The 139,928-nt window shown below is 53.9% G+C and overlaps 3 protein-coding genes, 3 long non-coding RNA genes and 4 other non-coding genes across 18 annotated transcripts in view; 4 read left to right on the forward strand and 6 right to left on the reverse strand.

The window, feature by feature from the left end:
• Positions 1-975: 975 nt before the first annotated feature.
• PDGFB (platelet derived growth factor subunit B) lies at positions 976-20,661 on the reverse strand. 6 transcript variants are annotated; one of them, XM_073213896.1, is made up of 8 exons: positions 18,681-18,820; positions 16,433-16,488; positions 11,651-11,747; positions 9,327-9,416; positions 7,841-8,046; positions 6,332-6,476; positions 2,908-3,061; positions 976-2,561 (listed from the first exon to the last, which is right to left on the reverse strand). In XM_073213896.1, the coding sequence occupies exons 3-7, from the start codon at positions 11,715-11,717 to the stop codon at positions 2,934-2,936; spliced, it is 636 nt and encodes a 211-aa protein (XP_073069997.1). In that variant the 5' UTR covers positions 11,718-11,747; positions 16,433-16,488; positions 18,681-18,820; the 3' UTR covers positions 976-2,561; positions 2,908-2,933. The 6 variants fall into 6 exon arrangements, with proteins under 6 accessions (XP_073069997.1, XP_073069995.1, XP_017516225.3 ...); XM_073213894.1 differs by lacking the exons at positions 16,433-16,488; positions 18,681-18,820 and adding an exon at positions 19,571-20,661 and having other exon boundaries at positions 976-2,412; XM_017660736.3 differs by lacking the exons at positions 16,433-16,488; positions 18,681-18,820 and adding an exon at positions 19,571-20,659.
• On the forward strand, positions 17,424-43,297 carry LOC108397361 (uncharacterized). Its single transcript, XR_001853165.3, has 3 exons — positions 17,424-18,065; positions 34,914-35,071; positions 35,316-43,297. It is a non-coding gene; the product is annotated as an uncharacterized lncRNA (long non-coding RNA).
• A 28,138-nt stretch (positions 43,298-71,435) lies between these two features.
• On the reverse strand, positions 71,436-78,474 carry RPL3 (ribosomal protein L3). The gene is made up of 10 exons (XM_017660743.3): positions 78,307-78,474; positions 77,173-77,365; positions 76,251-76,419; positions 75,560-75,695; positions 74,199-74,385; positions 73,476-73,636; positions 72,845-72,946; positions 72,305-72,400; positions 71,759-71,878; positions 71,436-71,537 (listed from the first exon to the last, which is right to left on the reverse strand). Exons 1-10 carry the CDS (start codon positions 78,307-78,309, stop codon positions 71,493-71,495), a joined length of 1,212 nt encoding a protein of 403 aa, XP_017516232.1. The 5' UTR covers positions 78,310-78,474; the 3' UTR covers positions 71,436-71,492.
• Positions 72,490-72,579, reverse strand: LOC118970378 (small nucleolar RNA U83B). The gene has a single exon (XR_005058297.2). It is a non-coding gene; the product is annotated as a small nucleolar RNA U83B (small nucleolar RNA).
• LOC118970377 (small nucleolar RNA U83B) lies at positions 74,051-74,144 on the reverse strand. Its single transcript, XR_005058296.1, has one exon. It is a non-coding gene; the product is annotated as a small nucleolar RNA U83B (small nucleolar RNA).
• On the reverse strand, positions 75,696-75,750 carry LOC118970380 (small nucleolar RNA U82P). Its single transcript, XR_005058299.2, has one exon. It is a non-coding gene; the product is annotated as a small nucleolar RNA U82P (small nucleolar RNA).
• LOC118970373 (small nucleolar RNA SNORD43) lies at positions 77,795-77,858 on the reverse strand. The gene has a single exon (XR_005058292.1). It is a non-coding gene; the product is annotated as a small nucleolar RNA SNORD43 (small nucleolar RNA).
• Positions 78,475-78,836: 362 nt separating the features above from the next.
• On the forward strand, positions 78,837-86,403 carry LOC108397363 (uncharacterized). Its single transcript, XR_012121610.1, has 2 exons — positions 78,837-79,219; positions 84,758-86,403. It is a non-coding gene; the product is annotated as an uncharacterized lncRNA (long non-coding RNA).
• A 9,726-nt stretch (positions 86,404-96,129) lies between these two features.
• On the forward strand, positions 96,130-106,258 carry LOC108397365 (uncharacterized). Its single transcript, XR_001853167.3, has 3 exons — positions 96,130-96,318; positions 99,620-99,692; positions 104,777-106,258. It is a non-coding gene; the product is annotated as an uncharacterized lncRNA (long non-coding RNA).
• An 836-nt stretch (positions 106,259-107,094) lies between these two features.
• LOC108397364 (TGF-beta-activated kinase 1 and MAP3K7-binding protein 1) overlaps positions 107,095-139,928 on the forward strand; it is a 77,247-nt gene continuing 44,413 nt past the window's right edge. The window contains exons 1-4 of one of the 4 annotated variants that reach the window (XM_037006929.2): positions 107,096-107,463; positions 123,695-123,932; positions 125,196-125,341; positions 129,840-133,636. In XM_037006929.2, coding sequence (XP_036862824.1) covers positions 107,365-107,463; positions 123,695-123,932; positions 125,196-125,341; positions 129,840-130,061 — 705 coding nt within the window. In that variant the 5' untranslated portion in view covers positions 107,096-107,364 and the 3' untranslated portion in view covers positions 130,062-133,636. Of the gene's footprint in view, positions 107,464-123,694; positions 123,933-125,195; positions 125,342-126,822; positions 127,132-129,839; positions 133,637-139,928 lie in introns of those variants that run through there. The other 3 variants (XM_037006930.2, XM_037006927.2, XM_037006926.2) reach the window with 3 other exon arrangements.

The raw sequence follows: 139,928 nt of genomic DNA on the forward strand, positions 1-139,928 counted from the left end.
CGCCCATCACCACCGCAGGTGAACTCCACCACCTCAAGCGTAGGGCTAAAATCCCAGGATGAATTTAAATCAAATTGCTACAAAAGACCACATACAGACCGACACATGGTAGGGGTTCAAGGGAGTGAGTGAATGAATGAATGAATGAATGAATGGAACCAGTCAATCACCAATCGCTCAATCATGGGAGCTCAAATGTTATTCAGTCTAACCTCAGCCAAGCTGGCACCCAGGTTCCACTTACACACTTGCCAGGGCCAGGGAGCTCACCAGGGCAAAATACTTTCAGTTTTAGGTCATCCTTAATGAATCAGATTCTTGACCTCCTCAGTTTCCTCATCAGCCCCAGTCTCCCTGCAGGTGGGACCCAGAACATATTTAGAATCTTGTTTATGGCATGGCACCCAAGTCTTCACAGGCAAGGGAAAACACGGAGTCCCACAGCTGGGCCTTGAAGGCCATAAGGCCCCTGGTCATCTTGTGTTTCAGATGAGATTCTGGCCAGAGGGGGCTGTGAGGAGCCCAAGGTCACACAGATGGCTAAGGGCTCAGCCAAGATCAGACCCAGCCCCATCTTTCAGCTCTGTTCCTTCTAAACCCCACAGCCCCTCAGGGACCTTCTCCAGCCTTCCCTCCCCACACTGGTACCCCCACCCCACGACGCTGAGGCTTGCTCCCCTTATGGAGCCCCTCAGGCTGGAGATGCCCATCTCTGTACACACGGGGCCAGGAGTTGTGGCCTGGGTGTCAGGAGCTGCTGCAGGGCAAGGCCTATGGAGGGTCTGCGTGCCTTTCCCACCCCCAGACACAGCCTCCCTGAGAGCAGCGGGCCCATGCGTGTGCGTACACGTGTGCACAAGTGTGCGGCGGTGTGTGCCTGAGCATCCCAGGGTGAGAGGAACATGTGGCAAGCTGTCAGCAAACTCTGCCAACGCGGAAAGGGCGACTGTCACGCACAATGCCAACAGACACATCTCCAGGAGATTCATTTGGTTTTGTTTTGTGGTTATTTTTTTTTACAACTTTAAATACGGAATATAAATAAATTTTACATTTAAAAAATAAAAGGAAAGCCCCCAAAAATATAATCACCAACTTTACAAACTGAAGGAAGCAGATTTTGGAGAGGGGGAGGGGGGAAGCGCAGTGGGAGGTAGAAAGGGAGGTGGGAGCTCAGACCCCACCCCTACGGGCCCTGGGGACCTTTCCCCTTCCCTCTCCACCCCCACTCCCAGCCCAGGAGCTGGTTTCCTGGGAGGAACCACCGTAGGTGGAACGCAAATGGATCTCAGGCGGTGGCAGCGTGCAGCGGGGGGCAAGGGCTGACCCCCTCTCTCGGTGACTTCCTCTCGGGTTTTCCATACCTGCTGGAAGGGGGGCTGCTTAAGCTGAGCACTTGGAGATGTGGAGGCCAGATGCACAGCAGCATGCATGGGCTCCCTCCTGTCTGACCACCCCAAGCCATGGGCTGGGTCAGGGGCATAGCCAGTCCACACAGAGCTTTTGTGCCAATTAGGAAAAGGATTCCTTTCCTCAGGACATTTGACCTCCATCTGCCAACTGTCTTTTAACAAATACACAAATTAATCAAGTTTATGGTGGGAATGGTGATCCCGGCATGCAGTGCCCTTGTGCAGTGCATACCCTGCACTACCTTACAGTCTTGGCTGCACTGGGGTATGATGGGCAGGCCCTCTGCCACCCTGGCCGCTGGTCTTCTGCCCAATGGAGCAGTGACTGGGGTTGTTCAGGGCCTCAATAAGTGGTGCAAGAGCCCCATGGTAGAACAGACTGAGGGCCAGGACAAGAGGAAAATGCAGGTTGGAGGTAGAGAGATGAAACACAGGAGGAAGTGAAGGAGGGACTGGAAGGGGTAAGGAGGCAATGGACGCCCAGGTCACCATCTATGTCCACCTCCGGGGCAAACTTCATCTCTAAGCCGTCTGAGCCGCCTGGAGGAGTCCTTATCTTCAAAGGTTTCATTTGTATAAAATGAAAGGAAGCCACTGTGTGAGCAGAGGTGACAGGGAAAGGTGGCTGGGCATGGGCACTGCAAGAGGGGCCTTTCTCCAGCCTACGCTCCCCCACGTGGTCTCAGCCACAGGAATATGAGTTAAGTGGCCTGCCTGGGGATGTTCTCTTCAGAGCTGGCTGGGAGTCCAAGGACCAGGCAGGCCGTGCCTAGAGGTCCTCAGCCATGTGCAGGGTTTGGGCCAGTCCGCGGCTCTCGGGTGGGGCCTTGGACAGTTGCTGGGGAAGGGAGGTCCTTGCCCCAAACAGTGACTCCACCGGCCTCTCTTGCACTCTTCTCCCAGATTCCTGGGCAGGCAGGAAGATAGCGATGGAGTTCAGGTCCTTTGTTTCCTTCTTGAGCTCCTGGGCAAGATGCTGGAGGCACTGAAGGAAGACCCACTGGCGGAGGGGTGGACGGGTGCGTGGAGGGGTGGGGGAAGCACCATTGGCCGTCCGAATCAGGCATCGAGACAGACGGACGAGGGGAACAATATTATCACTCCAAGGACCCCATGGGGGCAATACAGCAAATACCTTATTAAATAACCCTGTAGGCCAAGCAAAGGAATACAGGGGGTCACATACAGCCTAGGGCTCCATCCCACACTCACATGCTCCCCCAAGCCAGGGGCAGGGAGCTGGGGTCCAGCAGCAGTCAGGGCCGGGGGGCTGAGGTTTAGACCTCCCACTCTCTTAGGGCATGCCAGGACAGAGCCCCTCACCCACCTGCCCCATGGAAAATCTCAGTTGACTACTGGGCAGAGGGGATCAAGGCTTAGAGGCGGGATTTTGTATGGGAAATACTTTTTCCCAACCCCTTCCACAGCCTAAGCCATGGGCCAGGGAGAAGGAAACATGGGGTTCTGGGCCTCAGCTTTCCCGCCTGGCCCTCACCTGCCCGCGCTCTCCTGCAGATGTCCCTAGGCTCCGAGGGTCTCCTTCAGTGCCATCTTGTCATGTGTGTGCTTGAATTTCCGGTGCTTCCCCTTGGGGGGTCGGCGGACCCGCACTGTCCTAATGGTCAACCGAGTTTGGGGCGTCCTCGCTGCTTGAGAGAAGGAAAGGTGTTGTGAGCAGGTGGATGGCTGCAGGAAGGGGTCTATCGTCTCCACCAAGACCTGCCACAGACCTCCGCAGGTCCTCTGCGCAGAGAGGGGCAGGAGGGAGTCTGCGGCCAGACGTCCTGGGTTCGAATCCCAATTCCACCACTGGCTACCCATATGTGCCTTGGGGACGATTACTGAACCTCTCTGGCTTCCCCATCTGTGAAAGAAGCCTGCCCGCCTCAGAGGCCTGGTGGAATGAGTAAGAGAGTAAGTGGCAGTGTACTGGCAGACATGGAGCGGAGTACGCCAACTATGGCCTCGAGGTCTTTTGCATCACCCAGCTCACATGCCCTCTATTTTCATGCCCCTCGAATCTGATCTGGCCTTGGATCTGTTAACCACTAAAAGGAGGCAGAAGTGGAGCTGTGCCCGTCCCAGGCATAAGCCTGAAGAAGGCCTGGCAGCTTCCACCTTTGCACTTGAGAGAGTCCTCTGCTGCCACACTGATGTCTGGCTGCCCTGCTGGGGAGGCCATGTGGGGAGGAGAGGCCCAGCTGAGCCCAGGCAACCCAAAGACCAGGGAGAGAGTGAAATGGCTGCTGTCTGAAGCCACTAAGGTCAGGGTAACAAGTGATTAGCAAATGGAAGATACTCTCCAAGGTGTTCCTAGTTCCTCAGCATGACCCCTTACTAAGGTTTCCTCCCACCAACCTCTCAGCCACCGGCAGTCATGTGATGAGGGGGCACTGGGCTCAGGCCAGAACCACACCCCACCCTGCAGCTGGGTCTGTCCAGGGGTTGTGCCTGTGGTCTGCCTGCCCTCACCACGCCAGGAAGCAGCATGGCAGAGTGGGCCAGACCACCCGGGTTCACATCTGGGCTCCCCCAGGTGTTGGCTATATGCTTTGGGGCAAGTCACAGAAACACTCTGTGCCTTGATTTCCATATTTTTAAAACTGAGATGACAGTAGCCCTGGCCTCTTAGGGTTAGGAGCTAGTACACAGAAATAACCAGCATTCCTCAGCTAGCCCTTATCACACACCTGGCAATGTTCTAAGCTCACTTATTCTCAGGGAAGGGACCAGTGCCTACATTCAACAGATGAGGAAACTGAGGCAGAGACCCTGGGATCTGAACCCAGGATCTGCCTGTGGAGTTTGTATTTTCAAACATGGGACTAGAAATGACAGTGCCTGTAAGTCCCCAGTCAAGGTCAGCAGTTACGTCTCTCTTCCTCCTGGGCCTCTAGATTGGACACCCTGGCTGTGAAAGCCTTCTCCACCAAGGACAAGGTCCACCTCCTCCTGGGAGCCTTCTGAGTTCTCCACAGCCCACCGAGCTCTTTTGAGCCAACATCTCACCTCCCACCTCACAGACACAAGCTCCCACGAGGCAGTGACCCCATCCCTGCAAACAGGTACTCTAGAGACTCAGGCAGGTCTCCGATTGCCCCGAGGGCAGGACACCCAGGAGGGCCACTGAGGGCCCTCGAGTTTCTGCGCCACAGCCTGGGCCCCGAGCAGACTTCCCATAGCTCATGAGAGAGGGAGCAGAGATTTGCACCCAGGAGACCTGTGACTGAGCACCACACGGGCCACACTACCAAGCCTTAGCCCAGCCTGGGGACAGCTGCTAGACGTACCACCACCCAGGGACAAAATGCTGAAACCCAAATGGCAAGAATTTACGTTGCCTACATATTAATTGGTTGAACATGTCTCCAAGAAACTGGTTTTGAAAATCACATGAAACAAAGGCATGTAATAGAACCCCACTAGAAACATAAAGAATATAGTTTTCCTGAATAGAAACCATACTCTGTGTTAACTCTACAAATACTGAACAACACATCAGTTTGAAGCTGTGAGATTATCAGCCTTCCCAGAGCATCCATACCTCGGCTTAGCTCTGAGAATAGGGTGAAGAGGCTAAGAGACAGCCCTGCCTTCAGAAGGCTTATTAGTAAGAAATGACAGTGAGATTGTTCTGTCCTTTAACAACAGAATATTACTGAAAATCAAAATAGTCCCCTGCATGATTTTTTTATGCTCATCTAATCATATAAATTTAATAATTCTTGATCTTTACTGCAAATATGCAGGGGAGAAAAAGCAGCAGGATATAGTCCAAATAACCCAGGACTAGAGGTTACAAGACCTGGGTTCTGAGCTAGGTTTTGCTGCTGTGCAACCTTTATTAAGTCCCTCACCCTCTCTGTGCTCCAGCAGCCCCATTAGTAACACTGAAGGACTGACTGGCATGTCTCTAGATCACTCTGGCTCTAAACATTTTAAATCCTTAAAAAAAGAAAGACAAGGCAGGTAGGAGCCAACATCAGCTGTCAGGGAGAGGGAGGAGCCAAGAACAGAACTTCAGGAGACTTGGGTCCCAGCTACGCCCCTGCCTGGGAGCCTCTCTGGGCCTCAGGCACCTTCTCTGCAAAAAGCGGAGGAAGCAATTGGACCAGATCATATTTTTGGTCCCGTACAACTCTTTAAGTTGAACTATGTCCCTAAAATTGTGAATTCGTGACATCCAAGGAGAGGAACAGAACTCTACTTCCATTTATCAGTCTGATGCTTGAATCCCATCTGTCACATCCCTGCTGTAAGGCTGACCAGCCTTTACCCACACACCTTCAGTGACAGGGAACTCACTACCTCACAAGGCAGACAATTGCATCTTGGACCCCTGACTGACCACCAGTTTTTAATACATGGAATTAAAACGGCACTCTGGTGGCTTTTCCCCACTGGTTCTAATTTCCCACACAAGGCCACAGGAAATCAATTTGATTTCTCACCCCTGGACAAGTAGTCAAATATCTGCAGGGGGCTGTAATAGCAAGACTGGGATGGGGGCTGCTTGGGATAGAGTGGTCAGGACTTCCAGGAGGAGGTGACTGACTTGAGCCAAGACCCAGATGAAGAGAAGGAGCAGGCTAGTGAAGCACTGAGAGCAGCGAGTTTCAGAGAGAATAGCATATGCAAAGGCCCTGAGGCAGAAATGTATTTGGCCACTCAAGGAGGCCAGGCTGGTCGGGGTGGCATAAGTGAGGAGGACTGGTTGGCAGCAAGGCCAGAGGGCTACAGCCTCACACAGGGCTTCAAAGGACGGGGAGGAATCTGGATTGTTCTCAGTGAGATGGAAAGCTTCAGATGAATTTAACCAGAGGTGTGCCTGATCCAATTTCCCCCCATCAGCAGTTGCCACAGGAGAAGGGAGCTGCGGGGCTAAGCAACTGAGAGGCAGATTCTGGACCAGTGGTTACCTCGCTGGTCCTGGGAATTCCCCGGGCTTCGGGTCACGGGTCGTGCAGCCACCACTGTCTCACACTTGCACGCCAAGTGGTCCTCCAGGGTCACCGTGGCCTTTTTAAAGGTCGGCTTCTTCCGCACAATCTCGATCTTTCTCACCTGGAGGACAGAACCACCCAAGTGCCTCTGTAAGACCACACAGGCAGTGGCTGAGGAAGCCTGCCTGCCTGCTCTTCCCACCCAGCACCCCCAGCAAGGATCTTTCCTCGAAAGCCCAGAGAGCAGCAGGGCAGACAGTTTGGCCCAAACAATAGCAGGACCTTGCCCTCTGCCCTTCTCGTAGCTTTTCCATCAAAACAAGCCCTCCCGACCTGGCTTCTAGCTTGGCCACAGCCCCCCTTGGCGCTTCCAGAAAGGGAGAAAGGCATTTCCGGGTTGAGCATGGAGCCTGTGGTGTCCTCATTCCGGGAGCGCCAGCCAAGGTCAGGGGCTGTGGCGAGGCGGGAGCTGGTTGTCTGGAAGGAAGCAGGGGGAGGCTTTACCCAGGAGGGAGGTGGGAAGGGGGAGGTCAGCTGTCAGGTATCCATCCAGAGAGTTGGAAGCACTGGGGACAGTGCGTGGTGGGGCAGAGAGTGACATCTTGGGCACTGGGCCCAGGCCTGGGATGGAAGGTGGGCAAGAGGAAAGCACAGCTGACATGGGGGAGGGGAGTGTGTGGAAGCAGGCAGAGCATTTGGCAAAAGCAGGACCAGCAGCCCGTGCTGAGCCTAGGTGTGCCTACCGCCCAGCTGCTCGGCCCAGCCTGAACTGGTGTATGGGCCAGCCTGGCCCGAGGGGTGCAAAAACTTTTCCACTTGAATCAGAAGACAGTTGAGGCTTCCCTGGCTCTGCCTTGCCCAGCACGAGACAGGTGATCCTCAGGGCAGCCTCCACTCTAACAATCCCCTTTCCAGAAAAGAGGCAGGACTCAGCATTCTGACTCTTTGCAAAGGGCTGCCTCAGCTCTCACAGTAGCGTCACCTACACCCTCCTTGTTAAAGACACAGCGTGTCCAGGGGTGATGTGTTAAAGATGCAGGGGCACCTAACCAAGCGTGTCTCTCTATAAAACCAAGAAACAGAGCCCTGAACAGGGGAGAGCTTTGAGGGAACCTGAGCAGCTGCCCAGAACATTCTGAGTGTCCAATAAATGTTAGTAGACATGTGTCTTCAGTAGATACTTTGGGATCTTATATCTACAAAGAAGGAGGCAGCGCCTTTAATTAGTGCCCCAGAGCCAGCCCAGCCTGGAGGTCTGCCTGTGACTTTGGTTAGGGCAGCCTGGGCGGCCTCAGAGGACTCACGGGCAGCCTCAGCACACTGGCCAGAGAGCTCTCCGAGACCGGCTCTCTCTGATGGAGCTCAGGAGCATGCCATGCCAGGAATGCCTTTGGACCCACAAGGATGCCCGGTCAGCAATTTGCAGGCCCAGCAGGGCAGCCCCTGCCCACTGCAGGGCTTGTGGGTGGGCCATGGGCCTCGCACCTGAACGTGCCGCAGCTGCACCTGGGTGGGGCGGCACTGCACGTTGCGGTTGTTGCAGCAGCCAGAGCAGCGCTGCACCTCCACGCAGGGCGGCCACACCAGGAAGTTGGCGTTGGTGCGGTCTATGAGGCGCCGGGAGATCTCAAACACCTCGGTGCGGGTCTTGCACTCAGCGATCATGGCTGGCTCAGCAACCGTCGGGGAACCTGAAGGGAGGGGAACCATCAGGAGGATGGGCCTGCCTGGAGCCCCACCTGGCAGCAAAACCCAGTGGGACACCTCAGGGACATTCTCCCTTCAGATGGCCAGCGAGTCCCACTTCCTTCAACCCCCAGGGGCTGGCAGAGCTTTTGTGTCCTGGCTGTTATCAGCCATGGGACTTGGGCAGGTTGCTGATGTGCTCTAAGCCTCAGTTTCCCCATATGCAAAATAGGGGTGATGAGATCTACACCCAAGACCCACTGTAAGGACCCAGTGACACATTCCGAGATCACTGGCATGTTGTAAATGTCAGTTGCCTTCCAGCAACCCTTAGCCACTTCATCCTATGATGTCACATATTTATGGGTTTGCCCAACACGTGGCCCTTTCTTGTGTGTCATCCTGTAACCACTCTTACATTGCTTATACTATAACCTAGTCTTACACATAGCTTCTTTCAGAGTTTGGTTTCCTCATCCACGGAATGGGGTGGTAACCGTGCCTGCACTGCACGTGCGCACCTACAGAGAAACGTGAGCGAAGCCCAGCCTGCACAGCAGGCAGTCGGTGCTGGAGCTCCGTCTAACTCTGGGGGAGACTGAGGCTCCCAGAGCTCGACTCGCTATCCAAAGTCACAGAGTGAAGAGGGGAACTCAGGCCACTGCCTCTTATCCAGAGGTCCCCCACCACTGTCTACAGTGTTCTGGGGACTGCAGGTGAGCAGAGAGGACAAGGTGCTTGGAGGTGGCACTGGCCTCCCCTGGCAAGGCTTTTGGGGTAGCTAGTGCTTTACATTCCTCTTTTAGTTTCTGTGATTGAGGAAGCAAGCTCCCGGCTCTGCTCCCTGCCTGCTGTCCCAGCCACAGCCCTTAGCTGCGGCAGAGACACACAGCCCCCCAGGATGACATTGGGTTCAGGGGAGCACTACTGGGGTCCCAGCCCCACCACTTGCTGCTGTGTGATGTAGCCACTTTTTTACCCTCTCTGGGCCCCACTTTCCAATTCTATAAAATGGGGCTAATAATATCTATCTCTAGGGTTGAAGTAATGAACAAATGAGTTTAAAAAGCACTATATTAGGAAACAGTATGTGTTGTGGGGGGGTGTCACGATGACTCAACTCCTCATATAGGGTATTTCAGGGTGGTCATTCTCCCTTAGCTTGACTCAGTCCTGAGTGTGGGATGAGCAGGGATGGCCTCCAGAGCCCTGGGCCAGCCGGGTGCCCAGCTCTCCCTCCCTGGCTCCCACCTCTGAGCGCCCGCCGTCTCACTGGCCGTCTTACCTAGGCTCCTCCTCCCACGGGGTAAGCTCTCCAGCTCGCCTCCAGAATGGGGCCGGGTCACATTTAGGTCCAGCCCAGCCCCGTCTTCACCTGCAAGAGAAGGCATGGCCAGATGTACGTGGAGAACTGTTGGCTGGCCGGACCTTCACCATCAGTGGGAGAGGGAGTGCTGAGAGGTCTGGGTAGGTGGGAGGATTGCCTTCACTCCTCACTGGTACCCCACTCCACAGAACAGTCTCCTCTTCTGGCTCCCTGCAAACCCAAGGGTCCCAGCACTGAACAGGGGCCCTGCAGGCAGACCCCAGGGTGGCCATGGGGATCAGGGATGGCAGGGTGCTAACTGCATCCTCAGGAGCCTTCAGCCCCACCCTGGGCTCTTCAGCCACATTTTTGGATAGAACCCATGTCATTGGAGTTAAAAATAACCCTTCCCTTTTGCTACTGTAAGTGAACCCTCCTCAGCCTCCAGGGCAGGGCGAGGACCCAGAGCCCTGAAGGCCAGTTTCCAATGCCCTCCGCCCAGTGTTCCCACAGGAAGTGCTGAATGGAGCAATTCCCAGAATCCCCAGGGGGACCGGCATGCCCTGGACACAGCCCCTCTGGAGCCCCTGACGATGGCCCAGTTGGTAGAGAGGAGGGGGAAGAAAGAGAAGAGGAGGTGGGGGCTGCAAGCAGAGAGAGGGTGGGGTACTGGGCCTGCTGGGATGGGGGAGCCCCTGCCCCGCTCCCTCAGGTCTCAGCCTCCCCAGCTCCCCAGCTCCCAGTCTCTCATCATGTGCCCTCTAACCTTTGCCCTATGCCTGCCCTACGCTGTTCATTTATTCCTAAGGTCACAAACTACAGCTCTCTTCTCCAGCCTGGGAGGCTCTCCTCTCTGCACCACCAGCACCCCTCTGAGATATCCTGTGGGAGGGGAGGGCGGGACAGGAGGGCTTTGGGCTTCAAGCTGAATGGTGGGCAGACCCTTCTAGCTCTCAGGCGGCTGAAGAGCCAGCAAATGAAGCACGTCGGGGACGAGCTCCTGCCCTCTCCACGCAGCACCCGGAGGCTCACACCATCTCCTGATTCCCTCCCTGCCAGTGACAAGGCTCCTGCTCTTCTGTCCAGGCTCCAGGGGCTCCCAGTCAGAGGAGCCTGTCCTATGGCTGGTGCATTCCCGGCTAGCCTGCTGCTCCCACGCCAGCTCATCTGTGCCTCTTGATCCCTTCCTTTCTCCCTGCCATCTCTGGAATGTCCCTGGTCAGGAGGAGATGGGAAAAGATGTGCTTTGTGGAATGGGTAAGTTGGTTAGGAAAAAATAGCCACATGGTTGCCTCAAAACAGGCCTGCTATTGAAAACCCCATCTCAGATCCCGACCCCCACCGGGGGGGATGTAGGGGCTGTCAGAGGGTGGGGGTGAAGGGCCTTGGAAAGAAACAGCAGAAAGGCTAAATTTGGAAGTTGCCCCATTGTGTTGGCCAGGGCACGCCAGTCGGGCATGGGGTGGGGGGTGTGGGAGACATTGGGTGGGGGGACCAGTGAACAATAGGTGGGCCCAGCTGGGGCCCCCTCCCGCCTGCCTCAGCAGCCCCCAGCACAGGCGGGTTTGAAAGGGCCCGGGAATGCTTTTGAGAGGGAGCCAGGGGCCCAATGGGGAGAGGAAACAAAGGCAGGAAATGCTGTCCCCCGTAGATAGCAGTCTGGGCAAGGATTACAAAGTGACAAAGAGACAAAACCCCAGAGGGCAGGGGAGCTGGGGGTGCAGGGTGGGGGGTGCCGACCAGGGCTCCAGGAACAGGCCAGAGGTTAGAATAGAATGGAATTTGCTCTGAAGACAGCGGTTTATAAATACATTCCTGACCCAGCCCTCCGACTCGCCACGTGTATGCCACCAAGCACGTGCCCATTTGCTGAGCCTGCTCTTGGGCACGGGCAGGGCTGCTTGCTGGTCCCAGCCAGGTGTCCCCAGGGGACCTTGTAGAGCGGGCCTTCGGCCAGAGGGGCAGGGAGGTGACTCCTCCGGCACCACCCTCCCTGGCTGAGTCCACAACTGGATACACATATGGCAGATGCCCGGGGCATCTTCTCCCTGCCTCCAGGTACCCCACCCTCTGCACCAAGCCAGAGTCACATGTGGGTGCTTCCATACCACGCCCCACATCCCAGGTATCAACCCGTCTACCTAATCAGCCCTGCCCTGGACAGGTGTGGCCGAGCCCTCACTGAGCTGCCACAGGACTCTGGTTCTCTGAAAGTCAGGAAGAGGGGATGCCCCTTGCCCTGTCCCTCCCAGTTCCCAAGGGCTTGATGGAAGGCCAGGGCTCTTAACGAGGATTCAATTTACCTACGGAGTCTCCATGCAGCAGGCGCTGGAGGTCATCGAAGGAGCGGATTGCGTGGTCACTCAGCATCTCATAGAGCTCCTCTGGAATGGGGTCCCCCTGCCAGGCAAACATCATAGGGCCAAATGAGCTGGGACTGGGGGCTTTCCAGCCATGGCCCTGTTCCCCCTGGCAAGCACACTCCCTCCTAAGGAAAGCTCCCACAGGGCCTCTCAGCCATGGGCAAATGGACAGCTAGTCTAGAGGAGGGTAGGGGGCAGGTTCCAGGCCTGACAACCAGGAGCACAAAGGCCTGGCGGCCAAAACCTGCCAAAGCCTTTAAGATCCAGCGTGGACGCTGCGTCCCTCGCCCAAATGGGAAGCCCAGCTTGCTTTGAGTTAGATTTGATTGTGAACATCTGTCTCCCCCACCACACTATAGGTTCCGGAAGGCTAAAATAATCTTTCTGCTTCTCCTCCACACCTGAGAGCTAATGACAGCCAGCATTTGTCATGAGAGACCTAATTACCCCATTTTACAAATGAGAAAACAGAGGCTCAAATAGGCGACATTCTTTGTCTGAGTCCTATAGCCAATTATCAACAGAAACCCCATTCAAACCCAAGTCTTTCTGGCAACAGAGCCTGTACTCCCAGACTCCTGGGTACATGAGGTGCTTAATAAATGCTTGCAGCGTTGGGTGGTCTCAGTCTCAGGAGGCCACGTATTCTAATGATATCTATTTAGTCTCTTGCTCAGAAGAGGAGAAAAGGGAATCCTCAGATACGTCCGGGAAACCTGAAAGCTTACCCATGCCCCATGCCCAACCAAGCCCTATTTTTAGAGCCCCTCTGGCCTGTTACCAAAAACACTTGAAACTTAATAAGTGCTTTAACAGGCCCCACTGGGAGCCGGGCTTCCTCCAGGGAAACCACAGGTCCCGCAGTGACATGACAGCAGTCCTAAGGGAAGGTCACAACCATGTCCTCCACGGTCCAGGGAGACCCGAGGGGCTGATGCCAGAGGTCTTGAGAAAGACGGCACAACCCAGACACCAGTGCCTCAGGGCAAAGCAAATGCGTAAGATGTTGCTGCATGTCCAAGCTCACACCCATGCACACGCATAAACACACAGAGGCACGGTTTTGCAGGAGTCCTGGAGAGGGAGTCAGCAGACTTGACTTAATACTGTTTAACCTCGGGTTAAACAACTCTGTGCCTCAGTTTCCCTGGATTAGGAAGGGGTCCAAGGAAGGCGGGGAGGTCATCTCAAAAGCTCTGCTAGAAACCTGCTGACTGCTCAGTTTCTAGACTCCCCCAAAGCTCCATCTCCTCAACATTTATCATAGTGTCTAGGACACTGCCTCCAGGCTTCCACCATGCCCAGCTCTGGCCACTTGAGCCAGCTTTGCAGCCAGAAGACCCAGGGTGGATTGTGGGCATGACCACTTTTAAAAAGAACTCCTTGAAACCCCTCAGCTCCATTTCTTCCCTTGTACACGAAGCGTGCAGTCCTGCATGGTGTCTAGGGCTGTTAGGAGGTCCCAGGGAGGGCAAGTTGGGGCCTAGCTGTACAGTTGGCTGGGAGCTGGGGCCCCTGTGCAGCCAGGGAGCCAGGAAGATGGAGTGAGATGGATGAGGGGTGGCCTGGCTGTGCCTCCCCTTACCCCCCATCTCCCCCATGTGCCACCCCCTCCAAAGCCAGGACAGACCACACCTTGCCGAGCCAGGGCCCAACCCACAGAGCAGAAGGCAGGTGGCCAGTCTCCAGGTAAGACCAAGGCAGCTACTTCTCCTAAGGGTTTTGTCAACCCCAGAACCGGTTGTCCAGAGAGCTGGATTCTATCTACCCTTTAACTGCTATTAACCAACCTGTGAACCTCAGGCTAGTCACTGCCCCACTAGTCCTGACTCTTGTCGGTGCATCAAGGGGGTTGAGACATTTGATCCCATTCTAATTCTGCCTGCCTGGGGGGTATCAGGAAAAGCAGCAGAGGAAAGCCAGGGGTGGGGGTGCCCAGTCAGGTCTTCCAGGCTGTTTGTGGAGTAATGACTCAATTACCCCTCCCTGGGAGAGGGTCCCAAAGGCCCAGTGCCAAATGGCATATAGTACTCAAGCCAAGACTTCCTAGCCCACTAGAGAGCTGGGTGCAGCTGCCAGCCATGGCAAAATAGTCAGACCCCCATTCAGGTCTAGCAGATGCCCCAGACCCAGCCTATGATGCAAAGGAGATGATGTCTTATGGAAACAAACCCAGACCTTCCAGGCTGCATGGAGAAAGCCCAGGATAGAGACTGGGGAGGGAGATGAAGCACACAGTAGGTGTTCAATAAATATGGTAGAATGCATGAAGGATTCTCCCCTTCCTTCTGAGGTTTAATCCTGAATGGTTCTGCCATGTTCTCCACCAGGCGACCCTCCTGGGATATTCTTGCCGCCCTGCCCCCCAGCAAATTGTGTCCTAAACAACCACTTTATTCTAAGCAGAAAAGCCATTCTTGCAACATGCTTAATAGTAATTTGGCCCCTGTTTGTCCAGAACTCACTAAGAGCCCCTGCACTGGAAAATAATACTAGAGCTAATTTTATTAAGCAATGACTATGAGAGGCACTGAGACAAGTGCTGTATGAACTACCAGTCCCAAGAATCTGGCTCCATTTTTAATCCCTGTCTTTCAGATGAGGAAGCTGAGGCTTAGAAAAAATTAAATAAATGGCCATGGTTCCACATTACTCAAAAGTAGCACAGCCACGTGCCCCCCACTCTCCGCCCCCACCTTCCAGCCCACCATGGAGCTTCTCAGCAACCTGCTTAGTCAGTGGGGCCCTTAGCCCTGCAGGCAGTTCTCAGCCAGGGGCAGGTGAACCTGTGAACCTCAGGCTAGTCACTGCCCCGCTGCCCCACTGGTCCTGGCTCTCGTCTGTGAATCAAGGGGTTGAGACATTTGATTCCATTCTAATTCTGCCTGGTTCATAGGATGGTTAGTTTTAGAGGCATTTACAGGAGTCCTGCTAGCGTCTAGCAGGTGAAGGCCAGATGCTGCCCAACAGCCTACTATGCACAGGACAGTCTCCCACAATAAAGAATTATCTGGCTCAAAGTGTCAACAGTGCAGAGGTTAAAAACTGTAGTTTTTTAAAGAGCAAGGGCTGCGGTTGCCAAGGAAACCAGGACTCTTGGATTAAGTTTTTTAACAACCTAAAATCTCAGCTTCCTTATCTTTAAAATGGACCTAATAAGACCTCACCAGGATTATTGGGAGGCATAATTGCACCTAGCAGAGCAGCCAGCAAGTAATGGGCACTCGAGGAACTGTCACTGTGGTCATCATTCCTTCATGTGGCTTCTTTGAGGGCAGCAGCAAGCAGCGCACAGGCCCAGGGCCAGCGGTGCAGGACCTTTTCAGGGATGACAATGGGTAGGTGGAGAGCTGCCTGCCTACGGGAGAAGGTGTGGCTTTGCATTATCCCTGTCTGGGCAACCAGAGCCGGCACCCTAGCCCCACATGGGCACTGCCTGGGTCCCTGTGGGTTGGTGGGCCCTTCCAGGGCTGGGGGTGGGTGAGGGGTAGGGAAATTCGGCCTCTGGTCAGCTCCAGGATGCAATGCCCTGGCGGAGACTTGTGTGGGCACTTGCTTGCAGTCAAAGGCTCCTCTTGGTGTGGAAGGGTAAGCAGCTTCAAGCCCAGTTTTCCTGGGCACAGGTTCTAGAAGCCTCAGGGGGTAGCTCCCCTGGGAGATTGGAAAGGAGGCCTGGCACCCTGGTAAAGCTGCCCCAGATCTCAGGTCTGGGGTTTCTGGCAGGGCAGGGGCGTGGTGAGAAGGCAGCTGGGGCACAGCCAGCCAGGGTAGCCAAGGCAAACAGCCTCCTCCCCGCCCCACCCCACCCCCAATGCCAGCTGCAGAGGTAGGAAGGGTGCAAGTTAGCGTGAGGCCAGGTGAATTACCTTCTCCCAACCAGGCTGGCAGATCAAAGGGGCCTGGACCCCACCCTTCCCCTGGGCGCCACTGAACACACAGATACACACTCCTCAGCCTGCTTGTTGGTCTGCTGAGGGAGACGACACAGCCTCGGCCCAAGCAACAGGGGCGTTGTCTGTGGCTGGCAGAGAGAGAAGCAGACAAGGCCTCTGAGGGCCCGCTTGCCTGAGAGTCTCAGCCTGATTTAGATTCAATGCCAAAGTCAAGCCCTCTGAAGGAGCCTTTTCTGGGCAGGCCATAGAAGCCATTTGGAACTAGCCTTCCCCACCTAGCATTTCCCTCCTCTACTGCTCCTGGGACCCCTCCTTAATGTTACCCCAGCACCCTCCCCACCACAGTCACTGACCCCAACCCCAGCCCCCTTCCAACTCATAGCATCGATGGGGCCCAGGAATCTGCATTTTCAAGAGGCCAGGCAATTCTGCTCTTCTTGGGGAACCCTGAGCTAATCCAACCTTCTCATTTTTTTAGGTGGCAGAAACCGAGGCCCAACTGAAGACACACAGAACCTCTGCAATTTGATTTTCCTTCTGTTTCTTCCCCTCTGTCCGGTCCAATCTTGGCAGTCCAAGTCCAAGACACAGAAAAGAAAGACATGTTTGTCTGGCAGGGGGTGGGGGTACCAGGGGTGGCTCAAATGAGGGAGTCTGCCAGAGGGCAGTGTGGCCATGCTATGTTGCCCTCGGGAGCCAAGACTAAATAAGGCCATGTTTATAAAGCACTTAGCAAGTGCTAGACACGTGTCTGGTCCTTCCCTTCCCCCTTCCCCCACCTCCCCCCAGGACTCACTGTCCTCTCCACACATATTTACAGATTATCTACCTTGGATCAGGCACCGTTCTCAGCATGGCAGACAGTGGTGACCAAGATGAAGATCTCTAGTGGAGTTTATATTCCAGAGAGGAAAAACAGATAATAAACAAACAAATATACCAGGAAATGAAAATAGCTGTCCAAGAAGAGGTGTGATAAAGGGAGGTAGAGGACTTATGAGGCCAGGGGCAAACACCTCTTCACCCCCCCTGCTGAATCTCACTCTCACACACACACACACACACACACACACACACTGTTACATACACAGTTACACACACACACACACACACACACACTGTTCCTGGTCTTGCACGAGAGCCTTCAAATTCTGTTTGCTCCTTGCAGACACTTCTAGGGCTGGGAGAGTCCAGCAAGTCAGTGCACCATGACCCAAGGCAGTTAGCAAACTAGAAAGAAGCCAGATGCTGAAGGGAGGCCTGGCCCCTTCACTCCTTCCTAGCAGAGGGGTGCTGAGGCCAAAGGCATCACATGATAGAGTCACCTTCCCAGAAGCCAGCTCAGCTGATGGAGATGGGACTTTGCAGACCTCACCCCACCATCCACCAGGTCCCATCTCAGAGCTCCCAGCCTTCCTTTCACCTGCTGAGGCCTCCACCTGAGGCTCAGACCAAGCACGCCCAGGACATGGCCAGCCCCAAGGCCACCTCCACCAGCAAGCCCTCTCAGAGTCTGCCTTCCTGGACTGGCCCCCCTGTTCAACCATGTTCCCTTTTAGTCTCCTCCCTCAGAGCTGCCTGCGGCTTAGACAGGCTTAGCAGGAAAGTGCTTCGTAAACTGCAAAGCACAGCATTGTGGGTTCCTGAAGGCCACGTGTTCAAGGATGCTGTGAATAAAGTGAGGAGAAAGGCACCAGCTTCTGTGCCATAGCCGCCCCCCCACCAGCACACATCCCAGTGGAGTTGAGGAAAAGGAGGCGGAGGTGCTGGCTGAAGCTGTAAATGGGAGGGCAAGCCTGAGAGAGTTGCATCCAGCCGTCACGCAGCCGCTCCACATCATGCTGGAGTCAGCAGTGAGGGCAGAGCAGTCCGAGGTGGGAGTCCCCGTCAGTCCGTGTCCCCCGACCCCCCACACCAGTCTCAGAGGTGCAGAAAATGGCTTATTCTAAGGAGAAATACTCTGGACATCACAGCGCCCCCCCAGGCACATCAACACCATTTCCAGCCACATGCGGGTGGTTGAAAAACAGCAATCACAGGGGTAAAGCTTGAGGGGCATCAAGCTGACCTGACCAGGCAAGACAAAGTGGGTGCTGTGGAGTCGGGATGTGAGGAAGGGTCCCTGTTTCCCCTCCCTCCTAGGAACCAGAAAGGATACGGGGTCACTACAGAAGCGAGGAGGTCCCAAGGGCCCTCGGACGGCCCACCTGTGGCCGGGGTTGGGCACCTGACTCCGGGTGTACAGGGGCGTGCGTACGTGGGTGTGCGCGCACGTGTGTTCAGGTCGCGTGTTCGGGGATTATGCGTGCGTGTGTGTGCGGTGCGCGCTCGTGTGCCCCGCGTGTGCACGGGCCTGGCGGCGGCGGGCGCGCGACCCTGCCGAGGTAGTGCGTGCCCGTCGCTCTGTGCGCCCGCCCGCCGGAGCGCAGCATCGCCTCCGGCCAAGAGCGTGCATGCGTGGGGTGAGTGAACGAGTCGGGGGGCCGTGCGGGGTGGGCTGCGCAGAGCAGCGGCGGGGGCGCCGCCGTTCCCAGGACGCCCTGGCACCAGGCCCAGCCCCCAGGCCTCGCGGCTAGGCGAGGCGGCAGCTGGGGCCGGCCGGCGCCCCCCTCCCCAACAGCTGGCTGCGGCCCGGGGGGCTGCGGGAAAGGAGAGGAGGGGCGTCAGGAGGGGCCTGCAAAAGGCCGGGCCGAGCCCCGCGTCCTCCCTCCCGGGTGCGGGCCGCGAGGGGTGGCCACGGAAGGGCGGGGCCCCAGGGCGGGCGGCCGGCGGCCCTCGAGGAGCCCCGAGAACAAAAGGAGACGGCGACGACTCCTCTGTGGTCAAAACAACCTGCGCTGGCGGCGGCCCAAGGCCTGGCCGCGGCCTCGGAGCCCTTCACCTTAACCCCTTCGCCGCCGCAGCTGCCTCCTTCCTGCACCTTGTCGGAGGCCGAGGGCCGGCTGTTCTAAGAGCGGGAGAGGGGTGGGCTCCGGCTGCGGGCGAGCGGAGGCGGGACGGGACCCAGGCACGCCGCGCTCCCCGCTGCCCTCTCCTCCCATCCACCTCGCACCTCCCTGCCCCGCCCCCTTTCCCACCTGGATTCCGGGTGGACTTGCCAACTCACTGCTACGTGCGGCTGGGAGGAGTAGGGGGGACTGATCCGACCTGGTAACTCCCGCAGACGTTTTTATACCTCATCTCCCTCGCAGCTAGGCTTTTACAGGCGGCGCGCTCCACACCCTGCAAGCGGGGGAGAGGTGCTTCCTCTCGCGGGGCGCGGGCGCAGGTATGGCGACGCCTCAGGCACACACCGCCCCAGGGGCTGGATTCCTTAAGAGCCCCCACTCGTCCCCAGTTCCCGAGTGTCCAGAATCTTCGCTCGGCCCCCCTCACCACCACCACCACCCCCGTCCCGCGTCCCGGACATTAGCTGCCCTTGGACTGCGCTGTGGGGCTGGGCAAGCCCTGCGCAGGCCGGAGGGCGTCTACCCCAATCGAGAGCTGGAGCCAGGGTGGGACGCAACCCCCCACCGAAGGTTGGCGTGGCTGCCACCGGGGCGCGCGCTCGCACCCATGCAAGCGGGTCCTGGACAGAACCTAAGCTGTAACCGAAGTGGGCTTGAGAGTACGCGCTGTCTTCTGCACCCGCGGCACCACCCCACACCCTCTCCCTTCGGCTGGGAAGGGGCTTATTCTCGGGTGCCAAGGGGTGGGGTACAGGACCGCACATACCCTCCTACCCAGACGCTTAAAGGCTCAGAGATCTAGGATCGCCCCCTGAGAAAGAAAGCCACTGCTACCCCCTCGCCTTAGAGCCTAGCACCTCCCGGACCTCTCGTTCCAGCCCTCGGAGGTCACCTAGTGCCCAGCGCCAGGCTCAAGGGCTGCAAGGGTCCAAAGTTCACTGCGGGGAGAGGGGGCGGCCAGGGGTGGGGGTAGGGATAACCAATGAAGCCAACCAGCTCCAACCGCCGTCGCAACTCACCTCGGCGCTGACCAGACGCAGGTAGCAGCAGAGAGACAGGAAGAGCGCCCAGCAGCGATTCATGCCGACTCCGGGCCCGGCCCCACGGGGCCCCGGACGCGTGTACCGAGCGCGCCGCCCCCGCGGCCAGGGTGGGGGGCGGGGGCTGGGGAGGGAGGTGGGCTCTGCTCGGGTCTGCGGCGATCAGGCGCTCAGGCCTCTGCAGCCGCCGCCGCGGCTCACCCGCATGGCCCCTGGGCGCCGCCGCCCTCGACCCCGTCTCCGTCGTTGGAGGCTGGGGAAGGCCTGGGCACGGGACCAGGGTCCGAGGCCGCTACCTGGGCGGATCCCGAGCCCGAGAGAGCATCCACGGCCTGGGGTCTGCGTCGCGAACCAGGAGAGACGTCTAGCCGTGTGGGGGCGCCCAGGGGACTCCAACCTCCAAGAGGAGGAAGAACACGGCAGTCTGTGGTTCGTCTTCGATGGTTCGTCCGGCTAAAGGCGTTTTCCTCTGCCCTCCGGCTTAGCTTTTTTGCAACATTTTCTAGAAAGGTTCCCGAAGTCGGAAAGTGCAGAGCTGGGCACCTCAAAACCAAAGTCTCCCCCAAAAAACTTTTTCCAAAGTTGGCTTTGCAGCGGCGGCCCGAGTACCCGGGCAGGGAGAGGTGCAAACTCCTGCCCGGGCCGGGGGAGGGGGGGCCGGAGCGTGTGCGCCCTGGCGCGGGGCCCGGGCGGCGGGCACGGCTGCTCCGCGCGGGGGGGTGCCCGCTGCGCGCAGTGCCGGGCGCGGCAGACAGGTGGACGCGGCGCGATTCCGTCTGTCCTTCTGTCAGTCCGCTCGCAGCTCTGGGCGTCCTCTGCGGGCTGCGAGCTGCGGCTGCTCCGGCTTTCTTTTTGCAACGAGGCTGGAGGGTGGGCTTCCCCCCCACCTTTTTGCGCGTGTGTGTTATGTGTGTGTGTGTGCAAAATATCTCTATCTCGGGAATGAAAGATGGGCGCTGGCGGCCGGAGGGGAGCCCTTAGAGAGGCAGCGGGGGAGGCTGCGGGCGCGCGGGGAGGCAGACGGGCTGCACCCGGCGGCAGGAGGAGAAGTTGCCACCCTTTCAGCTGTTCCGGCCTTTATAAAGGAGAAGGGAGAGTGCGAGAGGTGGGTGGAGACAGCCTTTCCTCTTCTGGCCGAGAGTCAGCGCCGGGAGGGAGGGGAGCTCCGAGAGGGCCTGGGGCGGGGGCGGAGCGCTTAGGGGGTCCCCGAGAGCCCTGCAGCAACTCCGTCCGGGAATCTGGCCCCTGGGAAGAGAGAACTAGGGGCAGCCGAGCGCCCCACCCCTCAGCACAGTGACCGTGGCCTGATTTTTAGCCCACGTGGTCAGGGATTGTCTCCAGGGCCACAGCCTGCAGTCCAAACTCGCGGTTCCACGACCAGACATTTGCACCTGGCACAGGCATGGTGGTGAAGGACTCAGGCTCTGTAGCTTGGTTCAGATCCTGCCCTGGCTCTGAGTAAGCTGGGTCACCTTGGGCAAGTCACTTCCTTTCTGTGCTACTCGATCTAGCCTCAAAGTAGGATAGGATTGTTGTGAGGACTTAATGCCAGAAAGGGCAGAGAGCAGCCAGCCACAAGGTGATGGCACAAACCCCGCAGCCAGTACCATTCAGCTGAGAGCTGGGTCCGTGTCTCCTCCTGCCAGCTGGTTGCCTGGCACACAACAGACACTGCTGGCATTGGATGAATTTGAATTTGTTGAACTGCGAAGTCACACAAACCCCCACAACCCTGCGGCATCCTCCTAGGGCCGCCATCATGATCCTACAGTTCTCCTGTTTACTACCTCCCTCAGCCCCCAGGTTCGAGGCCCAGGGCCCCCCACCCACACCAGCATTCACACAGTTGATGCCTGCCACCCCCAGCTCTGGGAGCTGCTATGTCCCTGCCTTTAGCGGTCACAGTCACTGAGTCACACGCAGACCCGCTGAGCCCAGTACCCACCCAGGGCCTGCCGGCTCACACACTGCCCCATCCTGGCTATGAGACACCTTTATCTGGTCCCTGTACACTGTCTCTGTCGCCTGCCCTGTGTATCCAAACATCCCTTTGGATCAGCCTGCTCCCCACATGTGCACACACCCTCGACCCTTGAGACAGGTGCACCGCCATCTCTTAATAAGCCATCTTCTCAGACCTGAGTAGAGATGGCATGGAGAAGGGAGGATTTCCCAGGTGTCTCTTTACGAACAGCCACAGGCACCCACTCTGTGCCCATTACCACCAAGGCAGCGAGAGGGCAAGAGGCAGGCCAGGGCAGGTCACCGTGGTTCAAATCCTGGCAAGGCGACTTGCTGGCTGAGGGTCTCTGGAAATTTTAGCCTCTCTGCCTTGATTTCCTCCCCTATAAACTGGAGATAAATCCATAATTGGAGGGAGGGAGGGAGGGATTTCAAAGAGGCATGGGAAAATTTTAGGGGTAATGGAAATGTTTGTCATCTTTGCTTGTAATGATGGGTTCAGAGATACATACATCTATCCAAAATGATAGGTGCAGTTTAGTGTGCCTCAATCCAGTTGTAGAAGAATTTTTACTGGCCTCACAGAGTGGTTTGGAGGCCCAGATGCAGTGATGCACGTGGAAGCACAGAGCAGGATGCCTGGCTCATGGAGTGCCTTGTGCCTGCACCCCAGCTTGCGTGTTCTCGGTGGCTGGGCATTATGCTAATACAGCCTTCTGCACTGGAGGAACCCCCATCTAGGAGGACAGACAGATGCATAAACAGATAATTAGGAGACAGGGAACAGGGGAAACAGGGTGGGTAGTGGGGGGGGAAATGGGAAGATAATCTCAAAATGCAAGATTTGAAGTCTAGAGACTTAGAAATAAAGCCCTGTCCCACCTGAGAGATAGGTGATCTTGACCTTGACCCTCTGTGTCCTTATCTATAAATAAGCCATTATTATTGAGGTGACCATGTGATAGGTAGTATTCTTCTTACGCTGCATGTAGCCTCTCAGCGCTCCTGTAAGATGTTACTCCTACCTTACAAATGGGGAAATCGAAGCTCAGAGACGTTAAGCAATTTGTCCAAGGTCACACTGACAGTAAGTGGTAGAGCCAGGACTTGAGCTCAAGTAGTCCAGCTGCAGAGCCCATGGGCTTAAAACACGATGCTCTGTGACTCCTGGCTGGTGATGGTGATGACAGTGACACTTTTAACACAGGGCTTTTATAAGCATCAAACACAATATATGTCAAAGTGCTTGACCAGCTAAAGCGCCACATCAATATGAGTTCTGACTACATACAGAGGGCCATAGGAGCACAAAGGAGGGAGCCCACAGCTCGGCCCGGGGGAGGGATGCAAAGGAGGGAAGGTCACTGGGAGCAGCAGCATTGAGCACCTACCATGTGCAGGCCCTGTGTGAAGCACTGGGAAATGGAGTGAGGAAGGAGACTCAGTCCTGGCATTCTGGGACCTCCCAGGCTCTTGAGTGAAGCCAAATCATTACAACCCCGATGTCTTTGTGCACCGGTTAGAAGTGCAGCAGGGCCAGCCGACGCATCAGGGACCACATGGCACCTGGTAGGAGTGTCATGCTAAGGAGAACCCTTTCCTGTGCTCTTCCTCGCAGAAACCATCTCACTATGTGGGCCTTTCCACTCAAGCAATCTGCCAAAGAACACCTCCTCTTCCTCCTCTCAGGTACCCTTAGTACATACCTCCTCCAGGAAGCCTCCCAGGCTTGGTGCTTGCTCTGGGTTCCCACAGCATATAGTTCAGGTATTGTCATTGCCATTTATCAGTCTGGCACTCGACTGAGATCCAGGTGAGCAGGGCTTCATTCCAGCTCCCACCATATACTAATTGCTCAAAAAATGTCTGAAGTAATGAATAAATGAGTAAACACCTTGCCTGTTTCTTCCTGAGTCCTGGCCTGTTGGTGCAAAGACGCCAGGCCTTGCCCAAGGGGTGGAAAGAGTTGGGAAAGGGGCTTGTAACATGCCCTCTAAACTGTGCTGCACAGCGCCACTTAGGGGCACCCGTCCCACAGACCTGGAAGGCCCCAGCCCATCCTTGGCATTGGGGTCACTGAGGAATCAGACTGTCCAGTAGGTCTGAGCGTGGGTTATATGGGGTGGCGGCCACAGCCCCATAGCTCTCACCCCCTACTCTCCTGATAGGTCTGAGCCAAGTGGAAAATAGAGTGGCCACAGCCAGCAGCTAAGTGCTGGGGAGGGGGCACTGCCCAAGGTGGGGGCTTTTTAGACTGTGTGTAGAGTGGTGGAAGCTCTCATCCACTGAAAGCATCTCACATCTGGGGGCTGTGTGTGGGGTGTAAGGCTGAGGAGGAGTTCACTTCAACCCCAGGGGCAGACATTTGGCCTTAAGTCCAGAGTGGGTATTCCCGCTCTACCGAGAGGGCCTGAACACATTTGCCTCTCCCTGCAGGATGGAGGGGAAAGCGGGGCTCCAAACTGGGGGCAGTCCAAGGCCATGCCACAAATGACCTGCAGCCCAGCCCCAGATTATGATTGCAAAGTGCATAATCTGCTTCCATACAACACCGCATAGCTGCAATCAACTGCCCTAACTCCCCTCACTGCCTCCCCGCCCCCGACCTCCCCATCTGCAAGGGTTTTGCCCTGCTTCTCCCTCAAAGTCACCCAGGGAGGGAGGTATTACATCACATGTGCTCATTTTACAGATGAGGAAACTGAGGCTTAGAGAGGGCAGGAGACTAGGGTTCTCATCAAACACTGCCTGCGTTCAAAGCCTGGCTCTACCACTGACTAGCTTGTGACCTCGAACAAGTTACTTCACCTCTCTGAGCCTCTGCTTCCTCATCTGTAAAGTGTGGACAACAAGAATAATTTCCTCATGGAGTCAAATGAGTGACTACATCCTAAGTGTTGAAAGCATGGAGTGAACACTTCCACGAATGCCTGTTATCACAATGATCATTACTCACTCCAAGCTGCACTTAGGCGCATGCACACATCCCCCTGGGACCGCTCTAGAGACGGGGCTAGGAGAGGAGCCCAAGGCTGGGAAGGCCACAGACACACAGACACATCACCTGGGGCGGTGGGGCTGCGGGGCGGTGGGGGGGAGGGGGACGGTTGGTGGGGGGGAGTCAACCTCATGTACAGCCGTCACCCCTTCTGTTGGAGAGCCCCACCCTGGTGAGGCTCTCCACACTGTGGCTCTGAGTACCAGGGAGTCAGGAGGGACCCCAGGAAGGCAGACAGACGGACAGACCTCAGGCCACGGGCCGCCTGGACGAGCGCATACTGCCTCGGAGGCCTTGGGCCTGTGTCCTGTATACAAAGGCAAGGGAAGCGCAGTGTTTGTTTCCTGGGGTCAAGCCGGTGCATTTTTAGCTCCTCCAGTCTCCAGACAAGGAAGAGGATGTTTGCACAGGGCAGCTCAGATCTACCTGTCCTGGAAGCCGGCTGGAAATGGAGCAAAGCCCCACAGGGTGAGGGCAGCTCAGCCGGACTGGGCAGTGAGATGCCTCCACAGGGGATCCGGGGCTGCTGGGTTTGCCACAGGGAAGGCTCATCCTCAGCGCACCCTTTGTTGCCCACCTGCAGGGCCTCAAACACTCTGATGTGCAGGACAACTGCACTTAGAGAGCATTTATCCAGGGCCAAGTGCTTTCCCCTGAACTGACAACAATGATGGGAGCCCAGCGACTGTTACCATTTCTCCAGCAAAGAAGGAGGCCAGCTGAGTCCTTACCCTGCCTGGAGGGCTGGTACTCTGACTGCATTCATACCTGTGGAGGGGCCACTTAGGCTCAGAGAGGGAAGCTAGCTTGCCCAGCATCACCCAGCAAGGATGTGTCAGTGCCGGGATTTGAATCCAGAGCTAGGAAGCCAAAGCCCACACTTCTACCATCTCCCTGCCACAGGATGCCCCCCTGTGTGGCCTGGGTCAGAGCTGCCAGCTTGTCATGTCACTCTGCACACAGATAATTAAACGGATTAACCAGAACACCTCCATCCTCCAAGACAGAGGAGGCTCCCAGCACCTGCCCACCTTCCCAGAACAGGAAGCTGTTTGCAGCCCCCACCAGGCGGGAAGCTGTGCAACAGATCCGGGTTAGCCCCCCTGCTCTTTCCAAATCAGCGTGTCCTTTGCTGCCATGTTCTGAAGATTTCACTAGGGATCCTGGAAGGGATGGGGGCGGGCGGGAGAGAGGCAGGTAGGTGGCAGGCAGCCCCTCTTCGTGGGCTATGGCTGGGGTGGCACACAGACCGTCACCAACTTTCCAGAGGAAGGTACTTATAACTGCAGGGAACATGATGGGCCTGTCAAAAGAATGGGAAGTCAGCCACAGTGTAAAAGTCATACATTTTTCATCAATATTCATAAGAGCAAATGTTTATGTGGCACTCATTATGTCGGCAGCATGCTCCCAGCTCCACGCCCTGGAGGTGTATTAACTCAGTCAAGCCCCCAACATGCCCATGAGAGAGGAGCTGTGACCACCCCCATTTTACAGGTGGGGAAACCAAGGTCTGGAGCAGCTTTGCAAGGCCAAGGATGAGTGAGGGCAGAGCTGGGATTTGAACCTGGGCACCCTAGTGCCAGCATCACTCTCTGGGTGTCTATGTCCATCTGCGCAGTGGGACAAAGGTACAAACCCATGGCTGCCCGGTTCACTCGGCCCCGCCCCCACTCCCTCTGGATTTTGGCCTTGTTCCGCCTCTGTCTGGGGAGGGCACCTCGTGGGCTGTAGGCTGGACGCCTTGCTGTTGGAGTGATGCACCTGTGTGCTGGGCTGATGCTGGATGGGGGACCCTAGAGGCTGCTAGAAAGCAACTGCAAATGGACATCTGGGAGGTCCTGTCCTTGTCCTCCTCCCTCCCTGGCCTCAGCTGACCACTGAGTCCCCATCTCTTCCTACCACTATCAGGAAGCTCTCCTTTGGGAGAAAAGCTGACTTGGCATTGATGCTCACGTCCCCACAGTACAAGCCAAAGACGTTCAGAGAGGACATCTGAAGTTCAGGGACATCATGTGACTTGCCCAAGGTCGCACAGTGAGTTGGACAGAAATGGGTGACACTCAGTTCTGCCACCTCCAGGGACCCCTGGCCCTCCCCTGCTGGGGAGCAGGGCCACAAGGCAGTGACTCTGGAAGTGTGTTCAGTGGGAGAGAGAAGGGGGTCTGGGTGAAGCTGAGGTCCACACGGATTAAGGGATGGCTTATTTTTACCGCAAACCACACCTTTCCTCATGCTGTTCCCCTCCCAGAGTGCCCTTCATGTTCCTCACCCACCCTGCCTGCCCAGCGGGGAGCTTTCCCTAGGCTGAGTGCCCCGAAGTAGCGAGTTGCCCCTTCACCACAGCCTGAAGGCCCCTTGAGGGTGTTTCCACATCCTGGGTATACCTTGGGTCCCCACCAGGGCTGTTAACTTCTTCGGGGCAGAGACCATGAATCTGTGCAGGGCTTTGGGTTCGTAGACAGGGACCCTGCTGGGTAAGCCATGCAGGCCTGGCTTTGAGACCCTGCGATGCTAGTTACTGGCTGTGTCCTTAGGCTGGACATTGACCTGTCTGAGCCTCAGTTTCCTCTGCAGTAGACAAGATAAGCACATTTGCATTGCAGGGTTGCTGTGAGGATTGAACCTGAGACTGGGTCAAAGGTGCCAGTCTGTGCCTGGCATGGCACAGCTACTCAGCACACAGTACAGTTGGAAGTTTTCATCATAATCTAGATCTATACCTGTGGTCCTTGGAGGTGGCCAACCAAGCAGCACTGCACCCCCTGGGGACTCATCAGAAACGCACAGTGCCAGGCCTCCCTCACACCTGCTGAGTCAGAATCTGCATTTTAAGAAGACCCCCAGTGACCGGTGTGCACAGTAGCTTGTGAAGCACTGATCTAAAGGATGGGTCAGAAATGATCAAACATCACGAGTTTGTCAACCACCTGAACCACCTGACAATCCAGGGAGAACAAAGTATGTCATCCCCATTTTGCATACAAGCAAACTGAGTCCTGGAGCAATCACATGACCTCCCTAATTTACATGGGAGGTGTAAGCCAGAGGTGGCCAAGCCAGACTGAACAAGTGCCATGGGCTTCAAAGCTATTTACCTCCTGGGGTGGCTGGAGCTGGAGGAGCAGTGCCGAAGACCTCAGTGTCTTCTTCTGTAGATGGGGTCCCAGTGCAATCCCAGGGTGGGGAATATGTGCAGACGTGCCCTGCAGGTAACTCCAGAGTTGTCCTCCCAAGGAACTGGCTGTTACATTGCTAGCTCACCTCTCTGGAGCCCCCTGCTCTGAAGTGGCTTACAGGCTGAGGCAGGCAGGTAGAAGACAGACAGACAGACCTAGATGACTGTACAATATAATACAGTGCTTATGTAAGTCAATAAGCAGACAGAGGGCAGCCCAGCAGGAATGAGTAATCATCTTGATAGTAAGGACCCTGAGTGGGAGCAAGACACAGGGTAGCTGGGCCTCCCCTTTCTCCCTGCCTTTCCTCAGGGCTCTGCCAGGACCTCCTTCATTCTTCCTTGGATGCAAACAGTGCTGAGGTGCCCCGAGTTCATGACCAGCCTCCACAACATCCCAGCAGTGTGACCCTGGGCAAGTCCCTGCCCTCTAGGGCATAGATGATGATAATTCTGGAAGCTACCACATTTGGTGATGGCGTTAATCTAGCGACTGGTGCTCTGCGCACAGAGAGCGCTCAGAAACAGTGGTGGCTCTCCTCCCCGGACGAAGCAGTCCCATGTTTTACCCCAGAGGGAAGTAGTGTGGGAATGACCATACCCTTACTGAGAAAACAGGTTCAGAGAGGGAAAGTGACTTCCCTAGGATCACCCACCTGGTTAGAGTTGGAGCAAAGCTAGATTTGAACTTAATTCACAGGACTCCCAGGGTAATGTTTAAGGGGAGGGAAAGACAAGTAACTCAGGAAGGCAAAGCCCCACCACAAATGCCACCCACCCCCAGGGAGACCTTTTTCGTGTGGAGTCTGGTGGGGGCATTTGGGATGAGTACAGTGTGAGAGGGGACGGGGTGGGGGCAGAGGGGGGCGGGGAGGTCCGTATGCACGTGGGCATCTATGTGTGTCTGTGAACACACATGGGCCTGGTAGGAAGGCCAGTACCCCAGGGCAGCTGGAGATGGCCCCCACAGGAGACAGCCTGGGCCAGATCCAGGCCAGTGCGCCCCTGTGTGCAGGTGCTAGGGGGCTTCCCCTCCCTGAAGACCACCACAGGTGGAGGCTGCATCTCAGCCTCCACCCGTCATCTCCCCATCCATCCCCCACATCCCCCAGCTCCTTCCTGTTTTGATGGAAGGAAAAATTTTCAGCTTTTTCCTTCTTTATTTTTCCAGACGGGTGACTCGCTCGGGAAAGGAATTCCCCCCTCCCCAAACCATCATAATGCCTATATATCGATGCCATAGATCCAGGCCCATCCTGTTATGCTGGGACAGTCATGGCTATTTTTGGGTACTTTACGGGGGTGGCACAGGGGAGGGGCAGTAGGGGTGCTCAGCTGCCTTCTCCCTGTCCATCCCCCCTCCCAGGTTCCTCCCCACCCCCACCCCATCCTCCCTGCCGGAGTTCTGGGAGGAGGGAAGGAAGCCTGCTAAGCCAGAGTATAAATAACTCAGGTGGTTACTCAGCTCCTGAGAACATGACAACATGAGTCATGATGTGAAATCAAGAGGAGCAGCGAACAGCCTTGGGCCGCCGCCCGGAGCAGGGCAGTGAGGCTGCAGGGAGAGACACGGTGCCCAGGGACCAGCAGTGGGCAGGCTCAGAGGACAGGCGAAGCTGCTGCCTGGTGTATGGTTTCAGACGAGCCTCTCTCCAGCTCACACCCTCAGGTTACTCGAGCTTCATTCCCACAAACCTCCCTGAGCTGGGCAGAGGGCAGGGCCATGCTCTGCGCAGCCTTGCTCCTCTCCTGGGCCGTGGCAAGTCAGTGGGTGGGCAGAGCCCCCTCCCTCTGTTTCCACAGCAGGGGGCCCAAGGAGTGTCACGGGTCCTTGCAGGCTTGCAGGATGGGAGGGGGCGCTTAGACAGGAGCACGGGGACCCTGGACACTTGGCCTGCTGAGCCTCCCCCACCAGGGTGATCCTGAACCAGGGACCATCCCCACCCTCCTATGGCTGCTGGTCTCAGCATGGGCATGAGGTACCGGTTAAGAAACAGGGACACCCTCAAGGACTGTCAGTCCAGGCAGCTAGCCCGGGCTACTGGCCCAGCCCTGGGCTCGGGCAGGCCAGGTCAGAAGCCAGCCCCAGCAACCACCTGCTTACCCAAGGAAATCCATGGCTTCAAGCTCATCTCCAGAACAGGGCGGTCCAGGACCCCTGGTTGCCATGGCAACAGGTTCTGGAGCCTGCGCAGGGAGAGCCACCGTGTCTGGTGCCCCTGTGGCTGCCTGGCCTGGTGGGGAGAGGGCGATGCTGGAGTGAGAGCCCACAGCTCCAGCCCTGACTGCTGTGGACTCGGGCTGGTTCCCTGGGTCCCGGCCTCAGGCGTCTGGCTTGTAAAATGGCAGAGTGGGGGGACTGATGGCCATCTGGCTGCTGTGAGGGTCCCAGAGTTGAAAGGCTGTTATCAGGGCTGCCCTGAGCCCCCAGCCTCATCTGTGAGGTATCCTCCCTCCCACCTCTGGCCTTAATCCTGAGGGCGGTGCCCCCAGAGCCTGCACCCCACCTGGCTCTGCCCTGATGTCCCTTGGCCTGGCTTCCCCTCTGACAGGGTAGGGGTTGCCCCACCCATTGCCCCCAACCCCTGCATGCCAGGCAGCTTGGCAGGACTCAGCCCCAGCCCTTCACTGGATGGCCTGCCCTCTGGCCCCTCACAAACAATGGGGGCTCCAGGAATATTGTCCCGCCTGAGCTTAATCAAACACTCTAAATTTAGCCCATCTGATGCGTCCTTCACTTCCTGCCCCTGCTGCCCTCCTTTCAAGGCGATGAGGTCACCCCAGAACTGCCTGCCCCAGCAGTCAGACCCAGGGGGTTTTCCAGGTCCAGGGCGGCTCTCCTGCTCTTGGGGGACAAGCTGCAAGGGGACCAGGGGTCATGGGTCTGCCCTCCCTCCCTGCCCTGCCCTCAGGCTGCTAGGCCCAGAGCCCAGTCCCCAGGAACTTTACCACCAGTCCAGGTGGGGGCGGCTATGGAGGGAGGAAACAGCGAGTTCCCGGGAAAGGCACATGCTCAAGATGAGGGGCCTGGCGGCTGGGAGACCACAGTGTCACGGTCATTCACTGAAGAAAGACTCGCTGAGCGCCTGCTGCTTGCTGGCCCGGCGCAGAGGAAGAAGCGACACCCTGCCCTCCCGGAGTGGACACTGGAGAGGAAGAAGGACAACCAGGAAGTGGACAGTAAACAACCAAGACCGTTTTCGTTGTGACAAATGATATCAATGAAATAGATCAGAGAGATGTGGTCCTGAAACCCGGGTAGGGCGCAATGCCCTGGTTTGCAGAAAGGGTCAGGGAGGGCCTCTCTGAGGTGACATTTGAGCTGAGTCTTGGATGACCAGAGAGAACTATTCGAAGATCTGGGTGGGGCCGAGCCCTCCAGGCCAGAAGGGACAAGGGCAGATGCCTGGGAGAGAATAAACTTGTCCAGTTTGGGACGGTCAGGAGGCCAGGAGACCACTCCCAAGAGGGAGCAGGCGGCAGACGGGCACAGGGGCCAGGAAGCAGCAGAGGCCAGACAGGGAGGAAGCCATCCCCCCCTCCCAGGGAGATGAACAGGGGAGCCGCTTGCCGGACTCAGATTTAAAAGGCTCTGTTGGCTGCCCTGTAGAGATGGGACAGCAGGGAACCCAGAGACGAGGTGAAAGTCGTAACACCTTGGGGCAACAAAAACTGTTTGCTGGAGGGCACCTCAAGATTTACCTGCTTCAGTCCTCTCGTGAGCCTCTGAGGACAGAGAGGGCATGTGTCTTGCCCAAGGTCACCCAGCAAGTCAGAGCTCTGCCTGGAAAAACCTTTTATGTGTAGTAAGAGGAGTTTTCCACCTGAATAGGATGTGTCCTTTCAAGAACACGGAGTCTGGGACCCTGCCCTCAGCCCATCCCCCTCAGTCTGTAGGCTGCACTGTAGCCCCTGCACAGGCTTCTGTTGGGGTGTAGGTGAGCAGGCCAGAGATGTACATTCCCTGGGGCTCCAGTGGGGGTTGCCTGTCTCCAGCCTAGTTCATCCCACATGCTAGGACAGGTGTTCAGACTCTGGCCCCTCCCACAGTCCTCCCCAACCACAGCCATCTCCCTCAAGGTCCTAAGAGTCTCCCAGAAGCCCCCAGTCTCCTGCTCTGCCAAGAATCCAGTGTTGGCAGGGAGTTGCGGGGGGCCTCTGGAATGTTGGTTTCCGGTGCCAGCACCAGTATGCCAGCCTCCGCAGAGGCCTCGGGGCCAATGGGGGATCACCGGATCTCTCGTCTGGAATGGGGAGGCTGGCAGGCATGAGCCGCATCTCAGGTAGGAGACATCCTGAGCTGGACTTGACCCAGGCCCCCTGAACTGGCCTGCTGCTCCCACTTTCCATCCCTTCAGGAGTGGCGGGGGGGCACTAGTTCCTTCCCTCCAGCCACGCACACCCGGGTGCCTCTGGGTTTATACTTAAACTGTGATGCGGTCTGGGGAGGTAGTGCTCTGTACTGGGGATTCCTTCCGACACTGGGTTCACATCCCATCTCCACGGTGACTGCCTCTCTGGGCCTCAGTTTCCTCATCTACCAAATGGAGACAATCCCCCTGTGCAAGGACTTGGTGTGAGAATTGAATAAGCTACCACCACCCCACACCGCACCCTACCCAGGCCCGGGCACACCCGAGTGCCCCTTCTGTGTTGCTTCCCTTCCTCCTCTCCATGCTACCCTGTGGTTTCCCACTCCCTGACCACATGGGAAAGTAGAAAGCTTCCTCCCTGTGCTGGCTGTGTAGGGCCTGGGACACGGACCTGGGAGGAGGCGGGGCTCTGGAGTGGTGAGGGGCAGTGGGTACCTGGTGAAGATCCTGACCCACGAGTCAGACAGACCCCGGTTTGAGGCCTGGCTCCTCCACTGACCAGCCGTGTGCCTTGGGCAAGTTATTAAACCTCTGAGCCTTGATTTCTTCATTTGTCTAGTGGTAACCAACAGTGCCTTCCCCACTGGGATTATGGGGACATAGCTGCTACCAGCTGTTAATGTTACCAACTGGTCGGGGAAAGGGAGTATTGGGGGGAGCTCATGACTCCCCAGTTGGCCTTGGCTTGTTGGAAACTTCTGGTGAAGGTGACAGGCAGCCTTTAGTGGCTGGAGTGAGGAGAGGGCAGCTGGCACCCAGACATCCTTTGCGTGCACCTCTCATGGCAGAAGAACTGAGGTGCCAGTGATTCTCTGGGGACCCCCATGCTTCCAGCTGTGCTAGTGGTGGAGTTGGGTGAGGCCTCCTTTTCCAACCCTTCAGGCCTGGGGCAGGGCCGCCCCCTCCTCCCCTCTGCCAGCAGGGACCAGGCCAACATGCCTTTATTTTTAAACCTGCGAACAATGCCTGGCCGGGCGCAGCCTCCTGCAGAGGACAGAGAGAGCAAGGATGGGCTGGGGGCCACACTTCCCGGGCCGGCGCGCCTCACCCCCCGGACAGGTGCCAGGGGACTCTGCCTTCCCCGCGACCGACCGGGGCGCGGAGCCCGCTCAGGTTCCCCTCCCCTGGCCTTGACCTGCTCTCCCTCAGGCAGTGCAGACTCTCCAGTCCTTCGGAGGCCTGTCCCCTGGCTGAAACAAGCCACCCCCATGTACAGGCACGGATAAGGCGCACCTGCTCTGCTCAGGCCCCCGCAGGGGCCGGTCCCAAGAGTAGCTTCAGGACCCAGGACATCGGGACCCTCAGACTCCCCCTCCACCCTCAAGCACCCCCCAAAACTAGTATGGACACTCTGCCTTCGCAGGAAGGTCCCCCTCCTGCCCAGGGCCCATGATGCTCTATTGCCTACTCAGACCTCCCCTCACTCGTGACTCTGCAGAAAATCCCCGAGCCTAGGCAGTGAGAGGAGAGTGAACCTGGCAGCAACCAGCACCTCGACACTCCTGGAGGGGGGGGCAAGCTCAGGAGACCGGGTGTCCGGCATGCGGCCTCTAGTCCTCTTCTGCCATCAACCCCCGTGGGACCGTGAGCAAGACCCATGACTGTCCTTTCTCTTTCAATTTCCTCTTCTGTAAAATGGGATAATCAACCCATTCTCCTCACCTCTCAGGCTGAGAGGGCTTTGTAAGCTCTGAGGTGCTGTGCACACATGGGGCACAGTGCCTCTGGGTGTGCAGGAGACACTGGAAACAGTTGTCGCCAACACCTGGTGGTCGCTGTGGAGAGCCACACACACCAGACCCTGGGGCCAGACAGCCTAGCTTCAGATCCCAGCTTGCCACTGTCAGCCTCCTTACTCTTTTGGGCAAGGTAACTACCCCCTGGCACCTATTTCCCCATCTGTAAAATGGGATCCTGGCAGGACCTGCCTCATTGGGCGGTTGGGAAGACTGAGGTAGAATACATCGAGAGTAGCAGCTCAATAGGCATTATCTCTCACCATGTGTGCATGTGTGCCCACCAGCCTGTATTATATATGTTTGTGCACAAAGAGTGTGGAAGCCACTGGATGTGCCTAAAAGAATATGGGTACAAAAACTAGGGTGTAGATTGCACAGGGGCCAGAGTCCAGTGTTCATATGTGTGCATCAGTGTCTGAGGAGGATGCGTGTGCCCAGGCCTGGGGCCTGTGTGTGCCCGGAGTGTGCACACGGGCGCTGAAACAGCTCGTGTGTCCTGGCCCTGCCACTGAGGATGGGTCCGCGTGTCTCCTCCCCTCCCACTGTCATCTCTTCCTGCTGGGACAGGAAGCACAGGCTACCACGGCCCCTCTCTGAGAGTCTGGCCTCACAGGGAAGACTGTGGGAGGGGCAGAGGAGAGGAGACAGGCTGCCCAAGGCCTGGGAATGAGTCTGGCCTGCCTTGTCTCCCAGGTGACCAGATTTCTCTGGGGCTTCGCTGTCTGTCACGCTCCTTGTCATTATTTCACCTGCTGTCTCCCCTCACTGAGGTTCTGCCTGCCGCTGTGCCCCAGCATCCAGAGCAGTGCCAGGCACACAGTAGGTGCTCAACAAGCACTTGAATGTATGAGGAGCCTGGGGAGGTTTGTTGTCAGCTTTATCAAGATATAATGTACACAGAGTAAGCCACCAGATGTCAAAACTCAAAGTCGAGTAACCACCACCTGGCTGGGACACAGAGCATTTTCCTCACCCTGCAAGTCCCTTCGTGCCCCACCTATCATACGCAACTCTCCCGCTTGCCCCTGGCAACCACTGGCGCCTGCTGGCATCATAACATTGCCCTTTCTAGAATTCCATGCCTGCCCCTGAGATCGCTCAAGCTGCCCTGGAGAGGAGAGCTGAGGAGGATCGAGGAACCCAGCAGGAGGGAGGTGGCGGTGACAGGCCTGGCATGTGAAAAGTGATGGGACACCCTGAGCCTGGGTCTGAGGGGAACCCGAGGTCCAGGTGAGCATCTGGCGGCGGTGGGCGGGGCGATGTTTCCTACCAGAGCAGCTGGCTAGAGGCCAAGTTGCCCTCACGTCTTGGTTGGAAAAGAGATGTGCTCAGTGGCACAGAGTATGTGGTGTGCACACACAAGCACACCTGTATATGCATGTGCGCAGACGCATACAAGGAGGTGGCGCAGAGTTAGCGGATGCCATGAGGCACAGCCACACACAGCCTGTTTGTTTCCCTCTTCTCCGTGCAGGAGAACCTCTCCAGGTGTGCCAGTGCGTGAACACGGTTGGAGGGAAGCAGGGATGGGAAGCTCATGTCCACGAGGAAGCCCGATGGGGACAGGCGTGGCTCATGTGAAATCCCAACCTTAGGATGTAACTGGTATCCATTCCCTGGTACAAATGAGGAAACGGAGGCATGAAGAGGCTGAGCAATTCGGTCTCATCAAGCAGCGACAGCATGCAAATTTGGCTTTTTCAGTCTGTGAGAGGTTGCATTTTGCAGAGAGGGCCACTGCAAGAACTCCCATCCCACACATACAGGGCAAGGCCAATGTCCTCCCCCCGGACACACGCCCCTCCCACACTCCCTCCCCTTGAGTTTGGGTAAATTTGAACTTGCAAAAAGTGGTGCTCTGTTGCTTCTGAGCTAGTCAGAAAATGCAATGTAGCTTCTGCTTGGGACTCTCGGGACTCTCACCTCTGGAGCTCTACACTGCCACGTGTGAGGAACAACAACCAGCCCACACAGAGAGAGCACATGGAGAGGCCCTGAGAGGACAGGGACTGGAGAGAGATGCCCCGCCAGCATGCACTGCTCCCATCCTGCTGTTCCTGCTCCAGCCACCAGCTCCAGCTTCATGCGAGACCCCGAGCCAGACCAGCCAGCCAAGCCCACTCCGGCTTCCTGACCCACAGAAACTGTGAGAGATCATGAAATGGTTCTGATTGCCTTGAGCCACTAGGTTTCGGGCTGGTTCATTTCGCAGCATTGGGTCATTGGAACACGACCCATTGCCATCCAGTTGGGCCAATGTTCAAGATAATCCGGAGTCCCCCTGCTTCTCCCATCTCGACCCACCACGCTGCTCTGGGCCACCATCGCCTCTCGCCTGGACCCCTGCAGTAGCTTCCTGACTGGTGTCCCTCCTTCTGCCCTCCACTCTGTGGGTCTGTTCTCCGCACAGCAGCCCGAGGGAGCCTGTGGAGCAGAAACACCTCTACCCAAAGCCCCCGTGGTGGCCTCCCTCTCCTTGAGTCCTGACAACGACCCGTAGGCCCTCTGTGATCTGCCCCATAGCCTCTCCGGCTGCAGCCCCTCCTCCCCCCGCCATCCCTCACTCACTCCCCTCCAGCTGTCCCCAAACGCATCAGGCACACCCCTTCCTCAGAGCTGTTGTCCATGCTGTCCCCAAGGTGTCTTCCTGGCAGGGTGAGAGGAGGGGCAGGGAGCCTCTCAAAATGGGCTGTCCCCCTGCTCAGGGCACCTCCTCATGTTCCAAATGAGGACGTGAGGCCCTAGGAAGGCAAATTACTTGTTGAAAGCTCACCAGTCATTCATGTATTCAACAAATGTGAAAGTTTCATAGCATCCAAACCTTCTGGAGTCATTGAATCCGGACTCTGAGTTCAAATCCCAGGGCTGCCACCTGCAAGCCAAGGGGGGGCAAGTCACTTAGCCTCTCTGTGCCCGGTGGCCTCACATGGAACATGCAGATAATCCCGCACCCCAGAGGCAGAGCACGTTTGCTAACGAACTTCAGGCCCCACACCCCTCACCCGCATGCCCCCTTCCAAGGCACCCTTTCCATCTCATGCTTCCAATCATGGGTGTTTTCCTTAAAGATTCTGAGATTGATTCAGTGTTAGCCCCCACCATTCCAGGATTGACCCCTGCCCATAGCGGTTCCAGGATTAAATGAGTTACTGCCCACAGGGCGGTGCTTGGCTCAGAGTGAGGGCTCAGCACTATGTTGTTGAGGGCCCCCTGTGTGCCAGGCACTGAGCTAGGAGCTAGAGATTCAGTGATGAACCACGTAGACCAAGCCCCTCTCCTCATGGAGCTTCTGTCCTGACAGGGGGGCCCAGCAAGGACCACGCGAGCCAAGAGGAACACTGGCCGGTGGTGATGAGGGCGATAATGAGCAGTCAGGTGGAGCAGGGCACAGGGAAGACAGGCGGCAAGGGGCAGGGTGGTTCACAGGGACCAGAGACTTGTTGGAGGAGGTGACATCTGAAGAGCGGAATGATTAAAAGAACTGCAATCAGAGGGGACGGCAGGTGCAGAGGCCCTGAGGTGGGAATGAGCTGGACACGTTGGGGAAACAGCCACAGCCTGGGAGAAGCTTGGTGCTGGGCCCGCTCCCCGCTCCCACTTCCCGCCCGGAGGCACCAGCACTGGCAGGACTGCCTCCCCAGGCTGGAGCTGGGGTGCTGCTGTGCCGCGGCCACACTGCCTCATGACCTCAGCCCCACCCAGCCCAGCCCCCACTTCCCCTTCTGTGGTGACCCAGGCAGGCAGGGACCACATCCTCTGCTAACCCTGGTCTCCTCTCCCTCACTCCCTCAGACTTCCTGAGTGGCTCCACTGACTCCCCATCTGCCTTCCCACCCCTCAGCCACCCACTGGCCCCTGGCAGCATCAGACCTGGCAGCCTGCTCTTCTTCCCTTTGCCGACCCTCCCAGAAACCATGGGGGTTCCCCAAATGCATCAGCTGTTCCCTAGGCCCAGCACACCCTCCTTCCCTCCTCCCGACCCACTCTCAGCTGTCACCTCTTCCTGGAAGTCCCTGGGTTATATGGCCAGCAGATGGATTTGGTTCATCTCTAAACCCCCAGGGCAGGATGTAGGCCATGGCACCAAGAAGGATCTTAGTAGATGGATCAACGAGTGAATGAGCAGTGAAGCCGCTTGGTCCAACCCACCGACCTCTGTGCTGAGCGCTGTGCTGGGCACAGAAGCCGGGGCTGAAGAATTCAGGCATCTGGGGCAGGTCTGGGCTCTGCATTGATTTGCTGTGTGACCTCGGTAAGCCACTAACCTATGATAAGCTTCTCCTCATTTGCCAAAACAGCAGCTGGAAGAAACTAAATGATCTCCAAGCATCACAGTCACAAGGGTGGACTTGAGCCAGCCAGCCTGGGCTAAAATCCTGGCCCCTTGCCAGCTGTGTGACCTTTGGCAAGTTTCTGAACCTCTCTGAGCCCTAGCTCCCCATCTGTAAGCACCAAAGAGCATCAGGGCCTGTCTCACGACATGGTTGTGACAATGCGTGGCCATGGCCGCTGTGGAAAGTGGGCCTGTGGAAAGCACAGGACAAGCATCGACCGTATGGTTAATTAGACCATAATTACATCCTTGAGTTGTGTCTGCAGAGATGTGACAGGTCTGTGTGGACACATCTACGACATGTCCGAGGCAGTGTCCGGGATTTCTGAGGTTCCTTGTGGCAACAAGGATGGGAGTGTGATGCCCACCACTAGTGTGTGCCAGCTGCATGCACGCAGGTGCTCTTTTTCATGTACATGCTACCTGCCCTGAAGCAGCCTCCACCCTTGCCCCGACCCCTGGACCCTCTATGGGGTCCAATGTGACAGAGGGTGCTGAGGGAGACTGAGGTAATCCCATCATGGCAGGCTGAGCTTCCAGAGACCCACTGGGAGATGTCCCCCAACCACAGACATGCTCTCTCAGGGAACTGATGGACTGGAAATGAGGTCACAGGCCACACACGGGAGGTTCTGGGGAGCCCAGCTGGCGAGGGGCTGCCTGTCAGACTCCTGGGTCCCTGCCCCGAAGGGCCTGGGTGAGAGGGTCTTGTTTAAGCAGACACAGCCTAGGAACCTTAGTGATCTCTGCGTCCAGGGCCCACGGCAACGGGTAAGCTGAGGCCAGGAAGGCTGAGTGTCTTGCCAAGATCCCACAGCAGTAGGGTGGGGCTGAGGCCGGAAACTTGGACTCTAACCCCTGGCCATGCTCCTCCTCTGCACATGATGTGTTTCTGGAAATCACCTTAGTTCTACTTTCCAAAATGAGTCAGGAGCATCTGTACCCCCAGGATCCAAAAATATTCCAGGGACTCCCTGAGAAGGACACCGATATCTTTCCAAGGTGTCTGAAAGCAGAACTGGCCTTCCCAGCAACTGATAATAATGACACCATTTCCCTTCATTTGGTTAGAATCCCTGAGGCCCTTACAGAGCCAAGACCTTGTCCTGTTCCTGTTACACTCCTATGAAATAGGGGACCAGGCCCCATCCTACAAGTGACACCAGGAAGGCCCAAAGAGGTGGAACAATTTACCCAGGGTCACACAGGCAAACCCTCAGGTTGCCCACCCCAGACCCGGACTCTTCCCCAATGCCCCAGAGGTGAGTTTGAGCTTCCCTCTGAGAGGCATGTGCCGATCTTAGCATGTCCTCCCACTCTCAAATTCTAATTCTTTTTCATTTGAAATGCCCTTACTATAAAAACACAATACATGTTCACTTATGAAAATCTGAAAAATGCAGAAAAGTCAAAATAAGGAAGAAAAATCACCACCCACTGCCCCACCAGCCGGGGACAATCATTGTTACGGTTTGATGTATTTCCTTCCATAGTTTTTTGTTTGGGGACTTTTTTTAAACATGACTGAGATCATACTGTATATTAAAGGGAAAAAACAGAATGGCGGTATCCTGCCTCTTTGACTTGCCATTATATCATGGGCACTTTTCTCGTTATTTCATCTCTGTAACCTCATTTCTTTTTCCTCTTCTCAGAGCCTCATTTTTATTGGCTGCCTAATATTTTGTCAAGTGGAAGTTCCAGTTTATTTAGCCAGTCCCTTATTGTTGAACATCTCAGTTATTTCCAGTTGTTCAACATTATAAATAATACGTTTTGGTAGATCTTTGCACAGAAAACTTTCTTTTTTCCATATTTAGGGCTATCTCCTTGGTTGGAATGGAATTACTGGGTCAGTGAGTCATAAACATTTTGGCACGGTTGGCCAAATTGCTTTCCCAAGGACCTGCGCCATGCCCACTCTACAGATGAGCACAGAGAGGCCTCAAAAGGTGCCATGAACTGTGCACAGTCACTCAGCCCATCAGCTATGCTACAGTTCTTCCTCTGTACCCCATCTACCTCCATCACCCTGCATCCCTCTAATCATTCACTCATTTGTTCATGCATTCAACAGGTAATGTACAACTGATGGTGCACCTCTTGTGGGCCAGATGCAGGGCTAGACCCTGGAGATACTGTAGTGAACACAACAGACAAAAACCTACTGCCTTCAAGAGGGTTCCATCCCAAAGGCAGGGAGAGAAGAAGCAAACGGAGAAGGGCAAGGAGCTCTCGCCTGCCTTTGCATTTGGCTATATGTAAATCAAGGTGCTTATTTGGGAATTAGAGTCCTGGGCCAAGGTACAAAGGCAAAGGGTGACATGTGGTAAACCTGAGGGCAGAATCCAGCCCAGTTTTCTTGTCCTTAAATTGTTTTCTAAAATTTGGTCTTCCCTTAAAAATTAGGAGATTCCACAAGAGTCTGGATTTCTGGCATCTCCTGAACACTCTGCAGACCTGGCCTTGCTGGGCCTAGTTCCCAGGTGATCCCTGGAGACCTGCTCAGCCACGGTGTCCCCACTGCCCAGACCACGCCCAGCCACCTGCCCCACGCTGTGCTCAGTTCCTGGCTGGTACCCTCTGCACACATTCAGGCCACAGGCCTCTTGTGATGTGAGCCTGGTGGGATGGACTTGTCAGCAAGCACAAACACTGAGAGCAACACCCAGACAAGTAACAGTGAGAAGTCACTCACACCAGGCAGCTGACTGATGGGGTGGTGAGTGACAAGGACAGGGTCCGAATGGGGTGATGGGGCTCCTGAGACCAAGCTCTTAATGACTTATCGGGCTAACAGTCCAGTGCAGAGCTGTCAGGTGCCGGAAGGCCCCACCCGTGGACAGACAGCCCTGCTTCTGCCAGAGGGAGCTCAGCAGGGACCCCAGGACAGCACAGGTCTAAGCAGCCCACTGGGCAGATGGGCCTGTGAGCCAGAAGGGAGTCATGTAGAAGGTTTCCTGTTTCTTCGAAGCGGGGCTGTCCTCTGCCAGGACGCCCCCTCCCCTTCCTTCACCAGCTCACGGCTAACCGCTTACCTTTGCTCAGCTCAGATGCCATGTCCTCCAAGAAGCCCTCCCTGTCCCCATGTTCTCGAGTTCCCACAATCCCCCTACAGGAGAGTCTCACTGCCAACCCCAACCCCCATCCAGCGCACACCCCTCAGCTCCATGTGGCAGTAACTGAAGGCCAGTGGGTGTGGCGGGCGACCTTGGGTGGCCCATCAAGTCTGAGGCCCCAGCACATACCTCAGCTTTAAGTTCACCGCTGGATGACCTTGGGCATTCCTTAACCTCTCTGCACCTCAGTTTCCCCCATCTCTACAACAGACTGCAATGGAGTGTTTCACCCCAGGTCACCCCGAGACTTCCCTGGAACAGATGTTGTGTGGGCCCCCGTAAGAGTTCACTCTGTTATGAATGAACAGGGGAGCACGGCTCTGCAGAGCTCTGGGAGCTCCGAGACCCCCACGCTCCCATTTTACAGCAGAGAAAACTGAGTCCCAACAAGAAGACCATGCCTTAAACAACAGCCCCTTAGCCCCCAGCCCCAGGTGCTGTCACCAGCTGCCCTTGGTTTGGGGTCCACGCCCCCAGAAAAGGTTTCTGTAAGAAGAGACACGGTGACCCACAGACAAGCAGCCCCCTGCTGGCCCCCACCCCTGCAGGGCCAGCCTGTGTCTTCTGTCCCAGGCCTGGCCGGGGTCTGCTCCCCGGGCATTCACCAGTCTGGGAAGGACCTTTCCCCCAGAGGCTGCCTCCCTGGCCATCAAAGGAAGAGGCGGCTTCCTGGCCTGAACAATGGGGCCGGGATGTCCCTCAGCGTCTGGCAGGCAGGGGTGTGGGGTCATCTGATGAGGATGCCATTCCCACTCAGGGAGCGCAGGGGATGTGCAGGTAGAGCCGGGAGGGGCGTTGGACCCCAGCTGGAGGCAGCAGCATCCTTGGGGAACTCTCCCGAGCCTGGTCCTTGTGACCTTGGGCAAGGCGCTCCATCTCACTGGGCCTCAGTTCCCCACCTGCAACATGGAGAATGACAAGAACATCTACTACAGGGATTTGTGAAATTAACCAAACCCTTTCTGCAAAGGGCCTCACACCGATCAGATGGTGTCAGATTTCACACCCAGGTGAACTCTGACACACACTCCAGCCACAGATGCCTGGGTTAGAAACCCCTCTGCTGCCTCCTGCTGTGTGACCTCGGGCAAGTTACTTAACCTCTCTGTGCCTTAGCTTCCTCGTCTAAAATGGGAGTAATAATAGACCCTCTGCGGAGGGGTGTTCGCAGATTAACTGAATTAACGTAAGCAAAGTGCTTGAAGAAACTGCTGGGCCGTGATTGAGAGATCATCCTCACCACCCCCTTGCCTTCTCTGTGCATGTCCTGGGGCTGATGTAACAAATTACCACAAACCTGGTGACTTAAAACCACACAGGTTTTTAATCTTACAGTCTTGGAGACCCCGATGTCGTCGGGGCTGCGCTGCTTCTGCAGGAGAACCCGTTTGCTCGCCTTCTGCGGCTCCCGGACGCCCCTGCGGTCCCCGGCCCACGGCGCCTCTCCAAAGCCAGCACCACAGCGCCTTCCCCTCTCTCCCTCTCTTCGCGCCTCGGTCGCCAGGTCTCCTGTCTGACCCTGACCGTCTTCCCGCCCTCTATTTTTTTTTTAACTTTTCATTTAGAACTCATTTTAGCTTTACAAGAGTTGTAAGGATGACTCAGAGTTCCCATATATTCTTCCTAACGGACTTCCCAATATCAACATCTACCATAACTGAGCTACGTTTATCAAGATGAAGCCGTTCACATGGATACACCCCATAAACTCCAGTCTTCATTCAGATGTCACCACCTTTGCCACCGACGTCCGTCCCTGTTCAGAATCAGTCCTGGATCCCATGTGGCATTTGGCATCACCGTAGCGCCTCCCGCCTGTGGTGGTGCTCATGCCGGGTGCTTCTGGGGAAGGCCGCTGAAGTGTTTGCCAGAAGGTCTCTCCGTTTGCTTCCGTCAAGCAGCTTCATTGGGATACAGTCACATACCGTACGGTTCACCCATTTAAAGTGCACCGTTCAACGATCTGGAGCTTATTAACGACATCATTAATTTTCTGAAATATATCTAACATAGCATTTGTCATTTTAGCCATTTTTTATGTGTACAGGTCAGTTTATCTCCCTCTTAAAAAGACCCCTGTGATTACATTGGGCCCACCTGGACAATCCAGACTAATCCCCCTTCTCAAACTCCTTAATCTAATGTGATTTAATTAATTAATTAATCTAATCAATGCAAAGCCCCTTTTGGCGACATGATCACAAATTCCAGAGATGAGGATGTGGCCACGCCCAGGCGGCTGTTATGCTGTTTGCCACGCCTTCCTGGAAGCCACCAGCTGCCTCATGCCCACGATTACCTGTCTGCCTGCGGGATTCGGGCTCCTGAGTGCAGGGCCCAGCCAGCGTGGCTCTCTGCTGTGTCCTCAGGGCCAGGAATGAGGCCTGGAAACCTGAATTCCTACATTCACCAGCACTCACTCTACCTGAACATGGGAAATGCAGTTTTGTCAGAAATGGTCAAAAAGCAGCAATTTCATCATATCATCCTAATTTGCTCCGGCACAGTGTGCAGCCACCGGCTAGGGGGACCTTGCTTCCACCTCAACTTCCTATGCAAAGCAAGCCACTCCCAGGTGCATTTTACAGACAAGAATTTGAGGCCACACCCACAGAGGTGGCATGTTTACCCCCAGGTGGTCCTGTCCCCCAGGTTCCTCATTATGACACTGCAGGGTGGGAGTCACCAGGAAACCTGACAGGTTTCCTGCAGTGCCCCCAAATCTACTGGTAACTGGCCTCTGCTCCAGGTCTCCAAGGCCCCTCCATGCTGCCTGGACCTTCCCCCAGAGTCCCCAGACCTTCTCATGAGCTAGCAAATAGCAGGTGCCACCTGTCCCCAAAGGGGATCTCTGGAATGACTTCCCTGTCATCTGATTGGCCAATGCCTAGGCCACCCTGGGTGTGAACTATTTTTCATCTCTCCCTTGCTTGGCACATAGTTGGTGCTCAATGAACATGTGATGAGTGGGTGAAGAGGGGGGCCTCACAACCCTTGAGGCTCCTGCTCCCCGCCTGGGGCTCAGTCCCCGCAGCCTCACTCCTGGCCCCCTGCCACGGTCTCAGCACTGCAGTGGTGCACCCCCACCTCCCAGGGGGCCAGTGGGTGTGAAGGGGGCCGAACAAGAGGGCTTTGAGGCAGGCCTATCTCTGGAGGGAAGTGGGGGAGATATCTCAGCTTCTCACTTTCTCAGTCTGTCCCAGACCAGAGATAACCCGCAGGAGAAGGGGTACCTGGAGGCCTACCAGTAGCGGGGTCACCCACCTGCCCCTGGGTCTCCCGGGATCCTACTATCACAGACTCTGGGCTGAAACCTGAGCAGCCACTCGGAAGAGCTGCCTGAGACAGGAGGTAACAAGCTGAGCCAGAGCTCTGGGGATGGGGACAAGTCTCCGAGTCCCTGTAGGCAGCAGCCACCCTTCCCCAAGCCTGGTTCCACCCGTACCCCTCCCTGGGAGCCTTCCGTGGCCCTCCCCCCATTCTCTTTCCGGGGCTGCCCTAAAACACAGCCCCTGCCAAGGGCCTTCGAAGGCACCCAGTCCAGCCCTCTAGCTGACCAATGAAGAAGCTGGAACAGGAGAGTTTGGGGGGCCTTGCCCCAGTCACGCAGCATCTTGACAGCAGAGTGAAGACTTGAACCAAGATCCCCTGGCTGCCGCGGGCTCCTCTTCCGCACACCAGATATAGTCTTCAGTACTGGTCAGATATTATGAGGTTGAGGAACAAGGGCTGCAGGACACCAGGTCTGAATTCTAGAGGCTGGGGAGGGGGCGAGGGGAGGGGGCCACACGGTGTGGACAGGGAACCCAGAGCTGGGAGCCGAGCACCAGGTTTCTGCCCCCGGCTCTGCAGCTAACTCACCGGGGCACCTTGACTCAGTCCCTACCCCTGCTGCCTCAGTTTCCCCATCTATAAACAGAAGTAATAATGGTAAAACCACTATTTTAAATATCTCCCCTGCTCTGGCACATAGATATCAAATGGCAAATACATCAGAGTGCTGCATAGTGAATTAAATAACTTGTTAGGGTTGAGTCACTATCACCCTAAGGGCAGTGCCTAGCCCCCATGAACACTCAAGGGTCTGCTGGGGTTGCTGCAGCTGGTTCTCCTGCTGTCCTGCCTGGTCCAGCAGGGACCCTGGGCTCGCGGTGTCCTCTCCTGCAGCACGTCTCCTGAGATGATGGCCACGCTGTGAGCTCCAGCCAGTTCCCGGGGCTGGGTGAACAACTGAGGCATGAATGAGTCAGTCAGTCTGCTCAGCTTTACACCAGAGGAGGGCCTCTCAGCGTAGTTTTGTCCCCAGCCTGACCCCCTTTCCCCCTTTCTAGCTTCCTGACTCACCCCCACCCCCAGGTGGAAGTAGCAGGTGGACAGTGGGGAGGAGGCACTCACCCAGGGACAAATGTGCTGCTTCCCACAGGCTAGCAGCCTAGGCGCTGTCCACCTGCTCTCCACCCACCACTGGCCTGAACAAGGCCTTCCCTGCAGGCCTCAGGCCTCCCAGCATTTGGTGCCCGAGTGCCAGCTGGGCCAAGACCCAGAGCAGAGGGCCCTGCCTGCAGACACCTGGGAAGGCCAGGGACTTGAGGGCAAGCCACCTGGGGGCTGCAACCACCAAACCCCTCGTCTTGCTTTCACTGACTTCATTTGTAGCGCAAATCTGATTCTCACAGCAGAATAAATGCTGGATTGGGAAACTGAGGCCCAGAGACCCCTGGAGGTATCTTGTCCAAGATCACAGAATAAGACAGAGGCAGACAGAACTAGGACTTAGGGCTCAGTTCTTTGAGCCTGCAACCCTGGGGGGACTCCCCATACCTTCTTATCCTCCCATCACCCACGCCCTCCACAACCACAGCTTTGTAATGCGTGAAGCCTCTCCTCCCCAGATTCAGCGCCCAGCATGGTGACCCAGAGCTTTCCAGCCCTGTGCCCGCCATCTCTCATGAGCTCCTCTGAGCCTCAATTTTCTCCACCGTCATTGGTGGAGCTGATACTATTACAAATCTCATGATAGATTAAATGAGATACTGCCATTTGAATAGATATTTCTCCAAAAAATATACACATGAGTCAGCACATGAAAGGTGATCAGCATGATTGGTGGTTAGGGAAATAAAAATCAAAACCACGATGAGATACACCTCACACCTACCAGGAGGGCTATAGCCCAAAAGACAGACTGCAAACAAGTGCTGGTGAGAATGTGAAGAAATGGAAGTCTCTGTTGCTGGTGGGAATGTCAAACAACTCGGCTGCTTTGGAAAATGATTTGACAGTTCCCCAAAGTGTTAAGCATAGCGTGACCCTACAAGCCAACGATTCACAGCATAGGTATGCACCCAAGGGAGATAAAAGCACATAGTCACACAAAGACTTGTACAGGAATGTTCATTGCAGCACTCTTCATAAACAGCCAAAAAGTGGAGACAACTCAAACATCCATCCACAGATGAACGGATAAGTCAATGTGGTAAATCCACAGAATGAAATATTATTTGGCCATTAAAAAGAAAGAAATACTGATTCATGCCACAACATTACCCCCAGTGAGAGGAGTCTTACAAAAGACCACATAGTATATGATTCTATTTATATGAAAAGTCCAGAACAGGCACATCTACAGAGTAGATTGGTGGTTCTGGGGCTGGGGAGATGGGAACAAGGGGTGACTGCTCATGGTATTGGATTTCTTTTGGGGACAATCTAAAATTAGATAGTGGTGATGGTTGCACTACCCTGTAAGTATACTTCACGCCATTGGACCGTACACTTTCACACACTCAGTGGGTGAGCTTTAGGGTGTGCAGATTCTGCCTCCATCAAGCTGTTTTAACAAATGGGAAGCTCCAGCTGTAGACTCCTAGCATTCTGCCCAAAGCTAGGATTGGTATTCTGGTGGCTGGCATTACCATCACCTCTTTTGCTGCTCACAAAACCCTGTGAGGTGGTCATTTGGCAGATGCCGCAAAGTGAGGCTGAGAGAAATAGGCTGTCCCACACAAGAAGTGATGGAGCCCCGGTGCCTCCCTGGCCTTCTGGATAAATGAGAGCAGGGTGTGGGTGCTGCCAGGGCAGCCACTCCAGGGCAGGAGCCTGGGGCGCAGTGAGCTCCATTGTCATGTGCTGGGCTCTGTAGTGTCTTGGGGAGGGGTACTGCAAGGGCTCCAGGGTCTGCCCCCCTACCTTCCACACTCCAGGCCTGTTTTCCCCTCCATCAAAAGGGTTCCATCAGTAGTTTTCAAACTGTGTTCCAAGGCACCCTGGGCCAAGAAGCATTCAACCACCCTGGAGAAAAGATGCCCCTGAGGTTCCTCTGGGACTCCACTCACATCCCCACATCCCCTTCAGGCCCCGTCCAACCCTACAGGATGTTGCTGCCAAATGTAGGTGGGGAAGAGGAAGGCGTGGGGGTCCTGGACAGGAATCTGCATCCTGGGGACCAGGAGATGCGAACTCCAGGTTCCTGCAGCCCAGCTTCCGGCTCCAGACCAGGGAAGAAGCCTTGGCTGCTGCCTCCCAGGATGCAGCCGCCTGGCTTGGAGCCCAGAGCCCTTCCCAGACATGGTGCCGGCACTTCCACTTCCCTTCTGGCCAGGGAGACGCTCCGGAACTGCTTGTTCAAGGCCTGGGTCCCCAGGCCTGGATTAGCGGCACCTTCAGCTGCCTAGTCCCAGACACTTCGGAGAGTGAAGCTGGGCCTGTACTGGGCACGGGGACCCTGTCCTTGGGGAGTTCACAGAGCCCGCTTACGTTTGTGTGACTCTAACCCCAGCTCAGAGACCCTCCCACGGGCCTGGGCTGGGCCCCCACAGATCCTCGGCTGAGGAGGCCTACCAGATTGGGCGGGAATGAATGCAAATGAGCAGTGGGGCGGGTGGGGCCTGCAGCCAAGGGGAGCACCCTTGTGCCCCTCAAAGGGCTCTAGTCTGCTGTTGCCACACTTGACTTTTCAAGAGAAGCCAGGAATCTGGATTATAATGTCAAATCTTCAGATTTTAGAACACTTGGGGAGCAGAATACATCCATGAACAGGATACAGCCTGTGGGCCACAGTTACTGGATTATCTCTTTGATGGAGACCACCGCCATCTCACAGGTGAGAAGACTAAGATCTAGGGAGACCTGAGCACAAGGTCCCCAGGGGGCCTGCAGCAGAGGCCAGACTCAGGCCCAGGTCTCCCTTCCAGGCCTGAGGAGAGACGCTTCCACGGAACTGTTCCCCTGCTTCACTAAATAAATAAATAAATACCACTGCTGTCTGCAGTTGGGTTAAACAAACAATGGACTGGCCATGTACTGTGGCCATGGAAAAGAATGAGGAAGGGGCGTGTGTGCTAACACAGGCCACTCTCCAAGGGGCAGGAACACTTTGCCATTTTCCAGGAGTGTTCGAGGTGGAGAAAAAGAATAAAGACACATTGAAGGGTATCTGCCTTGGCCATCTCTGGGAAGACAGTCAAGAATGGACTGGGGGACAGGGTGGGAGGGGAGCAGAGACTTTGGTGTATTTTGATTGTTGGTATTGTGAGTGTGGTAGCTATTCAGAAAATAGAGCTGAATAGCTGTATTTGTATATAGCTTGTTTGATTGTTTTAATTGTCCCCTCTTCTCCTCCTCATGTCATTCTCTGAACCTGGGATGAGAAGAGGGATTTGGGGCCAGCGCCCTGGGAGACAGAGAGGATGGGGAAGGGGAGCTACCCCAGATGAGGCCTACTGTGTGCCAAGCCCCTGTGTATGTGAGCCATTCAGTGCTCACAACTCTGAGGTGAGGCAGTTATAACCCATTTTACAGATGAGGAAACTGAAGCTATGGAGGCTGGCTCAGAGCTCAGGGACCAGGTGCTCAGGGTGTCCCTGATGGTCCCGAGTCCCCTTTCTCAACTGAGGATCTGTCATGGCCCAACCCAGTCCCCAGGCCATAGGCTCCTTCTCCAGGCTCCTTCCTGAGAGCTAGTGGGGCAATTCCCGGCCCCCCAGCCACACCCTGGCACTCCTGCCCACCCAGTTGGGCTCAGAGCAGCTGTGGTCCTTCCAGGAATGGCTCAGTCCCAGGTCTGGAGACTGTCTAGGTTTCGGCCAGAAGCATTTACATCCCTGAACCTCCAGCCTAGCTGGGGGCTGGAAATGGAAGTAGGGTTCCTCAAGGTGGAGAATGAGCCCGTGTCTGGGGATTCCTCAGCACATCCTGCCAAGATGGGATTTGCAGGCACGATACCTGAAGAATTCATGGCGTCCCCTTGGACAATGCAGCCTCACTAGGGAGATTAGTGTCCCAGGATTCCTGTGATAAGGAGACAGCAAGCTTAGGCCATTAGCCGAAAGCTACCCAGCCAACCGGGCCTCAGCCTCCCCCCTGTGAGGAGGACAAAGTGACACCTCCTGGGCTGTGACAGGGAAGGAGGGAGGACCACAGTGAACATAGAGACGGAAGCTTGCTGCCCTCAGAAGCTCAGGATCTCAAGACAAGCAAGCAGGCTTGACTTGAGCAGTAAAGGTTCCCAGGAAGGGAGCTGGGAGCTCGGGACGCCCAGGGCCAGCCCAAGGGGTCAGTGAGAACCGCCTGGAGGACGGTGTGTATGGAAGCCCCCAGGCTGTGCAACTGAGCTGGGAAGAGCCCTTCTTCAGAGTGGGTGACAGCCCTCTAGAGGCCAAGAGTATGGCCGGACCAGGGCAGGAAGCCTGCTGGGGGCCTCTGAGAGGGGCTTTCTGGGCGGAAGTGGAAGTGGGGTTCCTCAAGGTGGAGAATGAGCTCAGGGCTTGGCTGGCACCAGCAGGTGATTCCTCCTGGCCAGTTCCTGCCCTGCCTGGGGAGGCGGGCCACCCCCAGTCCTTCCCTGCCGCCAGACAGTGGTCAGGCCTGGGCTGCTGATGCCCCCTGTGCTGACTCATGTCCGCCCAGCTGGCTCTGGCTGGCAGGAGGGGGTGGACCCCACTCCGTGCTTGACCTTATCAGGCCTTGCTTGTGTCCAGATGCCTGGATGTGGGCAGGGCCCAGGCACCACCCCACCCCCTCCCCGCTCTGGCTGAATGGGGCCCCATGAGCTCATAGGAGCCTGAGGCAGGGAGAGGCAGGCAGGACAGTGGCCCAAGAAGGGAGGAAGGCAACAGCTTGGCTAGGGTGCCCTGTGGGGCTGCCCATAGGCCCCCTGCTTGCTGGGATAGGGCTGGGCAAAGGCTATTTTGAGTTCCCAAATGAGGAATGGTGGGACCCGGATGTAGCAGATGCTTTGGGAGGCTTTCCTCCGCAGCAGCCTGCCCCCTGAAGTACCTGTGTGAGCACACGGACACACGCATGCACACAGCACTCGTGCAAATACATGAGCACATATATAGGAACAAGTTCCTGCACAGAGGCATGTACATGGGTATGCGCCCGCGCAGATGCACAGAGACATGCCCACATGTACCCACACACGTGCATACAGGTATTCACATGTGGCTGAAGGTCCCTCAGCTATGTAAGCACCCCCAGAGCCCACACCTGTTCACATGAATACTTTGTCCTCACTTCGGACACTTGGCCCACTTGCTGGCCCTTCTAATGACGCCCTCGTGGAGCTCCCAACCTCACAGTTATGAGCAGGAACAGGCATGACCACACTGTGGGGCCCACAGTATGGCAGGGAATGGAACAGCAGGTCGTAGGTGCACAGCAGAGGCGCCAGCTCAGCTGAGGACAGAGAAGACTTCCTGGAGGAGGAGGCCCCTGAAAGGTTGAGCAGTGAAGGACCTACCTATTTTAATGCAGCTTGGAGTAAGTAATTTTCTTGTGCCTATGAAAGTAACAACAGTTAACAGTCAGCCGTCAGCACAGCTACTATTCACCATGTGCTCACACTATGCCAGGACCCCGCCAAGCATCGCCTCATTTCATCCTCTGGGTGCCTTGCAGAGCAAGTACTACCACAATCACTATTTGCTGGTGAAGGTCTTGGCAAATAGCTGACGGGTCGGACCCCAAAGCCCATGTTCAGGCACCGGTGGTGATGGTCTTGGCCATAGGTTATTTGCTGTGTAACAAATGACCCCAAAATCCAGTGGCTTAAACCAAGAGCCAGCAATTGTTTCGCTCACTGACCTGCAAGTTGAGCAGAGCTCGGCAGGGAAGGCACACCCCTGCCGAGCTGGGGCATCTCGGCTGGGAGCTGGATAGATGGCCCTTTGCTCTGTTGGGGTGAGAGTTGAGGTCCTCTGTTCCTGTGGAGCTGCTGGGCTCCCTCACAGCTGAGTTCCAAGAGCAGGTACCCCCAGGGATGGCACAGGGAGCAGCTGTTTCTCACGGCCTGGGGCAGAGCTCTGACACAGCCTCACTTCCACCATATTGTTCAAGCGTCCACGGAGCCCAGATTCAAGAGAAGGGGACATTGAGCCCATCTCTCAGTAAGAGGGGCGCCAAATCATTGGGGGAGTGGTGGCATGTTCTACACCAGCCAGAATGAGCATGGGGCTGGCTGCAAGGCAGGCGGCCGCTGTCCAGCCCGGATCCTGCCACCTGCCCCAGACCCCAGACCTCTAGCTGGCACTAGCAGATCGGTCCAAGGGCAGGCAGCCCCACTTCCTCTGCCCCCACCCTGCCCTTTTATTGACATCTCTTTCATGCCACACACAGAGGGGCCACTGTGTGTGGCTACAGAGGCCCAAATGACCTGGTACCTCAGCTGGGAAGGGGCAGCCTCGGTGGGGCAGAGTGGCTGAGTGTCTACACTGGGAAGGTGCCCCACCCCTGCCAGAGCTCCCCCAGGAAACCCCCAGGGTCCCAGGGCCCCCATCCTATCTGCTCTGCTTTCTCCTTGCCCACCCCAGGGGGACAGAGACTTACATAGGGTTTAGAAGTGGTTGCTTCTGGGTCCCCCCTAGTGAGACCCCAGCACAGATGTCCTTTCCAAGGCCCTCTGTCCCTATGCCCTAAAACTTCATGATTCTGGGCTAGGAAGTATCCAGACTATAAAATCCAAAAGCCCATGTCCATGCTTTTTCCCTTCTCAAGAGTCTTAGGTTTCTAACACATTTTGACTCAGTTTGACAGAACCAATCAAACTGTAAACAAGCTTACCCTTTGACCCAGTAATTCACCTTCTAAAGGTATCATCCATACCCCAGACATCATCACACATACGCAAAGGAGCCAGTGCAAAGATATGCATTGGGGCATTGGGTATAATCGAGAAAAACTGGAAACTTCCTGCCGGTCCATCAGCAGGCACTCGTTAATCTGCAGCCATTAGAAAGGAAGAAGTCAGCTCTAGGAGTGAAAGCCGGGCTCCCCCCTCCCCCAGACACACATGGGCGGCATGGGTGAGAGCCATTCACAGAGCCTTCTGTTGGGGGGGTTGGTATGCCGATGTAAGTCTTAAAAGCACAGCCTCTGCAAACACAATATGTGTGGAGAGCAGAGAGAAGCCCGGGAAGGGTACCCAGCAGACTGTGAAGGGCGCCAGGGCTGGGGGTGCGTATTGGTCTCCTGCGGCTGCTGTAACAAATCGCCACAGCCTGAGTGGTTTAAAGCAACAGACATTTATTTTCATAGTTCTGGAGTTCTCAAGGTGTCATCCAGGCCATGCTCTCTCTGAAGGCTCTAGGGGAGAATCCCTTCCCCCTTCCAGAATCCGGGGGCTCACAGTTCTCCTTGGCTGCGGCAGCATCTGTCTCACGTGGCTTTCCCCTTCCTGTATCTCTGCTCCCAAGCCTCTCCACCCTTCCTCTCGTAAGGGCACTGTCATGGGGTTTAGGACCCACCCAATTCCAATATGATCTTGTTTTGAGATCCATATTCTAATTACATCTGCAAAAAAACTTTATTCCAAATAAGGTCACATTCCGAGGTTATGCGTGGGCTTGAATTTGGTTGGGACTCTGTTTGACCCTGGCAGGTGGGGAGGGTCAATATGTCCTCTGTGGAGAAAGTGAAAGTTCCTGCGGCCAGGATTCTCACCTGGCCCTGGTTGGCTAGCTCACTACACACGTGTGGGCAATACGTTGCTATTGACTCTATATAAAGAGCCCTGCCCAGTGCTCTGGGCGACACAGCACGGCTGCAAGGCTGCAGGAGAGCAGAGCAGAGGCTGGAGTGGTGGCAGTGCCGAGGACAGAGGCCCAGAGGACGGCTGTGCAGGTAGAGAGGCCCAGAGGCAGAGACCGGCTTGCTGCACGCAGGATCGCTCTGAGTGAACGGGATTTTAGTGACTGAGCTGCCACCATGGAAATAATGTTGGGTATAACCCTTTCACCCCAAGAACATTCTACTGTCATTTCTTTGGTCACACTGAATCCATAGTGAACTTGCCTGGGGCTGAAACCCATTGGCAAGACAGCCTCCTACAGTGAAGCAGGTTTGTGGATTTATGCATTTCTTGAGCTATTTCATTTTAACTTTAAAAAATTCTAAAATTCCAGAAGACCACATGTCTTCAGAGATCCCTTGCCTCCCATTGTCAGTGTCTCAGGTTTACTGGGAGGCCCAGTCCCCTCAGTGCAAATGAAGTAAGAAAAATGGTCCATGTGGTCAGAGCCGACATTTCTCCCATGCCTGCCCTGGCTGACGGGCTGGAAGTCGCCTGGAGTCCTCAGACCTCCAGGTAATGGGCCTTCCCGTGTTACTGGGTTGATGCCAGCTGCTTGCCCAGCCCAGCACCTCCCGATGCGTATAATCTGAGCCCGCTGGGGCATGGTGGGGACAGGGGGCAGGGGGGTGGGCTGGGAGCACCAGTGATCACCTCACCCATCAGCAGTCCCTCAGGGTCCTAGGCACTCACTGATCCCAATGTCTTGTTTTATAGATGGAGAACTGAGGCTGGAAGAGAAAAAAGTATTTGGCTCCCGAATCAGGAGCCACATGGCCTATCCTACTGCTTCTCAGCAAGAACCCTGCCCCCACATGTCCCCATACCCACCCACTGCAACCCCCGGCGTTCCCTCTCGAGAGTCATTCTCAGTTTACCCCAGGAGGCAAGCAGGACAGTGGGGCAGATAAGGGAAACTGAGGCTCGGGCTGGTGAAGGGGCAGAAGGTTCAGAACCCAGACTGGGCCTGTCCTGTCCAGTCCGTGGACACTTTCTGGGCTCAGGTGGCCCTCACAGCCAGCATGGTGTGGACACCACAGGCACACAGATGCACGAAGCTCCACATGTGCCCTGCGGAGTTCACACAAACCGCACGCAGGCAGGGAGGGGCGGGGCCCAGCAGCCCCGCCTGGCCTCTCAGGTTCTGCCTCTCTTTCTCTGGCCTTTGCCCTGCCCCTTGCTCTGTCCCCTGCCACCTACAGGCTGTGCTGTGTGTGGCCAGGGCCCAGGACAGAGCAGGGCTGGCCCACAGCAGTGACCCTGAGGCCCCCACCTGTGTCTGGGAGTCTGGCGGCCCTTGGAGACCCACACTGGTGGCTGGGGAACGGGGCCAGGCAAGGGAATGCTGGTCAGAGGCACCAGGTGCATGCAACTGAGACCCCCCAGGTCTTGGAAATTAATTAATCGTCATACTGTTTAAAGATTAACAACAGCAAAACCGTGGGGGAAAGCCTTAAGCCATGATTGGGACAGAGGAGGAGCTCACCCCATCCCTGGTGACCCCTGGACCAAGTGATGCAGGGAGGGGGTATGAAGGAGGCTGGCTCTGCACCCCGCACCGCTCCCTGCATCTGCCGCTCCCAGCCTGCCCTGAGCTCTAAGGAAGGGGGGCTGAGCTCACAGCAGAGAGTTGGGGGTATAAAGTGGGGTGAGAGAGTTCCTCCTGCAACAAGAATCTGGGGTCAGCCCGCTGTCCACAGTATTCACTTGGGCAATGTGACCTTAGGGGGGGTCACTCGCCACTCTGGGCACTGACAGCAGATGGCTTCGAGGGCTCCTGAGGCAGACAAGCTAATGTCTGCCAAGTGGAGGCGCAGTGCTCAGTGGCTTCCTGCCGGAGACCTGACACCCTACGTGCTTGCATTGCTGCCCCCATGGCAGAGTCACTTACTTCTGCAAGTAGCAGTCAAGTTCAAATTCAATTCCAACCCCCAGGGAAGGGAAAGCGGCCCTTTCTCCAAGGCCAGGTGGGGAAGGCTTGTCAGCTGCCTCCCCGGGGCCGATTCACACCTGTGCTGGAGGTGAGCCAGGGAACAGACAGGCAGACAGGGACATTTTTCTTCCTCCATTCTGGTGCTGCCACATGCACAGTCCCAAGGTGGCCAGGTCCAGCAGGCTCAAACTGGAATGGGGGACGGGATTCTCGCTGAGCACCCTTCCCCGCCTCCTGGGGGTGATGTGGTCTCTGAGGCGCAACGGGGTGCCCCCTCGCACAGCCCACAAAGGCAACACCAAGGGCCTCTGTTCCCTCACCTCCCATGCACCGTTAAGAAACAGAGCCCAGCCCTGCCCTCCGGCCCCGCGGGCTGCCTCTCCTCCCTCCAAAGGTGCCCAAGGGGTCAGTGAGTGAGGCGCGGGTGAGTCAGGAGTGGGAAAGGCCCGTGAAGTCATCTAGCAGCCCGACCACCTCAGGAGATCAGCAGTCTGTCTGACACTGGGCTCCCCGGCCAGGGAGTTCCCCAGGAGGGGGGCTGTCTGCTCCCCCGGCTACAGGACAGAGATGGGGGAGGCCCAGCCCAGGAGGCGCCCAGCCCTCTGTGCCCCTGCCCCGACTGCAGGCCTGATAGGAGCAGGTCCCCGCGCCCACCCAGCCTCCTTTCCTCACAGCCCCGCCGTGGAGAGGAGCGGAGATGCCTCCAGCCAGCTGTCGGCCCCAGGCCTGGGGCTCTGACAGCCCAAGAACATGATGATGATTATTTTATTACTTCTGGGCATTCCACCTGAGCTTTCTAAGCTTTTAAAACTGTGATCACCAGAAAAGCTAAAAATCAAGTGTTGCTCAGGACCCAAAGCCCCAGACACGGGAGCGAGAGGAATGGTTTTAAACCCGGCCACAAGGCATAGACATTCCCAGCCCCTCCCTGGTCCTCAGTTTTCCCATCCGTAAAATGGGGATCATGAAAGCTACGTGGCCAGGGTAAAATGAGTACATGTGTCCGTGTCCTGGCAGGAAACAGACCTCAGGGCTTTAGAAGAAGAAATCGTGGGGACGGAACCTCTCTGAACTGTGGGCAGATGGACTGGGAAGCTCCTGGAGAGACGCAGCAAGCAGCTGCAACCGTCCAGAGCTGAGGGCAAAGAGGGCCCAGGGTTCTGGAAGCCAGTGAGCGGGGCAGGGAGGAAGGCACACGCAGAGAGCCAGAGCTGTGGTGGGCTGCAGCTCGGACCAGGGAGGGAACAGACGGGAAATGCCCACGCCTCGTTGGTCCCACCCACCCACCTGCCAGTGCCTTCCGTGGCTGAACCCTACTGGAAGCTGCTGAGAATGAAACCTGCCCAGATCGCCCACCAGATGGGGCAGCCACCAGGCAGGATGAGAAGGGCAGGGAAAGGGCCTGGGGGCAGAGTGGGTCCATGACAGAGCAAGACTGTGAAGGGAGAGTGAGGGAGGTGACTGAGCCGCCAGCCATGTTTTAACCCCACGTGGCAGTCAGAGACCCTTTACACAGATGGGGAAACTGAGGCCTGGAGGGACACAGGGACTTGCCTAAGGTCACCAGCAAATCCGTGGCATAGGGAGGCTCTGTACCCCTGCCCCATCATTCTTCCAAGTCCCAGGAGGTTGCTCAGGCTTGCAGGGAATGGGGACTCAGGAATTACCCATCTGCGAGCGCCTCTCCAGGCCATCCCCATTGGGGGCTCCAATCCATGTGCAGCAGGGTGAGCATGCAGCCAGGGAGAGAGCCCACCACGGAGGAGCAGGCTACAATGGGGCGATACGTTCACATTCCCAGACAGCCTGTCACATTCCTGCTGGGGTGCCACCGTGCCACCCACACCGACCCACCCTGCTCCCCCCGCCCCCCCACCCCCACACACAGTGCCCATTGTCTGTCCCAGACACTTTGAGCTGCCACTGCCCCCAGCCTCTGACACCACCCCATTCCCTGCCCTTGCAAGGTGGGACTCCACAGGCTGAAACGCCCCTGTCCCAGTCCCTAGCCCCATAGGGCAGCCAGCTGTGCCTTCTCTCTTGGAACAAAGCAAGAATCAGAGAGGGGAGGCGACTTCCCCCCAAGTCACACAGGCCAAAATCCAAGTTCGTGGACCCCTAGTTAATGACTCTTCCCTAAGAACGCCTCTTCTCCCAACCCCTACACCCAGTGGGCCACTGGACACCCCAGCCCACAGCTCCTCCCGTGGGCCAGGCCTGTGCTGGCCCTTGACAACCCCTGCCTCACATCACCCGGCCCGAACGTGAACATCCCATTTTACAGTCCAGAAAGCTGACTCGGGAAGGAGGGAGCTTGCGGAGGCCAGCAAACGAAGGGCAACTGTGATGAGATCTGGCCCAGGTCGAGAGTCCCAGCTCGTGCCCTCCACCTCCCGCGGGGAACAGCTCAGAGCAGGGCAGGCCTGGTGGGCGCCCCGAGCCAGCGTCCAGGGAGAAAGTGGTGTCCAAACAAATCCTCACAGCAAGGATGTGGGCCTGAGACACAAGGGCAGGGCGGTCTGATGGAGTTGGCCCACTCGTCAACCACACGTGTCCTGCGCCCACATCCCTGGCGAGGCAGAGCTGGGAGCTGGGCTTCAGGGGACTCAGGGAGGCCCTGCCCTCAGGGGGATGGGAACCAATCAAGAGAAAACAATGGAAACCAACCGAGTCAGATAATAAGTGCTCCTCAGGGCCCCCTTGTCTAAAACAGCCCCTGCACATATCACCTTCCAGTATCAACCCCGGAGATGGCAGCTTCCTACCCGCACACCCCGGCTTCTGTTTCCCCTAGCACTCACTCTGACCTGTTCCACCCCACTCCCTGACGCTCAGTGTACACTCCCTGTTGCCCTCCCAAGGGCCTTCCCACGAGCTCTCCCTCCCTGGGATACCTCAGGAGAGTCTGTGGCTCCTTCAACCCCTCCTTCTGGGCTCATCCCCCTGACCCTGGGTCCCTCGGCTTCTTCCCGCTGTCTGGTTTATGACACAATTACTTGTTATTCTTGCACAACAGCTGCCCACCTGCCCCTGCCCCTGCTAGATTGGAAGGTTTACAGAGGTGGGATTTTTATCTCCTGCCATGTAAAGTAGACAGGGAAGAGAAGGCTGAAGATTAGATTTTTTAACTCAGTATACCTGCAAAACCGGCTCCAAGATCAAGACACAGATCGTTTCCGGCCCCAGAAACTCCCTCAAGTCAGTACCCAGCCCAAGGGGAACCAACCCCCTGCTCCCCCGGCCCTTGACCTTCACATGCACGGGGGCATGCTGTGTGCCCCTTTGCCTGCCCTGGCGTTTTTGCTCCTCCTGTGGGATTTGTCCAGGTTGCTGTGCACAGAAAGGGGGCACCTGTGGGTTTTTAGCTTAAGAAACTAGGTGGGCAGTGGTACCATTTACTGAGCTGGGGGTGGCCAGGGGGGCCAGGCTGTGGGCTTAAGAATTCTGTTTCAGAAGCAGCTGGGAACAGGACTGGGGCTGGAGAAGAGTCAGGCCACATCAGCCGATTGATGACGTTGAAGCCAGGATGAGTAGGCAATGTTCTAAATACCCACACTGTCGAGGGAACCAGGACAGGTTCAGGGTCACCTGCCCCAGGTCAGGCCTCCCTCCTGCCCTCTGCTGAGAGAAGCCTAAAGGACTCAGTTTGGAAACTGATCCCCATTTCAGGAGAGGGATTGAGGCCCAGCAGGGGAGAATGACTTGCTTAAGAGCACACAGCTGGTGAGGGCAGAGCCAGGGGTCCTCGCTGTGTCCAGGAGACCCCTGTCCTGGCCTCTGGGTGTGCCAGATCCGCCTGGAGAGACTTGGCCCACACACAAATGACAGTCTAGCCCACAGTCAGGGTCTAAGTTAGCTAGGAGGAGTTCAGAGTACCAGAGTAACCTATGAAGGCTTCCTGCAGGAAGCAGGCCTGGTGCCTGGCCAGAGGAGCCAGGAGCAGGGTAACCCCCACCTGAGGTCACTGTCTCCCCAGCACTGCTCTGGGCCGCACAGCTGGAGGATCAGGTAAGCTGAAGTGGGGCCAGGTGCGCGGCTGGAAGTATGTCACCAGCCCCCGGGTGAGACCCCATCAGCAGCCAGAGCTCCCTGGAAGAGAACTGGCCCCTGTGTGCCTTGGGAAACAGAGTTGAGAGGCCCCACTATTGGAGTGGGGAAGATGCCCATCACCTCAGTCCAAGTGCCTTATTTTACAGATAGGGAAACCGAGGCCTGGAGAGGCCAATGCCTCTGCCAAGGACAGCTAGCAAGCAAGGGGGAGATCCTAGGAGGAGCTCAGCCCTCCTGTCTCCTAGCACTGTGCTCTGCCTCTGGGTGTGTTCCCCGGGACACTGTGTCCAGCCAAGGGCTGTGGTCCCCAGCACCCTGCTGCCTTCAGGTGGCTGGGGGGCAGGAAGGGTGGCAGATGCAGAGGGGGTGCTTACGAGGGGGGCCACAGGCTGTAAGGCTTCATGGTCCATGCCCTGGGAACTCAGTTTGATGGGGGTGCGGGAGCACGACTCAGATCAAGTCTGTGCTTGTCGTCGGTCTTCACAGCATATAAGCCCCATGTGGGCAAAGCCCCTCGGCATCCACTGACAGCTATATCCCCCAGTGCCTAGTGCAATGCCTGGCACATAGTAGGTACCCCACAAATAATAATTGAATCAGTGGCTGAATCCATATAAGGGCATAGAAGGACTCCAAAACTGTCATTGTGCACAGGATAGAATTGAAGACAAGGGTTAGGGGCTGTGGTCAGAACCCACCTGCACCCTCTCCCTGCACTGGCTGGTCCTGCGTTGGGTGTCCCCAGACCCAGACCATGGCTGCCTCCCAACCTCCCACTGAGTCCTCACTCCCAACATGTTCCCTGCCCCTTCCCACAGCTCCCCTCTTCCCTGGGGGCTTGTTGGAAGCAAGCGGGAGGAATTCCTGGCCCCTAGTCAGGGGAGGTGCCCTGGCAGGCGGGAGGCAGCGCGCACACGCCAGGGACCGCTCTGAATTCCAGCTCCCACGAGCCTGCTGGGAGTGAGCCAAGTGGGGCCAGGGAGGGGCCGGGAGCCCTTCTCACAGGAGCCAGGGGGGCACAGGGGAACCAGGGGAGGCCCAGGGGCACCAAAGCAGCTGACCCAAGAAGTCTCAGTGGACACGGTCGGGACCCGCAGATGGAAGGCTCACTGACTCCAGTGCCCAGATGGAAAGACTGAGGCCCCCTGGTGTCAAACTCTGAGCTCCTGACTCTTCCCAGGCCAAAGATCTGGGATGCCTGGGTGTTCTGACAGCGAGGGGAGGTGGTCAGTCTGTGACCAGACACCAAACATCCAGGGAAGAAGAGGGGTGGCTGAGGGGCTGGTTAACATAAGCACCTGTGGAAAGAGCCCTGAACTGGCAGGAAGAGGGCAGAGGGATGGGGGGTGCCACAGGGAAGGAGCATCTTAGGCTGCCCCAGCCCCGGATAGGACCAGAAAACCCCCTCACTCCCTAGCTGTGCCTGTGATCCCCACTGTTTCAATGGAGGGGTTGCCCCAGGTGCACCCAGCACTCTCAGCCACTGTGAGTGCAGGAGGCAACAGGAGGGGGTCCCAGGGAGGAAAGGAGGTGGCAGAGCTGGGGACAGCTCCTAGCCTGGCCTGTTCTGGGCCTACCCCGCCCCCACCCCAACCCCGTTCCAATCCCTCCCAGTCCTGGGTGGGAGCCAGGTGCCATGAGCTCAGGCAGGTGCCCCTGCGCAGCTGTCAGCACCAGAGCTGCGGCCAGTGCCCGCACCAGCGCACCTGGCCTGCTTCTGCACCCCCCACCCCCCCACTGCCCCTGTTCCTCATCCCGCGCCCCCAGCTCCTGTGGCATTGAAACTATGGAACACTGGACCCAGACTTCCAGAACCACAGAGTTTTTGAACTAGAAAATTCTAGCACCACAGGTCCTTACAACCAGAAAATTCCAGGCTTGTTGGGTATCAAAACTTTTTCCATCTCAGACCCAAGACTCTTAGAAGAAAACAATTTCAGAAGAGCAGTATCTTACAACCAAAGATCTGAACCGCAGAAATGGATTTAGGAAATTCTGGAAGCAAGGACTCTTAGATGCAGAAAATTCCCAAACAACGATCCCATTGTCCCAGAGGACATGCGTCCCGCATTCTTCCCACCACCAGGCTGACAGCCATCCCGGAGCAGAACAAGCCAGGCCCTGGTGGGAGTCAGTTTCTCTGCGCCTGGAAAGCAAAGGCGGGAAGGGCAAGGAGAAGAGAGGGGGCGGGGCCGTCTGAGAAACCCAAGGAGCAGAGGGCCTCTCCTCCAGGCCCGGCGGCTGCCTTTGCCAAGACAGAAAGAGAAGAGAAAGCCGCGGATGCCCCAGGTTCTGGTGGCAGGTATGTGGCCACAGGGGTGGCAGATCTCCCCCTTCACTGGCTGCAGGAACTTGGAAGTTTCTCCTGGCAGGAAGGGCTTACCCTCCCAGGAACGGCAAACAATCTTTGGCATCTGGCCCTTGAGGCATGCAGCGTCTTTGACAATCAAGCATTATTATCCTCCTTGCCTCACCCCCAGCCCGGTGCAGAAGGGAAACTGAGGCAGGCAGGGGTCTCTGTCCAAACCAAGAACCTGAATCTGCCCCTGGCGGATCCCAGTGGCCCCCTTCCCTGACCTCAGAATGTCGGAGCTGAGAGAGCCACAGGGAAGGGCCTGGGTCAGCCCTGGCGGGACAGGTGGCAGCAGAGGCCAGAGAGGACAGAGCTTTACCCAGAGTCACCCATCTCTGCTTTCACTCGCGCTCACTTCCAGGACCTCCTCTCCAGGAAGCCTTCCCAGACAGCACTCCCTGAGCTGCTTCACCCCTTAAGACTTTGCCACTCTGCCAAACAGGGTGCTATAACTACTCGGGCTTTGTTTTCTAAGTATTTTGTGCAAAGATATCTCATCTTCCCAGCCTACACTATCATGGTCGCTCCAGATGGGCCTGGAACCAGAACCCTTGGGTTGAGTCTCAGTGCCCCTGCTCAAACACCTCCCGTGGTTCCCCACTGCTCCAGGCCAAAGCCCAGGGCAAACTGGCCCTCAGGGAGGGAGTATCCTGTGGCTGCTCTCCAGCCACATCCCGTGGTCCCCCTGGGTCCCACTGGGTCTCTCCCAGTTCCTTGCAGCCACCACCAGGCCATCTCTCTCCCTCACTAAGCCCCCTGCAGTCCCTTCCCTACTCCCTCCTTCCCTGGCTGAGGACCACCCTCCTCCCTCAGGTAGCTGAGACCACCTCCACACCAGGCGCGGCCTCGGCCTGGGTGCCCACTCCCTGAGGCTGGGCGGCGTCTCCCGGGCTGGATCTTAGACCAGTACCAATTGTGAATATCCACGGAGGGCCTACTGCTGGGCCCAGCCCTCCCATGCTTTTGTTCATCAAATCCTGGCAACAATGATAGGAAGTGGGTTCTTGTCTGATTCTACATCCCCATGTTACAGATGGTGAGTCTGAGGCACAATGTAGCTAAATTACTTCCTCAAGGTCACACAGCTAGTCGGTAGCAGAGCTGGAGTCGGTTCCCTGAAAGTCAGTCTCCAGAGCCCATTTGCTATTCTGTTAGATGCCCCCTGCTTCCTGAACACCACGGGCAGGGGCAGGGAAAGACAAAAGCACCAAACCACAGCGCCCAGCAGTCTTGGGGCATCCGGGACCGGGCACCACCGAGCCAGAGACCTAGCTCAACCCCCTGATGCCCTGAGAGGGCAACTCCCTTGGTTCAGGCCCACAGACAGATCACTAGACTTACACACACACACACACACACACACACACACACACGCACGCACGCACGCACACGCCCTTGGTCCCTGGGACCAGCTGCAGGAAGCACTTAGCTGCCCAAGCCTTTTTCACTTCAACTTTTCCTAAATTTGCTTTGAGGAAGTTGTTGTCGCCTGGGAGTTCTCCCTCTCTCTCACGCACTCCAGACTACATCCCTTCCTTCCCAACTTCTCTGGAAGCCTGGTGAGCGGTGACCCAAGTAAAGGAGGGAATGGGGAAGACAGACAGCAAACGTGATGGACTGTGTGTAGTCCATCCTACACACAGCAGCAAGTGATAGTGCTGTGGAAAAGAAAGGGTGAGCTTGGTGGGGCATCAAGAGCGCCATGGCAGTCATAAACAGGGTCGTCAGGAGAGGCCTCACTGACAAAGAGGCATCTCTGCAAATTTCTACAGGAGGAGCATTCCAGGAAGCAGGGGGAGCCAGTGCAAAGGCCCTGAGGCAGGCGTGAGCCTGCCTTGTTGGAGGAGCAGAGAGGAGGCCACGGATGAATGGGAAGAGCCAGGGAAGTGGTGGGCCTGGGCCACCGTGGTGACTTGGGCTTTTTTTCTGCATCCAATGGGAGCTATGCAGAGTTTGGCACAGAGGAGAAATGCAATTTTTTGTATTACTGTAATAAAATACACGTAACAGAATTTATCACTTTAACTGTTTATAAGTGTATGTTTCAGTGGTATTAAATATACCCACACTGTGCAACCAGTCCCGCCACCTCCCCATGACTCTGCATCTTCTAAAGTTGAAGCTCTGTGTGGAGGGACACCATTTGGCGAGTTTTCACAGGACCGTTCTTGCTGCTGGGTGGGGAACAGACCTGAGTGTCCAGAACAGAAGAAGGGAGACTGGACAGAGAGCAAGAGAGGGTGGGGCGCTGCCCTGGAGGCAGGACCGCTGCTTTCCACCACCCACGCTGCCCTGGCCATCTGGGTAACCCTGGGTAAATCGCTTCACCCATTCTTAAGTTTATGTGTTTCTTCATGCCAGTCAATTGGTCTTTCAACAGGTATTTACAGAATACCTACTATGTACTCTGCATGTGCTGGGTGCAGAGGGCAGATTAGCAGAACAGACACAGCCCCTGACTTGAGGAAGCTGCCCTCTGACTGGGAAGATGGACATGGAAACAAAAGCAACAAAAATGGTAATGCAAGGACAATCATGGTTCCCCACTGCTCCATAGACAGGGAGAAGCTGAGAGAGCAGAAAAAGCCAACATCGGGGGACCCTGACACTGGGGGATCAGAGAAGGCTTCCAGGAGGAGGCCGAGCCCAGAAAGGTGAGTTGGGGTTGCTCACTGCAGGAAAGAGGGAAAAGCATTCCCAGCAGGGGGAACAGCCTATGCAGAAGACTCCTGCTTCTGTGAGAGGCTTCCTCTCTTTTCCCTCCTCTAGGTAAAGGGGCCCAGAGGACTCTGGGGGTCAAGCTCAGATTCCCCTTCTGTGAAATAGGGGTCCTCTTAGTGCCTCTAGATGTGAGGAGCCAATGAATGGCAAGCCCCAGACGTGGTAAAATACCTGGGCACACAGGGCATGGATGCTCCCGAGGTCTGCAGAAGTGGGGCCCCCTGAGATGAGGTGCAATGGAGGGTCTTGGGGAAGACCTCCCATAACACACACCCAGGTCTCTCCTGAACTTGTTTTCTGCTGTGCCTGAAATCTATTACAGCTCGCTCCTTTGACTTGTGCCTTCCTACCCTTCCAGAACCATCCATTCCTATTCATGTTAGCCCTGGGCAGGGTATTGCTCAGCCTTCACAGCTCAGCTCAAGCCTCCCTCTTCCTTCCAGAAAGCCTTCCCTGGTTGCTGCAGCCCACAGAGCCTCTCTCTCTCTTCTTACTCTGCACTGGCCTTTGGCCCTCAGGGTCCCAGCCTCAGAGCTGAAGGGCCCTGAGAAATTGTCCAACCCAGCCCTCGCCAAGACCCCATGCTTCATATGAGGAAACCGAATCCCACACATTGAGCTCTCGTGGGACTGGGACGAGGGCCAGGCCGTCTGCTGCCCAGCCCGCTCACTGTCCAGTATGCCAGGCAGCCAGAGAAGATTGGATTTACCATTAGCGTTTTTAGATGAATTATAAAATACTTCACACATACCAAAGGGATGTAAGATACCCTCCATATCACAGTGCTCCCCTGGAACCGGCCCCTTTGCTGGGAGGTTCCATGCAGCTGGGATCCTTCCTGTCTGCTGACTGGAACTCCCCACGCTGAGGAGACCACACCTTCCTTTAGGGACTCTCAGGTCACCAGACCTCCAGGTGGCTTTCAGGTTTGTGTTATTGATCAGGTTTTTAAAGATAAAAGCAGAGCCGTAAACGTCTGTATTCAAAGTCTGTAAAATGACCTCACTCTGAGGGCCAAACCAAACAGCTGTGGGCTGATCGGGCCCCTGGGCTGCCAACTGCAGCCCCTGGTTTAGTGGCTGTTGGGTGCCAGACCAGGCAGTGCCATGTGGTGGCTGTGTGAGCCTGGGTGAGTCCACTGCCCTCTCTGAGCCCTGGTTTTGCCATCTGTGAAATGGAAATAATGCTTTTTCCTAGGACTGGCCATGCATTCAGTATTTACTGACAAGAAGTGTGGGTCAAATGTTGAGTGAGGACTCCGGGCCCAGAGCCAGGCTGGGCACATTCCATACAGGATCCCAGTGAATCCTCACTGTAGCTCTCCAAGGGCTATCATGGTGCTGGGAAGAGACTGAGCCAGGATCCCGCCTTGGCCAGCTCTTTCCCACACGCCACGTGGAGCCACCACAGCATCGCCAGGAGGCCTGGGCAGGATGACCCTGTGACCCTGAGACACAGCAGCCTATGTTGAAATGGTAGGCAGATGGCGGCCGAATTGCGAGGAGTCTTGAACACCAGGTGCCTGGTATGTAGTAAGTGCTAATAAGTATTTGATTAATTAATAAATGAATGTGCACCATGGAGCCATTGGAGGTGTCTGAGCAGGGGAGGGCCCTACCTTGGATTGAATATACATATATGTAAAATGCCTAGGGCAGTGGCTGCCCCCCGCCCTGAAACAAGAGCAAAGGGCTAGGCGCTGTGCCTGTCCCTCAAGACCCTCCATCTGCCCCTCTACCCACTGCTCTGTGCCCCAGGATGCTGACCTCTCGGGTCTGTATCAACCCACCCACCTCCTTGCAGCCGGCTTAGCCACAGGGAGTCTCCAGCAGGCATGAAGGCTGAAGCTGGCGGGGTGCTAGTGAATGTTTAATAGCCAGCCCTCTGGAAGAAAGGCCCTGGTCTGTGGTGCTGACCGACTTCCCTGATATAAATACTTCCTCCTGGGTGGGCGCGGATGAATGGGTGACCGCATGATGTCTTAGTGGGCCTCAGTGCCGCAGTGCTAGCACGCTCATGGGCCTTGGCCGTGACAGAAGATGGTGTGGTTGTGTCGGTGCCGAGGTGTGTTCGTGGGAGCTGCAGCCCCTCTGCTCAGGCCACCCCCTATAAAATGGGGGTGATCACATTCCTGCCTCCTTTGGAGTGGACTGCATGAGTCGGGTGAGACACATCCTTCCTGGGACAGTGAGTCTACGCATGGTGACCACTTCCTGGGTCCTGTGCTGCTCCCCGCGCTGCATGGCCAAGCTCTGCAGAGTGGCCTGATGTGGGACTGGGGCCTGCTGGATGAGCCACTGGGGACGAGGTGACCAGTGAGGATGGGGACGGGAAAGCTCATGCAGAGCTATCTTTAGTGCCTTCTCTCACAGCCCTTTTCCTCCGCCTGGCAGCATGGTGCTCAGGCAGGGGCAAGTGGGGAGAGGCCACTTCTCCATTGTCACATGAAGCCCAGTGACCTGGAGCCAGCTGTGGGGTCAGGGCCTGAGGAGGGTGAGGCCGGCTGAGGTACCCAGCTCTGCAGCCCCACCTGTCTGCTGGCAGCCTCGAGGGCAGCATCTCCCCCTGCTCCTGTCTATCCAGCAAACAGGGGCCCATGGTGAGATAGGAGTGGGGAGACAGAGGAGCATGGGTGCTGCAGTGGCTGCTGGGAAATGGTGCCCTCCCAGGCCTCATCAGGAGCTTCCAGACCCCTATTCAGTGAAGGCAGTGTGGTAAAATGGTTAGCACTAAGTTTCTGACACCTGAATTTGAACCCCTGCTTTGCCACTCCTGAGAGTCTGAACCAAGGGACTGTTACCTAATCTCTCGATACTTCGGTTTCCCACTGTGAACACAAGTGAGAACAGGAGCCCTGGCTCCCGACTCACAGGGCTGTAATGGCCACTTGCTGAGACTCGGCGTGTAAGGTGCCTGGCAGAGCATATTCCACTTTGGGACCTCAGAGGAGTCTCTGAATCCCTCTGGGCCCATTTTCTCATCTGTGAAGTGGGCATAGTGGTTGTAAGGATTAGATAAAGTAATTCTTAAAGGGTCTAGCACAAGGTATGGCACGCAGTGGGCACTCCACAAGTGAGCACCCTACTTCTCCCTTGAGCCAAAATGTACCTTACAGGCCCTAGTACCACAGGGTCAGGGTGAAGAGATGCCAGGGCTCAAATCCCAAACCTACTGGTTTTACACTGTGTCCATGGGCAAGTGGCTCCCCCTTTCTGAGCCCCACTTTCTTATCTATAAAATGGGGTAATAATAGAATCCACCTCAAGGGGTAATCCTGGAGGTTGAGTTTATGTAGAGGAAGTACTTGGGACAGTGCCTGACAGGAGTACGGTCTTCCCAAACCACTGGCCAGCCAGGCACTGTCCTCTGGAGGCATCCCAGTGAATGTGAGTGCCGGTTACCAGGGGCCAGGGGCTGGTGACTTAGGGCCCTGGACAGCAGTAGAGGTGTAAGCCCAGGGGGCTGATGGATGCCAAGGACACAGTAATGGTTCAGACGTTTTAATAGTTCTGATGTGGCCACAGGCCCTGGACGGTTGCTGCCTCCCTCACTCCTGGGCCGTAGACAATATCTTCCTGCCTCTATAGCATTTGGGTCAGGCCCTCTCCTGTTAACAGTCTAGCCAGGGCGGGCTTCTGAGCCTGTGGCTGAAAGGCCAGGGAACGCTATTTGGCTCCTGGGAGTGGGCCAGGAGTCTGGATCCAGGGAGGGGACAGCATGCTGGAGGAGTCGGCAGGCCTTGAGTGCCGGCCTGAGCAGTGGGACGTTGCACGGAAGGCGGGGAACCCACAGAACCTCAGACAAGTAGCTGCATGTGCTGAGAGCCGATGGGAGGAGGGTGAGGTGCTGGGAGGTGTGGGGTTGGGGACATGGTGGGAGGACACGAGGCAAGCAGCACAGTCCCCCCTGGCAAGGCTGTTACTGAGGATGGGGGAGCCCATGGGGTGAGCCCGTGCAGTGGCACCCAGCCTCCCACCCCTCAAGCCACCAAGGCCATCTCCTGGTGAACTCAGCAAGTCATTGGCTCTTGTCCTGCCTTTTAAGGCAATGGTGGCTCCTGCCACTTCCCTGTTCCCACTTGCTCAGAAATTCCCAGCAGGTATTTTTTTTCAGGAGGAATGGAATGAGACTCCTCGTTCTGTCACCACAAGATTCCAGCAGAGCCTGTCTGGGGGCTCAGGTGACAGGAAGCACACGCCAACAGGCACTGGGAAATGCAACCTCTGTGCCAAGCACAGGCAGACTACAGGACAGCTGCCCACCCCAGAAATGCCTGGGGACCCCGTCTGGGACACCCAGACACATATACAAGCATGGGCAAGTTCCAGAGACACAGGAACATTTACTGAGCACCTACTAAACACCAGGCCCTGGCTAGAGAAGCAGGGGGCTCCAGCCTGCCTTCAGAGCTGCCTCCCTTGGGAGCTCAGATCTGAGCCCAGACATGTTCTCACCTCAGGGCCTTTGCACCTGCTGTTCCCTCTGCTGGGGTGTCCTCCTGAGAGAGCTCTGAGCAGGACCCTTTACTCCCTAAGGTCTGAGAGAGCCGCCCATCACTCTGTACCCATTTTATTTCTTACAGCAATCAAAACTTCTAAAACTTTCTGGTTTATGTATGTTTACTGCCTGCCGCTGCCAGCTAGAATATAAGCTCCTGGAGAGGGGCACCTGTGAGTGGTGTTCACAGAGGCACTCGGGATTTCTTGACTGAAGCTGATTCCACACATGCGGCTGAGCTTTCACACTGCCCTGATTCCTCCTCCCAGTAACGCCAGCCACTCTGCACTCTGGGCTCAACGGTCCTCAGCCACTAGACAAGACTGAGGCTCAGAGCTGGCATGGCATGTGCCCATGGTCACTCACTGGCCAGGCGCAGGGCAGACAGAAACAAGAGGATAGGAATGTGGGGACCCCCGCAGTGGACGGTCAGCGGCCAAGGACTCAGCCAATCAAGCAAGCCTAGAAAGAGCCTTCTCTGTGTCATGGGCTGGGACTGTAAAGGTGTGGTGACTGCCTGTCACCTGGAGGCACATCTGCAGTGCTGGATGCATGTGTGCATGTATGTACGTGTCCTCAGCCTGGGAGCACAGACTATTCTTCTCTGCCTAAGGCGCCTTCGTTTTCAGGACTCACATCCCATCCTGGCCCCACCCACAATTGGGCAGAGCCCTGGACCGGGAGCAAGGCCTGGCCAGGACACCGCTAACCAGCAAAGCCACTCCTACTTGGGCTGGCTGAGCAGAGGGGCTCCAGAACTGGCCTAAGGGAGGTGGAGGCCCACAGGATGAGGCCAAGGGCAACAAGGAGGGGTGAAGGCCTGAGGTGGGCTGCCTCCCCAGTTCAGCATCCGCCCCCCCAGGCCTGATGGGAACAGACCGGCAGAGGATCCCACAGGGGTAGAGCCCAGTCCAGGAACAAGGGGCCCAGGCCCCATGCCGGGTTCTGCCAGTGGTGTCTGGTGGCCTTGGGCCAAGTCCTGATGCCCTCTGGTTGGGGTCTTGACTCTGGAGACTGTGGGGCACCATGGTGGGACCACACTGAGGGGACTCTGCCCTCCAGGCTAGGAGCCAGCCCTCTGGCAGGGCGGCAGGGGGTTAGTCTAGTGAGGTGCTGCCCTCTCCCCTCTGGTGGCTCCAGCCTGAAGTGCAGTTCCACCAAACTGGGATCCCAGTCAAAGTGGGAGGTGCTGCACAGGGTGGAGGCCAGAAGTTAGCCTGGAAGTGGGGCTGAGGCCCACTGCCCCGGACAGAGCTCCGGAGCTCCAGAAATGCTGTAAGGACGGGAGGCTCCCCGGCTGAGGCCTCCAGCACTGTAGGTCTCACCTGCCTCAGGGGCCACATGTAACCTCCTTTTCTGGGCTTTCACACCTTAGGGCCTCACTCCACGCATGGGGGTGCCAAGCTACTTGAGAACCAGGACTTTATCACCTCAAGCTTTTACTTGGCACAGCTCCAGACCCACGGGCTCCGTCCACCTGCACCCATCACAACCCCTCTTCAAATGAGGCTGTCAGGACAATGCCCAGGGAGCCGGCAGACACCTGCTAGCTGCCCACCTGCTCAGCAAGGCTCAGAGCCGCTCAGCTGTGGCCTTTGCTCTCAGGTTGGTTGAGGCTGAGGCAAACACAGCAGAGCCTGGACACATGGGGACCTTTGGCTGGGAAGGGGCAGAGGTGGGGGTCAGCTCTCTCTCACACCCAGAATGCCAGGAGCTGTGTGGGCAGACTCTTCAGACAGATCCCTCCCCTGAAGAGCAAGTCAGAGGCCAGAGGCATCACACCACGAGCATAGCCAGGTCACCCCCCAGCATTCTAGGGTCCCTGAGTCCCAACAGTACGCGCTCAATACACTGGTTAACAGCACAGGGCAGATAACACTGTGCAGGGTGGGGCTGAGCCAAGGACAGACTGTAGGACTTTCCCAGCTGGCTGAGCCTTGACTAGACACATAAGCCAGGCTAGGCAGGATGGGGACATTAAATAACCAGGGCCTTCCTCAGGTTAAACTCTACAGAACGTCTTGCTACGGGTTCCAGTCAGTGAACAGGGGCTTCTGCATATCCAACCAGTGCCACAACCTGGTTGCAGGTTGCAAAGAACCTAAACAAGTCTTAACTGGAACCCAACTCTACACGGCTTAGTAACTAAATTACTTGCACACTCAGACCCTGGGTCTGCCCTGCCATGCCCATGCCCATCTCGAGGAACATGAAGTCCTCACTGCCTCCTTCCCTTCTCTAGTGATGCCACCCAAGCTGTGCAAACACAACCAACTCCTACAGCAGCCCCAACTGCCTCACCCTGGTGACAAGACATTCGCACAAAGCTGGCTGCCCCAGGCTGGCTTCAACACTTCAAGGCACACCCAGGTTTGGGCCTTTGCCTCCTCCTACACTTTGGTCTGGGCTCTGGGGCCAGGCCAGAGGCAGGGCAAGCAGTAAACTCTGTGTATGGGATGAGAGCAGCTTGGCTCTCCGGGAACACAAGGGCACATGGAAGCAGCCAAGAGGAGAAGCCAAGTCAGAGCCAAGTAAATTTTTATTCAGACCCCACCAGCTGCACAACCTGCTCCTGACTCTAAGCTCCTTCTTCCTTTGCGATTCGGTCTTTCTTCAGCGGCCCCTGTGGAGAGAGGTGTAGCGGGCAAGGTTAGACAGGCTCCCACACCCTGGAGCAATCAGATTTGGAGTCAGTCTCTGCTACCCCCTGCATAGGCACAAGGCCGCCCCTTCTCAGGACTCTCAAGAGCTGGTCCGAGATGCTGCCTTCTGCCCCAGCAACGGAGGGGGCAGTTGGCAGGCCAATGTCACCCCAGCCCAGGGCAGCGGGGTAGAGGTGCTTACCATGAATGCTTTCTTCTCCTCCATTGTCTGGAAGCGGCCATGGCCAAACTTGGAGGTGGTGTCAATGAACTTCAGGTCAATCTTCTCCAGGGCCCGCCGTTTGGTCTGCACCAGCAGGGACTGGGGGCCAAGAGGGGAAGGCGAATTATGAAGAGCCAGTTTCTCCCTGCCATCTTACCTTAGTTCACAAGCCCCTCACCCAGGGGTGGGGGGCAGATTATCAGCATGAATCAGCCCCTCTGAAGACAGAAGAGCAACACCCCCAACTTCACCTCCAGTCTAGCTGGATCTACCCAAGGACCTCCTCCCCTCAGCTGCCAGGTGGATGTGAAAATACATGAAAACAGAAGCCAAGGCCAGACCGGGGATTTCCTCCTCCAGGACTTCAAAGCCAGTGCTAAAGGAGTGACAAGCCCCTGTTCCCTTTGAACTCCCCTTCCTAACAAAGCTCAGACTGGTGTCTGGCCCTGTATTCTACCATCTGTTGAACTTCCCTCCCCCACAGGAGAACAAGCCCCCGCCCCCACCAGGAGCCCCCCCAATCACCTTGCGGAGGGTGAGCACTCGCTTCTTGGTCCCCACCACGCAGCCTTTCAGCATGACAAAGTCATTGGTCACTTCACCATAGTGGACAAAGCCACCCTGGACAAAGCAAGACCCGCAAAGATAAGACGGTAGGAAACACACAGGAACCCCTCCAGGGAAGTGGTCCCCAACCACTGTATCCCAGGGTTGTTCTCGGAAGGCAGAAAGGAATGTGCCTGCAGTCTGACTTGGACACTGCCCCTGGCAGTCATTCCAAAGTCTCATCTACACACAGCTGATCCTGAGACCCCACTTCTCACCAGCCAGCCCCGACTGGAGGACCGGAGACATGCCATTTACCAGGAACAGACAACGGACAGCTGGATGCTGCACAGGGCCAGGCAACTGGCTCTATAAACACGACCCCTGTCACCAGCCATGCCCCAATAATAGCACCAAGGTCTGTGCCCCATAGGTGAGACCCGGGGCATTCATAAACGAGGGAAACCCCCCTCCACCCATGATTTCAAAGGCATGAACAAGATGGCTTCAATTACTCACCAGAGGGTTGATGCTCTTGTCCGAGAGATCATAATCAGTGGAGGCGTTGTTCTTGATCAGTTTGCCGTCCTTGATGAGGTAGCCCTGGCCGATCTTGTAGATCTGAACCAGGGAAGGCATATGAAGGGAAGGGGAAACAAGTCAGGGAGCCAGCCCATGGGACTCAGGTGCCCCTGGACAGGGCAGGCTGGAGGCAGGAAAGGACAGCCATTAGGAACAAGTACCCCTACGTGGCAGTGGGCTAGCCAGTCCCAGCAGGGTTCTGGAAAAGCCTCTATGACCTTGAGTCCTAGTGATGGGACTATATCCCAGGCTTGGAGCAGAAAGAGAAGCTGGCCAGGTCTAAACTAAAGACACTGTCACCCAACTGAGCCCATGGATGGAGGCCTCTCCAAAACCTCATGGGAAAGAAAAAACAGACGGGTCTCTTATCTGCAGTCACACCCAGGGACAGCTACGGCAGAACCCTTCAAGGTGGGAAGGTACCTTACAAATCATGACACATTGGAGCCACACTGCGTCCATCAGACACAGCAGGAGTGGGCGCAGGGACTGTAACACTCACTCCTGATGCTGGGATCCCCTTTCCCCTCCCAGGGCCCAGGTCTCCACGGGACCTCCAACACCTCACCTTCTTATTGATCTCGGTGCGGTGATGATAGCCTTTCTGCCCAGCCCGAGCCACAGAGAACGCCACTCGTGCAGGATGCCAGGCCCCAATGCAGGCAACCTTCCGAAGCCCTCTGTGGGTCTTGCGGGGGAGCTTCTTAGTGTGCCAGCGGCTGGTGACCCCTGGAATAGACACATGGTGCTACTAGGGTGTCTGGCACGCGTGCCACTGGCCTTTTCCTGCCGTGAACCCTCAACTTAGGATCCCTGTTTGTAGAGTCTGTACACAGAACATTCAACAATCAATGACTGGTTAAGTGTGAGGGTCAGAAGTGGGTTTAATCTGCATGTCTATTCCCTATTTCCCAGTAAATTCAGGATCTGCATAAATGTTTCTCAATCTGGGAATAAAAACAGGCCTTGGAGAAGTAGCCCTGAGCTAGAATGCAAACACATACACTTTAAAGCGTTCTTGAACTTCCCCACTGGCAGGGGCAGACCTAATTCCCAAGTCCCCCTTTCCATTTTACATTGGGCTCCAAATGGTTTGAGGATTCAGATGTACGGAAAGGGGACTTCCCCAGGCACCTGACCAGAGCTGTTCTCAGAAGGAAGGCAGCAAGGAATGTTTCCACAGTCTGACTCGGACGCTGTGCCCAGCGCTCATTCCAGAGCCTCATCACTGAACAGCAGGGCCAGAGGCCCCTTGCCTCAGTTTACCAACTGAGGCCACGGCAAAGCTCACCCTTGTAGCCTTTGCCCTTGGTGACTCCAATGACATCAATCATCTCATCCTGCCCGAACACCTGGTTCACAGGGACCTGCTGCTCAAGCCTCTCGCGGGCCCAGTCCAGTTTCTCCGCCACTGTGCCTCCGTTCACCTGGATCTCCATGAGGTGGGCCTTCTTCTGGCGTAGAGGAAGCAGGCGCATCTGGGAGGGAATCAACAGCTTAGGTCCCCAGGCCTCAAGATCTCCCTCCCAAGGTAGAGGGGCTCAAGATGTGGCAGAACAGGGCAATTCTGAACCTCACGTCTCCCCATTGGCAAAAGCAAAAGAACCTTCCTCTATTGAGGCTCCCCAGTGGGTACAATTCCCCTTTTCAATGCTGATGCCCAAGTCTCCATCAGAATGGGCAGAACCTTAACAGACACAAAGGCCAGCCCAGGAAGGCAGACTTCACGAGATCCTGGGACCAACTAGCCCCATGTTCCCGATCCCTGCCCTTTTGGCACAGCGCTCTCCATCTACCTTGGCCTTCCGCACTACAAACAGGCCCCTTGTCATCTGGAGAGCAGTATGCACTAGTTAAGAGTAAAAGCTGTAAGAATTAGAAAAGAAAATGAATGCAAGTCTAAAGCTTTCAATTAAGAGTGGCCCAGTGCCATCCTCTAGAACTTCAGAGACGCCCACGGCCAATGTGGTCACCACTAACCACATACACTGAGCACTTAGGAGTCAGGAGATTTACCCAGATGATGAATGGCTCTCACCACCTGCACAGGAGGCACCCATTCTAACCAAGCCAGCCCAGGGCTCATTTGGCTCACAAGTCAGGTTTCATGAAGCGCAACAGCCAGCACCTTACCACTGACTAATCCCAGGTAAGGCATTACTATGTAAACCAGAAGTCAGAGTCCGCAGTTCCCCCAAGCAGTTTTCCTAAAATGGGGTATGATTTCCCTAATTAAGGACCAATAGGGACAGAGTGCCACCTGCTGGCAGCAGAAAAACTAACCCACCCTTGGAGGTCCTGGATGCCTTCTCATCCACTAACTGTCCTTAACTCCAGCCCCAGGAGGAGTCCAGGGGTCAAGGGGGCCATTTGCTGGACTATGTATGCCTTTGTGTAACTTCAAGCAACCTCCAGGCAGCTCACTGGCTGACCTCCACCAATAAGTGAGCTTAAGGAACCAGAACCAGTCTCACCACCCACTCAAATCCTGGGGCTTGGCACAAAATCAGCTGCAGCAGAGATCAACTTAGAGTAATAACCACAGCCCCCAACAGGTGGCACCTGATATTCAAGGCCACCCAAGATCGGGTCAGTCCTAAGTCTTCACCTCCAGTTCTACACCCTCCTCTTGGACCACCGCTGGGCTCTCACCTGGGTGTGGGCGATGACGCGGATGACCTGACAGTACTTCCTCATGCTGCTGAAGTCCTTCTCCAACTGCTTTTTGCCGTCGTCATCCTGCCACTTCTTGCAGTATTTGGTGAAGGCCTTCTTCTTAGATTTATGCCTTCAGGACCAGAGCAGAGTTGGGGAGGGGGACAGGTGCAGGCCTTCATCACCCTTCAGAGGGGTGAGCGGAAGGCATACTGGCACCATGTGGGGATGGGCTCATTGCCAGCTTCTAAGGAGCCTTTTCCACTGGCAAGCGGAGCCTGGATGGAGCTCATCGGGCAAAGCCGAGCGGAGCTGAGTGGAGGTCCACAAAATTAATTTGAGTCAAACACATACACACTAGTTCTTGCTCCAGCCGAACTACTGACCAGACCACACTTCTGGGCAGGACTAGGGGAGTTACACTGCTATCTTTCGGTTTCTAGTATTTCTCAACAACTAAGAGATCACTGAGTAACTGGGGCCTCAACCAACACCCACGAAGCTGTCATGAAGGAAGTCTCAGGAGCTGCTCCCAACTCAGGAAGCCGACAGCTACTCAAGGTCTGACCCCAGAAATTACTCTGTTCTGAAGCAACTAACACAAGAGCAGCTCCTGCCCAGCTCAGAGAAGCCCTGCACAGGGTGCTGCTCTCTCCAGCCCCTCACCTAGAGGGCTCGTGACTCCTACCAGTTCTTATAGAAGCGCCTCTTGCACTCTTCACTGATGTGCTCGGCAAAGACTGTCTTGAAGGTACGGAGGCCTCGAGGGGTTTCCACGTAGCCCACAATTCCCACAACCACCATGGGGGGTGTCTCCACAATGGTCACCGCCTCCACAACTTCCTTCTTGTTCACCTCTGCAAAGAAAGGCACCCTTGAGCAGGCTGACTGTAACTGCAACAGGGGGTTACGGAGTCTTAGAGAGAAAGACGTTAAGTGCTCTTTGAGGCCTAATGGGCAACTTGTTTCAGAAAACAGTCTGCAGAAGCAGGGCCCTGGACTCCCAAAACTGTCCTTACTGCGTCCTTCTCCATCTGCGTAATTTATACATTCAAGTTAAAAACTTTAAGAACCCTAGGGAGGCTTCAGTTCTGATTCACCTCAGAAATCTCTAGAAGCAAATTCTTTATTGCCTAAATACAAGAGTACTAAGGAAGTAAAATGGGATGTTTTAATAGCTGAGCTTGGTGTAAACAATACTAACATTATTATCTACTACGGTTCAGTAACTGGCACCATTTCTTGGCAACTTATCTAGTCTGACCTTCACCAACCAGGTACACAGGTGGTATTCAAGCCTTTAAGTGAGGCTCACAATTCAGCACTCTTGTCAACATGGAATTTCTCAAGACCCCGCAAGGACAATCTCCCAAGTTACATTACACCTCTATGCTGTGACTCGACAAAACTACGTTACTTGACTCAATACATCCGTCCACCTAAAGCAAGCAGTGCCAGCCTCTGTAGCCTGGGAATGCTAATCAGTTTTAAAATGTTATTCCCACCCTCAAGAGGTCATTACTCTTAAGAATCTGTCCTTTTGTGACAGCGTACCTCCATCTAGTCTATCCCCATCCCCACCACGAGCCTAGAAGACAGCGAGTACATACTGGATCCCGGCCTATCGACCTCCCGCACAATGTGGGTCATGCCAGCCTTGTAGCCCAGAAAGGCTGTGAGGTGGACGGGCTTGGAAGGGTCATCCTTGGGGAAGCTCTTCACTTTCCCACGGTGCCGGCTGCTGCGTTTCCGAGGTAAGAAGCCCAGGGACCCATGTCTGGGAGCAGAAAACTTCCTGTGAGACTAGGAGAAAATCATCGTTAGCACCCGAACCTCTAAGCAGCTTTCACTGATTACCACCTTGCCTAGGCCTATGAGGATTCTCAGCAATGCTGAATCCAGACCAGGTGACACCCGAAGGAGCGGTTGACAGATTTACATGCTGGGTAACATCCACTTTACTGGGTCACACATCCTGAAGGAAGTATTCAACTACAGGAGTTGAACCCTTTTTACAAGTCATCACTTTATCCCTTTACAACTAAAAAAAAAATCGCCTTCTCTAAATGGGACAAAAACTGCTATTAAAAATCGTTTAACAGGACTTTATGGGCAAGCCAGCAAGACTGACCAGAAAAGGGACTTTTGGACAAATGGCTGGGGAGCGGATAATGCTGGCAAAGGCTCCTCTAGCTGGACTGATACCCGTAGGCCATTAGAATTCGACACAGCCACATCAGAACCTGACAATCAGCACACAGTCTCTGTCCGCCCGTCAATAAGTTCATCATTTGCGGTTTCTGCGAACTTCAGAGGCCCTTACAAGTCCTAAGCGCAGCCTCAGCCATTTCAGGATGAGGCCTCAAACCCTCACCCAAAGTCTCCCATTTAACCCCCCATTTAACAAGGCCAAGCGCCCCCACTCGAAGTCCTCCTGGACCACATGATTTGACTCTGAACCCAACCAACACTAAATTGGTGAGGTCGCGACCCAATAACCATTTGTAGCTTTAAAATTACTGAGGTGTCTCAAGGCCTCTCGACAGCCAACGCGCAGGCCCAAGGCCGACCACTGGCCTGGGGTGTTTTCAGAAAATAGGCCTGACTGCGGATCCCCCTGAGTCCCTCATGCTCCTAGAGCAGGCCCCCGGAGCCGGCCGGGCCGAGATGCCGCCGATGCGCCGCGGATTAAGCCTCGCCCTCGCCGCCGCATAAGAGAAGGAGGAAGCAGCGACAACACCTACCATCCCGCCGGAGAAGGCTGCCGGTAGAGGTCGGGCGGCTCGCCTCCAGCCGTATATGAAGCCCAGGCTGGCTCCGCCCCTTCCGGCGTGCGACAGCGCGTCCGTGGTGAGACGGGAGGGGCAGGTACAAGGCTCATTTTCACGCACGCGCGTTCTCGCCGGCGATCGTTCTTAACCTGACGCCGGCTTCGGAAGCAGGAATTAGGGACCCTACGGCGGATGGCTAGGTTCAAATTTAGTGAAAAGCCAAGGAAACGCTCTCAGAGGACCGTGATACTATAAACCTACGGCGTTGGGCAGTAGCCAGATTTGATAACATTTGATACGCCAAAGCTAAATAGCTGCTGCTAGAAAAGTGTAAAACCTACATGTGTTTTTTTCCCACCAGGGGGTTTAAACGTTTAAACAATAAGATATTGATAAAAAGCCACTGTGGCGAAGTACATGCTGGGAAAGGAAGGAATTTGAGAAGGAACAGGCTGTGCGTTTTCCTATTCAGCCAATGAGGAACCAGGGGAGGGACCCGCGGGCTAAGGAATTAATTGCTTGTTGCAAACTCCCTGACTGTTCCTGCATACTAGACGCCCAGCTTGGAGCAATATTGTTAAAGCTTCGCACCTCTGTTCTCTTATCTCCGTGCCCACTTACTGAGGTCGGACCAGTGAGAGTATTTCTCACAATTTGGGGGCTTGTCCAGGATACTCTTGCAGGTGGGAGGTGGGGGCCCAAGCGGAGCGGGAAGACACGTCCCGCCCGACTTTGGGCGGCCCGCTCTGTCTGGGTGTTTCACCTACGCATGGAAGAGAAGACCTGAGACTTGTTAGGAGACAGAGTGACCGAGGCAGAGGAGGAAACGTAGGCACTGCTGCAACCAGGCGACCTCGTGCACGAGCCAGGGTGGGAAAACTGGGCTGTAAGTACTGCCTTGGTAGTTGGGCATTTTTCGGAGGTCGGGTGTGTGTGACTGACACATATCCCAGATAGGAAGCGGAGCGAGTGTGGAGTCCCGATCCGCGGTTCAGTTGTCCCGTGTGGAAAACGGCTGGAGACGGAGGAAGCGAATCTCGTGGGGGGGTGGGCGGGAATGGAGGTGTAAGCAACCTCCATTACGGGGGCAGAGTACACAGGGAACTCAGAACAGGGACCTCTTGAGAGATGGGAAATAGAAATTCAAGGTCTAGGGAAACAAAGAAAGGGAACCAGGAGAGCTCCCTTGAGATTGCTCCAGATAGTTCACCGGGGCGAATGTTACGGTGCCGGAGAGCCGCCTCCTGTACCAGGGTTAAGTACGAACAGAAGGTGATCAAATTTTAAACAACTTATCAGATTCAAAAAAAACATATGCACCCCTATGTTTATCACAGCACTATTTACAATAGCCAAGATAGGAAGCAACCTGAGTGTGCATCAGATGAATGGATAAAGAAGATGTGGTACATATACACAATGAAATACTATTCAGCCATAAGAAAGAAACAAATCCTACCATTTGCAACAACATGGATGGAGCTAGAGGGTATTACTGCTCAGTGAAATAAGTCAGGCAGAGAAAGACAAATACCAAATGATTTCCCTCATTTGTGGAGTATAAGAACAAAGCAAAACTGAAGGAACAAAAGAGCAGCAGAATCACAGACTCCAAGAAGGGACTAGCGGTTACCAAAGGGGAGGGGTGGGGGAGGGAGGGAGAAGGGGATTAAGGGGTATTATGATTGGCACACACGGTGTGTGGGGGTCACAGGGAAGACAGTGTAGCTCAGAGAAGACAAATAGGGACCCTGTGGCATCTTACTACACTGATGGACAGTGACTGCAGTAGGGTATGGGGGAATTTGATAATAAGGGTGAATGTAATAACCACAGTGTTCTTCTTGTGAAATCTTCATAAGAGTGTATATCAATGATACCTTAATAGAAAAAAAAAAGAAGGAGATGATAATTAAATTTTGCTGTTTTGTCTGGACTAAAGAACCGATTTGTAAGCTGTCAATTTTCTGGCCACAGTTCGGATGGGATGAAAACTGACTTTGCCAGACTCTAGTTCTTTGAGTGACAAAGCCTCCAGTTCACTGGAGGAAAGAGCCTACGCCCTCTGCTGGTTATCAAGAGCACTTCCCATATTTCCTCTGAATACCAGAGGACAAAAGCTAAGGAGGAGGAACTACAAGAAACTTCCCGGGAAAGTCCTGGGACCCACTTTCTTGTCTCCCTCCCTTATAATCCTCAGGCTGGGACTCGAGGGGAACAAAGCCAGGAAGATCAAGCAGGAGACTCAGATTCATCTGAGAGCCGGGGGCTTTCGGCCCCTACCAGGCCCCCTACAGCCCCTTATTCTAACCTTAGGAAGGCATTAGAACAATGTAAGAAAGACTTAAGAGAGTTTCCCCCTTCCTTCTGGGGAGTCCACCAGAACCCCTAAGATGTTTCCTTTGAGAGAGGTCCCACTAGGACAGGGGAAATTGGGTTTGTTAATGTTCCCCTCACTCGTACTGAGGTGAGAAATTTCAAGAAGGAAATGAAACCATTGTTAGAAGATCCCCTTGGTGTAGAGGACCAACTAGATCAATCCCTGGGACCTAACATATGTGCTTGGACTGAGCTGATGTCCATCATGAATATATCCTACTCATTGGTGAAGAGGGGGGGATGATCAGGACAGCTGCTGTGTCCCTTTGGGAATGAGAGCACCCACCAGGGCAGGGTGTCCAGGCAGCAGAACGGAAGCTCGCAGGTGCAGATCCTAGGTGGGATAATAATGAGCCAAGGGATAGGACTAGAATGGAAGATCTTCGAGGGCTAATTGTCAAGGGAATCAGAGAACTGGGCCCAAGATCTCAAAATGTTACTAAGGTGTTTGAAGTCCAACAGGAGAAAGAAGAGACCCCAACAGCATTTTTACAGAGACTCAGGAACCAGATGAGGAAGTATTCGAGACTCAACCCAGAAGATCTGGGAGGACAGGATCTTCTAAAAGTTAATTTTGTAACCAAAAGCTGGCCAGATATTGGTAAGAAATTACAGAAGATAGGTGGATGGAATGAGAAACCAATTTTGAGGAATTACTGAGGGAAGCTCAGAAAGTGTTTGTTAGAGAAGCAGAAGCAGAAAGCAAAAATTTTGGTGAATCAGAAAAGACGGAACAAAAGAGACAGGACCAAAGGAGGGACAAGAAATGCTTTAAATGTGGGAAACCAGGTCACTTTAAGAGAGGGTGCCCTTTATGGGAAAAAGAAGTGACTTCCCTCGTGGCATTAGATGAAGAACAGGGAGGTCAGGGGCTCCCCCCTGTTAGACCCCACCAGGAACCCTTGATAAATCTAAAGGTAGGGCCTAAGGAAGACACAGCCTTTTTAGTAGATACAGGGGTAGCCCATTCCTCCTTGACCTTTCAGCCACAAAATACGAAATTGCAACCCGAAAAGCTTTTAGTCTCTGGGGTCAAAGGGGAGGGATTCCAAATTACCATTTTTGAAAAAATGAATCAGATTAGAAAATGAGATTGCCGAGGGATCATTTTTGTATGTCCCAGAAGAGGGAACTAATCTCTTAGGAAGGGGTTTAATTATTGAGTTAGGCCTGGGTCTAGGAACAGAGAAGGGCCAAATAAAGGTTCTAATGGCCTGCCTCACAGAGGAGGAAGAAAAGAGAATAGATCCTAGGGTATGGATTAAGGAAGGAAATAGGGGAAGTTTACAGGTTTCCCTGATAAAAGTAACTTTGAAACATCCAGGTGAAATAATTTGCAGGAGACAATAGCCAATTCCCCTTGAAGGGAGAAGAGGTCTGCAGCCAGTAACAGAAGGCCTTGTTAAGGATGGTCCATTGGAGCCTTGTATGTCATCATACGGTAGTGAGAAAACCTGATGGGTCACATCGGTTGGTGCAGGATCTTCTGGCTATAAACCTAACAGTCCATACCTGACATCCTGCAGTCCCTTACCCTTAAACCCTCCTGAGTAAAATACCCTAGGAACATGAATAGTTTAGTGTGGTGAACCTGAAGGATGCATTTTGGGCCTTTTCACTGAGTTTGGATAGCAGAGACCTTTCGCCTTTAAATGGGAAAATCTCGTTAAACGGAAGAAAACATCATCGTTGGGCTGTGGTAGCAGGCTTTCACGGAGGCCCCCAACTTGCTCCTTCAAATTTTAGAATCCATCTTAGAGGAGTCTGAACCTGTGCAAGGAACACAACTTCTGCAATATGTAGATGACTTGTTAATCTCAGGGAAAGAAAAGACCAGAGTGTCTAAAACTACTACAGACTTGCTTAACTTCCTGGAACCAAAGGGGTATATATAGAGTCTCTGGAAACAAACTTCAATTTGTAGAAAAGGAAGTTAAATGTTTAGGTCATCTTATTAAGTGAAGGGAAATGAAGAATCAATCCAGGAAGAATTGCTGGGATCATAAATTTCCCCAAGCCTAAGACAAAGAGGGAACTTAGAAAATTTGGGGGACCAGTGGGATATTGTAGATTATGGGTTGGCTCTTATGCCCAAAAGACTAGAAGTTTGTACTTCGAATTGTTTGAGGTGAGCCAGATCCTTTCCAGTGGACCCCAGGGGAACTTCAAATTCTAGAGGAATTAAAGCAATCTTCAGTCACCGTCCCAGTCCTGGCACTCCTGTTTTTAGAGAAGCCTTTTCACTTGTTTATTACTGTTGAACAAGCCTCTGCTATAGGGGTTTTGACCCAAACTGGGGAGGAAAGAAACAACCAGTGGCCTTTATGTCTAAACTATTGGACCCTGTCTCTCGAGGATGGCCTGAACACTCAGGCCATCACAGCCACAGCCTTACTGGTAGAAGAGAACAGAAAATTAACTTTTGGAGGAACCCTGATAGTTAGTACTCCTCGCCAGGTTCCAGCTATACCTAATCAGCAGGCTGGGTGCAGGCTAACAGATTCTCAAGTTTTAAAATAGAAGCCATTCGACTTGAAAAGATGACCTGACCTTAATCACAGGTGCCTGTCTTGATCCCACCAGCTTCCTACGTGCAGGCAAGGCTGAAGACCAAACAGACTTGAGTCACTATTGCATGGACATCCTAGAATATCAGACTAACGTCAGGCCTAGGTCGGGGTATGAAACTATTTATAGATGGGTCCTCCCGGATGGTAGAGGGCAGATGACATAATGGGAGTGCCATCATTGATGGAGACCAATTACCTACATGCGAAAAGGGGAGATTACCCAATGAGTGGTCAGCCCAAACCTGTGAGTTGTTTGCCCTTAATCAGGCCTTAAAACTAAGATAAGGAGGGCACAGTTTACACAGACTCCAAATATGCCTTCAGAGTGGCCCATAGCTTTGGGAAAAATTGGACAGAAAGAGTTCTCATGAACAGTAAAGGAAAGGAATTAATTCCTGGCAAATTAATCATGGAGGTTGTGGAGAATCTCTTACTTCCAGCTGAAATATCTGTAACACATGTGAATGGTCACCAGAAAGGAAATTCTTATGAAGCAACAGGGCATAGAATCCTGATGCAGCTGCTAAAGAGACTACATCTGAAGATGAAATTAGACTTTTGAATCTCACTCCTGATATCCCTAAAATTACCTTAATCCCAAAGTTTTCCAAATGAAATTAAAGAGCTACAGACTGGGGTGTCTCGAGATGAGAAAGGGCAGTGGACTTTACCAGATGGGAGAGAAATGATCAGCCGACCTATTATGAGAGAGGTGACGAACATGTTACACAGAGGGAGCCACTGGGGTCCCCAGGCGATGTGTGCAATGTGTGACGCTTTGCTAAAGGTTAATGGGTGTGCTAGTATTTACACTATTGCTAAACAGGTTTGTAGGAGTTGGACAATGTGCCAAAGAATTAACAAAAAGAGTACAAGAAAGCCAATACCTAAAGGGAGACTCCCAGGACTAAGACTATTCCAGAGTATCTAGATTGATTTCACTGAGATGCCAAAAGGGGGAAAGCTTAAATATTTATTAGTGATTGTCGACCATCTCACTGGTTGGGTAGAGGCTTACCCTTTAACAACTGTAATGGCAGGATCAGTAATAAAAGTACTTTTAGAGCAAGTGATTCCTAGGTTTGGGTTAATAGAAAATGTTGATTCAGACTGACAATAGGAGTCATTTTACCTTGAAAGTATTGCAAGGAATAATGATGGCAGTCCAAGTGCAATGGGATTTCCATACTCCTTGGCCTCCACCATTCTCTGGAAAGGTAGGAAAAATGAATCAGACTCTCAAGAAACATTTAACCAAATTAATACTAGAAACCAAATTGCCTTGGACTAAATGTCTTCCTATAGCACTCAGGATTAGAACTTCTCCCTGAAAGGATTTAGGAATTCCCCCTTAGGATTGATTTAATGGGTTGTCATATCCAGGAAGGGCAACGGACTTGCCCACCATAGAAACAAAAGATCGGTTTCTAAGGGAGTATGTTGCTGGCCATGTTTTCTACCTTATCTTCTCTCAGGTTGAAAGGACTCCTCGCCCAGACTCCCCCACTTAAGTTCTTCACCCACTGCTTCCAGCCTGGAGACCTGGTGTTAGCAAAGTCCTGGAAAGAAGACCGACTGCAGCCCAGCTGGGAAGGCCCCTACCAAGTGCTCCTGACCACGGAGACTGCAGTGCAGACGGTGGAAGAGGGCTGGACTCACTACACCAGAATCAAGAAATTGACTGAGGGATCTGGGGGCAAAACAGAGAACTGGAAGGTGTCCCAAGTGGCTGACCACCCCTTGAGGCTAAAACTGAAAAGGATCTAAAATGTTAATCCTTATCCTTCTAACTCTATATTTTACAGGCATCTCTCAGGGAAGCCTAGAATGGGAAGGAACTCCTGGTTATCCTGTCAAACTGGTGATCAATATTACAAAACCATCAGGCCCCCAAACCATCAGGTTTGATGCTTGTCAGGTTCTCTCTTGTGGTGACCTAAATAACCAAAGACAGCTTTCTGGAGACAATAAGTATCTCTGTCCTGAATGGACGAGTGTTAGTGGACCAAAAAAAGCAAACGGGCCCCCGTGTCCAGGCTGGAGCAATGTTTGGTGGACTACCCAGTTTCAAGGGTGGACAGCCCCTCATGCGACAGGGAAACCTTTGAAAGGAAAGCTCCACTTGGCTAAAGGCATTCCTCCTGCAAATTGCCAGGACAAACAATGTAACCCCCTCTTGTTAACTATAAATAACCCTCAAGATTTAGACTCGGACCCTGTAATTGCTCCTCGTGTTTACGGACTTGGTGCCGATGTTACTGGAATAGATCCCTTGGGAAGGTTTGGTCTTAATTTAATCAAAGACAAGATTTTACCCATAGTGACCACCACCCCCAATCCTGAGGTAGATAGTGAACCAGAACCTTCCCTTAATCACCCTAAACTAGTTACTGTACAGACTGGTTAGAAGGATGGTTTGGAAAACAGAAAGGTATGGTTGCTTCTGTTTTAACATCTCTTGTTATAGTTGAGGAATTTTAACTGCTATAGGATGCTGTATCATCCCTTGTGTGAGAGGCCTGACCCAGAGGCCTATAAAGGCAGCCGTAAACAAACAAATACCTATGACATGCACCTAATCTTACATGTTGGAAGATAAATTTGACAACGAATAAGAGAGCAAAAATATATTAGAAAAGTTTGAAAAAGAACCAGGCATGAGTTGAAGTATATTACTGGGAATCAGAAATTCTTAAATAAGAGGGGGAACTGCTAGAAAAAGCCTAAAACCTAAACGTGATTTATTCCCACCCACCAGGGGGTTTAAACACAAGGTATTAGGTATTGACAAAAAGCCCATGTGGTGACATACATGCCTGGAAGTTGCTCAGGCTCGGAGGGGGAAGGAATGTGAGAAGGCTGTGCATATTCAGGAGCAGTGGGGAAAGTTTTGAACCACCCAATAAAGTTAAGACAAATGTAAAGAAAGCCTAATATGATATAACTTGCTTAGGTGACATCCAGGTGAGAATGCGAACCCTGTAGTACTCAGCCAATGAGGAACCAGGAGAGGGAGTCACATGCTAAGGAATAAATTGTCTGTTGTAACCACGCTAAATGGGCCTGCTCACCAGACGCCTGATCCTGCAAGACTGCCATTAAATAGGCTCGCTGCACTGTTCTCTTTGTCTCAGTGTCCACTTACTGAGTTCGGACCGGTGAGAGTATTTCTCAAGGCTGCTTTTCATATGAAATGCAGTCACCTCTGGCATTGAATAACTCTGCTGTGGTTTCAGCTCCACAGCGCTTTCATACTTGGTATCCCAGTTCCATCCCATCCAGTAGATCAGCACTGTACTGCCATTTTGGGGTTGCACTGCTTGTACCTGCTCTAAATTGGAGAGAAAAAGCTGAAACCCTGGGTTTCCCAGCATCCAGCTGCAGTGGCCTGTGCTTGCGTCAGAGGCAAAACTACCCCATGATCTGGGTTCGCCGGTCCAGCTGACCAGCCTCACGGAGGCTGGCCCTCCTGACTTTTAAGACCCTCCCTTGCAAGAGCCCCGGCTGATCTCTGCTTGGGCTCCTCTGTGACTCAGGAGGCTCCTACTTGTTCTCCCTGCCTCCAGGTTTACCCCTCCAATTTTTTAAAAGAATAAAATCTCATCTTGTTACTTCCTGTGCTCCCCATTGCTGCCTGAAGATGCAGATTCCACTCCTGAGGCTGCCCCCTAAAGCTGTGCCCTACCCGGCTGCACTCCAGCCTCCTCGCTGCCGGAGGGCACACACACTCACACGTCACCTTCCAGCGCCATCCTACCCAGGTCATGTTCTTTGATTCTGGGCCTGGCCTTTGCTCGCACAATTGTTAAAAAACATTCTCTAGTCCTCACGCCAGCCCTGAGGGGCCATGCTGATAGGTCTCCAGTCGCTCATTGGAAATCTTTGGGGCCAGATGTGTTTCCAAATTCAGCATTTTTCATGTTTTAGATAATATGCAATATGGTGCGCATACTGTATGTTATGTAATCCTCCCCAAACTCTTTAATGAAGACTTTAATTAATTCTGTAAAGAAACATGAATATTCATATAGAATGGGATAAATATAAACAGCCCTCACATCAGCTCAAGACTGACTTTGCTGCCTAAAAATTCATGTTTGGTTCTTGTCACCAAATGACTTTAGAAGTTTTTTATTTCAGAATTGTAAACAACGAATTATGACCCATATTGCCCCCTCTTACAGCAAAAACTACTTTTCAGGCCAAGAGGAAATACTTTGACAAAAGTCACACAATGAAGGACAGAGCTCAAGTCTGACTGGTTTTACAGTATCAGACTTGGGGTTTAGTAACCCCATCACTGGACAAAACTCTGAGATCCCAAGTCTCTCATTCATTCAATAAATTCTTCCTGAAGTTCCTGTCTGTGCCAGGTACCATGCCAGGCTGCAGGAATACAGAGGAACAAGACAGCTACCATCACTCACTAAACAGGACTATTTAACCTGGGAAAGAGGATTCAAAAAGATTTAACAATGTCACTGAAGGTCCTGGGCAAACTATTCTCACCAAAAAGAATTCCCTCTTTATAATCAAGAGAAAAGAGCATCGATTGACCTGCTCTGTCATTTCAGTTATGCATATACCTCACTGGGTTATGGCCTTGGGCCTCAGTTTCCCCACCTGTCGAATGAGGGATTCATGCATTCATTCATTTGTTCAACGTGTGCTGAGGCTGCCCTGCCTAGCCCTGTGCAGGGCTCTGCAACACCGAAGTGAGGCCTACAGCATAACAGGAATGGACCTGTGCAAAATATGACTACAACACAAGGAGAGAACTGATCAATTCCCCCCAAACTGTGGTCCTCTGCTGAAGAGATGTTATTGGAACTGGACCTCAAAGGATTTTTGTCTGTCAGGCAGAAAGGGTGACTTACCAGGCAGAGGGAACAATGTGTACAAAGGTTCAGAATATAAGAGATCTGCTCAAGGACTACCTGTGATTTGGTGTGGCCAGAGAGTAAGGGACACAGGATTAGGAAGACAAGTTTAGGAAGATAGGTAGAGTTAAAATCCCAACCTGAGTCTTAAGAGGTTGGAACTCCATCCGAGGGCAATGGAAAGTAGTGAAGATGTTTAAGCACCTGTGCATTTTAGAGGATTGACACTAAGGGACCAGCGGGATGGTAGGAGGGCAGCAGGAAGGTAGGCGTAAAGTGGAAGGGCTTTTCACTACTCCGTGCAAGCTGTCACAGTGGGTGACCCGGAAGGGGCACTGAAGGTGGACATAAAGGAGCAGAACAGGAAGCTATTTAGGACGGACAGGATCTGAAGACCATTTGTTTTGAGCTGTTGAGGGCGAGGGCAGAGCAGGAAGCCATACGAGCAGGAGTCAGGATATCCACTTCGGAATATTGAGTAAATAGTGTTACTTTTAGAAGGGATAGATTAATTTGTATATGTAGATTTGGATTCATTTATGAGGTTAACTGTATCCTTTCTCCTTCCAAGAACGTGTCTTAGGCTACATACCCAAATGTGCGCAACTGAACAAGAAAAGAAGGAAGTGAGGGAAGGGAAATAAGGATGAAGCCAGGGGGAGATCACACACAAAACATGTATTATAGAACCATGCTTGTGCCAGAGTAGTCCTCCACTTGGTTCCAAGCCTCTCTGCAGCCAAATGAAAAAGATAAGTAAACTTAGTAACATGATTCACAATATGGATATGACCAGGAGTCCGCTGCGCCTGAAATACGGTCTGAAAGAAATTTCTCTGGGGAGATGGGGCCCTCGTAAAGGGGCCAGAGTGGGATGCAGCCAATAACGCCCTGAACATCATCCCATAGTGAACACACAGTAGCTGTGCACACTCACTGCAGACCAATGAACTCATGGCACCATGCAAATCTGATCTGTATGAGTCATTTACAAGAGGCCAAAACAAGAAGGTTACCAGCATTAGGTTACCTGATCCTGGATGCTGGTTTACCCCAAAGATAAATTCAGAGTCTGGAAAGGAATTGACTTTATTTATGAACGATCCTCCATCAATACTGTTTTTCAAAATGAAATCTCTAGGAAGGAGCAGAAAAGGATCCCAAGTTTTGACCAAATACCTCTACGGCAAATAGTCTCTGCTGCCAACCAGGTGTGGACTAACCACAGCAGACGGTTAGGAAGACCTAGGGAGGAGCAGAATTGGGAAGTAGGAGGGCAAGAGAAATGTGGAGTGAGGCGGATTTGGCACGAGGGTGTTCCGATGCCCATCTGCCTTATCAGACAGGAAGCTTTGTGTCTGCAGAGACATGTCCTGCTTCCACATGCTCAGCCCAAGTCATATTTATCAGATGAGGGCATTAACACAGAGGACCCAAACTAGGACATCACAGTTTCACTTCCAAAGGCTGCCTCCCTTGCCCATCGAAGCAATAATGCTCCCTCTTTGATGCGAGCTCACATCCTGATCTTTTGTGCTGTCATTGATTATTGCAAAATGAGCTGGCCCAGATGACAGGTCAGGTGGACCAGAGGGTCAGTCAACATGAGCTTGTGGTCGGAGTGCAACCCCATGCCCCCAGGGCTGGAGCCTGGGCACAGGGCCTCTGGGTCTTGAAGGCCATCCTTCCTGATTCCTCCACCACCTGCTGCCAGGGTGATGCCCCACAGAATGGGAGCCGAGTGACCGGGGGTGCCTGGCAGCTCCTGCTCCCGCTCCTGTCCAGCCTGGGCCTGGTGACATCTTATGCACCCCTGCTGGGGCTGCAGGCAGCCACAGCAAATATGGCCTCCCACTGCCTCTTGGTCTGCATGCTGGGCCTCTGTTTCCTGTGTTGCAGGCTCCTGCAGGTGGGCAGGTGGCCCGCCCTCATCCTGGCCCAGAAGCTGTGTGTACAGGTGCTGCTGCCCATCCAGCGGGCCTCATGGCAGCAGCTGGCCATCACATGGAGCTGGAGTCTTTGGCTGCTTGGCGTCCTGATCCAAGAGCCCAGTGCTGCACCCGGCAGCTCCTGCAGCAGTTGTGGTGGGAGGCCAGCCTAGCCCTGGTGTCCGTGGCCCACTGGGCCTACAACAGCCTGCTTGAATTCCACCAAGAGAATAGCAGGGTCTCAGAGCTGCTGCTGGGGGCCGTGGCGCAGCAAGTGGCTGTGTCCATGCTGGCGCGCTACCTGGACAGGCTGTGGGTGGCAATGAGATGGGTGGCCCAGGCCTTGCAGGGCAGCAGCCTGAGGCTGCTGGAGTGGGCCAGGCTGTGCTGTGCAGCCTCCAAAGACCTGGATGCAGTCACCACCATCCTTCCAGCCACCACCATCCCTTTTAGCCAGCGTTTCCCTGGGCCTCACTCGGCCACCCTGAGCAGGCTCACATCAGCTTCCATCAGCCTGTGCCTAGTGGTTGGGAACAAGGACGCCAGCGAGCAAGGAGGCTGCAGCTTTGGGGCCACCAAGGAGCCTGTTTGCACCAGGTTCCAGAACAGTAGGACAAGCAAGATGGCTTTCAGATATTCATCCAAGCAGGCCTTGCATAGCAAGTCAAGGCCACCTGTGTACTCATCATTATTCTGTGTATCTATGCCACATCTTTCTTCCTGCAGATCTTAAAATAAATGATGGAGTGCGAGTCAGATGCTGGTATGCCCCTGGCTTGCTTTGTCAGAGACTGAATGGCATCAGATCTGCCCACCTAGACTGGGGGGGCACTAAGTGGGTGATAGCCAGCACGTAAGCCACATGCATATAGGAGCTGGGCTAGGGGACTGGTCTCAGCTCTGTCACTACTGTATAGGGAGGTCCCTTCACCTTTCTCAGTGTTAGTTTCCTTTTCTATAAAATACAGATAATAGGACTCCAGGGAGAGGCGCTATGTAAAAATGTGTCACCTGTAAATTGCAGGGTGCTCATCGCTCTTTAATCACCCTAACAGTGCACAAGACCTCCCTGGAACACTTTCAGAGTCTATTAAAGGACATGGAGAGAAGACCTGGATAAATGGAGGGACACAGTCAATTCATGGGTCGACTAACCTAATGTCTAGAAATGTTGGTTGTCTAAAAAATAATCTATAAAGTCATTAGGATTTCACCCAAAAGTTGGGGGGACTCCAAAACTGATTCTAAGATGTATATGGAAAATCAACGTCCTTGAAACTGAGTTTGAAATGGAGCCAAGGGAGGGACTTGCTCTGCCAAATATTAAGACATATTTCAGAAGCACAGTAGTAAAAACAATATGGTAGCAGCAGAAAAAAACAGGCAGACAAGTGGAATGACATGCAGAGCCCAGACATGGGCTGGCTGTACATGGAAACTTGGTACATGAAAAAGGTGACATCACAAACTAGTGGGGGGTAGAAAAACTGGTTCGCTGCATGAGAAAAGTTAATACTGATCTTGTAGTGGATTGAGGAAAGGTGGTCCCCGAAATATAGTCCACCTAGAACCTGTGAATGTATTTGGAAAAAGGTCTTTGCAAATAATTCCAGGCCTTGAGGGTCTTGAGATTGGATGATCCTGGTTAGAATGGGCCCTAACCCCAATGACAAGTGTCCTTCTCTTCTAAGGAGAGGAGAAATAGAGGAGAAGGTCATCAAAGAGAGACACAAATGAGCTGAGGAACATGCAGGATTGCCAGTGGCCCCCAGCCACTAGGAGAGAGACACAGAGCAGTTCCTCCCTCAGAGCCTCCAGAAGGAACCGACCCTCTGACACTTTCATTTCAGACTTCCCCAGAACTGTGACAGAGTATATCGCTCTTGTTTTAAGCCACCAAGCTTTAGTAATTTGTTTCAGCAGCCGGAGGAAACTAGTACAGAGCTTTATGTTGTATTGCGACTCTGTACCTAAGACCCCCTGAAAATTTTAAACATTATACCAATGCAGATTGGTATTCTTTATATTATTGCAATGATTTTTATGTGCCCAGGGCATTTATTATTACTTGGGAAATAATATCAGCTGCCATTCTAGGACAGACCGATCTTTTATGTCATCAGTCTCATCAATCATCCAATCAACCCTTTGAGGAAAGCCCTCTTTTATCGTCTTCATTTTATATCATCTCAGAAGAATTAAGTAACTTCCTGAGGTCACATAGCAGAGCTCATGCTGTGGATCACTAGCTTTCCCATCCCTGACCAGAATGAACTCTTCCCAAATTCTCTGGCACCTCTTTCTCTCCCTCGACTAGCACGGAGGTGTCAAGAACATGGGCTCTGTGTCCCCAGGCCTAGAGCATATATGCAGTGAATAAAATCAGATGCCAATGTCCCTTTGAGACTTTTCCTGCACCTGTTCTGTTATCATTTGTTTGCTATTTGGCAGATACAAGCAGCCCCGCAAGTCCAGGCAGCAGTCAGCATCTGCCTCTAGGTACATCCTCTTGGTGCCCTGCCTGCCCCTGAGCTCCACTCTCCACCCAGCAGCTGGGTAAATCGTACACTGAATCAGACCATGTTATTCCCCTGATCAAGACCCTCCAGTGGCTTCCCTTAGTTTGAAGCCCACAGGGACTGCAAGGTGGCCAAGCATGTCCCTTGGCCCCCAGGGCCCTCCTAACACTGACCTCCCCCAGTCTACATGCAGCTCCCCTGCAGCAGGGCCTTTCAGCTGCACCTCTACCTGCCCGGAACATGGGCTAACTTCTGCTTATTCTTCTTAAAGTATAAATTTTAAAAGATGACAAATCACAACTCTCACAGATGTAAAATGGACAGATGTCAAAGATTTTATTTAGCTCATTAATTAATGAGGGAACCGGGCAGATGCCACAACTGGTTCAAAGGAGAAGACAGAACCACGTATTTATATGGTGTAAAGAAATGTTGAAATGAATTTACAAATGAATGTAAAACTGTCTTTTTCCACTGTGGGGCAAGGTGTCCTTCCACTGGACCAGATTTGTTTGCACCTGTATAGATAAGGATTATTTGCATAATTATCCTTTATGTACAAAAGGAAAGAGCTGTAAAAGAGTTTAAGGACAAGAACCTTTAAACTACACAAAACTGTATACTCCCGGAGGCTCCAGAATATTAATAGAAAGGATAGCTGGTGATCCCTTTTGCTTATTCCAAAATCTTTACCTTTTCCTCCCACTCTTCAGATTTTACCGTATATGTTACCTCGTCCAGAGCCTTCGCCAATCGCCTGATCTTACAAATTGGTCTCCCTCCTCTCCTCAGACCTTATTCCTGGATTTTAAGTTGTCCTTGTCTGCTTCTTCAGGGATGATGCCATCTCCATTTTGCCCAGCACCAAGCACACAGGTGGGTTTCCTAAATATCTGTGGATGACCGAAAGGGTGAGCCTGTTTGGTTTGGGGGATATGTAAGTATTGTCAATGGAGCCACGGGCTTGGACCTCCTGGGTCTCTCTAACCAAAATGCATTTCTCTTCCCTGAGCGAATATGAAGGTGCGGAGAAGCCCTCTTCCCAGAACATCCAAAGGTGCAATTCAGTGTCCTGGCCTTCAAGTCACTGGGAACCTGACATTTTTGCCCTCCCCCCAAACACCATGGCCAGTGCCCCCAGTGGTTTACTGGTTTGACCACAATAGCCATCTGACCTACTAGTAATCTGAGCCCTTGTTCCCTCAGGTGTAAAGAGGGAATTCATTCATATACATAAGGAACAAATACATAAGGAGTGCCTGCTGTACACCAGATTCTGTTATAGTCATTACATAAAATTCATTATGTAATTATAATATTCATTATCCCAATCTTCAAAATCTCCTAAAACAGTGCTTCTCAAACTTTAATATGCAAACAAATCACCAGGCAGCTTGTTACAGTGGTTACTGGGTCCCCCAAAGACCACGTCCTTGATTTTCAGTGTTAGAGAAAGGAACACTGAACTGGAAAGCAAGCAGGCAGAGTTTATTAGGAATAGCTTGTAAACAAGGGAGCTAACAAAGAGAGAAGTCAGACCCCCTGGAAAGGGGGTGGTGTGCGGTTTATAAAGGCAGGCTTTGAAAGCCCCAGGCATTTGGAGGCACTACAATAATTAATCTTTCTGGAAGATTTCATGCCAATATTTCTCCGGGTGAGGCAGTACTTTGACATTTAACAGACGTCAGTTTATAATCTCACAGTCTATAACTCAAAAGGTTTCTTTTCATGCCCTAGAATAGAGGCTTTCAGAAAAAAAAGAATGTTAATAATAAACTGTCACAGGTCAAGTGACCTAAAACTTGTACTTGATCAGGTGCTGTTCTAAGAACACGTTTTCAAGTTAGTTTGTTAGGTTTCAATATGTTCCAGTATGTCCCTAGATGGAGGCTCATTCCAAAATGGAGTTCCTCTTGTTCAGTCCTGCTCCTTCAGAATGTGGGTCTGATTCAGGAGGCCAGGGGTGGCCAGGCTGCTGGTCCACGGAGCCTGCTTTAAGTAGCAAGGCCCTAACTCCATCTTATTAATTATCCCCATGTTACAGCCCAGATTACTGAGGCTCACAGAGGCTGAGGGTCTCACAGCTAGCAAATGTTGAGAGGGGTTTCAGGGAGAGTAAAGCAGAGATTCTTTAGCACTGGCTGTACCACCCAGGGAGATTTTGGAAATTCTGACTCCCAGGCTGAATCTCAAAACTGATTGCAATTTCTGGGGATAAGACCCAAGCATTAAGCATTTTGGAAGCTCTCCAGGGGCTTCCAAAGTGTAACCCAAAACCCACTAGACTAAAGAATTCAGTATGAGGATTGAGTTGGTAGGTTCCAACATTTACCCATCCAACCAGTCTTTTGCAGAGTTGTAATGTGCCAGGGTCTGTGCCCTAGAGGGTTGGGGATTTGGAGCTGAATCCATTTGGTGTTCATTCAAGACATCTGGAGGAAAGTGGGTGTCTTGCCAATGGGTTTCAGCCGTGGGCAATTTCACTCTTGATCCGGTGAGACTGAAAAATGACAATGGAATATTCTTGGGGTGAAAGGGCTTATACCCAACTTAATTCCCACAGTGACAGGTCAATCACTAGAATCCCATTCACTCCAGAGGAAGTCTGCCTGCAGCAAGCCTGTCTCTGCCCCCACAGCCATCTCAGGCTCTGTCCTAGGCATTGCCACCACTCCAGCCTCTGCTCTCTAGCGCACTAGCAGAGCTCTTTATATAGAGTCAGTAACAATGTACTGCCCACACGTGTGTAGTGAGCAAGCCAACCAGGGTCAGCTGAGAATCCTGGCCCTGAGCACTTCCATTTTTTTCTACAGTGGGAGGGGGCTGGGGGTAGAAGAGGGGATGAGGTGAGACTTGCAGGAGACAGTGCTCCCCTGAAGTGAGGTTTCCTGGGCCTGCCCTCTGGGCCTGCCCTACAGGCACCCAGGCTGAGTGACTTGTGCTGGGGTAGGTCTTGGGGGCCTGAGGGGACTCCAGTGTGGTTCTTGGACACAGAATCTCCTGAAAAATAATAAATGTACATCAATCAGAGGTAATGAAATCATGGCTCACTTTTTCTGATATTGAGACATTCCACTGTGAAAAACAAAATTCAGCCGAGTAAATATGAAGACCTAAATGACCTGATTAAACCAATCATTAAGGGTAGCAACCCAGCAAGTAGACAGATGCTAGGAGTTGTACAGCAGATAGAAGGCTTTCACAGGCAGAAGGTGTGGCGAGCAGTTATTAGCAAAATGAAAGAAGGGATTGTGGTACTTGGGGTCACTTTCCCTTTTGGGGCAACAGCTGGGGGTCTTATCAGAGGACCCCATCTTCTTTTGGGGGAAGAGGGAGGCTGGGCAGAGAGGCCCCGTGTGTGTGACAATACCTCGCTGGTGCTGACCATAAAATTCCTGATGTACTGTTAAAAGGTCACATTCCTGGAATAGGTTGAAGCTGTAACTGAGTCTTGGTTTGCTGCAGGGACCAAATAACTCTACTTTGGACTTGTTTTTTCTTTTTTAACAAGACAAATAGACCAAAGGAAGTAAAACTAGAACACAGAAGCAGATCTCTGTGCACACTGGGATCTGATCCTTGATCGCAGAACTACAAGGCCTTGGGGCACAGATACAATGATACGGTGATTAAGTTGTGGGGAGAGCAGACCCTTGCTGCGGAAAAAAATTGCATCGTCTACAAATGCCATATATGAAATGGATTCTAGGTAGGTTAAAGAAATTTAAGACTATGAAGATAATTTTTAAAATATGGGAGAAAATCTTTGTGACCTATGGATTAAGAAAGGCTTCTTACATGAGGCCCCAGAAACAAATCATAAGGGAACAGTGATTATATTCAGCTACATCAAAATTAAGGATTGCTTTTAGCGAAGGATACGGGCATTAATTAAAACTTGCAGAGTATTTATGTTGTCAGGCAGTCCAATCTGGGGAGAGCTGCCCGCATGCTAGGTGAGATCTCCACCCAGGAGCAGACACTTGACTCTGATGGAGAAAGAATTAAAGAGCAGGTTGAGCAGGTGCCAGCAGAGAAGCTTCGAAAGGGAGAAGCACACACTCAGGAAGGGAGTGCGGGCTGCTCCAGAGACTGGCGGCATGGTGGGGCTGGGTGGGGTGGTCTTAGATCTGGAGTTTAAGCCGGTGTGTGTTGGGGTGGGAGGATGTAAAATATTCATCAGGATAGGAAGGGTTTTCTTAGAATACGGAGATTTCCAAGAAGTAAGGTGACACCCTCTTTTTGTCCTTAAATGGTTTGCCTTGGACCCGCCAGGCGTCAAGAGGTGAGACTTTAGTACGCTAATGAGCATATAAGGTATTTGGGGGTTAAGTCAGGGTCATCTTCTCCACTTTGGAACCAGCCAGTTTCAGCTGGTCTGTTATCTATATCCTCCCTCCGCATATCGGGACACAACAGTTGGCAAGGAATGTTTAGAACATAAACAAGCATCTAACTGAATGTAAATGCCAGCCAAAGTCCCCAACCCCCTCCCTGCTCAAGTCCGGCTGTCTACCTACTGCAACACTGACAAGGTGCCAGGCACTCCTCTGTTTGTAAAAACTAACCCATCTAATCCCACAACTCTATGTGTTTGGTCCCATCCATACGCTCATTGGGAAAACAACCCCGGAAAAGTACACTTGAAAGTGATGAGAGCAGATTCAAGCCCGTGTAGTTTGGGTCAAAAGTCCAGGCTCTCAGCCAGGGGTCCACAAATGCTTTCTGCTTTCTGTAAAAGGCCAGAGAGTAAATTTTTGGGGGTTGTGTAACATACAGATGTAGGGATCCAAGACGCACTTAAGATTACTTAAAGCTAAAAACAAAGAACGGTTGCCAGGGGGATGCCAGGGTGGGGGGACCGTCGCTGAACTTCTCTGTTGCCTCAGGCAGGACCTCCTGCCGTCGGAAATCCCTAACCTGGGCAGTTCACAGTCAGAGAGGAGACTAACCATCATGACCTGACCAATGGCCTAAATAAACTACCGGAAACTGTCACACCTTCCATTTCTTCTTCATAAGAGCCCTTTCTCCCTGTTCCCTATCCCCTTGTCAAGTGGGTACATAAACCCTTAACATCCCGGTTCTTGGAGCAAATGACAACAGTGGAAGTAAAGCAGGAGTTGAGGTGCCCTGGTGTCCATCACCACGGGGCCGGATAAGTAAGATGTGGGGATGCCCATGGTGGGAAGCTGGGCACCAGTGGGAACCAACAAGTTAGGTGTCCCTACTGTGACGTGGGTAAGCCTTTATGCCATAGTGTTGAGTCGTAAAAGAGAAGAAACAGTGATATTTATAGCCTGTGCCAATAATGCTATTTAAAACACACAGATGCATACTGTCTTGCCAATGGATTTTAGCCCCAGGCAAGTTCACTGTGGATGCAATGAGACCGAAAAAATGACAATGGAACGTTTTTGAGGTGGAAGGGGTTTATACCCAACTTTATTCCCACAGTGACAAGTCAGTCACTAGAATCCTGTGCACTCAGTGAGTCTGCATACAGCAAGCCCGTCTCTGCCTCTGGACCTCTCTGCCGGCACAGCTGTCTCAGCCTCTCTGCGCTGCCACCACTCCAGCCTCTGCTCTCCTGCAGCTGTGCAGCCATCACCCTAATGCCTAGAGCACTGGGCGAAGCTCTTTATAGTCAATAGCAACACATTGCCCACACGTGTGTAGTGAGCGAGCCAACCAGGGCCAGTTGAGAATTCTGGCCATAGGAACCTTCACTTTATCCACACATAATACATAGTTAATTTACACTTTCAGAGAGATCCATATAGATTACATTTGAGCATCAGGTAGAACCAGGGAGGGAACAAGGTAGGAACACAGCGGTCCAGTTCCTACCTGTCAGCAAAGCTAGGCCTCCATGTTTTCTTGGCTTTCCTGTGAGCCTGGTGCACACCAAAGTTTGAGAACCTCCGCTTCAGGAACTACTGTGAAGGGGAGTCTGGGAATGAGGGTCAGGGGAGACGGGAAGAAAGAAAAGGAGACAAGAGGGTGCTTGACCCGGTCCGGAGATTGTCATGTGTTTTCTACTGAGGAAACCAATTAACTCAGCTGTTTGCCCTTGAGGTACACAAAGAATAATCATTTTTATTATTATTACCATAATAATTGTAGGGAAAGAAAAATCTTTTTTTCCTGCTACCCTTCTAGGTTCTGGGCTTGGGCTTTATACCGAAAGACAGATTAACAAGAAAAAGCAAATCAAAGCTGATCAGCATGTATATCACATAGATACACATGGGGGCAACCTGGGTGTGAGTACCTAAGGGGGGCTAAAACATGGGCTACCTAGCATCTTCAACAAAGAATAACACATTTGTGGAGAAATGACAGGACAAGATAAATGGTTTTAGGTTTCCAAGGGTGGCAAACTGGGGGGAAGTAAATATATCTCAATTTGTGCCCAGAGTCCTTTGGACCTCTCTCTGAGCTGATAGAAGTCTAGGGGCATCTCTAGTAAAGGCCAATTTAGACCCTAGAAAGAGGGAGGGGAAGACAGCTTTTCCTACATTTGCTACTTCTCAGTTGCCTTCAGCTCAAAATAATTCTTATGTCAAAGAGGCATATTTTGGGGTGACATATTCTAGTTGTCTTCAGTGATATTTCTGTACAGTGAAATAGTTCACAGCCTGTTAACCAGAATTAGAGAGATCTATATATAGCAACATGCAAAGACTTTCAAAACACATCATTAAGTGAAAAAAGCCGATATGGAACAACACACATCTATAATCCTATTAATTTAAAAAATAGATACATGTCCATGCACATAAAGTGAGTAAATTCATAGACAGCCGACTGGAAGGTGGCTTATCAAACCATGGGTATTTTCAAGGAGTGTGATGGGCATAAGGGGTGGTGTGAAGGTGGTTTTCCAGATGGTTCTGCACAAGAATATACTCATTGTTAATTACTTGTGCAATTTCTAAAATAAAAAATCAAAGTGAAATCTCAAGAAGAAACAAAACAAGAATCATCTGTACTTTTTCAAAATCTAGATGTCACCCCGGGACCTGATGAGTCAGAAGCTGTGGGAAGGGGAAGCACAGCCCTGCTGAAGACGAACACCAGGTAATTCTAAAGGACTTGCCCCATTAAGCACCACTCAGCTCGGGAAAGTTTGGGCAAATCATTTAAACTTAAAATCCAAGTAATTGTAGAAGTCTTTTCTGTGCACCAGAAAGCTCCTCTGGGACATTACAAAGCTCATGTTGGGAGCCTTGGAGCAAATCCCTTCCTATCTCTGGAAATGAGAGGGTTGGACCAGAACCTCTTTGATGGATGGTCCCAGGTCCCTTCCACTTACCTTTTAGGATTCTAATAGGCTGTATTTCTAATCCAACCGTCCAAAGCCTACTACTATGCTGTTAAAAACAAAACACCAGATAACTGCCTTGCTAATAAATATAGAATAAAAGTAGAAAATCACCACTTTGTAATCCCTAATTGAGTCAGGCAAGGATCTCCAAGAGAAATTAAAACCACTGGGTGAAATGCAGTTAGAAAACACTATAGTCATGCTAAGTGTCACCTACAGGTTACTTATTAGTTCCAAAGGGAAAACCTACTTCAATAATGGGGAGACTGGTGGTCCCCACTTTAAGCAAACTGCCAGACTCACAGTGGGACAACCTGGCATGGTGTCCCTCCCGGCAGGGTGCACTGTGAAGTGCATAATGTCAACTGTAAATTACTAACGTCCAACTGTTTAATGTAAGTGTACTCATGAGAAAACAGACAAAGCAGGCCTCTCTGGCCTCTTAACCCTGTGCATCCTCAAACTCTCCATTTCAGTCCTTCCAAACGTACTGCAGCTCCCACAGATGGGGTTTTCGATGTATATGGAAGTAATAATATGACAAACTCAACATAAAGCAGGAGAGTAAAGGGACATCTCTGGTGGTGGGATTTTTACTTTCTACTTTTATTAGTCAAGGTTCTTTAGAGAAACAGAACCAATCATAAATATATATATACACACATATATATATATATAGGATTTATTTTAAGGACTTAGTACATGTGAATGTAGAAGCTGGTGTCTTGCCAATGGGTTTCAGCCCCAGGCAAGTTCATTATGGATTCACTGTGACCAAAGAAATGACAGTAGAACGTTCTTGGGGTGAAAGGGTTATACCCAACTTTATTTCCATGGTGGCAGATCAGTCACTAAAATCTCGTTCACTCAGAGTGAGTCTGCACGCAGCAAGCCAGTCTCTGCCTCTGGGCCTCTGTCCTTGGTGCTGCCACCACTCCAGCCTCTACTCTGCTCTCCTGTAGTCTTGCAGCAGTGCCACTGTGTCGCCCAGAGCACTGGGCAGGGCTCTCTATATAGAGTCAATAACGATGCATTGTCCACACGTGTGTAGTGAACTAGCCAACCAGGGCCAGGTGAGAATCCTGGCCGCAGGAACCTTCATTTTATCCACAGCTGGCAAATCTGAAATCTCTAGTGCAGGCCAACAAGCTGAAAACTCAGGCAACAGTTGACATTGTAGTCTGGAGTCCAAATTCTTTCCATTTTGGAAAGCGTCAGTTTTTGCTCTTAGGACCTTCAGCTGATTAGTTGGGACCCACCCACATTATTGAGGGTAATTTTCTTTGCTTAGTCAAATAATTGGTAAGATGTTGATCACCCCTACAAAATCCTTTCACAGCAGTGGCTAGACTGGCTGACCATCAGTAAACTGCCATGGCATCAGTAAAATCCAGCTATTTAATCTGTGTTTATACATCTTGTTAATTCATTCTTCAAGTGTATCCATGCTGTTTTTCCCACCTATTATGTTTTTTATGTCAGTGTTTATATTTTTCATTCCTAATATTCCTGCTTGACCCACTTTCATTATTTCTTGTTCCTCTTTTATATTGCTAATATTTTCACTTATCTCCATGCCATGCTTATTTTAAATTCCTGGTTTCTTTGTCCTGATTCCCCTGCTTCAAATAGTATATGTTGTACTATTTATTATCTTATTTTCAGGGAGTTAAACTACTCAGATATCTAGTTGTGCTAGCCTCTGAGCTCCTTTCCCCACACACAGGGACTTCAACTATTCCATCCGGTCGTGTGTTTTAAGAGAAGAAAAGGGCCAGTTTCTAATGTGTTAGTTCCAGGAAGTTTAACTAGAGGGCAAGATGAGCCCCAGGGGCAGAAAGCATCAGGGTCCACAAAACAGCTTCAAGCACTCCCTCTGGCTGACACTGCCCCCCAGGTGACCATGGTTTCAGGCTGAAACTCTTGGAGTGCAGCAGCTTTGGGAACAGGCCATCTCCCGGTTGGCATCCCTGAATCCTGCTGCTCAGGAGAGGAGGGCAGGTGAAGGAATCCCGAGGGCAGCTGGCCCGGCCACCCACAACTGCTTATGACTCCTCACACCCCCTGGGGCTTCTGATTGGCTGTGATATTACTTCCCACCGGCACTTTAACCAGCACTTGGTATTGATTTTGTAAATGGTGTGAGGTAGGAACCCAGCCTCGTTTCTTTCCCCTTATGGCTAGCTTGCTTATTACTAACTGGCCCATCCTTTCACTTGCAGTATCACTCCGCTGTATAAAATAGTTCCCAACATTTGCTTAGGCTGTATTTGCATCTTCCTGCAGCCTGAGGGTGTCATTAACCCAGCACAACTCTTCAGTCAAGAGAGAGAGAGCAGATTTTGGCAGGAGGCCTGGATGGTAAAGTCTGGGGCCTACCTGCAATCCCCCTTCCTTGTGTGAAGCCCAAGATGGCCAGGTTTCCTTGCCTTCTGCCCCTTCGGTTCACTCTTCCCCTGAGAGTGTGTCCCACTGGGCATCAGAGCTCTATGTGGGCTCCAAATCAACTTTCCCTTTTCCTGGGTCCAGACTGCCTCTCCTGGCCCCCAGTTCCACCTTCAGCCTGTTAAAATTTCAGGGTACCAGGGAGCAGAAGCTGTAGTTAGGCAGACTCTGACTTTCTCTGGGTTCATGGCTTCCTCCTCTGTGTTCCTTTTGTTGTCCATTCAGGGTTTTTTTCATAGCATTTTAAGTTTTAGGCTATTTAGACTTCCATATTACTGGTTTTGTTCTTTTCTTTCCCTTTTTAGAAATATAGATTCTTGGCCTGGGGATTCCAAACACACTTATTTTAAAGATGAGGTCTTTTATCTTTCTATAAATTCATCTCATCTGCAGCGACTTCATTTTCTGCTCGCTGTGCGTGGTGCATCTGTTGCCTTTAGGATTTCAGCACAGCTTCTGGATTCTTGGTTTGCAGCCTCATTTGGAATGGGAAGGTTCTGTTTTCCCTCTGCTTTCCTGCCTCTCTTCCCAGCAGAGTCGCCGTGGCCTCCAGCAGGATTCCAGGCCCACGGTCCAGGAGCAGGCCTCACAGTGATATTTTAGGGCTCCTTCCTGTCGACCTATGGGAGACACCACAGCTTCAGTTGAGGAGCCAGTAGGAGGCTGGCTTCAGCATTCGGTGGGCAAGCCAAATCCTTGTCCTCCCTGCCTGGACCCACCACCTTCTCTAAGTCAGAGCGCCAGGCAGGGTCCCCTGCGGTTTCCCCCCGCGGCAGAGTGCCACCCCCGTGGCTGGCTTCACGCAGGAGCCTGGCTCCAACTCTCTGGCTTCTCGAGCGTTTCACACTCTATTACCCTAACAAGCCAAAGCTTCGGTGGCGGCTCGCGGGACTCAGAATGCTCCTAAGGCTTCTGCTCTCTCCCCATTTTGAATTTCTGCTCCACAGTGGTGTTTGTCTTTCAGCCTAGGTTGATCTGTTTAGTTTTCCCTTTTTACAGTTTCTTTCCATTGCCCTGGTGCAGAAGCTCCTGTTGGTTCGCTGTGGTTGTTCTCTATTGCTGCACAACAAATTATTGCAAAACTTGGTGTCTCAGAACAACAGCCACTTTATATGTCATGATGTTGTGCTTCAGCAATTAGGCCAGGGCTCAGCTGAGTGGGTTTTTTCCCAGGTGGCATCATTGAGGGCAGTTGGTGGTATTCAGCTGGTTCGTGGGTCAGTCTGGAGGGGGCAGGACAGTGATGGCAAGAGGGCTGCACTCAGCTGGGACTCTTGCCCTGAGTATGTACATGAGGTCTTGGTGGTGTCAACACAATCAGACTTCTTACATGACAGCTCAGGCCTGTGCTCCAAGAGATGGAAGGTGAAAACTGATATTTTCTTAAGGTCTAGGCCAGGAAAATGGTACAATGTCTTTCTATTGATCAACCAATCACAAGCCTGCCCACATTCAAGGGAGGAGACATAGACCCCAGTTCTCTACCGGAGGAAGGTCAAAGGATTTGTGGCCATACTTCATCAGCCACCCTAGTTATTTTTTGACCTGGACTATGAGACCCTTTAGGTCAGAGCTCATATGCAGTTGGATCCCAAGGGTTTTCAATAAACTGGCATACAGTGGGGCCATATATGTTGAACAAATGACTAGATGAAGGTTCAGTAGATAGGCTTAGAGCTAACTAGATCTGTGGGTACTCCTGTAATCCCTTCTTTGGGAAAAGATTGGGATTGCTGTGTCAAACGTTTTTGGTCAATTGAAACACATGGCCAACCAGCCCTCCAGAAAGGTGCTTGTAGTAAATTTGTAAGATTATAATTATGCTGTGGCTCATCCACTCAGATACAACTGATGCATTGCCCCTGTGCCCAGGGGACTCCACACTCGCAGCAAACAGACCTTCCACACCAAAGCAGCCTCGAGGAGGCAGGAGAGAGGAACACAGGCAAGAGCAGCTCTGGCTGGGCCCGGAACTGGAATTACTGGACAGAGTATGGCAAGACCCAGGCAGCTCTGGGTTGCAAAATATTGACCTACAGAGAGCAACCTGACTTCCTCTTTTAGCCTTGCTGCTAACGGCAGAACACATGACTGCAAATGGTAGAAGGGAGAATGTTTCTCTAAATTGCAATGATAGGTATGAAGCAGAGGTTCATGGGTGAGCCTGGAAACCTACCCATCATTTGTAACTTTGTGTTTCTAAGAAAACGCCTATATATCTTGTACATACCTCCCTTGAAGACCAACTGGGATGGGGAGACTGATGTTTATTAAGCTCATTCTTTATATTGGGCACTATTCTAAGCACATTTCATGCATTCTCTCATTTAACCCTGACACTAATCCTCTGGTTTACTTATAACAAGGCACTATGCTTATTTTCATTTTTCAGATGAAACAGGCCCAGAGAGGTGAAGTCATTTGCTCAAGGGCACACAGTGATGGAACAGGAGCAGCCAAGATTTCCATCTAAGAATACCTGAATCTGAAGCTCAGGTTCCTAAACACCACCCTTTCTGAGATTTAATTCATTATCATGATCAAATCTTAATGCTGGAAGGGTTAGGAAAAGTATCTAAATCCTTCACCCTTTATGCCCCTATACCTAGCACAAAGCCTTATGCAAGATGGGCTTCAAATAAAACCTTATTGAATGAATAAATGAATGAACACTACTCACTGATCTGAATATTACTCACTGATTCGGCTCATCACACTTGCATACTTTTTCCTCCACTTACAAAAATTATATATAATTTGCATATAGTGGAAATCATCCTTTTTACAGATAAGAATTTATAGTTAGTGGGTTCTGCAAGTTTTGCCATAGTCAATTGTGTAACCATTACCACAAACAACATATAAAATGATTGCATTATCCTCCCACATTTTCTCATTCTCCTTAATAGTAAATCCTAATAGTAAATCCCCTGCCCCCAAGTCCCACTCCAGACCCTGGCAACTGCCAAACTGTTTTCTGTCCCTCTAGGTTGCTTTTGCAAGACTGTCACATAAAGGGAACCATGCAGTCTGTAGCCTTTTGAGTCTGGCTTCATTCATTTAATATAATACATTTACGGTTCACCCATGTTGCTGGGTATATCCATTATGCATTCCTTTTTATCCCATTGTATAGATGTCCCACAGTTCGTTTATATATTTCCCTATTGAAGGATATTCAGGTTGTTTCCAGGTTTTGGCTATGAAAATTAAAACCTTTAAAACATTCTTGTACAGGGCTTTGTGTGAACATAACTTCACTTCTCTAGGCTAAATGCCAAAGAGAGGATCGCAGCGTCATATATGGTAAATGTATATAGTTATGAGCAACTGCTAAATTGTTTTTTTCTGTGTTTTCTGTATTTTTACCAGCCATGTATGAGTTCCAGTTACTCTAAATCCTTGTTAGCACTTGATAGCATCAAATTTAAAATATTTTCAGCCATTTTAATAGATGTGTGGATGGATCTCATTCTGGTTTTAATTTGCATTTCTCTCATGACTAATGATGTTGAGCATCTTTTCGTGTGCTTAGTTACCATCTGTATACCCTTTTTGGTCAAATGTATCTGTTCAAATCTTTTGCCCATTTTTTTTCAAAAAGCAGATTGTTTTCTTATTGTGACCTTTTAGAGTTCTTTATATACTTGGGAAGCAAATTCTTTATCAGATGTATGCTTTACAAATAGTCTTTCCTAGATTTTGGTTTGCCTTTTCACTCACTCTTTCAACAGTATCTTTTGAAGAGCAGAAGTTACTAATTTTGATGCAGTCCGATTTATCAATTGTTTTCTTTTAAGGATCATGCTCTTGGTGTTGATCCAAGATCTCTTTGCCTAACCCAAAGTCACAGAAATTTTCTCTTATGTTTTCTTCTAGAAGTCTTACATAATCATAGTAGCTGCCTCACAAGGTTGCCATATTAAATGGGGTAATGTGTGCAAAGCCCTCCTGGCACAGAGTTAACTCTTGGTAAACAGAGCCCAGATGGATATTTGCCTATGCAATGTTTATAAAAGGCGCCCTCATACCCATCACACCTTTCGTCTGCACAGATCTGTTGTCCCGTCATCACAGAATGACATGACATCCGGGCAGCAAAGGTCTGCAGAAAACCTGTCCAACCTGTTCCTGGTACCACAGCGAGAAACCATAGGACTACACGTCAGGGGAAGAGCCGGGGTCTGGAAGGTAGTTCTTCCTGCGGAAACCAGCACCACTCCATCCAGTCTCAGTTTCCTTGACCCCTGGAGCCCTAGCTCAAGCTGTGGCGGGGTGGGTGATGGGGACTAGAGGCTATTTATGGAGTACCCACTGCCGTGCCAGGCCTCGCCTCCGCATCGAACAAGCTAGACAGAACCCACGCACTGGCAAACAATGAGCAAATAATTCCATGATTAACGACTGGATTAAGAAAAAGGGCGAGATGGGGCAGGGGAGGGGGTAGTCTCATAAAGAATTTATTGCCCTTCCTCAGACTCCGACTCTTTGCCAGGTGTCTCCCCGCCCCTCCAGGCTGCGGGAGGGGTGTGCACAGACACGGATCCACATAACGTCAGCGTAAAAGCAAGGTGGGAAAGGTCCTGGAGGAGGTGGGGCTGTGCTTCGGAGAGCTCTGAGAACGGTAATTCATTCGTGGCTTATTCGGTCATTCCAGAAGTCTTCATGCAGCACCTACTGTGTGTCAAGCACCCTGAGGAGGACAAACGCTGGCCCTGCCATTCCACGAAGAGGTCACCACGCTAGCGACGGGCGCGCCCTCCGCGCAGTCCGCAGCACACGCGTCCCCGCGAACGAGAGCGCGCGCGGACCACCCGCCCGCGCCCCACGCGCACCCCGGCGCCCTCCGCGTCCTGCGCCCCCTGGCGGGAGCCCTGGGTAGCGCTAACCGCCCGAGCAGGGGAGGGGGCGGGGGCGCCGCGCACGCGCACGGCTTGGCGGCGCGCGCCGAGCGGGGGGCGCCGCGCGGGTGCAGCCACGATGGAAGGGGGTGCGTACGGAGCCGGCAAAGCCGGAGGCGCCTTCGACCCCCACACCCTGGTCCGGCAGCCTCACACCATTCTGCGAGTTGTGTCTTGGGTAAGGACGGCTGGCGGCCCGCGGGGGTGGGGTGGGGGCACGAGCACGGGCGGCGTGCCCGGACGGGCCCCGACCCCACTGGACCCGGCGCAGGAGCGTGGCAGCCCGCGGGGAGCCGGCCGGCCGGGGTGCCGGCGCCCGCCCCTTCCCGGGCCCTGGGCTGGGGTCCCGGAGGTTGCGGGGGTCACCGCTCCTGCCCCGGGAGCCCTCGTTTCCCGAAGCCCCTGCTTCCCGGAGCCCCTCACTCGAGCGCGCCGCCCGCGTCACCGTGACCTCCAGGCCGCGGCTATGCGGCTCGCGGCTCGGGCTGCGCGCGGCCGCCGGGCGGACCCGCGGCCGTGGGGACGGAGCCGGGGTTTCAGGTGGCCTCTTTTGGGGTGGATCGGGGCGTGGATCATGTCGCGGGGGTGCCCGCCGCGCCTCCCGCGCACGTTCCAGGAGCGGGCAGGGAACCGGATCTTTACGGCACAGCCCGGACGGTGTGGGGCGATGCGTCGGGAGTCGGCGCCCTGGCTTCGCTCCGGGAACTGCCTCTCCTTCGCGGCGTGACCTTGGGCTGGGAACCACCCAGGAAGTGCTCACGGGGAGCGAGGAGTTAAATTCTGAGGGGGAGCGGCAGCCCCTCTCTCGTGCCTCAGTTTCCCCTTCTGTAGAGGAGTGGGGGAGCCTTCTTGGGCTCTGATACTTCACGAATCCATGACAGCCCCCACCCCCCAGCACACACCTGGATACCTGTGGAGGATCCCCTTGCCAGGGTGGTGAGTGGAGAGGCCAGTTCTGAACCTCCAGCCTAGTCAGGACAGAATTCCGCGGGGGGAAGGGACAGAGACAGCACAGAGGGAGGGGTTCAGACAGCCTGGGCAGCATCTCAGAGAAGGAAGGCCTGCTGCTTGGGGTCTGGGGGGTGGTTACTGGCGCCCCCTTGGGGTTGGCTAGCTATTGCCCAGACACCCTCGCTAGAGGGTCTTGCCTCTGTGGGCCTGGGGTCCTTTCCTGTGGACACAGACCAGAGGATCTGGATTGGGGACACTGGGCAGGGGCACTTTCCGCAAACCCAGAGGGCTTTCCCTAAGGCCAGCTATGGCCTCGGGGTGCTCAGGCTTAATTTCCTGGGTTCTCAGGGCCATATTAGGGTCTGATGGGTGGGACAGGTTGGGTGTTTATCTCTGGTTCCCGGAGAGAAAGGGAGCCGTCTTTCCTTTGTCTGAAAAGGTTAGTATCTTCTGGTGCTGCCCGAAGGGTAGCCTCGTTTAAATCCCTTTATTGTTAAGTGCCCACCAGATGGGGAGCTCTTTGAGGGCAGGGAAGCCCCAGTGCCAGCACAGGGGCTGACACCCTGGACACATCCATGAGGGCTTGTGGTGCTGAGTTCATTCGTCTGTGCTGGAGGCCAGCTGCCCAGAGGCCCTGACAGGGCCTTGGCAGAGGTGGAGCTCTAGGGGCCGCCTGCCTGGTCAGGTAGGCCGACTGTGTGCACTGCTCCCCTTTGCCCACCCTGGGGCCACTCTCCTGGGAGGGTGAAGCCACTGGCTTTGTGGAGGGAGTGGGGCGTTTTGTCTGCTGGGTCACTTCATTCAGAAAGCTTTATTGAGTCTGCTCACCCCGAGGGAAGGAAGCATGACTCAGACACAGCCCTTAGTGCTCAGGGAGCCCACAGTCCCCCTGGGGAGTGGGCCAGGGACCCCTAGGCAGAGGCCATGAGAGCCAGGAGGGGGTCTCCCTGCTGTGGCACTCAGGTTTCATGGAGAAGATGATAGCAAATTGGGCCTGGAAGGACAAGCAGGGTTTACACGTGCACAACCGGGCAGGAGAAAGGCATATTAACTCTTGAGCACCCACTGTGTGCGGGGCACTCACACGGTTACCCAGCTAAGGCCCCCAACAGCCTGTGTCACCCTTGAGGAATTGAGGCTCAGAGCCCCAACATTACCTAGCATGCAAGTGGCAGACAGGATTCAAACCCAAATCATGTTGCTTCCCTGGGGGGGCAGGACAAGTTTGGGGTCCCAGATTGGAAAGGATCAGAGTCATCAAAGCCAACGCCCATCCAACGCCCAGATCCCTCCCACATACAGCCTGTTAACCCTGCTTGACACCTTTGGGTGAGCAGAGGCATCCGATACGGGCTGGTTGACATCTTTAAAAAATGCTTTTTCTCATCATAAAAGTAATACCTGCTGAATTTTGGAAAATATAAAAATCACTTGTGACAACTGCAGCAGTATAAAAGTACTTAATATCACTTAACTATACACTTAAAAATGGTTAAGGTAGTAAATCTTGTATGTATTTTACCACAATTAAAAAAAAATCGGGGGGAAAAACCACATGTGATCCCACCACTTAGGGAGGGCTGCTGTCTGCTTCCAGTCTTTTTAAAAAATGTGTGGTGCGATGTGACATTTGACATGTGAAGGAGCATGCAGTGGGTGCAGTTGGAGACCTGCCCCCACCCTCACCCTCTCCCAGTCCCCGTGTCTGGGAGGTACCAAGCTTCACCTTCAAGCTGATGAAGCCTGAGCTCCGGGGCTAAGGTGACCAGTTCATCCTGATTTGCCAGAAAGTTCCCAGCTTAGCACTCATGTTTCCTGGCAGTCCCTCCTTCCCAGACACACTGAGATGGCTGGGCACTTGATGCTGGACTCCTTTGTCACCTTCCCCTTCCACAGCCCTGGAGGAGCCCTCACCATGTGTGCCCATGGGCTTGTGATTTTGTAAAATTTGTGAAAGAAATATCTTTTTCTGTTATTTTTCTGAAAGAAGGCCCCCAAACTGTGTGTTTCAGAACCTCACCAAACCTGGACCCACATGGGACCTGAGCTCCCTGTCCCTGCTGGACCCCCTTTGTCTCCTGACTGAGGTTTCCTCAGCCTCCCACTGCCCCTGCCCCCTCCCCCTCCTGTCCTTCCCAGACCTAACAGGGTAATTAATTACTCACAGCAGGAATTGAGGAATTAACCAGGTTTGGGAAGGTGGGGAAGGAGCTGGTGAGCCCTCTGGCAGCTCCGAGCTTGGACCACTATCTCAGCTTCGAATGAGGGAATACCAGCTTCGAGATGAGACCCTTTGTCCCTGATCTCAAGCAGATTGTCATGCCCAGCCACCCCCAGTAGATGTTCTGGAGCCTGCTGCTGTGGTGGGTGAAGGGCCCAGTGTAGAGACAGAGCCCCTAGCCAGCTCTGGTGTTCATTGGTTCATCCAGGGACAATGCCAAGTCCCTGCTCAGTGCCAGTCTGTGTGTCCCACCAGAGATGCTCTCAGTCCAGTGACAAGCACTGTTTGCGAGCCCTGGGACGCTACAAGAAGGAAATCAGCTGGGGAGTAGCTACCTCTGCCAGGGGGTGTGGACGGTTCTCAGGGTGACAACCGAGTTGATTCAGATAAAGAAGTGGGGAGGGGCAGTCCAGAAAGAAGGAACAGCATGTACAGGTCTCTGGAGGCACCAGTCCTGAGTGGCTTTAGAGGTAGTGGTGAGCTCCTGGGAGCCCCTGGTGTGAGCGCAAGTGACACCACACTCTGAGTATGCTCCAGAGGCCGGGGGGCAGCTCAGAAAAGGCCTTAGATGACAGAGACACAAGCTGGACTTCATCTGAGGGCGGTGGGGAGTCACAGAGAGGGGTGTTAAACAGAAGAGGCATGTTTCAGAAGCTCCTTATGGCTGCCGCGTGGAGGTGTGTCCGGGAGAGGGCTCTGGAGGCAGGTGTCCTGGCAGGAAGTGTGTGGTCTTGTCCAGCCTGTCCTCTTCCAGCACCAGTCACAGCCTGTCACTTAGTCAGGGTGCGAGGGCCATGGACATAAGGCCAGTGTGCCTTTGACGTTTATCACTGACAGTCTTGGAATCTCTTCTCCTCCGCTGCCTGTGGCGCTCAGGGCCATCCCCTCTCAGGGCTCAGATGGGGCCAGCCACAAGGAGTTCTTCAGATGTTGGCTCGTAGGTTTCTGCCATGCCTCTTGGGCATTTCCTTGTGTATGAGGGCAGCAGGGGAGCTGGGGAAGCCTGGGAGAGCCAGGGGTTTGGCATCCAGAGCAGGAAGAACCACAGAGCAGGAACTTGGGAAATCCTAGCTCTCCCAGGCCTCATCTGTAATAGGATTTGAGTGCCAGGGTTGGGGTGGGCTCAGAGGTTTGTGAAAATGGACATTTAAGGCCTACCATACAGTCACTCTTCCTAGGCATGTGACATCCCCATCAAGTGGGTTTGTTACCCCCATTTTAGGTGAGAAGTCAAGGCCCAGCGGCATTGCTGGAGCTGCTGGGATGGCAGCCTGCGGCTGGCTTCAAGGATGTGGCCCCGGTTCCCTGCTTCAGGGAGTCCCCAGCCACACAGGGAATCCCACATGACCTGCATGTGCAAAGCTGTTGGGCAGGCCTGAGCCTGAGGAGAAAGAACACAGGCTGGGAGAGGAAGGGCAGAAAGGAGGAAAACCAGCAGGAGGAGGGAGGAAGGGAGAGGGCAGATGGCAGAGCTGGCGAGGGAGCCGCGTTTGGCGCCCAGACCAGAAGAACCAGCTGCCTGGTGGGAGGAGAAGCAGGGCAGGGCACTGGGGATTGTCCGCACTGGGGAAGGCCACATTCTGCACCCCCTTCAGCCCCGAATGGCAGTTGACTTGTGCCAGATGCCATGCTTTCTGGGCCTCAGTTTCCCCATCTGACAAACAGGAAAGGGTAGTCACATGGGCTGGTGGTTCCCAACATTTCCGCCCTCAAAGAACTCCACCTCTGCCCCTCGGGGACTGCAGATTGGGAACTTTGGGATTGGTTGGTTGTTAAAGAAGTCAAAGACCCACAGCCACCACAGTCCTTTCTGGGGACTTGTAGCAAGAGGGCCTGGGACCTACCCCCCTGTAAGCAGAGCAGATTGTCACTGGAGCCTGGCAGGGTAACCTACGCCCCTGTGTTTCTGGAGGAGCCTTCCCTCTCAGCGATGGACTGTTGCTTAGCTCCGCCATGCTGGGAGGAAGGTGTGGGGTGAAGAGGACTTGGGGAAGGGGTGGCTCTGGCCGGGACAGCCCCAAGCTGTCAGATCACCCAGGATCCCAGCGAGCCAGGACTTCTCAATAACTCATACAGCCCAGGGGCACACGGCCGGTGTCCTCAAGTCCTCAGTGGCCCCCCATCCCTAGCTCTAAATTGCATTGTAAACCCCCACCCCCACCACCTGCTTCTCTGGCAGCCCTCCTAGTGGGCTGTTTCCTCCCCTCCTCCCCTCACTCTGCCAGGCCTGGAGTGGGCAGGGTCCTGCCGGCTCCTGCAGCTGCTTCCAGATCACCCTTCCCCAGCCTTGACTCTCACGCCAGCTCTGGGGCAGCCACTGTGGTCACTGTAGGCCAGCCCCAGGTGACCTCCTGCTCCTTGGAGATCCGGGACTCGGCACCTGCCCCCACCCAGCACCACTCCAGCTCTCATCCTGCTCATCGCATGCCAGCTTCTGGGGTCCTAAGCACACCTGGCCTCTCGGTTCCCTGGCCTCTCCTCTGCCCACAGGCCTCACCTGTCTCAGCCACGCTCACCAGGTGTATCTGAGGCCTGGCCATTCTTTCCAGTAGCTGCGTGCCCTCAGGTGGCCCCCTCACTCCACCACCTGGCATTCAGCCTTCTGCCTCACCTACCCCGGTTCCAGTGGTCCTTGGGCCTGGGACCTGTGAGCCACTGACCCTCCTGCCGTGGTCCTCCTGGTCCCCCACCCCTTCTCCAGCTGGACCCCCCTGTGGCTCACGCTCACCTGGCAGAGCCCACCCATCCCCGCCTTCTGCCTTCTCACACCTGGCCTCCCCAGGGTTTCACCCTCCCCGTTCTGGCCCTTCCCATCCCCTCACCCGTTCCTCTGGTCCCTCAGAAGATTGGTCTGTGGTCACATCTCCCAGGTTCTTCCCCATTTTCTCACGTGCACTCCACTCAGGCTTACTCCCCCTACTTCTCCATCATCCATGACCGTTTTTGTTGCCTCCAGTAGCCAATTGTCATTAATGGCTTTCAGCCACATTTGGTGGGCAATGAAGGGCATATCTGTCACTCACTCCCTTCAGGGACAGGGAGGTGACAGTAGGGTTGAGATGAGGGGGAAGGAGCCAGACAGGTGGTGAAGGGGACAGGCATTCTAGGCAGAAGGAACTGCACGGGAAAGGCCAAGAGGTGCAGCAGAGCGGCGATGAGAGGCAGCCACCCTGGCACCCCTGTGGGACCGCATCTGATACTGCCAGATGGTACCTGGCATCTTGTAAGGGCTCTGTCTGTGGATAAACAAGTTGGGAAACTGCACTGCTCTGCCCTCCTCCTTCCTCCCACCGTCTGCATTCAGGTCTCCCACCTAATCAAGGCCCAGCTCAAATATCACCTCCCCTTTGAAGTCTTCCAGGATTACCCCAGGCTTGCTCTTTCCTCCCTGTTTTCTTTGTGCTCTATATGAAAGGCTATAAGATCTCTCGAAGTAGAGGGCTTTCCCCCTTTTGTGTCTTTCTTCTCTTCTAAAAGGTGAGACAGGGCCTGGGACTGGACTCTCTCTGAAGACCTGGAATTTCCACAGAAGGATAGAATCAGTGAACAGTGTCAGGCATGTAGAGGTCAGCAGGGCAGAGGCAGGCTTGGAGGTGAGAAGAGAAGGCAGACCTGGGTGGATAACCGTGCCCTTCTTACCAGCTGAGAGACTGCACAGAGCTCTGGCTTCTCCATCTGTAAGATGGGGACAGCACTGCCTACCTGGGGCATAAGTGAGGTCCCACCTGGGAAAGACTAGGCAGTGCTTGGTTGGTGTTCACACCCTTTTCCAGTGCCATACTCCCCTCCCCAGCCTCAGAAAGGCCAGAGGCAGCGGGACCTGCGGTGAGGAAGACTGGAATGTGGGGAGTTACTTCTGCCACCCAGCGTGAGCCCTGGGCAAGTCGAGGACCCACCACTGGGTCTCAGTTTCCCCTTTCTGACGAGCTTCCCTGCCCCCTTGCAGTTATCCAGCCACAGGAGGTGAAGCTGGGGACAGGGTGGAGAGAAGGGAGAGCCTTCGGATCACCTGGGCCATCTCAGGACCTCGGGGACAGGGCCGCTGGCCCAGGCCCCTGCCCAGCAGAGCCCGCTCCCCACCCCCACAGCTGGCTGCTTAGGGACAGCTTGCCGAAGATTATGGTCTAATCTCCAGCAGGTCACAGCCAAGGCTGCAGAGCAGGGTGCCTGGCCAGGGGAAGAGAAGGGGGACCCTGGGAGCTCCCCCACCCCACCTCAGCCCTGTGGTTCCATGAGGCTTCTCAGGAAGCCGAGTGGCAGCCCAGTGCCTGTCATGTGCCCCTGAATTGGCTTCAGCCATTTTCCTCACGTGACCCTGGGGAGGCAGGGTGCCGTTTCTGTGAAGGGGGGCCCCTGGCAGCCTGACTCATCCCTCAAAGGCACGGCTGCTCCTTTCTTCGCTCAGCCTTCCCTGAAGGTCAAGGAAGCAGGATCAAGGACTTTGGTGGGGACGTTGACAGAAAGGCAGGGTCAGCTCTGGAAAAGGAGAGGGCTCAGCAGCCCCGCATCAGGGAGTGAGCCCCCTGTGGCCAGGGGTGTGCACGCAGAGACCAAGCCGGGGTGCTGAGGAAGGAATATTCCTTCCCCTGACTCCTGTGCTGCTTGTACCTCTGCCCATCTGTCAGGCCAGCCACTCACTCCCCTTGAAGCCTTTTCTGCCCCTTCCTGTGGGTCTTTGTGGGGGCAGGGAGACGCACACCCAACTAAACCATAATGGGGCAAAGTTATGTAATGATGTCATCAAAGAAATGAATCAGACTATTGGAGAACATTGTAGATCTGGGAGTCGGGTCTGGGGGGCTTCTCTGAGGAGGTGTCTTGCATTGAGATTTGGTTGTTGAGAAGAAGCCAGCCTGGGAGATGTGGGAAACTCTAGGTTTTCCATGGCAGAGGAAACAGCCAAGTGCAAAGGCCCTTAGGCAGGAAGGAGCTTGGAGTGAGTGAGAGGAGAGTGGCAGGAAGGGGTCTGAGAGGGTGGCAGTGGGGAGGCGGGTTCCACCCTGGGGTGTGGGTAGGTGGGCATGGAGTGGCATGATCTGACTTAGGTTCAAAGAGATCTTTCCAGCTGCTGTGGAGGGGAGAGTGCAGGGGGCAGGAGTGGACAGAGACTAGGAAGCTGCTTTCGGCACCTGGCAAGAGGTGGTGGATTCCTGGACCAGCCTGGGGGCCTGGAGTGATCTGAGGGTTATTTGGGGGAGGATGAAGCCATAGGCTCAACTGCCAGACTGGATGGGGTTGGAGGATGAACTCAGTTTGCGGTCTGAGCACCTGGGTGGGAGCCACTGTGTAGATGGACGGGGGGTGCTGGACGTGAGACCAGCAGCCCAAACGGGGGGACCTCAGAGCCAGTCTAGGGACAGGACTTCACCCTCAAGCCCCGGAGGAACTGGTGAGAGCTGGGGAGGGTGAGCCCCCCTGGCTGCCCCCAGAGTGGGCTTGGAGAAGACCCGGAGTCCGGGGAGGAGGATGTCCTGGGTCAGACAAGCAGTGCTGCAGCCTGGAGGTGGGCAGCAGCCCAGACCACGGAGCAGAGAGGCAGAGAGCAGGGCAGCTGGCTGCCTGCAGTGCGGGCCAGGGACCAGGGACTCCTCCGGGCCATCTGTTCCCAGACGTTCCTCTCTGGGCTGAGGTGGACTGTGCCATTGGGAGCTGACAGGACTGCAAGGCTGTGGGCTCCACATCTCATTTCTCTAGAGCTTGTCCCGGGGGAGAATTCAGCCCGTGTCTCAGGATGTTTAAAGCCACCTCTTGGAAGCTCCTGGCAAACAGCAGTGACTGCTGACTTCCTGTGCTGGTTGGATCGAGCTCCCCCACCTCCTCGAGCCTGGGTCAGCTTGGTGCCCAGTAGTGGCCCTGTTAGCCTGCCGTCTGTAGTCACGGGAGCCCAGCCCCTCCTGCACCGTTGGGTGGCAATGTGGCTGGGGACAGCAGGTGTCCCTCCTGTGTCTCATGCTGATCCTAAAGTCTGGTGTCTGGAATTCACTGCTGGGGAGGCAACTGAAGATAGAGGTTTGGCTCACATTCTGGAATAGGGCTCTAGGGGGTGGGTCTGGGCAAGCCTGGCACTCTGCTTACCTGCTACGGACCAGCCTGCTTGAGCCTCAGCTTCCCTCTCTCTAAAATGGGCTCAGTGAGCCTGATCTGTAGGGGTGCTTTTAGGTTTATTTTCTCTTTAGAGGTTTTGGTGAGGGTTAGATGACATGATTTCTGTCAGGTGCACCCAGTTGATGAACTAGTGTCTTTGAGGCTGGCTAAGGTCTGGTGGGGGAGACAGGTCTGTATCAGGTGTGCGTGCAGGATCGGAAAGGAGGGTGTCGCAGAAGGCAGCTGGGAGTTGCCACCTCTCAGCAGGGCCTTAAAGAGTGAGGAGTTCGCTCCTATTTGAAAGATGAAAAAAGTGGGGAAAGGCATTCTGGGAGGTGGGTACAGCCGTCCTCTAGGATGGCTGAGCGGAGTGGGGAGGGGGAGAGGTGAGGCCAGGGCAGATCTGGCAGTTCTGGGGTCTGTTTTGTGTGTCTCTGAGTACAGTAGCGCCAAATCCTTAAATGCCGAGAGTCTGAGATTCCTTCCCATTTGTTCTTCTGAGTTGGATGTAGCTCTGCTCCAAGTGCCATCTGGGATCCATTTTTTAAAAGACCCGGGCTTGGATCCATCATATCATAGATAAATTTTCACAAATGCCTAGGGTGCCTAACTGGTTTTCTCGGTTTCACTGGAGATGGCTGGCAATTATAGGTCTGCTTTGGTTATGTAACTGTATTCCTATTATGTTAATGTGTGTGTGCAATTTAATTAGTAGTTTAAAACCTATACATGCTTAAGTTACTCTACAAGAAGATATGTCAAAGAAATAATCTTCCCATGTTTTCTTCCATCTGCTACTTCTATAGCTTTTCCTCTTTCTTCCTAATTACAACCCTTAAATAGAATTCGTGCCTCATATCGAATTTACCGAGTATCATAATTCTTCCAAGTGGTAAAGATACCTCAAGACAAGTGCTGGGCATAGAAGCCACAGGGCATAAATCTGCAAAGAAGTAAAAAGCTAACCTTTTCAAACAGTATTGCTTCTCTCTCACTTACCAACTTTACATTTCCCTGTATGGCCCCGGAAGATGACTGGTTAGCCAGAGACGGGTAAGATTCCTCAAGGGAGGAACAACCTAAGACAGGCACAGTCACAGGAGGGCCATCAGGTGAGAAATTGGGGATCAACAGAGGTGAGGCTTAGAACCTCACCCCCCCTGTTTTGAGAGAAATCTGCTGCATCCGTGGATGTTTTATTGCCCTTGTCTAGCTCGGATTAACACATAGTCTACAGGCACACACCTGATCATCTACATTTGCTCTCACAACACTAAACTATGTTTTCTACCTTTATCTTGCATCTACCTACCACTTCAGCATTTTATTTAAAAAAAATAATAATAATAATAATAACAAGGGAGAAATGTGGGATTCACATATAAATCAAGTATAAAAATCAAACGAATATTCATATTTGACCTGATTGTTTATAGTTCATAATGCATGATCAAAACCGAAAGTTTCTGTGATGACTGCCCTTGTACTGTTCACCATGTAAGAACTTATTCATTATGTAAGAATTCGTTCACCATGTAAGAACTTGTTCGTTATGCTTCAGAAGATTGGAGACTGATGAGAATTAGGCTTGGGGTGGATTAATGATTGTGCTTTGAGCATTGAGTCCCCTATACAGAATTTTATTGTTGTTAACAACCATTTGATCAATAAATATGAGAGATGCCCTCTCAAAAAAAAGACCCGGGATTGGATTATAAAGACAGCAAAAAAAACAAAGAGCCAGCCTGGCCTGTTCACCTGGGTGCTTTTTATTTTTGTGAACATTTTCTTTGGCACAATGGTTTTTCCTGGGCCTGCCAGCTACCAGCAGCCTCTCCTGGTCCTCTCCAAGGACACCCTCTATCCTCTCCTGTTTCCGGGCTGCTGGTTCTGTCTCCCGTCCCTGCAGCAGGCCCGCTTGTCAGGATGCCTCTGCCTCTGTGGCCAGCATAGAATTTCATTCTAGTTTAATTTCCGGTTCTCTGGTGGCTGCTCTGCGGCTCTCTGCTGTCCCTGCAGATCTGGCCTTAGCAAGTCATCCAGAGGCCGCCTGACTCAGAGCACCAGCTTGGGATTCAGAGACTCAGGTTGAATCTGGGCCCACCCCTGACCGGCTGTGGGACCTGGGCAGGTCCCCTGACGCAGCTGTAGGATGAGAATAAGGACATGGGCAACGTGGAGTTAAGAGCATGCACTTCAGTCACATAGTAGGTGCTAAGGGGACGCCCGTCCTCCTGCAGACGGAGCAGCCAAGGAACAGGAACTGGAGGCCCGTGCCCTGCTCTTGGGGTCTCTCTCCACTCAGGGTGGGGAGACTGCATCTAAATGGAGGAGTCAACCCAAGGCTTAGAGGGTCCTGGATGGAATTTGGGAGGCCCCAAGGGGCTGGATGTGTGTCCTTGGCAGCATTTCTTCCCTTCACTGAGCCTCAGTCTCTCCATCTGGAGACTACCAGGCCTGGTCCAGGTGAGGCTCTGTGTCCTGGCCCAGCCCTGTGGCCTGCAGGAGACATGGCATGCACACTTATATCCTGATGATTGTCAAGCCTAATCCTCCCCAACCTGCCCTTTGCTCCTCCTCACTCCCCGCAGCAGACTGTCAGCTGGTTCTGGTGGCTTTACCTTCCGAATATATTCAGCACCCCATCACTCTCACCACCACCACTGCCCACGCCAGCCCAGTCCCCTCACCCCTGACCTGGGCACTGCTTAGCTCTGAGCTGGTCTCCCTGCTTTCACCTTTGCCCCTACGGTCTTTCTCCATCGCAACCAGGGCAATTCTTTTCAAACCTAAGTCAGATCAAATCACTTTCCCACTTTGAAGCCTGAGCTGAACTCACCCTGCTCCTCAAGGCCCTGGGGACACTGACCCCTGCCTACCTTGTGGCCTCAACTTGCTCGCTGGGCTCCAGCTACACTGGCCCCTGTGCGCCTCCTTAACACCAAGTTTATTTGTGCCCCAGGGCCTTTGCACTTGTGGTTACTTCTCCCTGGACAGTCTTCTCCCAGATGTCCGCATGGCTCTGCCTCACTGCAGTCAGGTTTCTGCTCAGAGGTCACTTCATCAGAGGCCTCCACAGTCACCCAGTCTGTCTCCTCTTGCCCCACCTTGTGCTTCTTTAGGACACCTGTCAAGCCTTACCTACACATTTGTTGGCTTATTCTGTCTCCCTTGTGAGAGCAGGGATCTTGCCACCTCCTCAGCCTCTTGCACAGGGCCTGGCACATATGAGGTGCTCCGGAAATACTGCTTAATGAATGAACAACTGATGGCAAGCCCCAATTCTCTGGCCTCTGAGATGAGGCCTCCCAAGCCCAGCCCTGAATGCAGGGGGCCCTGTGGGTGCAGAGCGGCCAGTTTCTTGGCACATGCCCTGGCAGCTTGCTCCACCTCCACCGAACAAGAACAGTCAGAGCTCAGGACCTGAGAGGAAACAGCGAAAAGGGCTGGGGCATGAGAAGATGTGAAATAGGCCATTGGTGGCAAACAGAAGGAGATGAGGCTCCAGGGGAGATGGGCAGGTCAGGTGCATGGAGGGCTTGACCGCCAGCCCGAGAAGCATGGATTGTGCCAGAAGGTGGCAGGGAACCGCCTAAGTGACCTTCATGCTGCAGGGTGGGGACTGTGATCGCAGAGCCAGCCGTCTCTCTCTCTCACACACACACACTGACTTCAGCATCCCCCCGGCTGTGACCCAAGAGGCCTCGTCTCCCTTCCCTCTACATCTGCCTCCCATTTCCCCAGGCCCCTCTGGCCCTGCTCCCTGGTCACTGCTCAGCCACCCCCTCTTCCCACTCAGCCTCTGCCCTTTCTGCTCTTCTGCCTGAAACACGCTTCTCCCCTGATCTCCGCAAGGCTGGCTCCTTCTCGGCTCAGCTCAGAAATCACCGCTGCAGGGCTCCCTTCCCTGGCCACCCCTGCCTCCCTCCAGCATCTGCCGCCACGTCATTGCCTTAGTTATCTACTCCTATGGTGTCAGTCTATCATCCTGGGGTGCTTATTCCTTATCATACGCTGTTTCTCATCCACTCCTCACAACATGTCCATGGTTAGATGCCATTGTTGTCCCAATTTACATATGTGGGAAGTGAGACTCAGAGAGGTTAAGTCCCCTTACCTGAGGTCACCCAGCTAGACAAGTGGCTAAGGTAGGATTCAGCAAGCCTAGGTAACCAGACCCAGCCTTTTGCCCCCTCACTCCTGCCCCACAGCAGGGTCTCCATGGGTGTGGTACCCCCCTGACACACCTCCCCGTCTACCCAGCACAATGCCAGGCACCACCGAGAAGCCGTGACCTGTGATGAGTGCCTGCCCAAGGCCCGTGGCTGCTGGAGCCGTGGGATGGAGAGGAGGGCCTGGAGCGGGGAGCCGGAGGGCTGGGAGCAGGGAGCTGGCACCGAGGCCTCTCCTTCCGCTGCGCTCAGGGCCCCGTGGGGTCCCCAGGAGGGTGTTTTGATCTTGCTTCTTACCCTCTTGGGGAACACATCATCTCCAGCACTTTCCTCCTGGCTTCTCCGAGGTCTCCCAGCTTCTCTCCCCTGAGAGACCCCCATCCTAATGGTTCCTCCTCTACTGTCCCCAGGGCCCAGACTTCCACCTGCCTGCTTCCCCCTCAGCTCCTCCCAGCCTGCTTTTGGAAGGGGGTTCTTCCCTTGTTCCCACCTCCAGCAGCAGCGTGTCCCTTCCAGCCCAGCCCCCAGGGAGTCTGTCAGCAGGTGGTCTGCCTTCTTTCCTGGGCCCTTTGGAGAAGGGAGTGAACCCTCACTAAGCCCCTATTATCACTCTTCTGCTCTGGGTAATTGCATGTCATTCTCCCATCGCCCCTTGAGGGAAGGTTCATTTTTACAGAGCACCCATCTGAGGCTCAGAGAGGTAGGCTCATTTGCCTGAGGCCACACGGCACGACCAGCAGCCTGGGATTTGAATCCAGCAGGTCTGTGTGAAGTCCTGCCCTCGGTGTCTGAAGTCTCCCTCTGATCCAGAGGCTCTCCAGTCTCCGGATGGCTGGCTTCTGATGGTCCCTGGGCCTGGGCCTCAGATTCCCCACCTGGCAGTTGTCTAGTAGGAGCCTTGGACTTGTCTTGGTGCGCAGGCCCAAGGAGTTGTTGAGCGGTGGTCCCTGGAGTTGTGCAGTGCACAGCCCAAGCAGCGGCTGTCAGAGCCGGTCTTTGTCTCCTGGTGTGTGGGGTCTGCCTTGCGTGTCTGGGCTGTGTCAGTAGCCCAGGAGTCCCTCTGAAAACTGCTCTGAAGTCAGGACTTCCTGTCTGTCCCCTCCTGTGCCCCTCAGCGTCAGACTTGGCTCTCCAGTCACGCTGCTGATCCTGCCACTCTGGTGCCTCTCTGCTGACCCCTGGGTCTCTGGAAATACCACACCTTCTTCAGGGCCCACCTCCTAGGGCTGCGTCAACTCGGTCAGGTGGAAAAGGGCACAGGGCTGAGAATCAGGGAATGTGGGTTCAGGGTCAGCCCGGACTGCTGACAACAGTGTCACCTTCTCTTTCTGAATCCAGGTTTTCTGACTGTTAACTGGGGGGGCAGCATGAACTGCCCTCTCTGCTTCATGGGGCCATGGGGAACCTGTGACGAGGCAGAGCTGTCAGCCAGGGTACCTGCCTGGGCCTGAAGGACTGTGGGCACGCATACAGTCCCAAATCCGGATTAGCAAATGTGTGGCTCATGGTCCACCATGGCCCGCTTCTGTGCCCAAGGCTGAACCAGAACATAGCCCCGCAATCCTTTCTCTTTTTTTTATTGCAGAAAAATTCACAGAACATATAATAAACCATTTTAAAGTGAGTGGTTCAGTGGCATTTAGGGCATTTGCAGTGTTGTGCAGTTATCCTGTTTCTCGTTCAGAATGTTTTCATCACCCCACCAAAACACCCTGTACTCATTTCCTCCTGCAGGAAAAGAAAAGCATGAATTTTAGAGTCAGATTCCTGAGTTTGAAGCCAGGTCTGCCAGCCACTTACCAGTGGGGTGAACCTCAGCATATTAACCAATACCTGCACCATAACTGCCTCATCTGCAAAACAATGATACTGCTTGTATTAGTTAGCTACTGCTGTGTAACAAATTGCCCCAAGTATAGTGACTTAAAACAACACACATTTGTCGCCTCACAGTTCCTGGGGTCAGGAATCTGCTCAGCTGGGTACCACTGCCTCAAGGTATCCCACAGGCCACAGTTGTGGGGTCAGCCAGGACTGCAGTCTCATCTGAAGGCGGAGGGTGGATCCATTTTCAAGCTCACTTGCATGGTGCTAGCAGGACTCTGTTCCTTGCGGGCTGAGGGGTTCAGTTCCCTGCTGGCTTTTGACTGGAGGCCGCCTTCAGTTCCTTCCCACATGGGCCTCTCTCCACAGGGCAGCTCAAAACACAGCAGCTGCTTCCATCAGAGCGAGCAAGCAATGGGGGGCAAAAGAGGACAGGCCAGATGAAAGCCAGTCTTTGTAACCACCTTGAAGAAGGGACATCCATCACTTCTTGCCATATTCTGTTTGTCACAAGCAAATCACTAGGCCCAGTCCACAATCAAAGGGAAGGAGATCTCATAAGGGTGTGAATACCAGGAGGTGGAGTCTTCTTGGCTTGCCGCCTACCCAGCTGAAACAAACCTGTGTGGAGGGTCGTGGGGTAAATGAGGTACCACCTGTAACACACTTGGGGTTGTGCAGGTGCCCTGCCATTGGCAGAATTGTGACTGGTGTCGCAGGGCCTGGCAACAGGAAAGAGTGCGACCAACGACAGGGCCTGAGACCCCAGGAGAGCCTGTGGCTCTGCAGAGAGGAGAGGAGCACAAGATGCAGCTGGGTATGTGCCCCTGGGGGTGGCTACTTGGCAGGAAGACCTCTCAGGACCTGGCTGATGGTGGTGTAGGACCAAATCTGTGAGCAGAGGGTCCTCAGTGCTGGCAGCTGGGGAAAGGAGTGTCATCTCCGTGCTGTGTGACCCTAAGCAAATTGCCCTCCCTCTCTGGGCTCCTCCGAAATGCCTGCTTAACACCAGCCTCATGGCTTTTGGAGTCAAAGATGGCCCACAGAGGGGAAGGCAGCAGCCGAGGGATACTGGTAGCATCCTTTCCCTCGGGCTGGTTCTGCGTAGGGGCCTGCCTGGGCCTCACGCCTAGCGCCTGGCCCCCTGTGCTCCGCAGGTGTTCTCCATCGTGGTGTTCGGCTCCATTGTGAACGAGGGCTACCTCAACAGCAGCTCCGAGGGTGAGCAGTTCTGCATCTACAACCGCAACCCCAATGCCTGCAGCTACGGTGTGGCCGTGGGCGTGCTCGCCTTCCTCACCTGCCTGCTCTACCTGGCCCTGGACGCGTACTTCCCGCAGATCAGCAGTGTGAAGGACCGCAAGAAAGCCGTCCTGTCCGACATCGGCGTCTCGGGTGAGCCCTGCACCCTGGGGGCTCTCCCCAGCACAGGAGTCTGCAGAGGGCTGGCCCCGCCGTGGACCCGCTGACCTGCACGCGTGCCTGCAAGGCAGCTGCCACCCTTCTCCCGTTTTCCAGATGAGGAAACTGAAGTGCAGGCGGGTGAAGGGATGGACTTGGGGTCACATGGCTAGCAGCAGAGAGTGGTGGGCCGGGCCTGGGGCTGTGACCCCAGGATGGCCCCCAGCTCCACAGTGGGGATGGGGGGGGTCACAGCATCCAGAGGGCTCATCTCTGCTTCCAGGGGCCTTTCTGTGCCCCCTCCCTGGTAGGGCCTCATGAGAATCAAACAAGGTGGTGACCAGGCGCACAGCCAGTGCCCCAGGAATGCCAGTCTTCCTCTTCCTCTTGCCAGCCAGACCTCAGAAGGGTCAAGACCTGGGAGTGGGGAGCTGACCCGACCCGTTGCCCTTGCCCTTCAGAAATGGCCTTTGGCAGAGGTGACCTGACTTCTGCCCCGTGAGTTCTAGGGGCAGTTGGTGAACGCTTTGGCCGAGGGTCAGGGAGGCTGTGGTCTTCGGTCTCTGGATGGGACTTGCCCCCATTTCCGGCCTGGCACTGCCAGGATGCACGGACTGCAGGCAGTGAGTCCTGGGGTCCCTTAGACTTGAGGGAACTAGGATGGAATCCGTGCCTCTTACACTGTGTTCTGCAGAGCCCCGGCAGAGTCTCTCGGAGGGGCTTGGCTCTGGATAGCCCACCGCCTCGGCGCACACGCAGTTCCGAGCAGCTCTGCTCCTCTCTGGGTAGACCCTGGGCCCCCACTAACCTCTGGGGCTCAGTGAGGCCGCAAGCACGTTAGAGGCCGAGGATCAGACCTGCCCGGGTGGGGCTGCCCCCATTGCCCAGCCTCTTCCTCCTCCCCTGCCCAGCTCACCGGGAGGCTGTGGGGAGGTCGGGGAGGTGCTCCTCAGGGGAGCTGCAGGCCTTCGGGTGGTCCGCGGTGGACCAGGGGTCCAGCTGGGAAGTCTGTGCTTGGCTGAGGTCAGAGAAATGAGGGCCCAGGCTGACTGACACTCTCTCTGTCTCTCCTCCTTCCCACCCCTCTCACCAAACCGACCTGCCTGTTCTCACCCGACCTTCCCTGCCTCCTGTCTGCACCCCTTGCCTCTCCCCCTGAGGGTGGGGGAGCATGGGAGATGCACTCTTGAACCTCCCTGCTTCCTCCCCTTGCCCTCTCCCCACCTGTGGCTCTGCCGGCCCTGGTGGAAACCCCAGCCTTCTGGGCCTTCCTCTGGTTCGTGGGCTTCTGCTACCTGGCCAACCAATGGCAGGTCTCCAAGCCTAAGGACAATCCAATGAATGAAGGGACAGATGCGGCCCGGGCCGCCATCACCTTCTCCTTCTTCTCCATCTTCACATGGGTGAGTACACTGCCCCCCAGCCCACACTTGCCCACCCCTGCCAGCCTCCCGGCTGGTGGCCTTCCAGCATAGCCAGGGACTCCATTCTGCTTCCTGGAGCCCACACACGCCCCTGCATCCCCCTCACCGCTCACAGCGGGGCTGCGCCCTCAGGAAAAAGACTGGCCGTCCCCGCTAGGACAGTCAAGTGGTGATGGCGAAGCCGCACTGTGGTGCAGAGCACCTTCCCTCTGGCCATGATGCCCCTCCCAACCACTCTGGTAGCTGCGTGGTGGGGAGATATTCTGCTAACGGGGAGTTACTCTTTTGCAAACAAGAAAGCTGAGGCCTAGATGGGAAGGTAAGTCTTCAAGGTTCCAAGGCTGGGAAGAAGCCTGGGCCTTAGAGGAGACCTGGGTCTCTGTCTTCCCATCAATAAGATTGGGAGCTTGGACCTGGGGCGGGTTTCACACACTCATATGCCCATGGGGCAGGCAGAATGTGAGAAGTGTGAGTGGGCCGGGTGGCGTGTGCGCGCCCTTCCTCAGGCCTTCCTCTGCGTGGCCCCTGTTCCCAAGCAGGAATGGGGCCCCATGGAGACCAGGTCTTTTTGTTTTCCAGAAAAGCCAGAAAGCTGAATTTCTTGTGAAACTGGATCTTTAGGTGTTTGCAATTTATTCAGGTTAAAAAAAATATCATGTGGGTCAAAGGAAGCATGACTGTGGGCCTGCCTGGCCAGAAGGCACCCCTTTGGGGCTCTAGGCCCCATGGTCTCGAGTGCCCACTGGCATGACAAGGCTGGCCCCCTTTCCCTTTCATTCCAGGTTATCTCTATTTGTTTTTCTCATCTCCCTCCTACAGACATGTGGGGTCACAACAGCTCCATGTGCCCATCCCTAGGGTTCTCCCCTCCCCACCTGCAGCTCCCCATGGGCCTTCCAACAGGCCTCAGCCCAGCTCTCTGCAAGCAGGAGACCAGGGGCTGTGTATAGGTAGCAGGCTCTAGCCCCTCCTGCGAGATCTGTGCAGCCAGCCTTTCCTGTTGCCCTGCCCTCCTGGGTCTGTCCTCGGGTGACTTCTTTATCTTTTTGAGGGCCCCTGGATATACATTTTCTCCTGGGACCACCACCTCCCCCAGTACAATAGTGAGAGCTAGAGTTTGGAGGAGGAGACCTGTGGCTCATGCCTCAGTAGGCCAGCTGTGGTCACTCCAACTCTTTGTGTCCCCAATGCTGGGCAGAAAGAACCAGGTGACCCCAGAGGATCTCAGCCCAGAGAAGGTGCCTGGGGAGTGGGCACTACCCTGCCCTGTGGGGTGGGGTTAGGGAGCAGGGAGTCCTGCACAGAGGGGGGGGCTCACAGGACATCAAGGGCAGGTCTGGAGGCTGACTGGCAGGTGTCCACTGGCAGGTGTCCACTGGCCCACTGAAGCCAGCCCCACTGCCCGCACTCTGCCTTTCCAGCTCTACCCTGCTGGCCTCACCCCTGCTCTCTCCTGGCAGAGCCTGACCGCAGCCCTGGCCGTGCGGAGATTCAAGGACCTTACCTTCCAGGAGGAGTACAACACACTGTTTCCTGCCTCAGCATAGCCCTAGGCCTGCCCGCCTGGCTTCCAGAGGCAGGGAGCCCTGTATCATGCCCAGTGATGAGGCGGTGTGGGCAGCTTACTGTCTAGAATGGCCAGGATGCTGGGCATGCAGGGCAGAGCAAGGCTGGCTTGAGAGGCCAGTTAACTTGCCACTTATTCATTCATTGCCCCCTTTTTTTCTTCTCCATGTGACAATTCATGCAGTAAACATTTATTGAGCCACTGTTCTGTGCCTAGTGATAAATTAGATGGGGTCTCTGGCCCCAGGAGCCCACAGGCTGGGGAGGGGAAGACAAACTGAAATTTCCCACAAACGGACATTCTGGGCTGTTGGAGGGTCGGAGGTGGCTCCGTATGTGGGCTGCCCAAGTGCTAAGCTGTGACTACAGCTTAAGAGCCTGTCCCACAGATGCAGCATGAAGGCTGGGCTTCCAAGGGGGCCTGGCTGAGGACATCAGAGGACTCCTGGCCCACCTCTGCTCTCATGTGCTGTGGGACCTCAGGCAAACCCCTGCACCTCTCTGAACCTTGGTCCACTTCCCTGGACTGAGGAGTGAGAATGGACCAGCCTCTCAGGGCTGTTACATGGATGAAACAAAGTCTGGCCTGGGCTTGGCACAGAGATGCTCAATAAATGTAGGCTCTTTTGTTCTTTCATTCATTCATGCATTCTCTCACACCTATAATCTCTCCTTTGGCGGTGATTCTCATGTCGTCAGTTCTGTTCTTCCAAAGGACTTTGGCCTCTAATCTCACAGGTTCCCTCCTTGGGGCCCTCAGCTGCCTGGGCAGGAGCCCACCTACCCCTCTACCCTCGGCAGTTATTGAGGAGCTAATGGAGCACAAACAGGCCCCCGAGCAAAGCACACAGAGTGAGCTTCCTAACGCTAGAGGCGTACAAGTGTGGACTGCTTGCTGCATGGTGCAAACGCTGCAGAGAGAGCACCTGCTCTGAGCAGGGCCAGGTGGACTCCCAGGTCCTGGGCTCTGAGCAGAGCTCCCAGCCTCCCCCCTGCACCCCAGTCCAGCAGGGTCCCAAGCCCCTCTTTAGCTCCTGCCTTTTGGCCCCTCCAACAGGATGGCCCTTGACTCCGTGGGGCAGAGGGGTGGCCACAGAGAGAGCACTAGAGGCCTGTGACCAGAGGCCTCTCCAGCTCCCTCCCTCCATGAGGGAGGGCAACCTGCGCGGGGGAGCCTGGGAGCTGCGGAGCACTAGGTCTGCCCATGGTTCTGTCCTACGTGGTTTCATTCCTTCATTCCCCGTGTGCTCTTGTGGGCCTGCCTGTGGCCCAAGGGAGCTAAAGACCTGGCCTCTACCTCAGGGGACTTTTCACTTCCCTGCTTCTCCAGGATCCTGCATCCGAGTCCTCAGCAGCCCGGACCTCAAACCAGGAGTGGAATATATGGGAGGCCACACCTAATTTCCTTGGCTCAACCCCTTTAGGCCTGGCCTGCCTTTCCCAGGCCCCCTGACACTTTGCTTTTAACAGCCACAGCCCAGGAAAGGTTGCCCCTCATAGCTTTCTCCAGTGACACAGATCAAAAGTTAGTGCCTATTTACTGGGTCTCTGGAACTTTCTGGAATAAAATGGCAAGCACACTTCACCCCCTGCCTCTCACCAGATGACCCTTTTGGGTTCTTGGTTGATTTAATGCTGTGTCAGGGGGCTGATCAAATGGAAAGAGGTGGGGAGGGCCCTGACCTGGGAAGGGGCAGGAACCCTCTACTCAGGTCTGGATTCTGGTACCAGCTCTGCTATGAGGCCTCCCTTCTCTAGGCCTCGTCTTCCTAGGCCAGACGGGGGTATATAGAGCATTAGCATCTTTCCATCATGGGCACGTTACCTGGGCTGGAGAGATCTCTGGAGAAGGTTTTCATCATAAACCTATCAACTGTTCCTTTACTTCATTCCCTAGCTTGCTGTGATAAATGTCATTGTCCATAATAACAATGTAATTGTTTTTACCAAAAAAATAATTTCCCACCTATGCATGTGTGTTGTAGACAAGTCATTCCCATCTAGGTCCTGTGGAAAAAGGGCCTCAGTGATCAGAGAAGGCCGGTGAACGTCCCTTGCTGAAGTTTCCTCTTGGAGATCCAGCATACATTAACTAGTCAGGGCTCTGACAAGTCCCGTTATCCTGAGACTTGTTTCCTTCTGTTTAACTCAGTTTCCCAAACTTGTTTGACCAAGTGTGTCAGTTAGAATTGGGGTCAGCAGCAAATGACAGAAATCATAAACAACAGTGGTTTAAACGAAGTCCAAGCCTGGGAAGACTGTCCAGGACCAGCACAGTGGCTTCACAGGTCTAGTGACCCAGGCCTCTTCCATCCCTACAGTTTGGCTCTTGGTCCTCATAGTCATATATGGTAACTGGAGTTCCAGCTGTCACATCTGCATTCCTAGCTTCAGGTCAAAGGGTGGGACAGAGAATTTGGGGTGACCTATTGGCAGAATTAGTCATATGGCTACACCTAGCAGCAAGGGAAAGAGAATGGCTTTTAGGAGGTTTTATTAGTTCCCTATCCCACTAAGAAACTTTTCTCCCCTTTCCATATAACACCCCTGAGAACAGTTTGAGAGGATGTTGTGGGCATTTGTGCCATTTTAACACTCCACAGGGGAGGCTCTAGAATTTTTGGTGGCCCAGAGTGGTCTCTGGGGTTGGGGACATGGGGCAAGTGACTTCTGAAATTCTTTCTGGCTGCGTGATGTGCTGCTGGGCCTTTCGATGTCGTTCTGGGCCTCTCAGGGGCTGGCTGCAAGGACAGACTTCCTCCCCTCCGCCAAGCACAGTTTCTTCTTTGGTACTTTGCAGATATTTAACCATCTATTGCCTGTGTCCTGTGAACTAACCCAGTGCTCTTGTCTGTCTCTCTTCTAACCATCCCCTCCCTCTTGTCCTTGTCCTCGCCGGCCCTGGCCCCAGGCGGGCCAGGCTGTGCTGGCCTTCCAGCGGTACCAGATTGGCGCCGACTCGGCCCTCTTCTCCCAGGACTACATGGACCCCAGCCAGGACTCCAGCATGCCTTACGCCCCCTACGTGGAGCCCAGCGCTGGGCCAGACCCTGCCGGCATGGGCGGCACCTACCAGCAGCCAGCCAACGCCTTTGACCCCGAGCCCCAGGGCTACCAGTCACAGGGCTACTGAGCCTCCGTGACTGCCTGCTGCCCCTTCCAGCCCCACCTGCCCCTGTCCCGGCGGCCCCTGCCCCATCCCTGCACACCCAGCCCCCTGCTCCTTGCCAGGCTGCCCTGCCCAGCACCTCATCAGCCTCTGGGTTTTTCCCCTGAGGTCCAGGGCAGCTCAGGGTGACGGACAGTAAGGTGTTGGGAAGTATGTCTACATGTATGTACAAGTGTGTCTAGCAGAGACCTGGGGTGTTTGCATTCATTCATCATGTCATCGAGCAGTCACTGAGCATCTACCATGTGTCAGGCCTGTGCATGGCACAGGTGGTGAAAGAGAAATGGTCTCTGGAAAAGGGAAAGAGATACAGAGGAGGCCCTGTTGTCCATGAGGTGGGAATGGTGGGAAAGAAACCTGGAGGATGCCTGGAGGTTTTGGCTTCAGGGTGTGAACACCTGCAGAACGCTGGGCTGTCACCTGCTAGGAGTGACACAACAGCCCTGCTAGGCATGTTGGAGCCATTTCCATTTTATGGTTGAAAGGGAAGCCTGCAGGGGTCAAGGTCAGTTGCCTAGGGTCCCGCAGGCAGCCATTGATGGAGGTGGGGCCAAGCCCCGGCCACCTGACTACGTAGCACCTGCTGTTCCCTATCCTCTCCGTCCTTCATCCACAAGCCTGGGAGCCACCACTCAGTGCTGCTGTCACTGTGGGAGGCGTTGGGGACCTCAGCTTATGAGACACCCTGATTCTGCTGCAAGCCAGGGGCCTATTCTGCCCTGGCTGTCTCCCCAGCAGCACAGCCCTGCCTCTAGGCACCCTTCCCCACATCCCACAGCTGAGGGTGGCCTCACTCCTCCGTTAACTGTGTACTGCTCTGCACTGTGTGTGCCCTGCAGGGAGCTCCAGCGCCTCTTCTGTGGCCTCCCAAAGGACTGACCACCATCCCTGCCCAGGGCTGGATGCACAAGGGGGCCCAGAACAAGGAGCGGCCAGCCCCAAGTCACAGTGAGTGAGTGGCAGAGCTGGGCTTGCTGCCTGGCCCCAGCCGTCCAGCAGGTGCCCCAGTTCCCTGCCCTGTGACCTCTCAGGATGCAGAACTGATCTGGGACACTGTCATCTTTCCCTCAGCCAGGGGCTGGGGCTGGGACAGCCAAGGGCCCAGAGGGCCCTTTCCCTGGCCTTCCAGATGGCCCGCCAAAGGGCCAGTTTCCCTGTGGGAGGCAGAGTAGAAAGAACAGGGCTCTGGCCCCAGCAAGGCCAGCCTGCGAGCTGCCGCTGTGGGACAAACCACCCTCAGATGAACAGTGAGAGCCCCTGGTGCGTGGCAGGTTGGGAGCACGGGCTATAGGGGAGAGGACAGCAGAGCTCCCCCAAGGCACAAGGGGATTGTGGGGGAACAGGAGGGACTCTTGCAAAAAGTGGGCTTTTCACTGAGCTCTAAGGGATGGGGAGGCCTTGAAGGGTGGAGAAGCGTGGGGAGACCTGGGCCCGGCGTCCACTGGCCAGTGCCTCAGGGAGCAGTGCAAGGGGATTATGGGTCAGTATGGTGTTGGGTGTTCCCACCTTCAGCACCCTGTGCCCTCACAAGAACCCTAAGAGGCAGGTAATACTCACCTGCCCATTCATTCAGCAGTAATTCTGTGCCAAGGGTTCAGAGGGCATGGTGGCTGACAGTCCGTCAGGGACAAGCAGCAGACAGCTGGACCCAGGGTCCACTGGAAGGCAGAACGCCGTGTGAGTGCCCGGCAAGATGAGGCTCGCAGAGGAGGGGTCCTCAGGACGGCAGGGGCATGGCAATGAGGCAAGGGGAAAGTTTCCTAGGCAGAAAAGTAGCACCACTGTCCCCACTTAACAGAAAGGGGAACAGACTCAGCGTGAGTGAGTCAGCGGAGGAGCATGGATCTTAACTGTTTTGTTGAAACCCTCCTGAGGGGCTGCAGTGATGGGAGAGGACCCCAGATAGCCAAGCGGCAGCCGCTTGTTGCTGACCTCAATTGTCCACATCTGGGGAGGGGCTCTGTCCATGGTTCGCTCCTGCCGGGTTGCCCAGGTGGCGACAGGATGGGGTTGTATCTGCCAGGCTGAGTACAGGTGGAACCTACACCAGATCAGAGGTTTGCGTGGCAGGTGAGGGTGGTGTGGGTGTTCCTGGCAGAGTGAAGTTCCATGCCCATGCAGGAGGCTCTGAGAAGTCCTCCCCTCGCCTAGTCCCCACCATAACCTCCACTGCTCGCGGGCACTAGAAGACCCTAGGGTGCTGCCCCTCTGTTCTCCTTGGGTACCGACTGGCTGCTGGCAATGCTGGACTGGAGGGCAGAGTACCATTTAAGCTTCACCCAATCCCTGGGTGTTTATTACAGACTCTCCCTGCCACCCCAGACTGGGAAAGTTTATAAGACCCCTGCCAGGAGTGGGGGGGCACAGAATTGTCTCAGCATTCCTCACTTCTCCTGGGGTACCAGATCGCACCATGAGTCTGGGCACTGGCCTCCCATGGTGGAGGTGAGAAACATGTCAGAGGGCAGGATTTGGGTGAGATCGAGGCCTGACTCCCCTGCTTGGAGGTTGGTGGGGAAGCCCTGCTCCTCTTGTTGGCTGAGACTGTCCCCCTGGCGGCCCCAAGCTTAGAATCTGTGCCCACAGGCCAACCGGATCCCCTTCTCTCTCCCTGCTGCCCACCTCTGCCTCTCCCTTGCTTCCAAGCCTTTCCTTGGAAAAGGGCCCCCCGCAGCCAGACCTTGAAGTTTCGGCCCCTTCCAGCAAGCACAACAGAGGGCCCAGGAAACTCAGTCCCCTACAGCTGCAAGAAGAGGTGGTAGAGCCTGGGTGAGGAGGGCAGGGACTTGTCGAAAGTCAGGCACAGAGCTGGAGAGTCAGGATCCAGGTTTCCTGCCTGAGTTGACATTCATACTGAGCAGTCACAGGCTGTTCAGCTGCGTGTGGCTTCCGGTATCTGGGAGTGTAACATTGGACTGATTCCCAGGGGGCTGGCATCTGCTCCCCACTCCAACCTTCCCTAGGAATAATTCTGGATCTTCAAAGACTCTTGGGGGTCCCAGGCTTCCCCCATGTAACCAAAAGCCCACTTGTTACCCCTTGGGGACCCCCATCCTTGGCCCAGGATGCTTTTGATTCTCTAAGGAGCATGAAGGGGTATCACCCCTCCCAAGAGTTTGTGGGAGGATGGACTAGTCCAGTCATGTCCCAGTGCTGCCCTTGATGGGACACTCCCTGTCTCCTGTTGCCCACGGCCCTTGTCTGGGTGCCCCAGCCCCTCCCGCAGCATAACTGCCTGTGTATAGTATAAATATATATTTTCTATATATAAGATGTATAATATAAGGCTCCACAAATATATCTGTGTGTGTGTGTGTGTGTGTACATGTGTGTGTGTGTGTGTGCACGCACGCACATGCAGTGAATGGTGGTACCCACCCCGGGCCCCCACTCTGGACTCCCCCACCACCTGGTTAGGTCTTGAGTGAATCCAGTGGCCCTATGGCACCCTCCTTTATGACATCATCCATTTGTGTGAACCAAGTGAAGGTGGTGACTTCTGGTGACATAGTAATAAAGACTCAAAACCCACCAGCGGATTGCAGGGTGTCACAGTGTTTTTTTGTTATGAGTGTGGCTTGGGGTTGCCTATCCCCCCCTTGTCTCCCCTGACCTGGGACATGGTTTATTCATTCTTATTCAGTAAAAAGTAAAATCATTACAGTTGAAGCCAATGCCCTCCAACTTTACGTGTGTGCAGACATGCACACAGGCATATGTATCACCTTTCCCATCCTGGGCTCTTCCCCAACTCTCAGAGGCAACCAAGATTAGGAGCTTGGCATCATTCCTTCCACACCATTCCCATGTTCTTACAAGTTTGTAGGATGCTGTATTTAAAGTTAACCACCCTGAGCTGGCATAGTATTTTTCCAGACCCTATAAAGTGCCAGACACTGGCTGGGTCCTAGGAGTTCAGTACTCAACAAGATAGTCCCTGCCCCTGTAGACATGGTCTTCTAGCAGGGGAGACAGTGTTAAATCAACTTGCAAACAAAAATATAAGTTGTGGTTTGTGCTGAGGGAATATGAGAGGTGTGTGCCATTCAGACCTGGGCTCAGGTACAACCCCTCTGAGCAGGTGGCCCTTAGCTTGAGCTGTAGGATCAGGGGAGTTTCAGTGGCAAGGAAGTGGACTGGTGAGTGTTCTGGGGAGAATTGAAATGCAGAGGGCTCTGGCTGGGAAAGAGCCGGGGGAGTGGCGGACACACAGGAGAGAACGAGGAGGGAAAGGCGAGAGGGTCCTCAGGGGTCCCCTTGGGGGAGTTACAGATAGGTCACTATATAGAGCTAACGGAGGTACATGCACTGGCCATAAAGATAAAACAAAGCTTCCCCCTAAGATGCTCTTACGTCCTGGACGTTTTGGGTACACTACTGTGATCTTTGGGGGCCACTCTGCTGTTACACCAGGAATACACAGGAGGCCAGCTTCCAGTAGGGGCTGGCAGCAGGATGTTCCTCTTCTGGCCATATCCTGGCTTCAGTAACTCCTCTGGTTTGTACATACAGCTGCATAGGAGAGGCAGCAATGTGTGTTAGCATATCCACGGGGCTCACGGCTCCTTTTCAGGGCTTCTCATTCAAACACTGTAGCACTGTCCATAAGTGAACTGACCAGCCCCATAGACTATATGTGTCCGACTTCAGGCCATATTTCAACAAACCATTGTACTTCCCTTCCATGCCTGCCCCGGTAGGGTTATATGGTGCATGAAACTTCCACTTCATTCCTAATTGCTGCACCCATTCTTTTTTTTTTTTTTTTGGTATCGTTAATGTACAAGTACTTGAACAACATTATGATTACCAGACTCTATTATCAAGTCCCCCCCACATACCTGCTGCACCCATTCTTGTAACGCATGTCCAGTAAAGTGGGTGCCTTGATAGCTCTCAATCACCTGAGGCCGTCCATAGGCTGCAAAGACATGCTCTAGGCCCCTGTTGATGGTTTGCTGATCTGCACAACGTGCAGGAAAAGCAACCAACAGTCCAGTAGCCATGTCCACACAGGTCATGGCACACTGATATCCTTCTGATATGGGCAGAAGCCCAATGTAGTCTATCTGCCACCTGACAAGGGGTATCGGCTCCCTTACTATAGTCCCATGTTGCTGCAGGACTCAGTGTGAGTCCCTCTTAGAGCACACAAGGCACTCCTTCCAGGCTCTGCTGACTTTTTCAAAGGTCGATGGCAAGCCCCACCAACAGGCTACAGCCCACATTGTCTTTTGCCCTGAGTACAACAAACACTGATGTAACCATTGGGCTACATCAGAGGCAGGCTTTCCTTCTAGCCAGCACACCTGGGCCATTGTGTCGGTTTCATCATTCCCTGCGGATGCCAAAGGCAAATCACATGATACATAGAACATTCTTAGTCTGACCAGAGGCCCATAGGTTTTGCCACAACTCTTGCTCCCAAAGGGGCCGGTGACCAACCATCCAGTTGGCATGATACCATGTTGGTAGCCACAGAGTCAGGCCCTGATAGATGGCCCAGCTGTCAGTGCAGACAACTATGGGGCAGGGCTCCTGGGTGATCACAAGCCATACTGCCCACAACTCAGCCCACTGACTGCTCTTCCCCTCTTCATCCTCCATCCATATTGTCTCAGTCTTAGGATGGAAAGCCACAGCCCTCAACTTTGGGGGCTACCCATGACTGGAGCTGTCTGTATACCAAGCATCTTCAGGTATAGGGGCTTTTCCCTCCTGATAAGGGCTGTTGGTTATCAATGGCTGAAAAGCAAGTTCTTTCTGCTTTCCACTGGTATACGTCACAGGCCCCCATAAGCGTTGGAGTTCTCCACTTAAGGGGCTAGTAGAGAGGGCGCTACACTGCTCTAAATATGAGCCCCACTTGGCCAGTGTAGGCATCTGTGTTACGCCACTCCATGGCCTTTGGACTCCAGTCTCGCACCCACCCCGCAATGGGATAGGTGGTTATTACCTTGTTCGAAGCTGTTCCGGTGATGGGCTCCGTAGTCAGCAAGGAGTGGTACACAGCAGCCAGTTGCTTCTCTATCAAGGTGTACTGGACCTCTACTCCTTTCCATAGTTGTGACCAGAATCCAATGGGTTGGCAGGTCCATTCAAGCTGCTGCCAAAGACCCCAACCATAACCATCCTCGGTTACACGATCATCTAGCTCACAGGGCCTTGGTGAGTCCATTACACTCAAGGCCTGTACAGCCTTGACTGCTGGCTTAGCAGCAGTAAAAGCAGCTGCACATGTCTTATCCCAGTCCCACCTGATGCCCTTTTGTACCAACCAGTATAAGGGCTTCAGAATTTGTGCCAAGTGTGGGATAAACACTCTTCAGTAGCCCAGAAGACCCCAAAACTCTTGTAAGACTGCCACAGTGGTAGGGAAAACCTGGATCTTGTCTATGGCTGCTTCAGGAATAACTTTAGTTTTACCTGACCAGACAACCCCCAAGAATTTCACAGACAAACCAGGTCCCTGAACCTTGGTGCTGTTCACAGCCCATCCTTTCTCCCGTAGATGTTGCGGTAGTCTAGGAACTGCCCCTTCTAGATCTGCAAGAGAATCAGATGTGAGCCTAATATCATCAATGTAGTGATACAGCCCCACCATTTGTGGTTTCTTCCATGTGGCCAAGTTCTGGCCTACAAGTCCGTGACAAATGGTGGGACTGTGGAGGTATCCTTGTGGAAGGACAGTGAATGTCCACTGCTGGCCTTTCCATGTGAAGGCAAACTGTTTCTGACTTTCCCGTGCTATGTCATTAGAGAAGAAAGCATTAGCAAAGTCTATAACATAATGGTATGTCCCTAGTTCATGACTGAGTGTGTCCAGAATGTCTGCTATAGAGGGGACAGCAGCATGCAAAGGGGATGTGACTTTATTCAATTCCCTGTAGTCCACAGTCATATGCCAGGAGCCATCTGGCTTTTTCACTGGCCACACTGGGGAATTAAAAGGACTGTGAGTGGGCTTTATGATGCCCACCTTCTCCAACTCCTGTAGAGTTTCTCCAATTTCCTTGTGCCCGCAGGCAACTTATACTGCTTAGTTTTTGTCACCCACTGAGGTACAGGCAGAGCTACAGATGGGTGCTTAGCATGTCCCCTCAGAACTGCCTTTGCCACATGTACCCTCAGTCTGAACTCACCTGCAGTGGTAACCACAGGCCCTGCAGGATATCTACCCCCAAAATACAGGCAAGAATGGGAGAAATGTACACAGTACACTCCTTTGGAGGTAAACGCCCTATCCTCAATGGGATTTGGGCTTTCTTCACTCTAATTGCCTTCCTCCCATAGCCATCTGTCACAGCAGGGGTCCCAGGAAAATGCTCAGGTTTGCCATAAATCAGAGAACACTCATCTCCTGTGTCCACCAGTGCCAGGACATGTACATTCACAGGGGACCAATGAATACTGATTCAACATGGCCTCTGGTCCCCACCATGTCCCCCAGAGTGGGGACCTTGACCGCCCCCAGTCAAACCACAATGCCCAATTGTCCTCCTATGGGGGTGAGAGCCCAGGCGAATCCTGAGTACTGTCCCCCAGGAAGTTTTGCAGGGACACAGGCTGGACATGGGGCTTTGACTCTTGGTTTCCATGTCCTGGACCTCAGCGGCTGGAACTGCTGCTCCGGCTTTAATTGGGGCCACAGTTCTAACAAGATTCTATCAGGCTGTCCATCAGGTTTTTCTTTCGCTACCCGGCCTTTATCAAATCAACCCACATCTGGGTCCTCTAGACCTTCACGGGGCCTTTTGCACCTCTCGTTTCAGTCGAAGCCCATTCTTCCTTCCACACTCCTATTGTTTCGACCTCCCCCAGATCTGTTAAAGTACAAGGAGCCTCACTTAAGGGTTGCCCTATGTGGTGGGTAAGAGTAGTCACTAGGGGCTCAAAGAGAGATGTGGGAGCTGTCTGCAGCACCAGATTTCTCATTCCTACAGTGAACACCCCCTTATTAGGGCCTTGGGGGTCCATATTATATGTAGATGATATTTTTCATGCCCAATTCCCGCAGTACCTGTTGGAACTCTGCATACGTTTTCCAGCTAGTGGGTAAATATGGTAAATCACCCTGATTAGGCCAAACTGCCCTGAGGGCAGCTTTCAGCCACTTCAGAAGTGTGATTCCCTGAGGTGTGACCGCATTTTGCAACCGCTGCTGGAGGGGAGGGTGAGTTATCAGGGAAGCCAGTCTACTCATTTCAGGACCCGACATAACACTGTTTTCCACCCCCATATCCCAGAGATGTCAAAGCCATGTAGGCAGATTCCAGTGGCTTCTGCCTATACCGGACGCTCATGTCCACCAGCTCATCCTGGGTATAGGGGAGGAGGCTGCATCTCTCCCAGTGTAACCTGCTGTTGTTCCATCCTTAAGAGAGGTGCCTCCGGAGGTGGTGGCCCTGCTCTCGGCACCTCCTCCTCTGGCATCCCTTCTACCATTTCCAGAGCTGAAAGCAACACCCCTTCCTTCACCTCTCCCATGGCTTCTCATAGCCTGCATGCCCCTGCTGCCCCTTCCCATCCCGCTAGTATCTCTATGAGGACCACTTTCTTAGTCTTCAACAACTTTATTTTCTCCCTCATAGCATCCCACAACTTGCCTGCCAGTTCTGCCACTTCCCGCTGAAGGGCATCTCTCTCTTCCATAACCCTTTCTTTCTCCTCAGTAACCCTCTCTTTCTCTTCGATAAACTCTCTCCTTGATAACATTCCCCATTATCTCAAGGAAAAGAAACCCTATAATGCCAGCTCCATTCAGGGCCTCTAAGCAGTCTTCTATCTCACGAAAGGCTAATTCTGCAGCTTCCGGTGTCTCCACCCTTCCCCAGTTCTAGGAGAGGCCCCACCTCTCTAGGAGGTGCTTTACCTTAGACCAATTCCCCACTAGGGGCTCCCAACTTGGAAGCCCCACAGATAGGGGGCTTCTGGGTGAAGCTGCACCCTCTGCTGCTGCAGCCACTGGGGCCTCCCCACTATCTATGGGGTGGGGTCCAGGTATCTCCCCACCATCTCTAGGGGTAGCCTGCCCAAGGGTCGCACCCATGTAGACAGATTTCGGGTTCAGAGGTCCCGCCAACTACTGCCAAGTGTAACTCTGGGGAAAAACCCCGGTGCAAAATACCTTTAAAACTGAAATCAACCCAGCCTCCAAGGTCCCTGGCTGGCCCTTGTAATTACTATTGATATGGAGATGGCTACTTCTCTCCACCCTTTAGAAACACCTATTGATACAGAGATGTACAAAAGCCAGGGGAGAGATTCTGGAAATACTGCAATTTTACCCACACACTGTTATAAGTATTATTACTTAATTTTTATTATTACTTAACAGCCACACCTGCATTTGCTCTTTCTGCCCTCATCGTCATGGTTTACCGAAGCACTTGGCAATATATTTTCTGCCAAAGTGAGACAGGGACCGTGGGCTTAGACAGAGTAGAGTGAAGGCCTCCGGAAAAAGCAAAGTAGGTAATTCAGTCAGAACAATGTAACCATATGCAAAGAAACCCCCCACCAAAACTCTGTTCTAAACATTAAGCTCTAGAGTCATTCTTCAGTGAGATCAGTTAATATTCCCCAGATAAAGTATCTCAGAATAGCCCGTGTTTTTATTATGCTAATCATTTGTAATCACATGTAAGATTCACTTTAGCATGCTAAAAGGCCCAGGCCGAAATGTTGTTTTTCCTCCTTCAGACCTAATCAAGTAATTTGCAAACTGGGCAATTAATATGGCAAGCAAGCCCAGCCATAAACAACAGTAAAAACAAGAAAGATTCCATCTTAAAGATAAGATTGCCTTTTAAAACCAAGGAAGTTAAGTAC

This window comes from Manis javanica, chromosome 10, assembly GCF_040802235.1.
Source record: "Manis javanica isolate MJ-LG chromosome 10, MJ_LKY, whole genome shotgun sequence".
NCBI lineage: Eukaryota > Metazoa > Chordata > Mammalia > Pholidota > Manidae > Manis > Manis javanica.

Bases quoted from the DNA above. Each gene is read 5' to 3' on its own strand.
- PDGFB (XM_073213894.1), bottom strand. From the start codon at position 19,633: ATGAATCGCTGCTGGGCGCTCTTCCTGTCTCTCTGCTGCTACCTGCGT. The intron at 11,748-19,570 runs GTGAGTTGCGAC...TTTGCCTGGCAG, and splicing joins TGCGTCTGGTCAGCGCCGAG to GGGGACCCCATTCCAGAGGA. The intron at 9,417-11,650 runs GTAAATTGAATC...CTTCTCTTGCAG, and splicing joins GCTGCATGGAGACTCCGTAG to GTGAAGACGGGGCTGGGCTG.
- RPL3 (XM_017660743.3), bottom strand. The intron at 76,420-77,172 runs GTATGTACTCGC...CTTTCTTTGCAG, and splicing joins GGTCGATAGGCCGGGATCCA to AGGTGAACAAGAAGGAAGTT. The intron at 73,637-74,198 runs GTGAGCTTTGCC...TGTCTATTCCAG, and splicing joins CAAGGGCAAAGGCTACAAGG to GGGTCACCAGCCGCTGGCAC.